Below are 105205 nucleotides of genomic sequence, written 5' to 3'. Positions count from 1 at the left end.
GTAGGAAATTAAAACGCTAAATAATAAAACACCTGGTTGGTATTTTCTAGCAGGTCTGTAGTCAAGGTATGTGCTCCTAACCAAGTTGGCACGGTAGCACAGGAAACATGCAAGGGAAGAAAACAGTCATAATGTTGTAAAATATTTTATTTATTTTATTGCCTTTGTGCACAAAAGTGATGTTAAAAGAGCATATACATATCTAAAGTTGCCCTCGGGGGTGTTTGCCTTCCATGGCAGCAAGGAAAGGGTGAAGCGCACACTGAACTGCACTGCAAGCCCTGGCGTCAAGTGCTCCGGCAGAACGAGCAGAGCTTGTCCAAACCGCTGCGGCAGAAAGTACCTACAGGCCCATCACAAGAGGTTCAGGGTCCATTTATCGTCCGCCAGCCCGCTCGGTGACGTCTGCTTGGCTCGGTGTCCCAGAGGTGGGGGGACCCTTTCCCGGTGTGGGGCTCAGAAATGTCTAGATGCCGCCGGCTGGTTTGTTTTTATTCCCGTCCCCGTCTTACACTTTCAGCGCTGGCGACCCCTGGCCCTGGTATTTAATAAATATCCTTATAAAACCCAGCACAGCCAGCAAGTTGACCCCCACAAGCCGCCTGGCAGGGACGCGGAGGGGGGGCCAAGGGACCGAGGTGCTGGCGGAGCGGCGGCAGGGGCGGGGGCAGAGGGGTCGGCAGCCTCTCTCCTCGGGTTTACCTCCGGAGCAGCCCCCTCGGTCGGCCCGCCTCGACCCGGCGGGCGCGGGGAAGGGCTCCGCGGGCGCGGGAGCTGCCGGCGCGGCCGCGGGAGGCGGCGGGATGTTTCCGCGCCCCGGTGGAGGGAAGGCGGGCAGGCAGCCCACGGCATGGCCCCGGCTCCCCGCGCCCTTGCCTGCACACCGGCCCGCGGGGCGGCGCCGAGCGGGACGGACGGCGCCCGCCGGGTCTGGGGCCGGGGCCGGTGTTGGTGCCGGTACCGCGGCGGCAGCATGGAACAGGGCGGCCGCCGCCGGGCCTTCGGCAGCATCTGTCCCAACAGGGTCCAGGGGCCGCCTGTTCGCCTCGCCAAGAAGCCGGCCCGGCCCGACGGAGGGGCGGCGGGGACCCCCCGGGCCGCCTTGAGTCCCCGGGCGCCCCCGCCGCGGCCGCGCCGCAGCGGCGCCGCGCCAGCCCCCGCCGCACCTGCCCTCGGTGAGTCTATCCGCGGCGGAGAGCACTGACCCCCGGCCATGTCCCCCTCCCCGTACCTCCCACTGCACCGAGCCCGTGCTCCGCATCGTGCTCCCCAGCCCTGCATCCCCAGCCGTGACACCCCCCCCATGCCTTCCACCGTGTCCCCCCGGCCATGTCCCTCTCTGCTTGCCCACCAATATGTCCCATTAGGTGCCCCCACCATGCTCTCCAGACCTGCATCCCCCAGCTGTGCCCTTGAGGATGCGCCTCAGCCATGCTTCCCACATCTCTACACTACCCTGGCTAGACCCAACCCTGCCTGAGCTTCTCACCGCTGTCTTTCACTGTCCCCAGCGGTCACCACCATCGACTGGCAGGATCTGGCAGCCTGTGCCCCCACCCTTTCAACTGCCCCGGCCAGCCCTGTGATCGAGCAGCAGGTAAGCCCCCAGCTGGGACAGACTTGGCTGGGTAGGACATCCATGCAGGTAGCCTTCTCAAGCCAATGGCTGCTAGCAACCCCCTCAGCCTCACTCTTCCCAACTGTGAAATGGGCACAGTGGAGGACAGCATCTTGTCCCATGTGTTAGATGAGTTAGTGGCAGGGGCAGGGTAGGGCATGGGTGCCCGGGTGTGCCGGGGCTATGGGAGGGTGCTGAGCACACTGTCAGAACAGCACAGGCAGCAGTGCGCAGCACAGGCAGATCTGAGCCCCGGGCCCTGCTCATCTTTACCCCTTCCAGGATCCCTGCTTCCAGGATGGACCAGAGTTTCTCCAGTTCAGAGATGCTGTTGATGATTTTATATCTGGCAAGTAGATACTTTTCCTTTTTTAACCCAATCATGCCTGTGTGTGCACATCAGCAGCCACGATTAATTCAATCTCCTCTTCTTCTGGTTTTTGGGTTTCTGGATGCCCACTTACTGCATACTTGTACCACCCTGGGACACTCTGTAAGGCAGTTTGTCCCTGCAGACCCCCTTAGAGGGATCTGGGCTGACACTGAGCCTTCCCCAATGGGAGACAGAAAATAAATCCAACAGATTTAGGGTGCATAGCTCTCTCAGCGGAGTAAAAGCATGTCAGGACACCAGTGGGATGCTCTGAATCAGTATGGTGTGCGGGGGTCGGGACAAAGAGAGAATGTGAAAACCTCCTCTGTCTTAATGCCTGTGGCTATTCCCTCCAGAAGCATCCACCTTAATGCCACCTCCACTGGACTACACCGACTTTGATTTCTCACTTGGTGAGGAGGTGGCCTTTGCTCCCTGCACTGCGCAGCTGGAGAGCAGCACACTGGTGCAGATGCCCCCGCAGCGCCTGCCTTCCCCTGAGCAGTGCTGGAGGGACCTGATGGACCAGCACCAGAAAGCACTGGGAGATGCCCTGGAGGCAGACAGCCAGGTAGGGACCCCCAAGTCTCCCCCAAGGGTTTCTCTCCCTTGTATCCTGCTGGGGCAGCTGCATGACCCTGGTGTGCAGCATCCGCTGGCCCCTGGGCAGTGGGGCTGTCCCAACCACCCTGTCCTCTCTTGTCCTTTGCAGCTGCAGGAGACCCTCACGCAGAAGCAGGAGGAGCTGGTGACGCTGCAGGAGAGCAATGTGCAGCTGAAGGAGTTGGCGATCCAGGCCAGGCAGCTGGCTGCAATCCTTGATGTGAGTGCTGCCATCCCACCTGGCTCTGCTGCCCCACAGCGTGGCTGGTCCCTGGGGACAGTGCACTGAGGGGGTGCAGCAGGGGACAGGGTGTGGGGTGAGGCTGAGCAGCATGAGGTGGGACGGAGCCATGTGGGGGTGTGAGGACATGTGGATCGAGATGGGGTGTGTTGGTGTAGGGTGGGATGGTGTGGGGCAGCGGAGGCCAGAGTGTGGTGGGGTGAGGTGAGGTGGTGCGGGATTGGTTGGTGTCATGTGGGGTAAAGTGGTGCAGCATGGACTAGCGCAGAGGAGGGCAGCGGGGAACAGTGTGGCACAGTTCAGGACAGGATGGGGTAGTGTGGGGCAGAGAGGCGCGGGACGGTGTGATGCAGGCGGTGCGGAGCAGGGCGAGGCGGCGCGGGGATGCGCCGTGTGGCACAGCCCGTGCAAGTCGCACTTTCTCGCCCCTTGGCAGACACTGACGCTCCCGCAGTGCAACGACGAGGCGGCCCTTCCTCCTCCTCTTCATCCTCCGCCCACTCCTCCCGCCACCGCCCCTGCCCCAGCCGGGGTCCGGCGCGGGCGCGGGCGGCCGGAGCCGTGGAAGGAAGCGGCGGGCGTGGATGCCATGCTGCGGGAGGTGTCGGAGAAGTGCCGCGCCGCCCTCCGCCTCCTGAGAGGCAGCCCGGGGAGCAGCCCGGGGGGCAGCCCCACGGCCAAGCGCCCGCGGCCGGCCCCGCGCCTGCACGGCGCTTTCCGCGGGCTGCGCACCGGCCGCACCGCCCCGCGCCCGGACGGCGTGGGGGTGGAGTGGGACGGCAGCATGCGGGCGGCCCTGGGGGAGGCGGGCAGCATCCGCACCCTGGCCTTCCCGCAGGGCAACGCCTTCACCCTCCGCACCGCCGCCGGCGGGTACCGCTTCCGCTGGGTGCCGCGCTGAGAGCCCCCGGACCCCTGACGCCCCGGCCACGCGTGCTCCGGACAAGGCGGAGCGGGGTCTGCTGCAACGGGACGCCGGGCGGGGCACCCCGACCGGCCACACGCTTCCCCTTTTCTCCTTGAAAACGGGTATTCGCGCTTTTTCCCCGTCGCTGGGGGCCAGAGAAGAGAAAGGAGAAGCGCGGCGGAGGCGGCAGGGAGGACAGCCAGCCAGCCTCGGGCACTACCGCTGTCGCCAGGCTTCACACAGAGCTGTGGTGGTTTCCGAGTCGGCAGCTCACCCTCAGTAGTTTGCTAATGAATCTAATGAGTGTAGAGATTAAATGAAGATCTGCCCGGTTTTATCCGCTGACTTTACTCAGCTGAGCAAAAAAATTGGACTTACAAAATAGCAGTGGTGGTTGGCCGGCTTGAAAATGGACAGACCATCCCAAAGGGTTTGAACATGATACACCTCCCCCATAACTGAATTTTACAGGCAAAATGTTTACAAATTGCACTTGTGTCATTCATGTGTGTAGCTGTAGGTGTGTATTTGCACTTGGTGTCATGGATGATTAAATAGTTCTTAAAATCGCCATTTATTTGGACTGATTTAATGTAAACACAATGTTTAGCATCAGGCATGCATATTTACTTTCATTACAGAATGAATTAGAGCAAAGATAACAGAAAACTGAGCGTTTACAGGTTGACTTTGCTGAACATGCTGAAGCAGACAATTTTAGAATAAAGCATGTTATGTCAAGTAAAGAGAAGCATGAATGACATGAAATTGTTCTGAATGGATACATTTCACTTGCACACACTGATTTGCAAGCTGAGCCACTGACAGCACTTGTGAAATGATACCTGAAGTTTCTTCTTCTGTGGCACATAAATTAATGAAGGCACTGTGCTGCACTCAGGGTAGAGATTCTCTGTGAAGCTAACTGTTTTTCAATATTCAGATTTTTCAGTATTCTTGCATGGGTCTATGCACATTAACAGCAATTCAAATGTGACAGGCTTGTGTGATGGCTAAGATGATGGCACCATCTCAGTGACAGGTTTCTCCGGGGAGCTGCAGCCCTGCAGGTAGTGCTGTGCTTTTGGCAAACAGAGACTGTATTAGGAACGAGAATGGTTGTCGACAGCAGGATGTGTAGTTATGTGGCTCTGAGGAGACTGCAAAGGTGGTCCTTCAGTATCTGTGTGCCTTCCTATCTGTGGTCCCGTGTGTCTGCGGCACCAGCATTTTCTAGCGGGGAGGTGCTGAAGCCCTGTTTGGGACACTGAGGGCTCAGCCCTGTGACAACACCAGAGCAGTTCATATTTCAGGAGAAGGCCATTGCCACCCTGGTCAAAATGCTGTGTGAAAACTCTGGTTCTGCAGCAGCCAGGAGAGATAAAACCTGTCTGGCTGCACTGAATTCAGGAGGGAAAAAGCTGGTAACACAAGGCATCTTGTATAGATATCTACAATTCCTCTCCATGTATTTTATGAAGGAAAAAACAAAACATGTTGTATGTACAACTTTATAATGCTCATCAGCATATTAATTTCTCAGAAATAAAGTGACACATGAAAACTGTAAACTTCTCATAGGATGCAACAATAAAATAATCACTCTGTTTGATTGTCACTAATGTTGTTTTTGCTGCTACTTCAAGTCTTTTCAGAATTACAAATACATGTTCATTTATTTACTTTTGCAGTTAATCTGTTATAGAGTTTCTACTGTTTACTTTTACTCATAGTGTTTCTACTGGTTACTTTTACTCATAGTGTTTCTATGTTAAAAGTATCCTTGATTAATTTTGAGTTGTGATCTAAAAGTAATAGAAAATAATCACAGATATATTTTTAAAATTTCTTTAATTTTAATCCCTGTTAATTGGAAAGGCTAAAAATTGGCCAATCAGACCAGAACACTTCTCACTGGGACTCACAGAAGCATCACCAGACACACAGACATATAACTGGTAAAAGGAAAAGGTGTTTGGTATGCAACTAGGTACACTATAAACGTCTCCTTTAGACTATAAAGCTGTACTTCGAATTCACACTTATCCATCCACTTTCTTACAGGAACTCCATCAAAAGTGGACAAATGTCTTGCACAGATTAAAGCAGCCTGATGACTGTTTTTGTCAACAGTAATTTAAAAGGGCTCCCAGTGCCGTTTGTCCTTCTGTCAGGCAGCAGTTGGTGGGATGACAGGGGACAAAGCCTGGTCCCTTGATGCACACTCATGCTTCATGGTTGCTCCATCAGAAGCTGGTCACTGGAGAAGCTCTAAGTCCACCACTAGGAAACATCATGTTTGAACAGATCTGGCTTTATGCTTGGTGTCCAGGGCAGAGCCCCTGGGCATAAAAGTGTGACAGACTGAACAACATGTTGATCTGTGGTTTATGTTCACTGTGATTTTCTCTTCCTGGTGGTGCACGGTCCATGCAATGGGTGAAGGGAGCCGGCCAAGCCCCCAACAGAAACAAAGTTAAATACGTGCAATGACATTTCACACGCCTTGTTTGTGCTCACAATTAAGCTTTCTCTGCTTTTCCCTGACCTGCTCAGGTTGCCCTTCATAACCATATTCTGTCTCTGCCCTGACTCATCCTGTCCCATGTAGCTAGTTGACATTGGAGCTAAGGGCAAGGAGAAGCACGTGTGGAAGAGAAGTAGGAAAGGAAGCACATTGCAAGCCAAGCTGGAGGTTTTGTAGCATTTTGTTGTCAAAAGGGCTTTAGAAGTTGATCAGGATCTCACATTAAAAACATAATTCAAATTACTGAACCTTTCCAGGAAAAAGCATTTATATTTATGACTATATTCAGTTCTCTAGTTTGAAAAAAAAAAAGGTGCTTATAAGGAATCCCTTGCAGTTGTGGGTTTGTTTTTGTTTTTGTTTTTCTTTTGTTTTGTTTTTTGGTGGTGGTTGTTGTTGGTCTTTCTTTTTTTTTTTTTTTTTTTTCCTCTATTGTGTTGTACTCCAAATTGGTCAGTAGTGACCTTCGGGTACTGTGAATAATAAACCATATTTTTTAAAGAATACTTTTCTGAATGAAAGACACCAGACAGGTGACTTTACACCTAAAAAAGAATCACAACATATTTTGTTTGCCAGCTATCATGGAAGTTTTGTAAGAAGGCTTTTCCCTTTATTTCTAGGCTTTCAGTCCCTTGGCGCAAGCAGTTAGTCTTAGGCAGCCTACTCTGCCTGATCCTTGGTCATCTCATTGTGTTGTGTTCTTACACCAAGGCCCAGAACAGACCCAGAACTGGTGGGCTGGACACTGTAACCCCATGTTCAGCTCCTGCCCCCTCCCTCCAAATCTTACAATCCCAGCATGGTGGTAGAGTCAACCATTGTGAAAAAACACAAACCAAATCCAAAACAAAACAAAATCAACATGAAAAACCCCAAACTAAAACCAAAACAACAAAGAAGGGAAATGAAAAAATGGGCAAAATATCTGCAAACTGTAAAGCTTTCTAGTGTTTTCAGTATGGATTGCATGGTGTTAAAACTGAAGTAGTGTACAATTACACTGTTAGTTTTAGCCCCTGAAGTTCAGTGCTGCTTTCGAAAGGATTAAGTAGAACAACATGTCCAATTATTCACATAGCACAGAAAAATCCCTTTTAAATTTGAACAAAACTCAGAGCAGGTGGAATCTAGATCTGTAGCTAATTATTTGTTTTACACTAAATATTTGCCATGAGTAGAATTTCCTATCAGCAATGGATTCAACATTCTCAAAATGGCATGTTTTTACTTCTCATTTTGGGGTTTGGGGTTAAGGCCAAAATCAACACCTACAAGAACAATGAACCTGCAGAAAGTATTTATAAATACTATGCTGTTACTTTTGTTTGAACTCTTACACAACCTTAATTTAGGAATAAAAAAGCTAAGCGTATGAATGGGCCATCAGAAAAATAAAATGCTGGCTGAAAACATTTGTTTCTTTTTGTAAATGCCCAGACCTAGAGGGATTATCATAATTTATTTGTTTAGCAGGTGCTCTGACATACAACAGCCACAGTTTGCCTGATTACTTTCCATTGGATGTTAGTTATTCAAACAATTCTACTTCAAATCATAACTCCTTTGGTATTTTTTTTTTTCCTTTCCAGAGGCTCAGTTGTCTACTATTCTGTGAACAAATACAACATGAATTAGCAAATTCACTCCCTGTGATTCACATTCTTTTAGCTCAGGTGGAGTGGAAATAGGAAACCAAAGTCAATTGCCACCTCTGTCAGGATACTTTGAGTGGTTGAAATAGATTACTGAACTGTTGTATCGCGTGGTCAAAGATCTGTTAAGGTACACTAATAATCATTAAGGTTACCTAATGTGACTTTTTACTGTAAGAAAATACATTTAACTTGTTAAAACTAAGCTGCAGTACCAAAACATTCTTTACCCTTTACTGGACAGTATAGAGCTATTTAAATAAAGTGATTAAAAAATGTCACAGCACTAAACCTTTTCCATGTTAATGAAAGATTTAGCCAGATTAACCTGTTTATTGTACCAAACACGCATCTCAGTATACTGTTATTCTCCTTTCAGTCAACATTTACAACACAGACCATGAGAGCTTATGAACACATTTAAACAAGTGTCCAACAAAGGATGGGCACTATATCAAAGTTATGAAGTTTAAATTGTAGCTTCTGGCACATGTGAAGTTATCAAATAAGTAAAGTTTATCTCACTTACGTATGTTTTTCTTCCTGGATGAAATATAAGCACTTCAAAAATGCAAAGAAAGGCTGGATTCAAATGTAGGATCGCTCAGTTCCATTTTGATTTGTACAACCGAAATTTTGCAAAATTAAAACCATGAAAACTTCAAAAGCACGGACTTTCTCCCTGACAGGGGACAAAAATGTTAGAGAAATGGGTGAACGTCAGCCTCACCCATGTACAGGTGCTTCCTTCTGTACCTTAGACTGGGCTGCAGCCCTGGGATCAGCTGGGTTACAAACTGCCCTTGAAGGCCCATGGGCACGGTGGCAAAAAGCCCAAAAAACTGTTCCTCACCACACATGTGGTACCTGGCCCTATACTTGTAACTTCAGCCTCACTTACCACAATTTTGAAAATTATTCAGCTGGACCAGAAAACAACCACCAAAACTCCCAGAACTGTATTTCTCTGCACAGGATTTCCATTGAACACGAACCTCACTTAACATCTTTTTTTCCTGATTTAGAAAGCCTGATTAGAAACAATCTTAATTAGCCAAGATACTGTTTCTTTGTCTGCAACTGTAGTTTCCCATGAAAGCAGCTTTCCAGAGGAAGAAGGAAACTGTCAGTTCACTGATGGAGCATCCATGAGCATAAAACCATTAATGGAGGCAAACTGGGCTACAGGTTTAAGTAGTAAAAGAAAAAGCACAATTATTGCCCATGCGACTTTCAGAAATAAGTGGAGAACCCATCTCTTTATTCAGACTTGCTCCCAGCTGTGCTCTGACAAGGATAATGGCCATAAACTTGTCCCTTTTCAACAAGCTGGGAGGAGACAGGAGGGCAAACACCATTTTTTGAGACCCCCTAGATTATGGTGATGATGGGTACCTATATAGTTGTCCAGACAGAGAGATGCACCTTTCCATACTCACATTGAACTAGACGTGAACACGGTCCTATTATCTAAGCTTTAATTTGGTTTATTAAGTCCCCAGTGGCAAAATACATAAAAAATGCTAGTGACAGTCAGCACATACATTAAGTTCAAATAAACTACACAAAAAAATGCTTTGTAACATATTTATCCTTACTCACCTTCCTCCCTTCTTAAAGTCTGGTTATTAAGTTGCCTTGTACTACCTTGCCCAGAGACAAGAAAGCATAGTCCTGTTGTGCTGCATGCTCTGTAAACCCAGAGTCTCTGCCCAAAGACACTTTTTGAAAGTGTGCATTCTTTCGCCTTGTGTTGCTCTTTTGGTGGCAGAAAACTCACAGAATTTCATGGTCAAATATTTAAAGGAATAAAAGAAGATATTTTAATTTTAATTCAGATAACTGCATTAAAAAATATTTTTCTTCTTACTGTCTAAAACCTGTAATATGGCCAAGACACCAGTGCAAGGAGCACTGATCCCAGCCAGCCTTTCACAGAAGAGTTTAACAAACAACTGGGACAGAAGTAGAGATGTGGATGTTTGGAAAGGCCTTCCCAATTATTGTGCAAATGGACAAGTTCTGATCTCCTACAGAAATTCTTAAACATACTTTAGCACACATTCAGCATCTGAGGCTAAGCCTGGATATTATGAAACAATTAATGTCTCAATTGTTTTATTTTCTCATTAGTTACTAAGATATCTTGGAAATCTGCATGGTCCAGCTGAATCTCTTTAGAAGTTCTCTAGTATTCTACCTGGATAATTTATACAGCCCCTTCAAAACAATAAAAGGGACTGTCAATCCCTTCTGTGGGCTTTGAGTCAGGCTACACAGGATGGGAAGGTATGAACTTCTCAATTATGCCAAGCAGTTTTCCTTGGTTATACTGATTAAACAGCTTTCCATGAGTTCTTGGAGACAACTACAGTGGGCATTTTGAGGTGTGTGTTTTGGTTTGATTTTTTTGAGTGACTGTATCAAAATCACTTAGGGGGATAAAATAAAACTTGATGGAAGATATTCTCTGTTGACTTTGGCTCCAGTCTGTTGAAATGTATGGAGGAAATGGTGGGCCCTTATTCACTGACACTCAGTAGTTTACCTGCATGAAGTCTAATTTGCACCAGTAGAAAATTAGGAATAGATAAAGCTGGAATCTGTTTGGCCTCCTCTGCTGTCTCCTCTGTTTCACTCTGCAGGGTACCTATCTGGTGAAGATGGGCAGCTGTGCTGGAGATGACACTTCAAAAGTTGTTCATTGACAGTATTCAGCCGTATAAGGGCTGCAGTAACATTATCACTTTAGTCCAGATGAAGAATGTCTGTTTGAAGCAAGTGTCATGCTTGATCCCGTCTTTCCCACCCTGACTTCATATTGCACAACAGTCTTGAAGCTTGTCAACTGGATTCCTTTCAGATGAAATGAAACCAAAGATGCCCTCCAGGAGCTCACCTTGCTTACCTCAACTGCTAATGGGTATATTCGGTCCAGACACCTAGGCTAGAGACAGTTGTCAGTTAGCCTCCCCTCAAGCACGTTCTCATGCCACTCCTCACTATCGCAGACATAGGTAAGGCCACTCTATGAAACCCAGAGCACATCTTGCAGAAGACAAGGGAATTTCATATATTGTGTGTAACTTCTGCTGGTCATAGTAGTACAGTTGAGGCAGCAGAACAAAATTACACGGGTGATGTATGTCCCAGGAATATGTCAAACAATATCATAACAGCCCACAAGATGTTTTCAGGAATGAAAGTAACCAAATACATGAACGACAAAACTCACTGTAGTGCATGAAGCTGCAAGGAACTGGAAAAGGAGAGATGCAGCTCCACCAGCCTTAACATTTGTGTAGACCTTCCTTCTCTTCTGCGTACACACACACAAGCCCAACAAGCAAGCATCTAGATTGGTCTGACTTTAATAAAATAAACAAAGATCAGCAAACAGATATCAGATCTGAGTTTTTGCAACTAATTAGAGGACCCATCTAGACAGGAACCAGAAATAGGTTTTAGTCCTTAACTCCATCTGCTTGTTGGCCTAAGTCCCCATCCACTAACCCTGCAAAACTACTAGCATCTGCGGAATTGCCTGTGTTCTTCCAGATCAGTGAGTCACGTTCTCTGTTTCACAGGATGCTTCTTCTTCCAAGCCTTAAGCAATGTATAGAAAGAGTTAGTGAATCAAATGAATATTAGGGGTGTCAGATGCTTTTGAAAACTGCCCCATAATCTAATCAAATCACTTTGTTTAAACAAAATGCTTCAAAGCATGCTTTATCACCAAGCAAATATACCTGTGTAACCAAGGGTGCATTTTACTAGTATTCAGTACAGTGCAAATTAGCAAGTAGGGTATAATTTCAAGATAACAAATGTTTGCCAATTATGTTTACATTCCAGTAAATACACAAGGGCTAGATTTAGAAGTGATTTTGACAGGAAGGGAAACTTCTTCAGTGAGAATTAAGAGTGAAACAAACTATGATATGGAGAAAAGTACGGAGGGATTTTCACTGGCTTTTAATGCTCATACTCAACATTTTTCATAAGAAAATACTAAAATTGTGGAACAAAAAATAAGCAGCAAAGAGAGATGACACACAAGCAAGAAACACAGCAGTAGCATTTGCAATGAAGGCAAAAAGGTGAAGGGAGAAGTTCAAGGCAAATGAGAAGGCAATCAGCAATACGGGAGGTTGTATTTCCATTATAATAAATGGAGACAGTAACTGCTGACAATTATTTTCACAAATCCACTGTGAGAGAGATCTGATCACAGAATCCATGCTCCAAAACACAACCACACACCTGACAACCAGTGTCTCAGTGTCAATGTTACACGGGGAGGTAACAACCCAGCTGGGGTTGAGGCATTGCAATGCCTTGGTTTGGGACGCAGGACTCCTGGACCTACTGCTTTGCAGGGAAATGCTGTAAACATGAGGGCCATGCATAAAAAGTAGGGAGTGGAAAGCAGCACCAACTTTGGCTTTGCTAACACAGGACGTAGCAAGTCTTTCTGAGCTTTTGCAAGAAAAACCCGTAAGAGTCCACGGAGAAGGGTCTTGACCTAAATACATGATCTCGTTTGACCTAAATACATGATCTCATGTATTTAGAGGTGGCTGTTGCAAGGTGGGTGCTGTGGTGCTGGGGTAGCCCCGCTGTGTGCAATGTACCCTTCAGACAGCGCAGTGCGGAGGTTTTCTTGTCTTTGTATCTACTCCGAGATGGTCTTCTTCCTCACTGCTCTGGCTCTGTGTAGGCAACCTACGGTGCATGTACTCAGCAAGGGGCAGAGTCAAGCACTGGCTCCACCTGTGCTCGGAGCTGGCAGGAGTGGTCTATAGCTGTTCAGTAGTGTTGGTGTATGGCTGTTCAGTACTGGCAGGTCCTCCCAACAGCATCCTGGGTCGGGATGAACGGGTTACTGCTCCAGGTGTGGGTAGAACAGCATATGACTGACAGTCTACGGAGACACCTCTCCAGGCTTCAGATTCCTTTCTCAGAGTTGACAGGCGTTACCAAAGCACTGCATGTGACTCATACAGTTGTCTCTATTAATGGTTTTTGCCATAGGCATGTATCCTGATCCCATATCCAGTGCCAACATGTCTGGTTGCATCTCCCTGTGACTTTTAGGCATCTAAACCTTTTGCCAAAGCCTGTCCCAGCTCTCATGGACAATAATTGAGCTGCTGTTTGGGTGCACACAGGAGGACCCTGTGGCCTGGGGTCTGTAAACACTAATACATTCACATAACCTTAAGTATGTAAATTGGCCTGGTCACTTTAGCAGGACTGCTTTACTAAGGCCTAATCATTAAATACATGTAATGGCTTTGTGGTAAGGTGTGGATCTCACATGATTTGAGGATATGTTAGTTTTAAAAAACATTTCAATAGGGAGGTTTAAGACAAGGGATTTTTTTTTTTTAAAGTAACATTTTTAGAGGTAATGATTCTAGTGTTTTCCATTTCAGTATTTCTTTGCTGCATGAAGTAGAAGTAATGAGGGATGCAATAAAAGGAATTATATCACTTACATAAAAGTGTCCCCCTTGCTCAAAATCAGCAGGTCAGTTCTCTGCTTCAGGCCTTGGAGCTTTTAACTTTTAATGAATCCTGAGAGGATTTCATGGGACTATTTATTAATATACACTGATGCTGAGTGCCTGAAAAGATTACATGGCTGCAAAGAGTTTTTTCTTGAAGGCAGTCTGTATTGTTATGCTCCAGTGGGGTAAATTGTCCTTCACTGTCCATCAACAAAGAAGTAGCTTTGTAATTCCCTAACTCAGGTGGACCTCAGGTGGAAATAAACAGATAAAGGAGGTTTCTGAACACATTTTGTCTTCCTACTGTTGTTTGAATCCTTGGGTCATTTTGCACCATTTTTGTGGTGAGAGGTAAAGAGTGTTACAATATCACAATTTAACCCCCAGTGCACCACTGCTCAGCTTTATAAAACCCCTGATTTGGTTGCTTTTTCTCTCCTCCTTGTTATTTCCTTTGCACTTTGTTGGTTTTCTAGGGATGACTGCATAGCTGATAAAAGGTATGTATGCAGCACCTCCATACAGTATTCTTCAGAAATCTAATTAGAGCTATCAAATATGCATTCACATTATCACAGTAATGGGCAACACAAACTCCAGGATGTTCTGGGGTGTCCAATGCAGAGCAGGTGCATTTCAACAAAACAAAGAGGAAAGGAAGAGATGAGGCTAAAACTAACAGATGAACCACTTACACTGAGTTCTTTGTGTGAAAGTTGCTACTGATAAAATAGCTACAGATATATTTATTGATAAATGTTTTCTACCATTTTATTCTTGTTTAGTCTGACAGTCTCCAACATAGCTTCATTTGTACATATGTTCGCATTGTGTTCCTCTCCCTTCTTTTGTTATCAGGTTTGTTTCCCCTAGGGAAAGTGGGCCTTTGAATGGGCTCAGGAATCTGGTGGTTCCAAGGTCTTTGCAGAGCTGGAGACTCTTGCTGCCCCTGAGAGGAGCTGGAATTACTTGAATCTGCTGTGAGGGGAGAGAATTTCACATATTGTGGCGGACAGAGATAATTTGACCTATACCTACACCTTCAATATCGAGAAAGGGTTTTAGAAGCTTAAAAAATTGAAAGAGTTTAAATAGATTAACATCTACTATTGAGTTAGGTACAGGCTCCGTATTTTCAACACATTAAGTTTTTAAAGTGCTTAACTGTAACAACACAGTCTTAGGACATTAATTAACCTGTGACATCTAAAAACCACGTAACTCGGTCAGTGGTTTCCTGAAGTCAGTATCTCAATAGTGAGTGACATTATGTGATTGTAACTACTCACATGTTTTCAAAGAGTGTAGCACCCAACAGAAAAACCAAACCAAACCAAACCAAACCAAACCAAACCAAACCAAACCAAACCAAACCAAACCAAACCACAACAACAACAAAACACAAAAAAAACGCAACACTCTCCCTTCCCAACACAACCCCCAGACCCCAAGCACCACCACCACCATTTTAATTTAAAACTTAGCTTATAGGTTCAACTATATTGAAAATATAGTCTGTCCCAATTCCATGAATATTAGTTTTTGAAGTGAATTCAGAGACTTGTTTCCACAGAAAATGGTATGGAGATGCAACAGAATGTCAGGAACTCAGAGCTGATGGAGCAGACCTTTTCAGCAATTACTTGATTGAAACATGTTTGCAAAGAGAGATGACAGTTGCTCTTTAAGGTATATATTTAATTGCCATTAACCAGGAAAGTATGTTAGGAACCTTGCCTTGTCTCTTGAGAGCACCTGAGAGGAATCATCTGCAACAGGGGCCTGAAGCCATGGATGTAGTTAGAATCCATAGTTATTCAAAGCCATAATTACTTTTTTAATAACTTAATTTTACAATAACTTACAGCAGTTTTTAGTAATGTAGCAATAAGAACCATGCTAACAACAGACGTTACTAGAGAAGCCTTGGAAAGAACCACATGTGAGTGGCATTTTGGCAGTTCGTTAATCCAGACTCAGGGGATTCCAGGATGAAATATGATTTAGGCACACAGTTGGCAGCTGGCAATGAACCCTGATGTTCTGTTGTTGGGTTGGAGTTTAGCCAAGGTAAACAAAATGTAGTTATGTATGTTGTGCGTAGTCCCCACAACCAGCATGGGGTTCCAGCACGTTGGAAGCCTTAACTGAGACAGTCTTTCAGTCTTCAGTGTTGTGCTGAAACGGATCCTCCAGTTGCACAGGAAAAGGGAATATACACTGAAGAGAGAAACTCAGCAGAAAGGCCTGGGATGGATGACCCAGCAGGATAGCTCTTCATCTGCCCACTGAACAGTCATTTCCAGAGCTCACTCCCCACATGTTCACAACCACTTTTAGTGTGCTTGCAAAGATAAACGAAATGGGAGATGTCTGATGAGCTGACTACCAGACTGAGATGTTAAGTGCATGGCTTGAGGTAAATCTCAGCACATAAGCAGAAAGTTTTGTTTTGTTTTGCTTCCCCCACCCCCACCCCCCCTCGCACTCTGAAGAACATCTTAAAAACCTGTGCTTTGTACAGCTAAAATGAAGCTGTGGGTTCACTGTCAGAATATTCCACTTGCCTGGTCAACAGCGTTTCATACTGGAGTCTAAACAAGGGTTGCTTGTTGCAGTGTGCAGGGAACAGCCACATGAACCAAATCACTTCCCTTTCCTCACTCCTTCCTCCCCTATCCTTCCTCTGAGTTCCATTGCAGAGAGAAACTCCTGAGGGTCAAAGCTTCCTTTTATAAACTATTTACTGCAATTGTCAGTCACGTAGGGAGTCCCGATGATTTCCCCTCTACCACTGTGAGAACCATTGTTCTAATGCACTCAGAAGCATCTCAGTACTGACACGACTAAGGAGGCAACAAGATTGGGATCTTTCTGGGATACTGGCTGAAAAGCTAGAAATAACAGAGAAGAAAAATAGGAAGAAAAATAAAGCTGTTTCTATACCTCCAGACCTCTGCTCTGTAAGCTTCTAACAAAGCTGGGACACAATTTTCTCTTTGGGAGGAGGTTAGAGGCCTTGGTTCCCAGAAACCTCTAATCATTTTGCAACCACAAAACAGAAACAAACTCTCACCAAAATACATTCCAACAAATTTCTCCCATCTGTCTCAAATAGCAACTCAAAACTGTGGTAAACATTATTCAGACCTCTCACACTTCCAAAAGGGTAATTTTTTTTCTTAACATAACTCATCACACCTTTCTCAACTGGGTATCACAGACAGTGAATACATCCTCTCTGGAAAAGTATTTAGTCCAGTATGCCCTCAATGTTCAAGTCTCTGTGTTCCTTAGCTAAGAAGGTTTCTCTAACTAGGCCTTTGGTTTAAACAAAAATTTCCTAGAAACTTATCTAAAGAGCAGTTTCGTTTACCTCTCTCTTTCACTGACATGCCGACAACCTGTGATCTGTTGCATTTAAGAGAATTTTCTATGACCATCTCTTGTGGTCTTCCTGTTTGCTAGAACATGGTGTGAGCTAGTATCACCCCTTGTCAGCAGTCATTTGGCAAGGAGCCTCCTCATTACCACATCCTGAGGTATCTGAGCCCTACAAGTATCAGTGGTCCTTGTTCAGCAGCCTAGATGTGATGAATACGGCTTTTCCTGAAATGTGTTGTTTCAGGCAGTGCTTAATTCTCTGATAACATTGTGAGCTTGCTATTGATGTCCAAATCTCACCTTCAAACTATAAACTCATATTTTACCTTGATAAATTCTGAAGTTTGATGATGATGACAAATCCATACCAAAAGACCTTAAGGAGAGTGGATGAGAAGAAAATAAGTTACCATGGGGTTGAGAACCTGCATACCAGCTCTCAAGGATGTACCAAACAATAACATATCAGCACCATCTGCTGCCGTCAGGGACAAACTACATGGCTGCTACATGCTGGCTTCAGAATATTTTTAGCGAGCTACCAAAAATTCACCTATGTTTCTAGTGTGTAAGTGAAATCATTGAGCAGTTGGTTGCACAGGTTCCATAATGAGGAGCTTAAAATGAGTCCACAGTGAGAAAGAAATGTAGACACCAAACCAAGATGACTTTTCCATTTCACTTTGAAGACACGTTAGTGAGATGCTGGAAGCATTTTAGAAGTGATATGCTTAGCCATGGACAGCTTTTCTAAACCAAAACTAATTTGTTTAAAATTCAGTTACAATTTCTAAGTAACAACAGAGCTTTTACTTACCACATTATTTCCAAAATACCAGGTGCTTCAAATGAAGGAGAGAGTATTAAGGGTATCTTTGATGTTATAACACCTGCCTAACAATCCAGCTCATCCTTCTTAACAAACACAAAGCAATTCAGGCTTGTCAACAGCACTTCAGTTATTTCTGGATTTTGTTTACCACTGACTTCATATCAGGATGTACTTATTTTAAGTCTACTAGCAAAAACATTGTATCTTGACATGTTTTCCACTTGCTAATCAGTGTTTAGAAGGAGTTTTACAGAAAAAAAAAGCTCCAAACATTCTCTTGTAACTTGTTCATGGAGCATGCATGCAAGAATTGAAGGTTCATGGGCGGGAATCGTAGCTTGTAACACCAATTATTTAGTATTCAATACCTTGTTCTGCATTACTTAATCCTAATTCTAATTATCTCAAACAAAACCTTATTGACTTTGAAAGACTTTTGGCTTTTATTCCAGTTTACAACCTTACAGCTCTCAGACTGCAACCTCTTTCCTCCCACTGTCAAACACATTGCATGGCTACAGGTTTGCTCATCTGAAATAAAACTTCTCAGTGTGAGCAAGAGCTTCATTAAGAGGCCCAAACACTGGTCTGATAGGTAACAAACAGTTCCACACACTTCACCGGAGTGTTGCTGATTCATGAAGTGAGCCTGCTTCGTGGTGTGTGCCAGCAGCTGCTGTTGGGCAGGGTAGCACTAGTTGGCTGTGCTTGCTGAACGTTAGTTAGTTTTTGCAGGAAAAGCCCAGATTCAGTTAAACGAACAACTGAAGCATTGCAAACAATCCTTTGTGGCAGTACTCTACCAAAGCGTTGTGTGTTGTTTGTTTTACAGAATGCATTAAAATTGTGCTGAGTGACTCAGTCACTTCGTACCCTGGCTGTGCCTAGCTGTGTCCTTACTGATACAAAGTCAGATAATAAAATGGCCATTTCAAAATAGCTTTACTTTGATTTCGCAAAACAGCTCTATCATCTGCTATTTAATTACTGTCTGTAACTCAGCCATCAATAAAAATATTCTCCTCCATTGTCTTGCTTACATGATGTTCTTGTGCAGATGTGATGTGTACAGCTATAGAAATAGAGTTGTGTGGGAAACGGTACTTTACATTAGGAGATTTTTGCAGGATTTTTTTTTGTTTGTTTAAAGAATACTTTTCCAACTGAAAATTTAGAAAAATCTCCCCTGTTTTCCTGGAAGAAAAAAGTGAAACTCTAAGACAGTGAAGAAAACTTTGAGCACATTTTAAAAAAGTGGCACTCTGTGGGAAAGCAAAGACGTGGGAAAGCAAGATGTGCGGTTCCAGCCACCTGGATGATAAGGGAAGATCAATACTAACACAACCGCCTGGACGGTCAAAGAAGAAATAGTACTAACACAATTAGATCATAGCATCTAGTCAAAATATAAAGGGCCATGGACAGGTTGTGTTGAAGTACGTTTCCCATAACAATGATATCCCAGACTCGTGAGAACAGTATCTTGGGCTGGATAACCGCCCCAAGTACATGTGATGTGTGAATGTTGTTGGGCCTGGTCTGTGAATGAGTGGGAATGTAACTGAAACAGACAGGAGTGTGGCGTGCTTTTAATAACAATTACTGATAAAATATCTTAGTCCAGGTCCGCATCTGTAAATCCTATGAACTGTCAATGGCTAATAAAGAGGGCCTCGGCTCTGTGCTCTGCCCGGCTCCTTCCTGAACAAGATCTCTGCCTCTGCATGCATCCTGTCTGCATCTTGGTGCCTGTCGTTCCTCATTGTTGCAGCACTCTGTTTATTACTCTTAGAAAACAACACTTTTAATGTTGATTCTCAGAGCCAAAAGCCAGAAAGAGGGAAACTGGTTTCTTCTACACGCTGTGTGGCTCTCAGCCCCGTTTCTTGAAAGCCCAAGTGGCATCACTTCGAATTTTGAAAGGATACAAGGGCTGAAAAAGGACTGCCCTGTATAAAAAACAAAACAAAACAAAACAGAACAAAACTCTCTTTCCTACCTTTTAGGATTTAAGTAAACTCTACCCTCCAACAAAAACATTGGACTTCTTTCCTACCAAATCTGTGTTCAGGTTTTCTCAGGTGAAGTGAGTGCCTAAGGGCACATACAATACTCCTGTCACCTGCACTCCATAAAACATGTCCATAAGCAAATCATCTGCTAGGGATAAACTGATTCTGATAAACACTCTCTCCTACCACTATTTTGAAGCATATGATTGCAGGGTAGGAGTCTGGTTGTGTTTGGCGGTGGTTAGGTTTTGCACAGTTCTGGTTTTGGGGACCGTGGATGGAGGACAGGCCACTGCACAGATGCGGTGCCATGTGAGGCCTCAGCTCTCAGAATGGGCCAGCCAGGCTCTGCTCCCCAGGCCTGGCTCTGAGGCTGCTGCTGGGGGGTCGTGCCCGATCCCTGACCACAGGGCAAAACCTCAGTGAGGAACAAACCGACATGAGGGGTTTTGCACGGGGAGTGTGCCCAAGCTGCCCTCGCTCCATTCCCCAGCCCGGGGCTGAGGCGGCAGCACGCCGAGAGCATGGCACGGCCATGGGGGCAGCCCCAGAGGGCACGGAGCTGACCCACCGGCCCGGCGGGGGCAGAGCGCGGCGCTCGGGGTGATGGCCTCGCCGCCGGCCCTTCCGCGGGGACAAGCCAGGGCCGCCGGGCACCGGCCGCAGCCCTACCCGCTCCAGCCCCCCGCCTCCTCGCAAGCGGCTGAGGGACCCGCCGCGCCGCGCTCGTTTGCCGCCGCCCGCCGCCACTCCTTGGCGCCGCCGGGCAGCCCGGGCGCGCTGCGTCCCGCCGGCGGGCCGGGCTGGGCCGGGCCAGGCCGAGCCGCCTTGCCGGCCGCACCTGCGGGCTGCTTAAAGGGCGGCGGCAGCCACCGGGGAGCGGTGCGGCGTGTGCGGCGGAGGGGCTGGCGCCGCATCTCCGGCAGCAGCAGCAGCCGCCGGCGCCCTGAGCGGTGGCTGGGCTATAAGTTGCCTTTCCTATAGATTGCGATGCGTGTGGGCTGCCTTGCCCACACCTGCCCGGCCGTTTAGCCCTATGGGCTGGCGGTCTTCCCCCGCAGAGACCCACCCCGAAGTCAGGTCACCTCGGCTGGGGCGGCGGCGGGTTCAGTCAGCCCCTGTGGGGATGGAGGGGGAGCAGGAGGGATGAGGATTCGCTCTGGGTAACCGTGTCCTGTGGGGACCTGGGGGATCACGAACGAGGAGCCGGCTTGGCAGGCCCTGCCCGGTCCCGAAGGCCGTGACTCCCAGGGCAAGCTTGAAGCAGCCAGGCTGGGCGGAGGGTGATTTAAAGCGGAGAAACTGTGAGCCACGCGTTTGAGTGTTATGCCTCTGTGTTTGTTTCAAGGAGGAAGTGATGAGAACACCTGGAAAGGACACGGAGTGGAGAGGAGACCAGAGCCTGCAGGGAGCGGCTGAGGTAAGGGCAGGTGCAGGCTCTCGCGCTCCCCTGTGCGCTGCAGAGCTCCCCTCTTTATGTCTCTGGGGGAGGGAGAGGAAGAAACTGTCAAAAATCACTTATTTGGGGGAAATTTTTTCTTTTTTCCTTTCCTATTAATCCTTATCACACTTCCTTAACTGTAACATGTGAAAGGTCAGAAAAACAGAGGTTATGGTGAAATGGTATCTGTTGAGGGGAGGAATCAAAGGCACCTGTGGGCTTCTCTCCTTCTCTCCTAGAGGGACTGCTTGCTGTTTAAAAGCAAAAGTTACTTGATCTGACCGAAGGGGTTGTATGGATTTACAGAGCTGTCTTTTTATGGTCAGTGCAAGCTGAATTGTCCACATTTAGAGGCTGGTAAAGACAAAAGGGGCAACAAAGAACTCATGTGTATAGTAGGAACATGGGTGGAAGACCTATTAATCACAAACAACATGCTTGCCAGTAAGTAAGAGGCAAAACACAAGGCAGCTGACATAAATCACAAAACCTTGTAAGACTGTAATATGCAAACTGGTAGAGTGGGAGGTGAAGGCTTAAAAGGAATTGACCACACTGAAAATACCGACACAGGAGATGAGCAATGTGCCCTTATGTACAGTAACAGTACAGAAATGTAGCCACCAGCATGCTGAGAATGTCACTCCAACATAAACATTTTATGTAAGTGACTCCATGGCAAAAGTTGTGTTGTTAAAGTGAGCACTGACTGGGGTCCATGAGAAGAGACTTTAGGAGGGTGGTGATGAGGGGCAACGAATGGCCAAAATTCAAGAGAATGTAACAGTCTGGCAGTGCATGTTAGCTGGCTGTTGTGTCTGATGTGTCAACAGCTGCTAGCTGTGCTCCACATTGTTTCATTCAAAAGCACCGTAGAAAACTCAGGTGGCCTCCTCTTGCTGTGGAACAAGCAGAAGTCAATTAGCGAATGCTTTTCTGTGGCTGATAACAGCAGCACTCAGGCAAGTATAAATGGTTTTGTGTTTTGTATGAAGTTGAGATTTATTTAGAGTGATTTAAAACCATTTTTTAAAAAGCAAAGGGAAGGCTTTGAATTTCGTATTAATAGACTTTTATACACAATGTCTAACTTCGTGGCTACTTTCCAGCATGACTTCAAAGGGCTTTCTATCAAAATGGATGTTGTAGATAAACTTTTACCTCCTTCCAGCCTAAATCCATAAGCTTGAATCTTGGGATCTTTGTGTCCTCCATTAGGTGACTTAAGTTGAGGTGCACTGGGTCTCGTCACCTCAAGTTAAGTTGCACTATGGAATAGCCAATGTTAATTCTAATTTCAAAGTAACTTAAAATTGGCTATACTGAGGTAGACTCTGGGCTCATCTAGGCTAAGGTCAGTGTTTCACCAGCGACCATAAATGGATGCCCAAGGGAGAAAAGACTGAAATAAATGTGTATGATGCTAATTAAGTTGTGGAGACAACATACTATACTCCTGCTAATACAACTAAGGCAAGAAATTGTTTGCAAAACCATCCAGCTCCTTTTGGACAGTCTGGGATCTAAATCTAGTCATTCTCCACATAGGTTTTATACTATAATTCAGGTCTTACTGAATGAGAAACTTACCTGTGCTGTTTATTTCATGACAGTGTTTACTACTTGAACTTGTATATATACATATATGAAACTTGAACCTCAAAAAAGGTGAGCAATGCTGGATTTAGGTAGAAAACAAGATATGTTTTCAGGTATGTTATTTCTTGAGACATCTTGCTCTGCATGGAGTCTGTGTCTGGTAGGCAGTGTACTGCTAGCTGGCTGCCGTATCTGGATGGAGCAGTCACTCCTGCACTGCCACCTGCTGCAGGGCTGGCTCACTGCTGTTTAAAGGTGGTTCCTGTGCAAAGTGCAAGGGTTCTAATTTCCAGGAGTGCAGGTGGTGCATCTGTGTGGGATGGGATGGCAGTGTGTGTTAGCTGGTTGAAATTCTGACATCAGCTAACATGCAGTTGCTATCCTTTTCCACATACCTTGATCATCGAAGTGGAGAGCTACTACTTCTGTATAAGGAATCTTTTGGGTCCACATGATTATTGCTTATTTTTGACAGGCTCATTTTTGGTATGGTAGCAGTAGCTTGTACTTCCATTATCTACCGTTATCCAAAGACCTGTGAGAATTTTTAGTTGATTCAGACTCTGGTTTTCATCTGCTTTTCAATACAAAGGAAGCAGAAGTTTATGAATACTTGAAACAGGTAAATAATTCAAACAATTTTAAACTCTGGAAGTTTTCTTAAGGTAAAAGAAGTGATGTTAAAAACTTCAGATGAGTTTTAAATTTTGTGTTTTAAATTTTTTATAAACATACTTAGCAAAATGCAAGTGGTTGTTTTTTTGTGTGTGGGGTTTTTTTTTGTTTGTTTTGTTTTTTTAATGTTGTTTTTTGTTTTTTACTGAGTAATTAGAAGCTGGAAAGACTTAAGGGCACTTTCACTAGCTGCCTGAATGCTATATCTGAAAAATAATTATTTTTCCATTCCATAAAAAGAGAAGTCAACTTTAGAGTTTTTCTTTTCCCCTTGCTTCTCAGAATAACTTAACTTGTGAACAGCAATACGTTGAAACAAGTGCACATAGTCTCACCAACTACAAGACACGGTTTGAAGAGGACATAATATTATACTTCAGAAGAATAAAGGCTAGAAGCACACTGATCCTTTTGATTCATGTTACACTGCAAGCTTCTATCAGACATCGCAACAGAGTGTTACCTCTGTCCTCATCCTGGCACCTCAGGCAATTACACCACGTGAAACTCTCTGTTATTACTTGCTTTATCTGGGTGCTGCTATATGTGTCTTGCAAAGTGAAGGTCTCCTAGGAAGAGAAAAGGAATCAGCATTTGTGAAGGCGTGCAGAATTAGGGTGATCCTTGTGCTGTGTGTGGTGATGAGGCAGTGTATTGTTAGTTAGCTGTTCTTCATACACCAGCAACTGACTACACTGCCACATCAACACATCACTGAGACAAGAATATAGGCACTGTTATTATAAATACCTCACTGTATCCTTAGCTGCTATGGGCCAAGCGCATGCCCATCTCCTGCCAAGCTCCCCTGACTGAAAGGTTATGCAAACTGAGTGAATGTAGGGTATAAAAGTAAGTGTAACTGTATTTGATACACTTAGATAGCTAATCCAACTGGTTTCTAAATAATTTATTAAATTATTTAAGTACTAAGTAGGAATTTCAGGTTTGGGCCCTATGTGAATGTGTTTCTGTTACATCACAAGTGTTTGCTGGGGCACTGAAGTATGGGCTCAGCAAATAAGTGCTTTCTGATAATACTTAAATTAACTGGGACATGTCCAACTGGTGACTGAAATGGATTTAGAATATTTGCATTCCCAGGCAATTTTTTTGGAAGAGGAGCTGGCAAATCATATCTGTTCAAAACAATTATGATAAGTCAGACCTAATCACTGAGGGGAGCATGAGATAGGAGTGAAGGAAGTGTTAGGAAGAAAGATGTAACAGGTTATGCTCAAATGGAGTTAAAGAAACTTTAGCAGTCACAGAATGAACTGTTAACCTTCTTCAGAGAGCAGTATTATCTTAAATTGGTAGGATTATTTAAGAATCCAATAAATAGGTTTAAATCTGTTTATAGCATTTGTAGTTTAGGGCTTTTTTATATGCTACATGAACTGTAAGTGGATAATTATACAAACATGTATTCATATTACTTTGTTGGCTTTTGACTATAGGTAAATGTATGCTTGTATAACTGTTCTAACTTTCATTTTATTTATTCACCTTTCCAAGTCTGTGTAGATTTTATAGTTAATGATGCTTTGTTTTTATCCTGGGTTACTGGTAACTTGGTTTTAAGAAATAAGTTATTAGTTTATCAGTGATCTGCCCTGAGTATTACACTGGAAGAGCTATTATGTCTCATGGTGAATAAGTAATACAAGCATACTGAGTTTTTTGACGGATGCTAATTGACAGTAAACTTTGAAAACATAATCTCTGTTTTGATTCAGGACTTGATGGTACCTATATTCACATTTCTACATAAGATGGCCATAGCAGATTGTGACCAAACAGTGAAATAAGAAATTCAATCACTCTTTTCTCAAACAAAACCTTTTTCTAGGAATCTGAAGTAAAAGTAATTCAGGAAGGAGTGAGTTAAATAATTGTGTCCACTCATTTGCTAATATTCCATGCTATTTCTAAATAACAGGAAATTTAACTTTAATTCTGGCGTTGAGTTATTTAAGATTAGTATATCCTGTGAAAAGAAGAAGATGGGCTTTAGGGAGTGAATCACAAGCAAGGTGTGCACACTCTCTTCCCTCCTGATCCCTTCCAAAATAGAAAATGATACTACACTGTTGATCTTTCGTAGGGTGCTTAAAGAACTTAAGTGGAATTTCAGGTGTGCTGAATAACTATCAGGCACTATCAGTACTAAAACAGGTTTTTTTCAGGAGTTCCACGAACAGCACCAAACATTTCTTTATATCTACCTCTTTTTTTTTTTCTATTCAGTGATATGAAACACAGGTAGCTATAGCAGTGCACATGAGTGGAAATGCATGTTTTAGTCATACGTTTTCAAGTAAAGGTATCACCAACCATTTATGGGAAAAACATTGCATCCTGTCCCTTAGCTCCATGGGATCTAGACTGCTCCCAGTAAGGGGAGAAGATCCATATCTGAATTATCTTTTTTGCGCCATCAAAGCAGCAGGGACATGTGACAAAAATCACTTGATAGCGTCTGCTAAATGTTCCTGAGCCTGGGACTGCACCTGTGCAAGGAGACTGGAGTAAAACGTGGTAGCTCAGCACAAGAACTGTTTTGATGGATTTGGCTAATGGCAAACAGCTCAGAGATTGGTCTAAAATCTCAGCAGTAGGTGCATTTGAACTAACTAGATCCTTATGTAGACCATAACTGACCTCTGAAAGTGGCTGTATTTGTCATGCGTAAGGTTTGACTTCACTTCCAAAATGATGGCTGTCATTATTGAGGGTGATTTTGTGTGATCCTCCATATCTAGCTTTTCTTTCTAAATATTATGATGTCCTTATCCATTTTTTTTTTTAAAAAACTCTCAATTAATTCAGTAAATGAATGGAAAAAATACTTTTTAAAAATTGCATTTGAATTTCTCACCTTTTAAATACAGTTAAGTGGCCATCATTCTTGGAAAACATTTTGATGCCCTTCACTTACTTTCAGTCACTTTTAGTCTTACAGGAGAACAGCACTAATGCTGCCAGTCCTTTTTGATACAGAAAACTCTTCTGAGACACTGTTTTCCCTTGTTTCTGTTATCTCAGCCCTCCTTTAATACTTAAACAGCTGGAATGAGGTTCCTTATTTCAATTTACTGTCTTCCTTTGTAAAACAGACAAATCAAAACACTTGGCAGTTGGAAACAGAACAGCAGAAGCTGAAGTGAGTTTGCAGGTAATGCTGAACTGGTGAGATTGCAAGATAAGAAGAGTCACCCTCTTGTTCTACCTCTGCTTGAAGACTGCTGTTTTATTCTAGAGATCTGAAGCAGATGGCTGGGGAGCATGGTCTTAAAAAGATGTGTGTGAGTACCAGGCTGTTGACTTTCACTGCCTGTTGAATCCTGCTCTAAGTAACCATGTATATTCACACAGGCCCTTCCTTTGCCTGGGTGAGAAGGCTGGTAATCCAGCAGAGCTCACAGCTGAGGCACTGTGCTGCAGTGCAAATGTATGTACAAGGGCAAAGAGGTTGAAGATCTTGCAGTAAAGGTGAAATGTAAAATGGATCAAAATACAAAGCAGGCAAGGAAATATTTTTGTGATTCTTCTTTTAATAATAATATTTATTTTCTATGTACAGTTTTTTACAACTAAGGTGACAGCTTTGCATTTCAGTAATCTTCCTTGAGAAGATATTGCAAAGCTGGTATGTTCAGTTACATTTCTCTCTTAAAAACCTGGTATGATGCCTCTGGGTGCCATGTCTTTCAGTCAGGGCAGTTATGTGTTAGTGGAATATCAAAACCTCTTTGTTATTGGTAGATGGGAAGCAAAACTCTTTGGTGCAAATATTGAGTAATTTATCAACAAATCCCCTTCTTAGCTCTTCTCCTGGTGACAACTCTAATTAGCTATTGTCAGCATTTAAAGAAACATTCAGAAACATTATGCAAATTGAAGGTCCATTCATGGAAAGTACTGAGTGCCTTGCCATGCTCAGTAACCTCAGCAGTTCTCAAGGCTGTTGCAGGAGCCAATGCAATATTAATGGACATACTGTGGATGAAAAGACTAACACTAAAGATAAGTAAATTCACCTCATGGTTTAGCTTCTAGCAGCATTTCCCAGGAATGTAGTGAAGTTGTGCACCCATGCTGTTAAATGAATTCACAGTGGGAATGGCTTTTTTTAGAGGTCTTCTCTTTTTTTCACGATAATCTGTCTGATTAATGATGCTACTTCTGGCTTGATACTTTCTATGGGCTCTTCTGGTCTCCAGAATTTCACAACTTTACCCTCAGGGTTGACAAGGTACTTCCAGAAATTCCATCGAGGCTCTTTCTTTGATGAATCTGTAAGAATGTCATCAGATCATTTTAGTGACTTAGACTTGTAATTGTTTCATTACCCTGTAGTGATTCTTCAGCTATTTATGTTGAAGTAATCCCACCTTGTTCTTTCCTAGTAGTCTCGGAATGGATTTATGGGTCGGTGTTAATGATCTGAAAAGTGGGAGGTGAATAATGCTCTCCCTTTCTTGTGAAACTGTTTAAGCATTCCTAATTTTACTACACTCTGCTTCCTAGGCAGGAGGATATGAAGGCTGCATAATCATTTGGGGAATCCCCAGTTTTATCTTGGTTTAGAGGACGTGAAATGGGAGCAGGAGGACATACTGGTGATGGCTTAATTCAGCTCCTTTCATCCCATGAAGCAAAACCTTACTGGTACTTCTGCTATCATGAATACCTGGCAAGACAATTTCTGCGATCAAGGAGCTATCAGGAAACTATGGCTCCTAGAGGAGGCAGAAACAGTTCCCTGACTCTGGCTTTGTCCTTCAAGAGTCTCACAAGCTTTGAGGGAAAACTCTTTTTGAGGGAAGAACTAGAAGAAAACTCTAGGAGATTTTTAACTGGGGAACAGATGTCCAGTGGGGAACAGTGCTGAATCCTACAGTGATTCTTAGAAGCAGTGCACTGAACTATATTTGGAATGTCAGGACTGTAAAGGGACACCATGGCAAGCAAACAGGTACAGTAAAACTCATGTCATGGAGGCTCTGGCCCAGCTAGTAACTATATCTTCGAGTTTTTGTTTTATGTCGGATCAGTCTCGAAGTAACATAACACCATCTCTGAATATTCTTCCAGTATTCATTAATGCCTATGAATAACTCATACAAAACCACAGGAAGCTGGACATTGTTTTAGGAAAGGTGAGGCCATGAGCCTTGCACTGGCCCAACAAGGTACCTTGCTGCTATGAAAGCAAGAAGCAGTTGTGTAGAGGCCATGGCACCATGTTTATGCTGCCAGTGGATTATTTTTTGCACTAGACTATCTGACAGTGCTGGACAAATGGTAGCTAGCAGTTGCAGTCACAAGGGAATGTAGCATAAAGGTGTTCAACTATTGTCAAGACACCTACAAAAAGAAAACAGGTGCTTCTGTAATTGAGGAATGCACAGTGATTTCAGGTGAAACAGCAGAAAAGAAAGTCCTTACTTTAAAGTATTTAAGTACCAGAGGATATTTTCCTTCTTGTGGGTAGACAGCATGTCAAACAAGAACTGATTGAGTGAGTATGGCAGTTCTGTTTCTATATAGGTAGTAACATCAGATACTGACTGCAGTGATTGCTCTACAATTAACTGAGAGCCACCTCCAGAGTGCATTTGGTAATTCCACTGGATATCAGGCAACTTGGAGCAAGGAGGCTTTACCAGATGTCTTTAGTGACGTGCCTAAGGAGAGGCAGGAAGAAACACAATTATGGTGACAACTGTGACCACTTAAATGACAATATGTTTCAAGTACACAAGAGGTATCACAGAGAACATGTCAAGAAGCAGTAGGCCTAAGTGGTGTAAGAAAGATTTAATTTAGATGTTGAAATTGCTTTCTGACAAAAGGAGCTGTAAAGAACTGGAGGAGACAGGGATGTTTTAGAATCTCTCATATTGTGGCTCTAACAGTCTGGAAAAGTGTATGTAGCACTTTTTGGGTAGCTGTGATCCTGTCTTGGAGCATGAAGATGGAATACAGGTTTGGGCATTCTCCTACCTTATTTTCTAGTTAAAATAATGTGACAGAGAACATTTATGTTCCAATTATCTTTTCTTTCATATAGAAGTGTTTAGTGTGATGTATGTCAAGTCAAAGACCTGGCAAAGCCCTGGAGAATTCAGAGAGGCTTTTTAAGTTGGCTTTGGGTCTGTGGGCTCTTTTGTCAACTGAAGTGGGTTTCATTTTGCTTGTGAGAGTATATGAGGCTCTAAGTCAGTAAATGCTTACTGTAACAGGAGTATTTGAAGGCTGGGCCCTGAAGTTCACGAGACAAATTAATGCAAATCACTGCTTATAAGGAACTACAGTATATATAATTCTGATTTACAATACAGTTTACATAATGGTGGACACATGATAGCTAAAAAGGAATCTTCTCATCAGCACGTTTATGTAAAATCTTTCAGTAATATTAAGATACCTATAGTTACATTTTCTTCCATAAGAATAGCTGCTTTCCAACATACAAAATTTGAAATAGGGTTTTGCAGGTGCGAGTCTTTGCACTCAAGTTTATATGCCCACAAAACAGATATTGCCAGCTGGGCTGGTCACAGTAGGCTGTTTTTATAATCATTGCGGAGAAATGGATGCTTTCCGGATACAGCTATAATGTTTTCTTAGGTTAGGCCTGACAAACTAACTCAGCTGGAACCTATGGAAAATGCCATGGTTACAGGCTGCTCAATATATAAAAGAAAATAGTTACCTATTAGAAATCTAAAGGCAGGCTCTGCTTCTGATCCTAGGATCTTGATTTTGTGGAAAATAGGGAAGGTTACTCCGTAGTTTCCTTTGGCAAAAGATTCTATTTCCTGGCTTGAGCTGGGCTCTGATTCTCCGAACTGGTTGCAGGGAAAAGCCAGCACAGTGAAGTGGGAGGGACCAAACTCTCTGTGTAGCTCTTGCAGCGCAATGTAGTTTTTGTCTGTGTGTTGGCAGTAACTGGCCACGTTTACAACCAAAGTTGCCTTCAGAAAAACAGAAGTAAGAGTAGTAAGAAAAAAAACCCTACAGATGGCATAGAGATTACAATTCTGTCTTAAAATGGCATATCTGACTACCACACTCATTCTTGCCTGAAGGCTGAATTTAATCTTTATGATCATAATTTCATTAAGTGGATAAGATGATAGCAGCTGAAGATATTTACTTTCAGACATCTTGTTTTGAAAATCGGTAAATGGATAAACTTAAACTTACAGCTTTGTTTAAATATAAGCATGTAAAAAATATACTTACGACAGGCACTGAAATAATATTTATTACATCAACTTCTGGAATTCAGCATAACATGCTACCATTCTTAACTAAGAATAAAATGCACAGATGCCATTGTTAGGCTACATTGTTTTACAGCAAAGAATACAAAAGAACATTTTTCTTGATTTATCAGCTCCAATAGTGAATTCCTGGAGCAGGCCTAGATAAGATAAATTCTTCTCCAGCTTGCCGTTTGAAGAACAAGAATTTAGCACAAATCTGCTGAAAATTTCCATAATCAAACTTTTCATTAACCTACAAAAGGAGGCCTGTCTTTCAGTAAAGATTCAAGACAAAGAGATAAAGTTGTAACTTACTTTCCCTCTGTACTTCTCCAAGGAAATGATCCTTCCTCGTGAATCCTTGACTTCGAAAGAATAAAAATCTTTGATTTTAGGTTTAAAAAATCTGAGTTGTAGCAGGCAGAGAATGGCGGTACACAAAACCATGGACAGAAAGACAACAAAGACCCGGGCTTTGGGCACTGAATATTTCACAGGATAAGTAGTTGTGAGAGTCTCCATTTTCAAAACCTTTGGAGGGGAGCCTGGGCAGGCCTGGAATGTGAAGGAGGAGCTGAAATACGAAACTCCCAGCTTGGACTGAAAAGAAAAAGCTGCTCGTCTTGTCCCAGTTGCGGGACTGGCTGTTTCATTTCACAGTGCCTTTGCTGGGCTTCAGAGCTCTTGGGTAAAGTACAGAAATCTCTCAGTCTGTGAAAAAGAAGGGATGAATGACACGTGCGTTCCCATCACCTAAGGGTGGTGGTTGCTCTATTTAACTGGGCTGTGTGGGGTACCCTGCGTTAGCATGCTGTCTTGAGAGGGGCTGCTTGTGTGTGTCTGCAGGGCAGCTCTCGCACATCCCCGGGGCCCCTCGCGTGTCCCAGGCAGGGCTGTTCAGCAGCAGGTACCTGTGCTGTCAGACTGACCCGGGGAAGCAGTTTTGGGCCAGTTGTTCAGGTGGAAGGAGAGCAATACGGCAGGAGCCACCCCATTTACAGCCACTGTCCTGCCACTCATCAGCTGTGCTTCTCATCCCCCTTTTCTTTTAACTGATACAAGTTGATCCTAGTTTCTGATCCTATCCATAAGCACGCATAATCACTCTCCTCTTGACTAAATGGTTCTTTTGAGTTAACATAAAGATTCAAGGCTTGGCAAATCCAATCCTCAAAGGACCCAAATACTGGCCAAAACAAATGGTCCTTACGAATTTCCTTACCACCCCAAACCTCCATGCAATAGTGTATGATTTTTATTTTACTCTTACCCTGTCTAGAGGGGTAATCATCCCAATATTTAATCATTAATCCTAATGGACTGTGTGATCACAGGTGGTTTGCTTTTTTAACTCTTTTACAGCATATGGGGCAGAGAAAACCTCCTTGTTTATAGGATGGCATAAGGGAAGAAAAGGAAGTGTTTGCTTTGTAATGGAAAGGATGGCTGATGATGGAAAATAGTTGGTATTTTACTTGCTGCTGGCTAAGGGGCAGCTATCTGTGCTGAGAGGAGAAGATGGAATGTCTGCAGGAGAGAAGAGTGAGTTAGCTGAGAATCTCAGGTCTAAGCCAGTCAGCTCCAGTGGCGGTTTGCTGAAGCAACTGTAAAAGACACTTGGTACTTTAGAGCCACACACGCCTGGTGTTTTATCTGTTGTAATGTTATTGTTTTATATTTTAAATATGTTTGACTGTTGGTCTTAGTTTCTGAAGACACATCAACGTGTACTGGTTACTACTCAGTTATGGAAAAACCAACATTTTCTATTTTTTTCCCTGTCTTTCCCTGCTTAGTTATTCCCTCTGTCTGTCCATTTGTGATTCCCTCTCTTCCTCTCAGCTGTCAGGATTTTGTTTTGTCTTCCTCACCATTTCTGTTCTTTGGCTTTTCTAAGCTACAGTCTTTTGGCCTGTGTTGCTTGTATGTCTCTGCTGACTTTTCCTCCCAGTTCAAACCATCATTGAAGAGTGATTTCTGTCTCATTTTTTTTTTTTTTTTCTTATCACTCCGATTTTTAGCTGCACTCAGAGGCTATATTTTCAAGGATGAAAATAGAATGGGACTTTCTAAAGGTGAAGCCTGGAATCTAGGGGCCTATTGCTTTTCATTGACTTTGAGATCACTTCAAAGATCCTTGATTGTGCAATATCAGAGTGGTATGTTCAAACATTTATGTTATGTTCTCTAATAGCTAAGGTCCATGTTCATTTTGTTTAACAAGACTTACACAGTTCTATGTAACAGAGAGATGCTTGGGAAATAATGTTTAAATGTGTTTGATTTCAGAAAATCCATGCAAAATATTGGTGTCTAAGTTACATCTCAACAGCTTGGAACTTTTGTCTAATATTATTTCAGAGATAAACAAAAATTACAAGATATAATCTGTTATATTTGTTTACTGGAGTACCTAATAACGATCTGGAAGCCCATTATACTTAGTGTGCTTCCTTACTGTTGTTACTTTCAGTGTTTTCCTTAAAGCATTGCTTTAAAGCTGTCTGGAAAACAAAATCTTGTGTTCAATATTATCTAGGCTCTTACATTTCAAATTTTGATACGCTCTTATGTGTTTTTTTTTTTTTTCCTGACACAAATTGCTCTGTGAATGAATTTGGAGGTAGGAAATATACAACTGTCATTTAGTCTTTATTTACTATATCTTAATATGTTAAAAAGTGTAAGATAACATATGAAATAATAAGATGAACAAGGCACAGCAGTGGTGAGAAGACTCAGGAATCAGAAGTAAGCTAAGTTCTTTGGGTGAAGATCAGCAAACCAGCCTGACTCCAGACAGCTGATACGTGGCTTTGCCCAAATGCCCGTCTCTCAGGAAACACCAGACCCAGGGTACTGCATGAAGTGTCTGAAGATGCTTTGGGTCTTTCAAAGGCTGGTGCTGTAGCCTACTGCATGAATGATGCAAATTTAGTTTTCTTCTCTGCCACAGGCCTTTTGTGAGACAGCTGATTCAGGGGACATTTGATTCTTTCTGTTTTGTGGGTTTTTTTTTCATTTCACTCTTTTTCCACCCAGGTGACTGACTGCTGGAGCCGTCTCAGCCCAACATGCATTTCTATGGCCTGCTGCTCTGAGCTGGGCTGGGCCCATGTGGCGTGGCAGAGGAAAACTCAAAACAGTGTGAAGGGACAGAATGACATTAAGTAATGACTAACTGAGGTGTTTTGTCTGCTTTCACATGTGCAGGTCCCAGGCTCAGAAGGGACCACGTACTCCAGGTTTAAGAGGTCCATTAAGAGGAAGCTGGCGGCCAGGGCTGCGGTGGTGAGCAGCCCTATTGTCACAAGATGGCAGCAGCCGCACAGGAGAGGAGGTGCGAGGGAGCGGCGCAGAGCCTGCTGCCTGACCCATCTCTGTCCCGCCGGAGGGCCCCCGCTCCTCAGCACAGCTGGGAAGGCTCCAGGTCAGACTGCATGCGAAGGAATGGCCTCATTCAGGGATCAGGGACTTAGGGGATAACCTGGATAGGGGAGTTAGTGTAAGGTGTAGTTTGTTTCTCCCCGTGCCCTGGTTGTCGGGGGCTCTGGGCGTAGGTGCAGTCTGTGCAGACTTTCACAGGCAGAGCAAGCTCAGGGCCAGTGTCCTCTGAGCAGGAGCACATGGCTGTCACGGGAGGAAAGCTGGGCCAAAGGTCACTGTCACCAGTGTGCAGACAGCCTAGGACAGCAGGTCCTACAGACAGCTGGCATCAAGGGCGGGGGGGAGGGGGTGAAAGGAAAAGAGAGGACAAAAAGTCTCATCCCCAGCTAAGCCATGTCTGGTGCAGACCAATCTTTTTTCCTCTATGATGGGGCTGTGTTGGGCTGGGTTTAAGTTGCACTGGGCTGTAAAAGTGCACAGGGTGTGCAGCTGCACTTTCATATCTGGAATAGTTAGCAATAACTGACAGGAGAGTAGGAAGATTCATACCTCTCTATTTCTCTTTCTTCTGTTTCACCTTTGACTTATCCACAGCTACTGCAGACCTAGCTGTAACTGCAGAACTTGGACCAGTCCGCATGCCTGGGTGTGGTATAGTGTGTGCTCACTGAGGGAAACGCTTTCCCTGTGTTATTGTCTCACCTCCAATGCATAAAGTGTTGGGTATTGACAAAGGGACAGTGGCCAAGAGACAGGCAAACTTAACTCACCTTAGGGAAAGGCTTATCTAAGGGCCGTTCAGAGCACGGTTCAAACTTTCAGGACTCTGACTTGGTCTGTAGAAGAACTGACTCTAGGGGAGGCTGTTTGTCAACAACAGAGGGATCTGAGGGAGGGTTAAATGAGCCTTTGAACTCACTGTCTCCTACTTCCAGCAGTGCTATGCTAGGGGGAAATGAGGAAGGGTTTACAAGAATATACATGTACAAGAAGAGCTTCCTGGAAAATCTAAGAAACTAAACAAGATTGATTTCTTGATTAATAATTGAAATCTTTAGCAAGCAAATAAAACATGCTGTTTAGTGTTTAGGATGTGTTCCTATGATGCTGTGGCTATTGGTCAGGAAGAGCAATCCTGTCTTTTGCTGAGCAGAATACCAGAGCTGTTCAATAATACACACCCAGCTCTAGGAAACTTGGGTTCTAAACCAAAGTGAAGTCTTCCCTGCTTCAGTTTCTAGACCAGAAGATCCTGCATGCTGTCTCTACCAGCAGTGGTGAAAGTCTATATAGTTCTGGAGAATCAGATATTGATTTATTATGGGGTAGGATCCTGTGTAACCAGTCAATAATCTAAGGCTGGATATGGGCTGTAGTAGTAAACAGGCACTCTTTATAAAGGGGATGATCAACCTGACCTTTTTTTAGACATCTTGTATAGGATAAGATGAATAGTGCTGTAAAAATGCCTCTTCACTGATGAAAGAAAAGAAAGGTGACTGGTTTCAATGTCAGGATTTGCATTGTCCCACTTAGTGTGTCAGATCTGCTTTCGGAGTACTACTACTGTGAAATAAGTGTTATTCTGAAAAGTACTTGACAAATATTCCTGTGTATGGTTTTAAAAGGTATTGTTTCAGTTGAAATTGTTTTTCCAGTGACACCTCAGGTGCCTAAAAAACTCTCTGTCACAAAAACTCTTGTGACTCTACATAGCAGTCATGCTGCAGCAGGCTTGGAAGGCAGGAAAAACAGAAGAGCTGAAATGAAAAAGAGATGGGTGAGTAGTGCAACATGCAGATAAACAGGTAGGATATTTACTTTCCTGATGTGTTTTTTTTTACTTTATCTTTGTCTTGGAATCTGTTATGTGGATGTTACCTTACTGGCATGGAGAACAGTAACAAGAGGAGGTCTAGTTAAGATATGTCAGGAGCAACTACTTTGTCATTTGAGTCAGCTTCTCTCCCCTTCCTCTGGGCTGTTGTCCTGCAAACTAAAATTGAAACCAAGGTAATGAAGCCCTCAAGATACATGTGTTACTTCTGCGGGAAAATGTATATTGTAAAAAAATATGCATGAAAAGCATGAGTGACTCAGTTTTCTACTTGCTTTAATAACCACTGTGTGTGACCAAAATAGTTTATTCAGTTGTTCAGGATGTAGCTGTTCATTTTGTCATGTAGACAGAATGCTGTGCTATGAGAAATTTGCCAAAAAGTGGATTTTTTTTTTTCTGAGAAAAAAATTTTATGTCATGACAATAAAAGATCTGATTGTCAGCCAAGGATGAAAGAACACATGGAATCTGCCTAACATGTGAAACAAAGACTTCAAATCACTCCCATTTAGGTATTGTTTTCTAGTGCTGTACACTTTATCCCTTAATTTTTCCTAGTGGACGCTGACAACCAATTTTTTTTTTTAATTTGTTTTTACCTTTTCGGCAGTATCCATTGCTTTTTAGACATCTTAAATAAGCCTGTGCTCCAGCCACTCACTTGTTTCTGTTCACTAACTTCTTGAAAATTGACTTCTTATGGAGAATGTAGTGATCCTTGTCTGTATCAGTAAAAGTTATTACCATAGCATTACACTCAAAACTACTTCTCTGTTTTAGTGCTATTTAATTTTGACTGTTCATATTTTAAATAATAAACTTCTAGGCAGTGACCATGCTTTTTCCTGTGTTTTCCTTTCCTCGATTGTACCAGCTGCAAGGCCAGTACTGAAGATACTGATAGCTGCTTTCACGTGATTACTTTTTTGACTGCAATTGTTGACTAAGAATCACAGAATCACAGAATGTTAGGGATTGGAAGGGACCTTGAAAGATCACCTAGTCCAATCCCCCTGCTGGAGCAGGAGCACCTAGATGAGGTTACACAGGAATGTGTCCAGGCGGGTTTTGAATGTCTCCAGAGAAGGAGAGTCCACAGCCTTCCTGGGCAGCCTGTTCCAGTGTTCTGTTACCCTCACTGAGAAGAAGTTTCTTCTCATATTTAAGTGGAACCTCCTGTGTTCCAGTTTGTACCCATTACCCCTTGTCCTATCATTGGTTGTCACCGAGAAGAGCCTGGCTCCATCCTCGTGACACTCACCCTTTACATACTTATAAACATTAATGAGGATGCTTCAGAGATGCATACCCCTTGCTTATAGTGGTTTACAATCCTTAATTAATGTTATTGTGAAGTTTCTCTGAGATTATCAAGGTCAACTTCTAAGAAAAGGAGATAGTGTCAGAACAGGTGTGCTAATAGGCTTGTTGGTTGATGACTTGTAATAATCATACTCTTGAAGGTCGTTGGATGTTGCATGCTTTTACATCATTCTGGGAAACCTGGTCCTCAAGGCAATAATTCTCCTCTCTAAATAAGCACAATAGTTAGGAAAATCCTCCTTTCAACAACAGTGCTTTCTTCCTACCCAGCCCCCTCTATGGTCAGAGTCTGTATGGAGAGTCTGTAAATTTTAGAATTGTTAAAATACATAGCCCAATGGGTCTTAGCTAAATCTGCCCCACAGAGAAATCTAATAAAACTTTTTTAGTGAGATAAGAACTTTCTATGAAATAATGCATGTAAAACATTCTTCCTTAAAATGTAATGTTTTTTAAAAACATGCGTACGTGTAATTGTCTTCACTCTTAGTCATAGAGTCATATAGTGGTTTGGGTTGGAAGGGACCTTTAAAGGTTGCCTAGTCTAACTGTGCTGCAATAAGCAGGGACATCTTCAACTAGATCAGGTTACTCAGAGCCCTCTCTTTCCCATAATGGGCCATCTGCCACCTCTCTGGGCAGCCTGTTATAGCCTGTTCCTGTAAAAAACGTCTTGCTTATATCTAGTCTGAATCTCCCCTCTTTTAGTTTAAAACCATTACCCCTTGTCCTATTGCTATGGGCTCTACTAAAAAGTCTGTCCTAATCTTTCTTGTAAGCCCCCTCTAAGTACTGAAAGGCCACAATAAGGTCTTCTCTTTTCCAGGCTGAACAACTGCAACTGTTCTCATAGAGGAGAAGAGTTCCATCCTTCTGATAATTTTTATGGACTCCTCTGGCCACTCTCCAGCAGGTTCTGTACTGAGGGCTCCAGAGCTGGACACAGGACTCCAGGTGGGGTCTCATGAGAGCACAGCAGAGGGGCAGAATCACCTCCCTTGACCTGCCAGCCACACTCCTCTTGTTGCAGCCCAGGACACAATTGGTCTTCAGGGCTGCAAGCAAACTTTGCCAGCTCATGTCCAATCTTTCACACATCCATACCCCCAAGTCCTTCTCCACAGGGCTGCTCTCAGTCCATTCATCCCCCAGCCTGTATTGATATTGGGAGGTGCCCTGACCCAGGTGTAGGACCCGGCACTTGGCCTTGTTGAGCCTTGTAAGGTTCGCATGGGCCTGCTTCTCGAGCTTGTCCAGGTCCCTCTGGATGGAATCCTGTCCCTCAGGTGTGTCAGCTGCACCACTCAGCTTGGTGTCGTCCACAAACTTGTTGAGGGTGCACTCAGTCCCACTCTGTGTCATCAGTGGACATATTAAACAGTATTGGTCCCAGTACAGATCATGTGTCAGTCTGCTGTGTGTCAGTGCTTTGTATCTACAGTGAAAGGGACTTACCTAGAATTACACTGTACTTTACAAGCAGGAGGTTAATTACAACTAAGATATAGAACTAAAATATATAGATACCAACCTCATAGTGTTTTATGAAGACATAATGAGGTGGATAGATGATGGCAGAGTGATGGATGTGGTCTACCTTGACTTCACTAAAGCATTTAACAGAGTCTCCCACAGCATCCTCACAGCTAAACTGAGGAAGTGTGGACTGGATGATCGGGTAGTGAGGTGGACTGCAAACTGGCTGAAGGAAGGAAGCCAGAGAGTTGTAGTCAGTGTTGTGGAGTCTAGTTGGAGGCCTGTGTCCAGTGGAGTGCCTCAAAGGTCAGCACTGGGGCCGGTATTATTCAATATATTCATCAATGACTTGGATGAGGGAATAGAGTGTACTATCAGCAAGTTTGCTGATGACACCAAGCTGAGAGGAGTGGCTGACTGCTGGAGAGAGTCCAGCGCAGAGCAACAAAAATGATTAAGGGAGTGGAGTATGAGGAAAGGCTGAGGGAACTGGGTCTCTTTAGCTTGGAGAAGAGGAGACTGAGGGGTGACCTCGTTAATGTTTATAAATATATAAAGGGTGAGTGTCATGAGGATGGAGACAGGCTCTTCTTGGTGACAACTAATGGTAGGACAAGAGATAATGGGTTCAAACTGGAACACAAGAGGTTTCACTTAAATTTGACAAGAAACTTCTTCTCAGTGAGGGTGACAGAGCACTGGAACAGGCTGCCCAGGGGGGTTGTGGAGTCTCCTTCTCTGGAGACATTAAAAACCCGCCTGGACACATTCCTGTGTAACCTCATCTAGATTTTCCTGCTCCGGTGAGGGGTTTGGACTAGATGATCTTTCAAGGTGCCTTCCAATCCCTAACATTCTGTGATTCTGTGATATCCTGAGTTCTACAGCAAGAACTACAACCTTTTCCTAAAAATGTGATGTGGGAGTGTTTGAGATAACATCGTGAGATAACCAAAACCCAAGTCTTCCTAAAACCATTTGAAAGTCAGGCTTGGCTAAAACTGTACAAAAATCTGTTAATCTTCTTAGTAGCAGTAATTAGTGACTATTTAATTTGTGTTGACTGATAGCATAAAGGGATGGGATATATTAAAAATAAAATCTTCTCACATTCCAGTGAGCATGTGTGGTCTCTTCATGGGCAAAAAGATTACTTTCTCATATACACAATAGGTTTCCACAGGAATGTCCACGCTTATTTTAGAGGGACGTAGATCCAAGCAATCTGATTAGCTTTCTTCCAAGTTGTCTGTGTAAATTATACAGAAAGTATGTCTCAAAGCTGAAGGCCTGCTGTAGAACATCTGGGATATATATATATATAAAGGAGGAACACTTTTTTTTTGTCTCAGCTATGTTTTTATAAGACATTTCTTATCATGATTGCAACAGGGTTTTGAAGAAGAATAACATAGAGTGTGCTTGAAAGGACAGATTTGACAGACATTGGAGGAAGAACATACTAGTGTTGAGTGACTGATAAAAACATCAGCTGTATTTCCGCCTGGCTGTAAATAAAGAATTACAGACCAAACAGGCAACTGGCATCAGAGGATTCACCTCAGTAAGCATTCTGAAGAAATGCCTATTGCTCAGGATTGGTGAAGAGATTCATATCCTGTGTGAGCTGATCCGAGTCTTTACCTGAATCTTGGCTAAAGGCTTAAACTATTTTTTTCAAAAAAAGTTCCAGTAACAATTCAGATCTCCTTTTTCTTATCTTGGCTGCATCATCTGTTTATTTGACACCCAAAGAAATGAGACTGCAAAAAATCTTATTCCTTTCAGGCACTTTGTATATATTTTCAGTTTCTTATTGTAATACTGATTTAAGGAATGGGAACATGGAATCCAGGTCCTGGGACCCTGGTTTGAGAGAAGACTCTGACATCCAGTCATCTCATGCTGGAGTCAATGCCCCTGAAGTGTATGCACCACAAAACTGATCTTCCCTCATAGAGCAAGGCTTACTGCCTGAATGCAGAAAACATGTCATTGTATGCTGGTGAAATTAGTCCAAATGCCAATTCAGAAGGAGAAAAGAAGGCACTAAAGTTTAGCAAGTGACCTGTGTGTGGTACTAGGTGCAGATATGCAGGGCCTGGGAGTTCTTCTACTGGTAAAGTGGCCATGTTCAAACAGTTTTTTTAAAGTTTGTGTGATCACTAGCAGTGAATTGGTGTTCTATGGAAGTGAAGATGGTGTCTGAAGTTAGAGCACATAATTTGGACCCTGGTATTCTGTATTTGTCGCTGATGTCCCATCCACTAGACAAGCTGTTTTGAAGCTTTTGTGTAACAAATGTTGAGCCTTTTAAGGGGAATTGTGTTATCCATGGTGCTTAAATACGTTTTTCAACAGATTTCTTCATTCAGTCATGTTTTCACTTCAATGTATTGGCAGAAACGTCCTTCTCAGCTTCCAGTGGTCCAGGAGGTTGGATATAGCATTGCAGAATATGGTGATGTGAAGATCTGTGAAAATACCAATTGCATCTGGAAAGGTATGTTCCAATATAGCAAATATTCTCATGCACGTGGAAAATAAGATACAGCAGGCTGTATCTATACTGGAAAAGCAAGTGAATCTACCTGTCCCAGGAAGTGTTACAGAATAATAGAAAGTGGCTGAGATATACACTGCTTGGGGCTACTTCTAGAGCTCCCACCACCTTATGAAGAGATAGTATTCCACCTCTTCCAGTGTGGTTATACCCTAGTATTTTACCTGTCTCTCCTTTGAGCCCTGTCTGACACATTGGTGGCCCTGAGACATTAATTTAAATTTGACTTTTCAGTTTCAGGACCCTACGAATAACAAGGAGTTGCACTGCAGAATGGGCACAGGATATGTATTATATGAACTGTTGGGTACAGGAGAGTGCAAAACATGCAGATATGGTGGGGTCTTGTTGCTCCTACATGTAGGGAAAGGTAGCTGAAGCCAACTGTCCCTAGCGCTGCCTTGGGTTTCATCTGCAGGGGAACTGGTTAATTTGGTCCAAAAGATATCCTAGGAATGGATGAGCTTAAGGGAGCATGAATGATCAGTTAATTGGAAAACAGGTGGGATGTGAGGAACCAACCTGTGAAGTACTACAGGTATTCCTAGAGTTATGTGAATATGAGGCAGTTCATTAAATATCAGACCAATAGTTTGTTTTGTTCTACCTTGGACAGGTGATTTGGTTTTGTGATCTGTCTCTTTCTGCATATGACAGGTTCTTGCCAGTCAGTGCCTGATTCATGCTCATGTAAAACCAGTGAGAAACAGCTTCTTTATGAATCTGGAGTTCAGCTCCTATTGAAGAAGTTGCAGGTTCTGTGATAGATTTATATATTCCTTTGTTTTTCTTCTCCATGCAAGTAAGACTAATTTCAGAACAGTCAACAGCAACAGTATAAGGATTACTCACGGTGTTTTTTTTTTTTTATTGATTGCAAATGAATACATGTATGAGGAATACCAGGTTTTATTCCACCCACTTACTCGTTGATCAAGTGGTCTGGTGTGACAGTACTGACTACCACTTCCTGAGTCTCATTTAAGAAGTGACACAAGCATGTGAGAGCAGAAATCCTATCAAAAGTCAGTGATATCTGCAATAATACCCAGGCAAAATAACACAAAATGGTATAATTAAGCTTGATTTTCACTGATCAAAAAGCCTGTTATACACATTCGTGTATCTATGAAGCATGTGAATAGAGCTGAAAGCGTGATCAGTATGAATTTCGGGTAGATTAATTGCTCAGAAGAGAAATCTGAAATGAGTTATAGAGATGATTTCATCCTTTATATCTCACTGCTCAATAACAATGTTAAAACATTTTCAGAGTGTTTCAGAACTGTTGCTGTTCATCCAGCTGTTACAATTAAGTGCCTTAATTTTCCTGAATTATCTTACTTGGTTGGGTTCAGAAAGGTTTCCTAAAGTTTTCAAAAAATAACCAAAAATCTAGATATTAGCAATACAGATGTTTCTGTATGGAGAAATCTCATTGCAGTGACATTGGACCTTATTTAGGGTTAAAATGAAGTGTTACATATCCCATTGGGCAGGTCTGAGAAGGTTGTTCCTGCAAGCCTGCTTGATTGTTTAACTATAAAATTTTAGATACAGAAGAAAATATATGTGGCCTGCTTCTTGCTTATCTTCAGTCTTTACTTGGAGAGAGCAGGGGTACCGCAGCTGAGGGGGGGAAACATTTGTTGTCTGCCAGAAATTAATTTTGGGTTAGGGGATAATATTGAGGACAGAGTAGGGAAGGACTGTGTGGAATAACTTCTCCACAGTTTGTCATTGGACTTCCACATAGGATGTTCTTGTGTCTTTTTAAGTTACAGAGCCCAAAAACTTTGTCAGTGGTTAGTTGTAGAGAGAAGTCCACAGTCTTTTTTGCTCCTGAAACTTTTGATATTAACTCTAAATACGCCTTTCTGGAGAATAATTCAAAAAGGAAGTCAAAACGCAGAGAAGAGCGTAGAAGTGTGAATCTCCATCTTTTTTTCTCTGCATGTTACAGGAAGATAATTTCTTACACATACAAAGTTAGCATTAAATGATTCATAGTGCTAATGATCTGTCTTTTTTTTTTCTATGATGTTGAGGAGTCCTTGCAGCATAATGTTGACAATGACCGCAAAGGTTGACTCTTCTGCTTCCTTGTATGTGTATTTGCTTTTGTTTCTTGGTTATGTGTTGTCACAAGCTTAGTGTGCTTTGATCGAAGAGCGTGTGCTTTAAAAACCTTTTCCTGTGGTTAGGTATTGATGGGGGAGACCTTTGGGTGGGAAACTAACACCAGAAAGCAACAACGTTAATTGCTCTATGAGGGGACTTTGAAGTGAGAGCATCATGTGAAATGTTCTGCTACCAACAACATTTGACAGAAAACTACAGAAAACAACAAAAAGCCCCACATTCTATATTGAGCTGTGGTACCATTTAAACAGAATATAGTGGATCCTATTCTCTATTCTAGCTGACTGAATTCATGCAGGTTTGAAAAAGGTGGTAAAAGGTGGCTTTCACCTAGTTTAGTGTCTCTAGTGTTTTGAGCCTACTCAAGTTAAATTAGACCCTGCTGGTGTCCTCAGGACCATTGAGAAGCAAATACAGTGAGAATGTGAAAGGCTTAGGCCTGAGGAAAAACTAGTGATGTTTTGCATTACTGGTTAATGTATGATGAATCTTCAAATACAGGTTGCCAAGAGGGGACCCAGAATGAATTTAGAGCTGTTACCATCATGAAGCCTTCCATACCACTGGAGCCTGAAGTGAGGCTTCATATTACTGGCTTGCGCAATGATTACTGTAAGTTTCTCCTGTGTGGTGTTTTTTGCAGATATCAGGAATGCTTATGTATGTTTCAAGAAAGATGGTGAAGTCATCTCCCCTTCACATAAAATGCAAACTCTGCAGGACATATGCTTGATGTCATTTTTCTTAAAAGGATGCATCTTTGAAAACTACCTGTCCCAGGACAGAGACATGACTGATCAAACCCTAGAATCAGTACTACCTAACTCTCATGCAGTTTCCTTCAGTTGTAGACCTCAATATGTTTTTCAGATCAAGCCAATATACTTACCTCTGCTTAATTAAGTTAAATGTTTCAGCTGTCAGCCTTGGATATCTAGCAGCCAGTCAACACAGCAGCAACTTTATTGTGCAGACTTCGAAATCTTGTGCTTTCAGAGATGCTGGTGGCATTGTCTGGTCTGTATGATAGATAACCTTCTGAACTAAATTCTCACTTATGTCTTTGGTGGTGCAGAGGCAAAAATTAAGCATGCACAAGTTACACAGGAGCCCATGTGGATCTCTGGTCTACAACAATGCTTCGTAAGATTAACAAACAACTTTCTAATTGCAAGTGTTGTAATCATCCCTGTGAAGTCTTTTCCAACATATCCTTGCAAGTGCTCATATATATCTATGAACAGGACAAAGGTTTATTTGTATGTTTTGTGCACTAGGTACGTCCCAAGTCTAACAGCACTAACAGAAGTCTTTCGAACTGATATCTTAATACTGAGTTATAGATGCAACCACCAGGACTGTAGTCAAACAGCTGACTGACAGATTTAGCTATTTTTCAGAGTGATCTTTGTTACTGAAATACGATGTCAGACCTTGGTCTGTGGTAACAATCTTCAGACAGTGCTTCAGGGATCAGACAAAATTACATTTAAGCTGCCCTAAATGCATAGCTGAGGATTTTCCTTGACACAGGAGAGTGTTGTATGTTCATATTCAATGTTACATACCAACTTCTTCTGGCCTGCCTGACACAGTAGGCTGTTCTGAGGCTAATCACTGTAGTGACTTGCTTTGCCAGGATCTAGAAGTCCAATGCACCCAGCATCAGGCCAGTGGAAACAGTATTTCGACCGTATGTTTGCTGAGCAAGCTCTGAAGTGAAGGAGCACTGAATTTCCCTAATTCTTTTCTGCCTTTTTTTCCCTATCATGTGCAGGGTAAATGTTATCATTAACCTGAGGATGTAAGACACACTGTACCATATAGACTCTCCTATGTCTTTCTCAGTAACATGAATTACCTTGGAACAAGGGTGTTTTTGGAACTGTAGCAGTGGAGAAGCCTCATTTGTGGTGGCAGAAATTGAGTGAGGTGGCAATCCAAAATGCAGGGTTGTAGACTAAAAAATCCCAGTGGAGAAGTTGTAAGTCAAATCCTGCTGTGCAAACATAACGGTTTGTAGAGATTAGCCTTGTGAAGACCTTGGCTTGTTCGAGATACTCTCCTTCATGTAGGAGGAATACTTGCTAGTAATGGTTTCATAGGAGCATTCCCTTGAAGTTTTTCCATAGCTATTAAAAAAAAAAAAGCCTCTCTCCCCCAAACCATACTTCCGCTCACCCCATCCTATAACTTATAATTTTTTTGCAGTAATTTTTAGCAGCTTTCTTCTAGATCTAAACATACTGGACTGGAGCCTTGAAAATCTCATTGCTGTTGCTGTAGGACCTGCTGTACACATCTGGAATGGAGAAACTCTTCAAGCCATTGAAAGCATTGGTTTGAATTCCAGTTCCAAGTACATTTCATCTCTGGCTTGGATAAAAGAAGGAACTTGCCTTGCAGTTGGCACCAGTGATGGAGAAGTGCAAGTACTAGATAGTTTACTTTTTTGTCTTTCTCCATTTTCACCTTAAGTGGCCACAAGACAATTTGATACTGATTTCTTTTCAAGGAAACAAATGAAAATGATAGTCTAAACTACCGAACAACTCTACTGGAGACAATATATAGCACTTGCCTGTATCACACTGCACCTTACTGAACGGCTTAGTGATAGCCAGTGTTATCTATGTGTTATGGAGCCTCTGAAGCTACTAGAAAGCTGATGACTGAATTAATGATCCAGTTGTCCAGAGACAATCAGATATTTTTTTTCCACTAGTAATAGGAGCTCTTTCATTAAATTATTTTACTCAGCACAGGCTGTTTTTTCTTGTATCTCTCTTGCTAAGATTGCTGTAGTGACCAGTGCCTGAGAACTCATGCCAACACTCTCCTTATGGATTCACACAAAAGAATTTTACTTCAGTCTGATTATATACATACCTCTCAGCCTGCTGGTGTAGGACAGTCCTATTATAAAGAGATTTTTATGGGGCTTTGGCTGAGATGCTAGATAATATTAGGACCTACCTGCTGCAGTCCTGAGTCAGCAATGTGAAGGTACTGAAGACCAGTGCTTTCAAGTGTGGACTTCCAGATACTGACATATAAATAAATAGCCTTAAACTCAGAGATGTGCATTCCCTTCAATCCTGTCTGACTTCAGCATCAGTGACATAGGTGCCAAAATTTGGAAATATTTCTTGTCTTACTTGTGAAATAAAGGAACTTCAGATTGTCTGTTTGTCAAATCAGAACCGGGCAGTGGCTTGCTTGCAAACAAATGAAGAGAAAAAATATCTTTTTTTCTATTTGTTGTTAAATTTATATTTCTTGTTTGTTTTCAATTGGCAGCTGTGGGACATTGAAACCAAGAAGAGGTTGAGAAATATGTTTGGTCACTTGTCTGTAGTTGGAGCTCTGAGCTGGAATCGTTACATTCTGAGCAGGTGAGTGGTATAATTCCAGAAAGAACCCTGCTGCTTTTGCTTAGACAAATGTCCCATTTGTTTTAACTGTTTTCATTGACTTTGCTTAAAGGTGATTTATCGTGTCCCTCTACTTATCAGCCATCTCAGAAATCACATGTAGATTTACTTTGTGGCAGTAAGGCAGCCAAAGGGGATTTAGCGTGTCTCTTTAGTCTCTGTTTCTTACTCTCCTGCCAGAAAGCTGTCACCACTAGCAGAATTTCACTACAATGTGGAGGCTGTGGCTCTGTTGTTTTATTGTCTCCAGTGGGTCTGGACTCCAAAAATCATAGCCTGCCTGGTGCCAGGGAGAGGACATGTAGTTTAGACTGCTATTCCATTGATATCAAGACTACATCTGTTTTCAGATGCTCAGTGAAACTCAGCTGTGTGAGTTGTACACCTCTCTATCTGTGCATTTGCAAGAGAAGGTCAGCTAATTGTTATTCACAAGCCAAGAAGGACTGAAGTGGTTGACCGTTGCTTTGCTAAGGGTGAATTTTACACTAGCTGGTGAATATTTTATATTTAGAGATCATTTCAATATATGGACTCAGATGAGAAAGACCAAGTGAATTCTTTTGTGTTTTTTTCCCCCTCCCACTTTCTGTTTCAGGTCTTTGACTCAGACTTGAAGGGGCTGAGGGAAGGCTGGTTTCTGATGGGCGCTTTTATGGTTTTAAAATAATGTGTTAGTCCTCCATTTTACTTAAATGCTGAAATAATAGCAAGGGTGGAATGACTTTATTGTTAAACTCAAAATTAAACTAGTATCTCTGGATAGGAATGCCAGGGGTAGTTTTATTCTGATTTCACAAGACCATCTGCCTTTTGGTTGTATTAGGTCTGCTGGGTGGAGTGAGGTACAAGTATACCAGCTGAGTGACCAGTTAAGAAAATGCTGTTGCTGGAGTAGGTGTGCTGGGTGGGTTACTACAAGGATGCAGCTAGAACATCCTGCCAATGCCAAGTGGCATAACCGTATTATGCCCTAGTTTCAATTTGCATTTCAGCCTGTCCAAAGGAGTGAAAACAACAGATAAATGGTGATAAAATTCAGTGTGAACCTGTGAACTACGGTTATGGTTGACAGATTAAGTGGAGATAACATTTATTTCTCTTGCTAGGATTGAAACTAACCAGTTGATTTTAACATTAAGGCAGAGTTAAAGTATTTGTATAAGTGGAAAAAAAGACGTGGAGTTAATAATTGTTGTTACTAAAATGAAAGCAGCGTTCTTATAGCAAACCTCACTCTGGACAATTGATACTTTGGAATTGCATACTAATTTCAGTGGTTGAAAATAGACAAACAACATATCATCATGGACCTGTAAAAAATTTCAGTACCATAAATTAACCCATCAAAAATTTTGTTTGCTTCTCTTTGTCTTTAACAAAACAGATGCCATATTCTGCATCAAAACCAAGAAATTCTGATTTCTTTTTATGCCAAGTGGAAAAAATGTTCTTTCAGCCAGGATTCTCAGGAGCCTTGTTCATCCCCATTCATACCACTAGAATTACTGAATATCTTAATATGGCCAACACTGGCAATTCAATTCTGGTTCTCATGGTTAGATTTTCTGCTTGTTATTTAGGAAGAATGTCTATAAATCTTCAGGAGGCAAATGATGATGCCTTTGCATATAGTGTAGATATTCCCATGTATCTTCAGAGATAAAGATGTGCTCAATATTCACTGGAGCATTGCTTGGTTGGAATATTTCATGCTTTTACGAAGTTGAAGAGGTTGGCAAGTCCATGATACAAGCACAATAGGATCATTCTTGCAATCAGTAAATTTTGTGTGTGCATTTTTAGAGCTTCTACATCAGTCAAGTTGCATCTGAAAAAACTTTAAGAGCCAGTATAGGAAAGTCCTCAGTCCTTATCACCTTAAATTAATTTATTGCAGTGGTGTCTGATAGCTGTATCTCAGATGCCCAGAAAGATGTTGAACTTGCTGATTTTTTCAGTGTCAGGAGAATAGTTGGAAGTGTGAATTTCCAGCAGTAAGCTCTTCTGTTTTGTCATACATTCAGTGTAGGTAGGATCCTTATTAAGGGAGGAAAAGAAAATGCACTGTAAGGTATTTGCAATATTTTCAGTTCAACTCTGCTGTGGATGTGTAAAGCTTGTATCCAGGAGCTAAGCTGTAGCTTAGCTTCCAGGCAGTGTTTATTTCTTCCTTTGGCAGGGTGATGGGACTGGCTGTAGAACCATGCATCCATTTCCTAATAGGCAGTTAGTACAGCAATGTCAAGCTGTGCACATTTTCCTTATGCTTGAAGGTGGGAGGGAGAAAGGGGACAAGGGAAGGGACAGAACTAAAGAACACACTGTTACTCACTATGCAGTTTTACACTGTCTCTTTGAGCATGCAGTTGTAACTGGCCTTGAGAAAAATCACCTTGCAAAACTATTTTTCATGAAGAACATGAAAGAGTTTACATTAAATGGCTTGAGAGTTGAGCAGGTGCAGATTAGTGGCATACAATGCAGTACGGCTTCAGGGAAATTAAAACAATGAGAGAGAACAGGTATTCTGCCTGGCTTGAGCTGATCAGTTGCTTGGCTCTGTTCTGTTGGCAGCCACCTCTACAATCAGGGTGTGCTTTCTGTGTTTCCTTTTACTGAAATACTGTTGTTCTGCAGACACATCTTACCCTGGTGTGGTTTTGTTCTGAAACCACTGAAGACACATGGGTGTGATGACGTAGCTTGTCTTCTCTAACATTAAACGCATGCTGTCTTCTTTTATCTACAGTGGTTCACGACTAGGATCTATTCATCACCATGATGTTCGGGTTGCTCAGCACCATGTCGGGACTCTTTGCCAAAACAAACAGAGCATTTGCAGCCTAAAATGGTCACTAACCAACCAGTTGCTGGCAAGTGGGTCTAGTGATGGTATATTGAATATCTGGCCTGGTGACCCTGGTGTGAAATTGCAGTCACAGCCATTGAAAACCATACCTCATTCCTCAGCAGTTAAGGTATATGGAGAAGGAACATCTGCATTTCTCTATTTGCTCTCATGAAATAACGTTGGTATGAACAGTTAGAGAATTTTTCAAATTATCTCACTCATTCCTATTAGTTTCCTCTCCCTTGACTGTGATGCAGTTAACTTTAAGACCAGTTCTCCTAATTCCAAGTCACAAATAAGTTTGCTGGGACTTTAATCAGGAAATTTTACTGGATTAGTAGTCCTTTGTAAATGTAATTCCAAATAGAAATAAAATTTACACCCTTCTCTGTTTTGCACAGGAAGCTTTTGTGGCACAATACTTACAAGATAACAAACAAGGTCTTTCAATTTTTGGAGTTTTGGAAAATTCTCTCTGCTGAAATTATTTTAAATATGAGGGTTTTTTTGCCTTCATGCCTATATTTTCATGTCATTGCTGGTAGCAAAGAATCTGAAGTAAGAAACTGGAAAAGAAACAACTTAGATTCTTCATCTATATGAAATCCCGGTCCGTGTAAGAGAGAGGACAGATACCAGGAATAACAGGCAGGGGAGTCCAACATTTATAGCTGTTTGTCCTTCCTGAAAAATCTGAGGCTGGCCTGAAGAGCTGGTGTTAAAGGGTCAGAGGAGGTTATTGAAGTAGGCGGAATTCATTTCTTAGTAGCTTTTCTTCAGGTAGAGTCTAGGTCTTAGGGATGTCCTGGAAATATCTCTGAAGCAAACAGGTCTCCGGTAAGCCCTGTAAGTCATGTTGTTCAGGCTTCTGTGATGGCTTGGCTTAGGCAGTAAGACTGTACCTTGCTGGGTTCTTCTGGTACTGAGGTGTGAATCTGTGGCCTGTGAAGGAGTAAGCAGAGAAACTGGAATTTCATGAGCATACGTGGGACAATGTAGGCTACTGTGAAGCAATGGTAAAGGAAGGAGCATTTGGAGTTTTGTGATTCTGCATTGCTCTGTGTGTATGGAGGAAGATCGTGTAGGTTAAAAAAATCCAAAAATACATTCTGGGTGCTTGTAGCAGTTCACTTTTCCAACTGAACTTTAACAAAATCTGCTCTTTTTTTTTTTTTTTTTTTTTTTTTCCAGCTAAACTCTTAGTCTGTTCTGATATCTGTTTTGTTTTTTTCTTTAGGCTGTGAACTGGTGTCCTTGGCAGTCCAAAATCCTTGCTACAGGGGGTGGAATGAAAGATGGGGTTTTGCGTGTCTGGGACATAAATCAGGAGAAAATAATCCAAAGTGCAGCTACAGATTCTCAGGTGAAATGATGAAATGTCTGCATACTTAGGCTGTACTCCTCTTGTATAGCTGTGCTCATTTGGCAAACTCTCACTGACTTTGAGGGTGGTTCTGCGGTCAGAGGAACAGCAGGATTTTCTGTGGATGCGCAAGTGTGCTACATTCGGCACTGCAGTGTGTTATTGGACTCGGAAGCAGTTTGTTCCCATTCACCACTTATGTCTCCACACAGAAGTGATTGAAGAGGAGGTGGTCTGACAGCCAGACAGTTCTCATCATATTTTCCTTATTGGCAATAGTAGTTTTGGCCAACACTCTTGGTGTGGAGAGAATATTGAGGGGGAGGGAAGATTCCCAGAGTGCTGGGGTGAGAAGAGGTGCAAGAGTCAGAGGGCAAACATCTGTCTCTGGAGTTTGAATATTAGGAGACAGAGGAACAGATTCTCAGCTGAAGTGAAGCAGCATAGCCATTGATTTTCCCATAGCTATTACAGCTTAGCTGAGGATGGGTTTGAAGGGCTTTGGTTTTATATTCTGCACTATTATCACATTTAGATAGGACAATAAAGCAACTGTACTTGTAAGCGTTGTAAGAAATGAAACAATCCTTCTAAACGAGTAAATATTCTGCTGGGACTATTTTTCAGTAGCTTGTTTAAACATTGTAGATAACATTTCAAATCTACTGAGTGATGCATGTTGACCCTTTCTAAAAACTAAAGCAGAATTTTAAATTGCAATAGATTTGTTCCCTGCTCTGGTTACCCAAAACCAGTGAAGTGGTGACTGGACAAGGTCTTCCTGGAAATCAAATGAAAATATGGAAGTATCCTATGCTTATCAGTTCATCAGAACTCTATGGCAAGTATTTCAGTTAATAGTTTGAACTATTTTGGTTAACTATCTGTCTAATGAGTGTGTTTTTGCAAGTGCATACCTTCTGCATTTATGTAAAATAGAGTTAAAAGAGCAGTTGCTTACATACATGGTTCATATGCACAGTTCTGATCCATGTGATATTAGAGGTTGACTTACTAAGATAATGGTATAAGTTGCTCCTGTAAAATTCCTTGGTTTCGATGATGGGATTCTCTCCTATACTTTCTAACGCCATTCCAGATGCAAGATGCGATTTCCACTTCTCCCTGAGGCTTACTAGACATGGACTGAGTGTGCTAATGTCATGTTGCTTCCAATATATCCTAGGCTGATCGCCTTCTGGAGAACTCAAACTAGATGTGGTTCTTTAGTTTTGCAACTCATTATGGAAGGATACTGAACCAATTTCTCCTGATGTTTGAAGTAAACCTCCATGTGTTATTCAGAGCTCTCTGCGCTTTAATGAATGACTTTGGCTGTGAAGCAATGCAGTGCAGCGTGTTTCCCTTGTACGGAGCTGGCAGTCAGAGGAAGCTGAGTTTGCTTGCAGCTCTGTATTGGTCCATGGAACTCAAGGGCTGCACTACACATAAAAGCTTTTCCTTGTTATTAAGCCTCCTTTTTTCTGATGCTTGCTGTCACTCCTACCCATTAACTTTTACTTGTTTAAGTGTTAACTGAGGAGATCCAACAGAAGCATCTGAAGTTAAAAGAAAATACACATTATTTGCACACTGGCTGCATTTCACGAGTATGGTTGGTTTTTCACACCCACAAAATTTGGCTGAAGAAGCTTTGGATTTTTAATCTAACAGCTGATATGTACAAATACTCTTTGTACCCTATTGCTACATTTCAAGGCATTTATTAAATTTGTAGTTTATTAATTTCCAGCTATACTGGGAGGCTGTCCTTGGAACCAGTGACTTGGCTTCAACACTAGCCTGTAAGAGGAAAGCACAGGGGAGTCAAAATAAAGATGGACAGAAGAGAAAAGGCAGCAGACGTGTGTGCATCTGATTATGCATTATCCATGTGTAATGCTGCTTGTCTGTGCTGCTTTTCCTTCTGTATCTCCATTCATGTATAGCTCTTAAGGTCATATCCTGTGATATTCTCAGAAATGATCTGGAAAGTGACATGATCATTAGTTGTAACTACTGAAGCTTGAGGTTTCTCAAATTTTTGTAGGTCTTGAATATACTCTTTGAAACGAAACCTAGATTTACTCTTACCTTTGAGAACTGCAAATGGTGTAAAACATTTACCATATAAGTCAAATGCATTGGTAGTTTGATGAAGCTGGAGGGGGGTTACATATCATCCTGTTTCCTCTTCAGTTTACTTATCTGAAAGATAAACTGATTTTCATGAACAAAAGGCCAGATAATTGTTACATAGATATATTCCCTCTTCTGAAGATTCCTTTTACCTTACTGTAAGCAATTGAATATTTCAAGAAATTGTGAATGTATCAAAATATGTTCAGAAAAAATACTGTGACGAATGATTTTGAGATAGTTCTAAATCAGCCTCAGATGCCCTTAGTGCCATGAGTTTTACACCCAAAGAAATGAACTGATAAATCATAATTGAATCTCATTGTTTAATTCTCCTGCAAAATGCTGAAGACCTCAGCTAACAATGAAGCACTGTCAGCTAATGTTGAGTACATCAGTAATTGTGATTGCCTATTACTGGGCATATTCAGAACAGAATAACAGCTGAAAGGCAGTAACCTTTTTATAGCACTGAGTCCATTTTTGAGATACTTCTCATAGAACTATTAGAGTAATTTACTAGAAAAAGAGATTAATTTTCGATGTAAATGTCCTCCCTTTAGAAAAGTTGTTATAGAACAAAGAAAACAAAATATGTAATTGCTTTGAAAAGTATCCAAACGTGATCTTGAAATTATGAAATAAAAACCTAGCCCTCTCCACACAGAAAGTATGAAAATGGATAACTTCGGCTTTTTTGATTTTTCTCTATCCCCTTTCATATGTTTTTGACTGAAAATGTTAATCAGATTTCAGTCAGTGTTGTGGATAGTTTTGAATTCCTTCAAAGACTGCAGCTCCAGCTCTTCCTTCAAAGTCGTTACAGACACTGGATGGAGACAGTGTAAAGAATTCACCAAGTTGTAAACTCATGGTCTTAAATATGGACAAATATCCTGTGCACTTCAATAACATTAGAAAGAGCAAACCCTGAAAATTAATCTCTGCTGAAATAATTTAGTGGTGGTGTTCTCATAACTGAGTTCAGGTGGGACACACATTACTCAGCACCAGGACAGCAGATATTTGCTTTTAGTCACAGTGGCACCAGAGAGTCATTGTGGCAGCTTCACAAAGTTAGGGCAGACCATCCATCTACAACAGTCCTATGGATCTTCAGCAGGTACCATTGTGACAAGCACCACAGTTTCAGAGGGCTTTACAGTTCCTCACATGTTTATCTTCATAATATTATTTTGAGCTAGTGATCTGCTGTCCCCATTGTGTTTATGGGGAGCTCAGGTACAGATGATGGGAGGACAGAGGTCATTTACGTTCTTTCAAGTTGGTCACCCAAGACTTCCTGCCTACCTTCACACTTCCTTTTAGGATGTGGTTCATCTGGTCTGTTTTAGATGAGATACACTCAGAAGTTTTTTTTTTTTCCCTTTGTGTGACCAGTTCAGCTGTATGGTTGTCAGTAACTCACCCAACCAGAGAAGCTAATTGCCAGTAACTTGGGAGTGCAAAGGCTTCTAATTTCTCATGCCCCTGTGTGCCTATAAGCCTCACTGGTTTGCTTGGCATTGACATTGTGCTAGATGATATAGGAGAGCAGAGGTAAATACAGGTCTCAACTGTCTCAGTTTAATATGAGACTCTCTCTCCCTTCAGTTCAAATTCAGTTGCTTCTGCTGATAGAGATACTTGTATAACCAAATTAATAAGTTTCGTACATTCTTTGTGCTGCTAGACTGGGGTATCTTCTGGCCTTCAGTGTCTGGCTCCCAAAGTTTACTACAACTGTGGATAAACTCAATATACAATTCCAATACATTATTCAGTGGGTTCGCTGTTAAGAGATCTCCTTAACAGTAATAACTGAGCAGCTGGAGACACTATCTCATGATTGTTGGATCAACTGCAAACTGTCTGCAAGGCGTGTGCAGCCAGATGGGAAAGCTCATCAGTGAGACATGTTAGCAAACACAGATTGGACTGATGTTGTAAATGCAGTGGAGAATAAAGAGTTCACGTTCAATGTTATTCTTTGACAGAAATGTCTTCTCAATGTGGTGCAGTCCTGGCAGTTAGAGCTTGCTCCCTAATAAGAAAATATTGCCTTAATCTCTTTCTTAATGTGAAAATATTACATAGACAATGCCAGCTCCACATCCTACGCAACATTGTGATCTGCTACGGTAAAAGTGGAAAAAGCCACACTGTGTGTGGGGGTGGTGAACTGACACAACCAGTGTAGAATTGTGATATATCTTTGCATTTTTGGCATGTATTTTGTTTTACAGGTCACGAAGGGAGAGTCCTGCATATAGCCCTGAGCCCAGATCAGAGCAGACTCTTTTCTGTTGCAGCTGATGGGATAGCTTCTCTGTGGAAATGCCATGAGACTGGGGAGAGCAAGCACAACAGCAAAGGCTTTTTCTAATGGTTATCTGAGCTCATTCTTGTGACTTCTCTTCCTTGAAAGCAAGTGGTTAAATGTACTTAGCCAATTCAACAATTCAAAAAATGTGTGTTCCTTCCAATGGAAACATGGCAAAAGACAGTGCAATTTTGTGAAGAGAAAGCAATTTTCCACATCAATCCATCATGTAAAATTTTAGTAGCTTGTCTTAATTACCCTAAAGGAAAAAATATTGTAACTCTGAAGAATGGCACCATATTTATTTTCATTAAACTATCAAGCACGGATGGAATCCACCTTGTAGTCAAATGCCAGCATAAAGTCTTAGATCCTGCCTTTAGCTGTGATTGTTGTGAGTAATTTTACATCATCTTAGTGTCCCCATTGGGAACCACATGTCAGTGTAAATTGCCTCAAATCATTCAAAGGCCAAGATCAGCAGAGACCAGTCCAGGTGACTGTATTGTTCTATATATCACATAGATCATAGTGCAGAATCTGTGTAAACATTTATAGAGATCTAGATTAAATATATAACTGTAATTAAATATAAACAATGTATCGGGAATATTTTTTGTAGAGGTAATGATAACTAGCTTAATTAGAAAACTGTCTTTATTGGATTTTGAATAGTTTCCTCTCTTTAAGCCCGCCTACTGTGTTTTACAATGATTTAAAATATAAATAATTGCATGATAATTCTATTATTATACATAATTCTGTAATCAACTGGTTAGTAAGCCAGGTGGACATAGTCAAAGAAGCATGCTGTTTGAATCAAACACAACACTTAGTTCATTCATTCCTTGAGGGTACCAGTTTAATTTGGGGTGTCAGCAAACCTGGCAGCTGTCACCCTCTTATGAATTTTATTTAGTGCTCACAAGGACCAAACCTCTTGGACTTTAGCAGAAATTTGCCTGTGTAAGACCTGTACACTGTCAACAGCTAAGGAAGGATGTCAGGACTGGTCTTCAGATGCTATTCAGATGCAACTCAGTAGTGGTATTCAAAACGTCTTCTTTCCACAGACATCTTTGGAACTTTGCTGTCGTTTTTAGGAATGAGGAGAGGCGAGGTGTAAGGAATCACTCATGCATTTGTATATGAAAAGCCCAGTGAGCTCAGGAACTCATATTGATTGCCTTTCTTTATTTTTTTTTTTTTTTTTGCTGGAAATTTAATCAGAATATTTCCTGTAGCTGGGGAAAAATGGGAGATTAGGTGAGCGTCAGCCCATGGACGTGATCAAATGCATGAAAAGAGAGAAGCAGACGTTACAGGGGCACAAATATCTCTGGAAATGAATGTGAAACTGTCATGTCTTTAGTTCCCATCATTTTTAAAACCTCATCTTCTGCTGTTCATAAATGACGTGGTTGCTAACTTTAGGTCTGGAAGGTTTAGACCACTAATCTTTTTTTAACTAGTAAGATGTTAGTTTACAATAAATCTGCTGCTGAACTGCTGGTTTCTGATGTCATCTTGTGTGGTCTTCAACAAAGCAGGTTAGAAAATGGGATTGTTGATTATCAGTTGAGAAATGACTGTCAAGAAGCTTGTATCTAAGAATGCAAAATAACTTACACTATGCCTGTCTTATCATATGAGCTTGTTTGTTGCAGCAAATTTTATCCAGCACTTAGAATGTGATTTAAATGTTGAAAGTAGTATTTCAAATAATTTAAAAGATTTTTTAAATGTTAGAAACATTTATTCTCCTTTGAATGGGAAAAAAGCAGTGGAATTAGTTTTTTTACTCATCTGTTTTTCAGATTGTCCCAGAAATTAATTTACTTTCTTTTGATGATACCTGAGTGCTGGTTTGCCCAATACAGGAAAGAGATGTACAACACAGAATGAGGGACTATGGTGGGGAAGGAGCTGGTCGATATTGAAACTAAGCATATTTTGTTGGATGCTCAACTGTCAAAATAAGAAAATACATTTCTTTCAGACTGAGAAGTGCTCAGGTCTTAGATAATGCTTTTTCATTGTTAAGTGGTCAAGCTGTGCTGCCTCAGAAGTACTTAACATGATATCTCAAAGTGGAAGAACTCGCTGATTTCTGTAGAACTAACCGTTAGCCTATAAATAAGAGAGAATCTTGTATGTGTGACCTGTAGCTCTGTTCTGGGAACATGTCTGAGGAAGCATGCATTTAAATTCCACACTGTGACTAATCTGCAGTGAAATTAAACATATACTGGAGTGCCTTTTCTGGATGTGCTTCTTTTCTAGACAGGTTCCATTACTTTCAGTTTCTTTCACATGGCAAATATCTATCTTTCTGTAATAGGAATTTGAGAACTTGAGTAGGCAGCATGATTCTGCTTCATCAGTCTTTTGCAGGTAATGTTGCTGAGTACTGGAAGGGGTAGAGTGTCCAGTTTCTGAAAGCAGATCATTCTTGTTTCCCAGCTGCCTTATTCTGCCAGTGCAAACGTGAAGTCTTGGGCAAAATGTGAAATCCTGACTTTGTCCCTGTAGAAAATGGCATATTTTTAGCTCCTTGCCTGTAATGTGCCTGGTATATCATTCAGTCCCAGGCTGAGGCAGAAATCGGAACCCATTTCTGAGAGGTAAGCTTGTTCTGCATCTGAGGACTGTATGCACTAAAGGCTGAGTCTCCAGAGGTGACACAAAGGATTAAGTAAAATTTAAGTTACCTGAACTCAGGCCATCATGCCCACAGTCCTGTCCAAGGTCAAGGACTGTATAACACAAGGAATCCAAAACTTCAGGACAAAAATCATTTTTATAGGAGAAAAAAAATAATTACTCTTGCAGGGCTCTTGACTTCCCAGGTATACCAGTATGACAAAGTGATGGTCTGTAATGCAACAGAAGGGATTAAAGGAACTCAGGCTAGGGAATCCTTTTGTTTCTGCACATAAATGCAGTGAATAGCCTCTATCAGACAGTCCCCTGTTCTTCAGCCACCATGTGGTCTGACTTGATGCTGCCTACATGAATGTTTCATTAGTTTATGTAATGCAGTTTATTCCTGTCCATTTCCCCCGAGTATCTGATATACTCACAGTGAGAAGAAATTGTTACATTCTAGGTGCCAAAATTACATAGAATGATCATAACATTTTTCTCAGGTAGTACCTAAACTTGCATGGGCTCCAGCCCGTAGTGGTAGAGCTACGCAGGGAATGGGTTCATGCCTCTTGGTCAGAGAAAGTCCCAGCCTAGATGAAAACTTAGTTCCATCTCCTTGCTTCTGCTTTGTTCCTCAGCTTTCCACCACTGACAGTGATGACAGGGGCTTGAATATTTTGTTTACCATGTAAGTCCAATACCATTGGCTCATTTTGCACAATTTAGTAAGTAACACTCATGTAAAAAAAAAAAAGTTTTAAAAGTATTTTGCGGTAGATCCTAAATTTCAAGCTAGAGGAGGAAGACTGCATGTTTTTTCTTGCACATTTCTTCATGCATTTTAAACTTCTCTGTGGTCAGAACCTCTCCTTCCTTCTGACCCGACTTGGATCAGAAGTGATGTCTGAAAAATGCAGAAATACTGAATGATAGGTTTTGAGTGGGATTTTCCACTGACAAGGGTGCTGCCTGTGACTTCCTGGGAAGAGGAAGAAGCAGACCAAAGAGGAGGCAGTAGCGTGAAAAAAATACCATAGCAGGCTGAAAGACAGTGAAAAAATGGGCAAAGGGGAAAGAAATTAAGTAAGACTGGTGTATGGGATGAGCGAAATAACCCTAGGTGATCAGTTATCTGGAAGATCAGCTACAGATTTTTCACTAGACTGATAAGGGTATTTTCGCTTTCTGAAGGTTTTTAGAATCAGTTCTTTCCGAAACAAGGGTTTGGTACTTTGCAAGAACACAAGAAATCTGTACGTGTTTTATGATTCTGTTATGACAGAATCGAAGTCACCACTTTGGATGTCAGGAACAGTCAGTGGGCCAAATTCTTCTCTCAATTTCGCTGATGCAGTCTTACTTGGCTGGGAATTCTCTCTGCTGCTGCTTTGCTTCTGTGCTTGTGTGAGCCTTCGTGTTTGTGTGCTTCTTTGTGTTTTCAGCCTGAGAGTCGGAACAAACATTTTAGGAAAAATAATAAGGAATATGAAAAGCTCTGACTGTGTAATGTTTGTAATGGACTGAAAACACAAAGGAACATGTTCCGCCTCAAAACTTTCAGTAAAGATCCCTGTAATTTAGACTTTCTCCTTCCTTCACCATTTTTCCTTTGTGAAAAATCTACTGTTTCTTCTCAACAAGAACAGGTGAAAACAGTTGTGTAAAAAAGTTTGAATCTGTATTTTCCCGTATGGTGTTTATAAGTGATGTTTAATTGCCCATGGTGAAGTGAGCAGTCATTGTTAATTGAAATCAGTACTTCTCTACCCTTTGAATGCTGTCTGTTTTCTCTCAGATAATGCCTGCTTCCAAGTAAAGAAACCCCAAAGCAGCACAAAATGAAACCAAGCCCTTTTCGAGGTGTTTGTGGCACTAGAAAGCACCCAAGAATGTTAATACAGAGATGGGCAGAAGCATTTTTCACAATAGGTCTGTTTGCTGTTTGACAAGTGATTCTTAGAGCACTTAAAAATTTCACTGCTTATCTGAAACAGCAGTAACAGCATAATAAAATTCAGATTATGTTATGATTAGTGCTTTATCATACTGATACTCCAGCTGAGACACTTAGTGTCATTTCTCTGGAGGATGGGTTTTCAGCTGTTTTTTTAGCATTATGTTGCTGATCTTTGTGTGTTCTGCAAATATATTGCACATCCAAAACACATACACAAACTATCTGTACTGCAACAGATGGAGCTTTCCACATAAATCAACAGCTGCAAGCAGCAGATTTTTATTGTCATTTTTTTATTGAATGCAAAGTACACAGCGGGATGAAATCTAGAGGTTTCAGATAAAAGATAGGTAGGAAACACACACTTATGTCCCACAATCAAATGCAGTTGCTGAAACTTTTCTGAAGCTTAGCAGTCCCCTGCACCTGTGAAATCAGGAGCTCTGCTGCAGAGAAACTACCAAGTTGTTCAGGTGTCTGGAATTCTACCTGGCATCTCAATAGCTTTTGGGGTTATTTGCAGAAGTCCAGATAGAGAAGACTGCAGCATGCTGCGAGGACACAAACAGCAGGATTGGATTCTTGGTCAGAAATACTCTTCCATCTAGAGCTCAGACCAAACGTGCAATGCAAGAATGCTGGAAGCCTGAGCAACAAATACCTGTCAAATGACCACATGGCTGAGAGTATAAGCTACAAGTGCTGTTGTAGCAGAGCACGGTGTTCTGGCTCTGGTAAGAGCACATCTGTCCTGGGAACAGGCTTCTGTACTTTCATTTATAAGGAAATCAAGATGCTAAAATTCAGCATGGGAATACATCTGTGCGAATAGCTCTTCACCAGCATAATGAAGCTATTTTTAAATGTGTATTTCAGTACTAGATATTCTTACACAAGCACAAAGCAGGAAATCACTTGGTGGAAAACCAATCTATTCGGCTCCCCCTATGGTTTTCCTAATCCACTGGAGATATTGTTTTGTGAGTCGGGTGTAGACCCCAGGGCCATCACGAGCACCACATCTGTTTGGCTTCCCAAAAGAAGTGATGCCTCTTATCACATTATTGCATCTCAAAGGTCCGCCAGAATCCCCCTGTAAAAAGGGAAAAAAAAATTTGTAATTCAAATTTTCAAAAGCTAAAAAATACTTCTTTAAAATAAAATTTGCACCAGTTGTATGGAAGAAATAAAAATGTAGATAGTGCTGTTGTGGATTTATCTTTTTTTTTTTTTCCTTCTTGGAAGATAAGATTTTTATTAGCAAAAGACTTCAATGTGAGCTTTTAAGTGGGGGTAATGGCGAATGAATCTAGGTCAGTGCTAAGGAATAGCTAGTCTTTTTGCATATGAAAAGAAAAAGCTGGAAACTTTCCTCTTGAAAAGCACAAAGTTTCTAGAAATTGGTACCTTTTTTATAATTTTGTCAATTAAATATTTAAATATTTGAAAACGTGGTAGTTGTTACACAGTTGTGTGTTTGACTTGTGGCCCAGTCAAAATGGTTTTTGTCAACGAAACCTGTTTGAAAGCCTTTTGACATCAGAGAAGTTGTGCCATGGCAGTTAGCTGCTTCAGTATGGTCTCATAAAATATTTTGTGGGGATTTTTTTCTTAAGTGTATTTTATTGAAGAAGAGAATAGCCATCTGCCATTCTTGCATAAAACCACAATATCCAGAAATCTGTGAAGGTGAATTTATCAATCAGAAGTTTTGATTTTAGGGCTTAGAAAAAGAAACCTTGGTAAATTCACTCATTTTTAATAAAATTCTTAATTGAACTGAAGTGAAGCAGAAATTATGATTATGTAAAAGCTAGTACTTTATTTTTAATATAATCTGTGTGGATACAGACAGTAAATGTACTTACAGAACATGAGTCCTTTCCTCCCTCCTTAGCCCCTGCGCATATCATGTTGTCTGTTATAACAGGGTTGTTTTTATAATGTTTGTCGTCGTTGCAGATGTGCCTGCTGATGACAGTGATGTTAACCTCCCTCAGGGTATCAGAAAACTTTCTCACACGATTGTGAGTTTGTCCCCATCCTGTTACTGTGCAGATTGTTCCTGGCTTGGGATCGTCATCTGAGGTAGGCAGGGGAATGACTTGCACAGCTTTATTAAGCTTTGCTCTTTTCTGAAGCTGTAGAAGATACGGAAAACAGTTATTCTGGGACATGTGTGTTAACCATTGCACCTTTTTTGTTATGGTAGCGTGGAATTACTGAAACCCCTTTTGGAGATGCCTCGGTTCTTTGTGACAGGATTTATGTAATCCATGTAAGAATGAGGAAGGTGAGTATTCTTTGTCTCATGAATACCCACTTCTGCTGAAATACTAGCTCTAAAAAAAACACCTTATTTTACTTCTCTGGCTCTCAGACACTGGTAGGACAAACTAACACTAATCACTGAAGCTGGCAAAATTGAGAATCAGAGAAGTTGGAAATTTTCAATTAGAATTGTTTTTCAGACAGGACATTAGGGTTTTTAAACAAATTATTTCTATGTGTGAAATACACTTCTTTCTGTGGACAATCTTTGTTCTTTCACTGAAAAGCTAGAAACTGAAATATCTTGGTCAAGCTCCAGAATTTTTCTGCTTCTAGCATTGGCACACGTTATAGCAACTGTTGATTGCCTTATATCCCAGTGCATCACCAATTCCCCAGTCTGCAGACCAGACTATATCACACCAGAAACTCCTATGGCTCATTTCCCTCACAAGAAGGAGGAAGCTGGTACATCATAAGAGATGCATATTCTGTAAGTGATGTGTAAGTCTATACCTGCACCAGCATAATGTCGTTTTCCTTACAACTGGAATAGTAGGATGGGTGGTGAATTTGTTTTGCAATCTGAAGGTCCTGTTTTTCTCTCTCTCTTGTTGACAGTGAATGAACTCCAAGAGTAACTTTGCCTCGTTTCCTGAGAAGAAAAAGCATGGTTAAAGGGATTCACTTGCTGTAACTCCATAATTCTTTGCTGTTAAATGTGGTGCTGTAAGGTCCAGCTGCTATGTCTCGTCTCTTGTGCCTGAAAAGCAACAGTAATTTTAAAAAATATGAAGGATTACCCTGTTTTTGCACGTAGTTAAAAAAAAATTGGTTCAGTGAATGAGAATTCAGGCTATCCTATTTTCAGCTTCCCAGAAGCATAGACATGGTTCAGGTACTTGACTCTGAACCTACCCCTGTTGTTTCCCTTTGGGAACTGAATGAAGGGTGGCTTTGCTTTTGCTAGTGGTCTCATCAACTCTGCCTTCTGCAATTAGTGCTGAAAATTTGGGGGAATAGCTCACAGTGCTGTTAGTTCAGAGATGATCATGACCACACTGAATTGTACTATTGCTTTGTCCTAACACCATTTCAACAGTGTTTTCCAAGTCTATGTGAGACATAGCTCATTCCCTTTCTGTAACTCCTTCTGTGACTTCATGTGCTTACTCGATACTGAAGTGGTGACAGAGTTGTGCCTCTGGGCTCGCTGATAGAGAAACCAGGAGTCTGGCAGTCATTGGTCAGGCAGTCCCAGGAGACCTTTGTGTCAGACCATGGTTACAGCTGTTTGTGGGAGAACAACGTACGTCCCAGCTGAATGGGAGAATATTCTTTGAGCGGATGTGTAGGTTGGTCCTCATTTATGTCTTGCTGCAGCAAACACAGCCCTGAGCAAGTGGTTGCTCCTTTCCTCCAGCTGTTAAGAGCGGTCTGACTGTGTCTGAGTATCATTAGGTTAATTATTTATTGTATTTTCTCTTAAATGCGATCTTACTTGGAAACACTCTTTACCTTACATTAATATGAGAGCTTTTGGGCCCTATGCTCCCTTTGTAGTAGGTTCCATACATCTCCCTGTTTGGACAGAAGGGGCGGGAGAGATGGATATGCTTCTCTGATGACTGCAGAGTCCAGTGAATCACTGGTCCCGGGCAGGCCGCTGTCAGAGCTTGTGTGAGGTCTGGCTCCACAGCAGCCCCAGTCCTCCCCAAAAGGCAGGCGGTGGAATGTGTCATTTAAACCTCACATCTTGCCTTGCTGAGGGACTCTGCGGGGCCAAATCGCCCTTTGCCTGTTGAGTCAGACGGGAAGAAGAAAGGCTGGCTGACAAGCCAACATATCCAGCAGAGCAGAGATCTCTCAGTGTCTCCTGTCATCTGTCTGGAGGGTTTTTCCCCCTGTATAACTGCATGCTGTCTTTTTCTGTGGTGAACTGCATATCTTTACAGAATAAAATGACAAGAATTTATTTCTGTTTTCTGAGAAGCTGTTTAGCCTGGCCAGTACAGTTGTCTGAGAAAACAGGGATAAACCTTTCCTCCAAATTCACTACTTCAGTGTTGCTATTCCGTGCTTGCATGCAGCTAGGAACTTGTAAAATATCTCTTCAAAAAGAGTGAAGATCGATATACCTTGTTATATTATTTTTTACTCGCTGAATTACATTTGTCAATAGAAATAAAACACAGCAATCAGAACAGTATCATGGTCATGCTAAATGCACAAAACCACCAGGGATATTGACTTTCCTTCTTGGACAAACACACCGGATACTCACTAAGGACAATCTCTGAATCAGAATAAGAACTTACACTCTACAGTGGGCAGCTGTTAACACCCAGTTTTCCTTGATCAAAACTCCTCCACAAATAGGTTTTCCATTTTTTCCGCTGATTAGGGCCATAAATGGCCTTGAGTGTGGTGCTACTTCATTTCCTCCAATGATATCCACACACAAACCTAAAAAATAAAAATAAGGCACAATACACAAAGCTGGGCTAACAAGTACTATAAAACACTCAGATTCTCTAGAAAAAATAGTTAATGTAGTTGCAAAGTAAACATACACATACATAATGCTGTTCTTCAGGGTTGACTTTTAAAGTCGCCCAGCAGTACTACTTCTGTAGGTTTCAATGGGACCCATTGTGGAGTGAGATTTGACAAAAACACCAAAGTATTGTGGCTCTTGCACAGATTTATTCTCCTGAAGTTTGCTGCTATGGTTAATTTCTTAGCTTTCATTATAAGTAACAACCTCAGATCTCCTATGTGATAAATGTTGTACAATATGTGACTTACACAGACACCTGAAAACTGGGCTATATGATAAATTGCATTACACGAATCTGTTTTTCAGAAAAACAGGAAATAAAGAGATTAATATATGTGTATGCCTCTAGAGAGAAAGGTCAGATAATCATTAAGTCCTCAGTATTCTTCCAAATAGCCTGTCTTCTGTGCAGCTTTAATTCATACTACCCATTCAGAAATTATTTTGTTTGTACAGAAGATCAAACACATGCAGACAGTGGAAATGAGCTGATAATAAGAACACAAATAGTTGTGACATTAATACATATAGGCTTAACTGAAGCTCTGTATGACAGCGTTTACCTTCAAGAAAATCGAACTGGGCACTTACCTCCACGAATTACCAAGAGAATGACAGCAGCAGAGGTGGACAAAGTGAGGAAAGCTCCCATGATTTGTGTCTGGTGTTCACCCTTATTCACTGTTTAATATATATATCTAAGTGAAAAGGATGTGGGTTCTGTATTTCCTCTTAAGGATATTTGACAAAGGCAAAAAAACCTCCCTGACAATGTAGCTTGCAGCAGAGGTGTTAGTGAGAAATTTCATCACCTATTGTGGTGTGAAGACAGGATCTGCCCCTGCTTCGTATTCTCTCTGTAGCATTTGCAAGAGAGCTAATATGAGAGTAGTGGGCTGAAACCTTCCTTGCAAGCCACTACGTGTGCAGTCACACAGCGGGACTCAGCTCACATAAATTTAGACTTGATTCAGTTGTCCACATGAAGACATTATAGTTTCATTCTGGACATCCCAGGTGGCTGCCAGGTCAGAGATGAATCCCAGCCCATTCCCCATTAGACAGTTATCTGTGCTGTTCAGGAGCCCCTCAGGATGAAGGCAACTGATGTTTGCTCCTTTCAGCATCTGAAATCTGCACTGGCTGAGCATCCATATAGCACTGAGTATTGTTTAGTGGCCTAGAGTTAAGGGTATAGTGCCATTTAAAGTGTCTTAAGGTGTCTGAGGTCTGCCTCCTGGTGCAGAATGCCGTGAGTCGTCTGTAGATGTTATCTCAGGTTTGCCAGCCCTGTCTGGGAAACCCAGCGTATCTCAAATTTCACTGAATGCCTAGTTTTAGGCAGCTGAATTGAGTCCTGAAAACTGAATAAATCTTATTAGGGCCTTGTAAAGGCACAGTTCCTCACTTCCAAATGTATGCCTAAATAATAGAAATAACTTCCATCAATATTAAATAATTTGCAATATCAAATATTCTATTAACTAACTAGGTACATTCACAGAAGTGTAACTGCCACACAACTGGGAAAGTTTCTTGAAGACTTGAGCCCTACTGCAGTCAGCCTGCAGAAAGCTTCTGTGTTCTGGCTGTCTCACGTCTTTGAGCTCAGTTGGCCTAGCCTGATGAGAGTTTTACCTGTAGAAGACCTTGGACAGACAGCTGGCTGACATTTGCCATTGCCCTCCCTTTTGGGACTGAGGGTAGTTGTTGGTGATTTCTCTGAATAAAGCAGATGTGGAGCTATTTTTGGAGATAGCAGAGCTATTTGGAATTGCTGTGGCTCATCAGAGGCACGGTCACCTATGTGGCATGGTGACAGCTCCATGCACTGCAAAACTACACCCAGCTCTGAATATTCTTTCATTTTTCTCCTCGCTACCTGTATATCCTCTGTAATTATCAGCAGTTTGTAGCACTGGGGTTCTTTTTATCCAGTGTTCTCCTGAACACAGTATCACCAGGTATCACAGGTACTGTTCCTTCATTTTTCACTTATAAATAGTTGCCAAAGTCTGATTTTATAACATTTTAATTGGCAGTCTTGCCATATTGAAGCTGTTTCCTCTCTGAACTATGAACAGACATGATCAGGATGAGCACTTGCAAGCCAAAATCCTGTACACTGAGACTTGCTTAAACTCCTAGTGCTACAATGATTCATCCTTGAATATTCCTGTATGAGGTGCCATGTCTAGTGAAAAGAGGTTTGATATGTGTCATTTTATGTTTGCCTGATCTATTTTCAAGGAAAACCTTTTTGGGAGACACAGAATAAAACATGAGCAAATGTTCCTAGATATTTTCCAGGCAACTAAGATAAATCTATGCCTACCATCTAAAGCTAAATCTTCCATAGCCTGTTTATATTTGTTTTTCAATTTCTAAATGCAGTCCTATTTACTTCTAAATCCTGCTTACTTCTAAAGATATCTTTCTGTAACTCCATAGGTATTAGCATACCCATGCCTTCTAAAAAATCCCCTCTAATCCTCAGAGATCCCTTTTAGATTGATAATTAGAATTAGGAATGTGCAGTCTAAAATACTGTTTGATAACAACTGATTGCTTTCTTTGCAAGGTCCTTCTGAGCAACAGCTCCGGCTATCACATAGTCCTTAGGTTGATTGCACAGGTATTAAAGATCAATTTGATATACACAAATCAGCCTCTAGTTTTCTACCCAAATGCTTTTGTCCAAGTCTTCAGCTTATAACTTACACAGATGAGGCTGAAAAACTGACATCAAATTTTAGGATGTGCAACAAGTTGGCTGGGCTCCTTTTGTTGTGGCAGTAAGTTAATTTATGGTCAAGTTTAGATTTTATTTGACTTAAGAATGTAAAGGGAACCCTAAAAAAAATTTTCCTTCTCAATTTGAGTGCATTGTCAAATTCTTTTATTAGCTGTCTGCTGTGTAAGCAGCTGGTCACTGACACATGTAAGCAGAACGCTCCATCATTTTCTCTGCAGTGCCCATGAGGCAGAGCCAGTCTCCCAGCAGAAGCCACTGCCTGAGTAAAAGAACGATGAGTCTACCCAAGTGCTGTTTCCAGGCTTTTCCTTTGAGAACAGTTCCTGTGGGCCAGGGGATCACTCTCAGCTCCATACACTCCTGCCCAGGCAGTGCCGGAGCTGATGAATTCAAAGCATCACGTATTTTCTTTAAGAGAGCTTGGGAAGAGTCTTTTGAAATATGAAATGTGTTACACTGTGTTTCATCATGTAAATGTTTTCAAACTAGGTTATAACTAGTAAGATTCTGCCATAGAAATAAGCATTTCAGTGCTGTAATCTCATTCAACAATCTGGAGAGCTACTGTTTTCTAGCTCTTGAATAAAAATAAAAGCTAACTATACTGGACATGAAAAATTTCTGATTCTTTCTAAAGATAATTCAGAAAATAGCAGTTTTTTTAAGTTCTTCACATGGGGACATGCTGGGTTTTTTGTAATGGTTTACCAGCAACATGTGCAAAACATGGGTGTAGACACAGAGGTTTGCAATACAGAAATGCCTCTCCCACCACTAGGTCTTTTTACCTTTTTCTTGTGACCACTGATTGCATATTTTGTTTGCATTTGACACTTGCACACTTTAGGGTTTTCTTAATTTGAATTCTGCACCCTGAAAAATTATTACTAAGAACATATTGATTGCTCTGCCCTCCAGCTGTGTAGCTTGTGTTTTGTGTCAGGCATTCCTAAGCTTATCAGACAACAGATGCCTGCCAATTCTCAGTGGCTCTGATAAAATTCATATATTAATCTTTTTCAGTCTTTCAACTGAAAATGTTAGCTGGGCAGTACAATTCTGCAGGATATTTGCTGGCTGCTGGTATATCTTGGTCCACAGTTTGGGAGTGACTTTTGTACTCTACATGCCCTGAGTTTTCCCTCTCACCAGTGTTCTGTGAAGCTTTTACAGGTGGCTCTTGTATTTGTTGTCCCATTTGTTCACCTGCTTGAAGATGGCTGGTTTCATTCTTCTCACACATTTCCATTTTTTTTTTCTTTAAACTTGAAAGAGCATTAACTTATCTGAAACGCATTTTATTATACATTCATCCTCCGTAATACTCAGGAATTTCCTTATGTGCTTTTTTTCTGATATAATGCCTGTGGTGAAGGGCTGATGAATTTCCTGTAAGACTTGGACCAATTAATATTGACACATGTTGTGAATTCAAGAAACAGGCAGATATTAAAGACACCTGAAGAAAGAACCTAAAGAAACCAAGCTGCAGTTAAGGTAACACAGTATTAATGATGTAAAGGGAAACTTCAAGAGAAGGAGCTATTCAGAAAACATTTCAACCACCATTTCCTGTAGGGGACATTTAAATAGAAAGGGCTGTATTGTAATTTACAATGTTCTTGTCAGTAAATAGCAGCAGCTATGACAAGCCACCTGTTTGCTCTCCTGCTCTGGCTGCTGTTATCCTATCCTCAAGATGTGAGTACTCATCTAAGGATAAAAATATCCAAATTCACACTTCCTCTAGATAACACATAACATAATTGCACTTCTGTTGCATTTCAGATGATTGCATGGACATTATTGTCCTCGTTTCTGGCCTTCTATGGCTGCAACCCAGACAAATAATTTAACTGTGTGTGGAGGAGCTCTTGTGGAAAAGCAATGGGTTTTGACAGCAGCGCATTGTGAGTAAGTATCTTATAGTAGGGCAATTCTAACTCTTAACTGAGGTGAGGCATGGTGTGCAAGCCTTTTAAGTTATGGAAAGTTATTATTGATTTCTAAAGAATTGTTAAAAGTTGCAGTTGGCTACAAGACTGGTGCTACAGGCAGGGCTTTGGATTCTTTGTTAATGGCTGGTTTTACAAGACACCAGTCCGGACAGTGATAGGTGGGGAAGGTTTATCTCACAGGGGCAAAAGGATGCTGGGACAGGAATTAGAAGGGCTCGTTTGGAGAGCTTTAATCTGGACTCGAAGGGAGATGGGGCTGTAGCTGGGCTTGCACCAGTGGGGCAGCACTCTAGAATTGATGAAGACTGGGAGGCCTCCCACCCCCCTAGGCTGAAATCGGTGTGCTCAGCTCACTCTCTGAAATGCCTGTACACGAATGCCCGCAGCATGGGAAACAAGCAGGAGGGGTTAGAAACCTGTGTTTGGGCAGGAGATTATGACCCGGTGGCAATTACAGAGACATGGTGGGACAGCTCACATGACTGGAATGTGATCATGGATGGCTATGTCCTTTTCAGGAAAGACAGGCCAGCCAGGTGTGGTGGTGGAGTTGCTCTTTATGTGAGAGAGCAACTACAATGTACTGAGTACTGTCCAGGCACCGATGAGGAGCGAGTTGAGAGTCTATGGGTGAGAATCAAGGGGCAGGCTGGCAAGGGTGCTGCTGTTGTGAGTGTCTATTACAAGCCACCAGATCAGGTGAGGAAGTTGATGGAGCCTTCTACAGGCAGCTGAGAGCAGCCTCACGATCACAGGCCCTGGTTGTCATGGAGGATTTTAACTTCCCTGATGTTTGCTGCAAGGACTACTGGGCCAGCCAGCCACGGTCCAGGAGGTTCCTCCAGTGCACTGATAATAACCTCCTGATGCAAATGGTGGAGGAGCCGACTAGGAATGGAGCACTGCTGGATCTCATCCTCACTAACAAGGAGGGTCTGGTTGAAGCAGTAAAGGTCGAGGGCTGCCTTAGCTGCAGCAACCATGAGATGGTGGAGTTCAGGATCTCCTGTGGCAGGAACAGAATAGCAAGCAGAATTGCAACCCTGGGCTTCAGCAGGACAAACTTTGGCCTTTTCAAGCAATTGCTAGGGGAAATCCCATGAGCAAGGCTGCTTGAAGGTAAAGGGGCCCAAGATAGTTGGTTAGTGTTCAGGGACTGCTTCTACCAGGCTCAAGATCAGAGCATCCTGGCACATAGGAAGTCAAGGAAGGGAGCCAGGAGACCCACGTGGTTAAACAGGGAACTGCTCGGTAAGCTCAAGTGGAAGAGGAGAGTTTACAGATCATGGAAGGAGGGGCTGGCCACTTGGGAAGAACATAATGCTGTTGTCAGAGGGTGTAGGGAGGCAACTAGGAAAGCTAAGGCTTCCTTAGAATTCAACCTGGCGAGAGGGATCAAGGACAACAGAAAGAGCTTTTTCAAATACATGGCAGATAAAAGTAACACCAGAGGCAATGTAGGCCCACTGATGAAGGAGGTGGGTGCCCTGGTGACAGATGACACAGAGAAGGCAGAGTTACTGAATGCCTTCTTTGTCACTGTGTACACTGCTGACAGCTGTCCTGAGGAGCCCCGTACCCCTGAGGCCCCAGAGGAAGTCAGGACAATGGACGAGTTTGCCTTGGTTGATGAGGACTGGGTTAGGGGCCAGTTAAGCAATCTGGACATCCATAAATCCATGGGTCCTGATGGGATGCACCTGCGGGTGCTGAGGGAGCTGGCTGAGGTCATTGCTGGACCACTCTCCATCATCTTTGCCAAGTCTTGGGAAATGGGAGAGATGCCTGAGGACTGAATGATGGCAGAGTGGTGGATGTGGTCTACCTTGACTTGAGTAAAACATTTGACGCAGTCTCCCACAGCATCCTTATAGCTAAACTGAGGGAGTGTGTTCTGGATGATCGGATAGTGAGGTAGACTGCGAACTGGCTGAAGGAAAGGAGCCAGAGAGTCATGGTCAATGGCACAGAGTCCAGTTGGAGGCCTGTATCTAGTGGAGTGCCTCAAGGGTCAGTACTGGGACTGATATGATTCAATATATTCATCAACAACTTGGATGAGGGAATAGAGTGTACTATCAGCAAGTTTGCTGATGACACCAAGGTGGTGTCACAGGAGTGGCTGACACGCCAGAAGGCTGTGCTGCCATCCAGCGAGACCTGGACAGGCTGGAGAGTTGTGCGGGGAAAAATTTAATGAAACACAATAAGGGAAAGTGTAGAGTCCTGCATCTGGGCAAGAACAACCTCAGCTTCCATTATAAATTGGGGAATGACCTATTAGAGTGCAGTGTAGGGGAAAGGGACCCGGGGATCCTGGTGGACAGCAGGATGACCATGAGCCAGCACTGTGCCCTTGTGGCCAGGAAGGCCAATGGCATCCTGGGGTGTATTAGAAGGGGGGTGGTTAGCAGGTCGAGAGAGGTCCTCCTTCCCCTCTACTCTGCCCTGGTGAGACCACACCTGGAATATTGTGTCCAGTTCTGGGCCCCTCAGTTCAAGAAGGACAGGGAACTGCTGGAGAGAGTCCAGCGCAGGGCAGCAAAGATGATTAAGGGAGTGGAGCATCTCCCTTATGAGGAAAGGCTGAGGGAGCTGGGTCTCTTTAGTTTGGAGAAGAGGAGACTGAGGGGTGACCTCATTAATGTTTACAAATATATAAAGGGTGAGTGTCACGAGGATGGAGCCAGGCTCTTCTCGGTGACAATCAATGGTAAGACAAGGGGTAATGGCTACAAACCGGAACACAAGAGGTTCCACTTAAATATGAGAAGAAACTTCTTCTCCGTGAGGGTAACAGAACACTGGAACAGGCTGCCCAGGGAGGTTGTGGAGTCTCCTGCTCTGCAGGCATTCAAAACCCATGTGGACACATTCCTGTGTAACCTCATCTAGATGTTCCTGCTTCGGTGGGGGGTTTGGACTAGATGATCTTTTGAGGTCCCTTCCAATCCCTAACATTCTGTGATTCTATGATTCTCACTAAACTGATTTAAGAGCTTTTAATTCTGTTTTGTTTTGTAATCTACTGATCTGCATTGTGTACAATTACCTTCATTGGTCAGATCCTGCCAGTGTTTCAAGGTACAGACTGTGCTGATAAATTTTAATTATTTATGAATTCAAAACAGCAATGTCTTAGAGACAGGGATATTTTCAAAAGTGCTTTAAACAAATCTTACCTCAGTGGCTGGGACTAAGCCTCAAAATACACTGAGAGATGAAGTCGTATTAGATGGAAACATTATTTTAAGTGGCCAGGGCTAAAAAAATCTGAATGTCAGTCATGACTATGACAAGGAGCATTTTCCTTTTGAAGAGTCATATGTGAGCACAAGGACCCCTTCCACAGGTGGGAGACACCAAGGCTGACACAGCTGTTGAACAGCTGTCTCAGGGTAAGGAGGACATCTGCTGTTCATGTTAGGAAGTAAAATGCCCATGTTTTTGCTAAAATATTCTCTAAATTGTATCTTAGTTCTCCATTTTATTTCTGTGTTTTGAGTAACTGAAAGCAAACCAATTACAATAAAACAGTGCAAACCTGACCTCCTCAAACACAGTGTGGGCACCTCATTCAGCATTCTTCTATCACTTAGTCTGAAATAGGGGACACAGCTCCTTCTTTGTGAGTGAATTTGACTTCCGCACTTCTTCAACTGGATCAGTTTTGGTTGCCTTTTTGGTAAGGGTAGAAATATTCACACCCAGTATGTGCCGTTTTGCACATTCGCAAAGGAAGAGCCAACCCTTCCTCTTTGGAGTTACAGGATTTTTTTTTTTTTAATGGGAGCTGGAGTCTCTCACTCTTCATACAGTGACCCAGAGTTGTGGTTATCAAAATTCAGATTTGGGAGGTATTCAGTGAAGAGGGCACTGGTTGTGTCTTGTCCTGTGGAGAGGACAGCTCTGGTCACTGGTTTGGTTGTCTAATATGCATGTTGGTTGGGGCTGATTTTGAGTCTTTGTCACTGGGGCAAAGTAAAACGATGTCTATCTGGTCTCCTCCTGAGCTGTATGGTGATGCCCACACAAAACTCACCCATCCCTATGCTATGTCTAGGCTATTCTTAGCAGGCGCAATTGCAGTGCCTGTAAGCTCTCCTAACTAATAACATTACGTGATAATCACTTCTGAAATACTTTTTGACAAAATAGCATGAATCCAGCAACATTAATTTCTATGTGGCCTGCAAACAACCTGTCAGACTTGGATGAGGTGGCAAGTGTTTTTTCTTATTTCCCGCTCCCCCCAGAAGCTTCTCTTTTGGCACAGTGGTTGATTGCCTGGGCTTTCCGCAAGTCCAGTGCTTGCATCTCTGTTGAGGATGATACATGAAAGAACCCCAAGAACAGAATTTTGTGAGTCTTATATTGTTCTCACTATGTAGGTGTGCCTTGTAGATAAAAAGGTAAATTTTTAGGTTCCAGCGCTGCCTTTGCAGCTCTTTTCACAAGCAAGCATTCACATACAAATCAATGAATTGTATCTTTCGGTGAGACATGCAGCTGGAATGAAGAAAATAATTCTTTTGTTGGTTTGTTTGGAGTGATAAAATCTTTGTTGTGGCTTGAATAAGTAGTCCTGTGTGTAGCGAGATTGTGTTCTAAAGATAAAGCACAGGAAAGCAGCGGTATGTCTTCTGGCAATGTAGCAGCCCTTTTTGGGCTGCATTAAGTTTAACAGGGCAAAGCGAAAAAAGATGAACTCTAGTAAATACATTTCTGATAATATTCAGAGAGCCTGGGGGAGATGGAGATTTATGAGTTGCTTAACTCTTATTTTTTATTAGTCAGGAACTGGACACATAACTCTGTTTGGGTTTTGGCAGTCTCCCTTTTTAACACTCACTGCAGGGGTTTCTTGAGTTAGCCAACACCCGTCCTTCTTTGTTGATGGGCTGAATCCTGTATTTAGTGAAGTTAAGGACAAGACTTCTATGAATTAAAGATGTCCACTTTAGCAGAGCACTTACTTGTGTGCATGGTGCTCAGAATGAGTATTGAGTATTAATATGTGTATTTACATCCCGTTTATGTCAGCAAGACCACCTACATTCTATTTTTCAGGTATGTTTCAGTCCTTTGCAGGATCAGGTCATAAATCTGAAGGAGACCATTAAAAAATCAATGAAAGGAATGAGCACCAGCAGTCCTTGTGCAAGGGGCTCTCCTTAAAAAGCGGTAAGCTTTTTCATGAAATTAATTCCAAACTCTGGAAATCCCTGAGTGTCAGCTCTCACACCATTATTTCACCAAACTAGATTTACAGTAAATAAATGTTGCTTTGTAGAGGAAAATACAAGCTCATGTCAAAACATTAAAATGAACAATATCCTTTCCTATGTTTTAGTTGTGTTGTTTTAAAATGAAATTGTGAGTATTATGTTACATGTCTTTTGATTATCTTAAAAGATGTTGCTCAGTTCCAGTAGTGACCTTCTCTCCCTGCACTTTCTTTAAATTACAGATTAAATGAATCAGAAGTTAGAGTTGTTCTTGGAGCCCATCAAGCATCCATAGCTGAAAAAGAACCGCAGATATTTAAGGTTATGCATTACTTTCCTAATCCTCAGTTTGGCAGGCCTTCCAAGGAAAATGATATAATGCTCCTCAAGGTATTGTGTTAATTACTGTTGTATTATTATAAAAGAAATTTTGCTGATGATAATTTTGCCCATTCTTTGATATCAAAGAGTGCATTGTTTAGATAGTTTAACAATATCACAAAACACCCTGCTTTTTGTTGTACTAATCTAGATAAGGTTACAGGATCATGGACTCTATGAGCAGGGATTACATTTCAAGTCCATTCTCTGCTCTAAAACTGCCTTTAACCCACTCACTGCAGCAACCTCTCCAAAAGCCCAAAATACATTCTTTAGTAATTTTTCAAAGGCAGTGCTGAAGTGATGTTTGCAATGGAATCTAGATCACAGCTGTATCTGAGAGGGTTGCCTTTTGGTGGACTAAGCAAAAATAGGGATGAAACTTACTGTTAATTATTTGGGGTAACTACATAAAATATGGGTAATACAGGACACAGATGAGTTCAACTGTAGGAGCACAGAGCGGTCACATGGTGAAAAAGGCTTGGGACACAGCAGAATGAAGCACGGGAAGATGTCCTCACCAATGTCGTCATCCTGGATGCCAAAGTGAGTCAGGGCTGTAAGAATTTCTTGCATACCAGCTCCTATTCAGCCTGGCTCATACCTCACAGTGTCTCTGCACTGCAAACTTGGTTAATCCAGCAGCGAGGTTGACATGGAGGCAGCCAGGGGTGTTTTGAACAGGGGAAGGGCAATCTCCATGCAGGAAGCCTGTAGATTGTCAAATGGTTCTGGAAGACTGCCTTGCTGATACCAGCAGCTTCAGTACTGATCCAAAGTCCCTGACAAAGATAAGACTTGTACATTGTCTTGCCTGTACCCTTAGAAACACAACTTCAATACAATGCCTAAGAAATCTTGGATGGATCTTTATTTAGGCTATGCTTTAATGATGTGCCTGTGATAATGATGAAATGTTTTTATGCAAAATATCAATCTGTATATTTAAAATAATTGTCTAGGTACAGTATATTGTGAATATTACTATGCTCCTGAAAAAAATGGTGGAATTACACAGAAAAAGAAGTGATGACTCGAGCCTGATTTCTACTGTTTAGATGGTATCACCAGTTTGATATGACAATGGCACAGGGAGGAAACTAGCAATGTCTGTTTCTGGAACTACCTAGAGCATTTACAGACATCTATGGCACTAGTGACTTAACATTGCCCAAGTGTGAGAAGCTCCTTCCCCCAAATGTTAATGAGTATTCTCCATCTGCTTCATTGCAAAGGCACACAAGTTCAACTCACTGGCTCCTCCTGTGTCTACCGGCAGCTTATCAGGAGCACCACCTTATTTGTGGACATAATACCAGAATGGATCGCTAGGAAGTAGTATTTCTAGAGCTGAAAGTTACAACTCTGTTCCAGAAACACATGGGTACTGTAAAATCCTTTGTCTGACTTGGCACAGGAATAGGGGTAGCATTAGCACCAGGGCTCACCTCCCATCTCTTCAGTTCTGCTATAATGAGTAGTAAGTAACTTGGGATAAACTTTCCATCTTTGGAAATTCCCACCATTATTTCTGGCGATCATAAACTGTAAGGATTTCTCAGTTAATCTTGTTATTTTTTGGAGTGCTTTTTTTAAAAGGTATAAAGCCAGAATCACTTAACTGACAACCATTCAGCAACACGTATAACCACCTGTGAAATGAATCATGGCACGATGATTCTGTGTAAAACAGAAGATGTGAACCCTTGGCAAGCATGTGCATTGACGATAAGTGTTTGTGTCTTGCTGTTTTTTCATTGATAGGCTTAAATTTGTCTCTGCTGAGGGATGAATCCGTCAGGTAAAGGCCAACAAAAAAGGAGAAGTTTGGATCACTTAAACCCTCTTGAATATCTCAAAGCAAAAACTTGGCAGTCTGAAGAGTTCAAGACGCCATTTTCCCCCAGTCATGTCACTGCTGTCATGTCTAACTGATTATAGCTTTTATTTTCATCTTTGTTACTGGGTACATTGCACCGTCCTGTGAGTTTTCTGATTGTCAGTCAAGCATCAGAGTCTGATTTCAACACAGAAATTCAGTGGAAAATTAGGTTCTTGAACAGGACATAGATCCAACAGCCTAACTCCTGTGAAGGGTTTTAATTTCCTACTGTAATCAATGGGAAGCTGGGCTTGAACTTACTGCTGCTGCCACAGGTAGAAAATTACTATACAGACACCTCTTTTGGATTTGCAAAGGGGCAGTTAAGCTCAGGATCAGTTCCTAACTATTGAAAGGTGTTTTATAGGGAAAGTATTGGTAGAAGGAGACTGAATGCCAATTAAAACTAAATTATTATTATTTTCCTTCCTTTCAGCCTCAGAAAGCATTTTTTTCCTTCATTTCTTTCCAGCTGAACGGTATTGCGAGGCTGGATGAATATGTGCAACTTTTGCCTCTGCCTGAGTCTTACAGAGATATTAAACCGGGCACAATGTGCAAGGTGGCTGGCTGGGGAGTCACATCTTCAGAAAAGCTGTCAAAATATCTTCAAGAAACAACTCTTAAAATTGTTGATAGAAAAATCTGCGAGAGAGAATACAGAAAATACACAAAAATAACCAGCAACATCTTGTGTGCTGGAGGGAAAAGCAGATTTTCAAAGAGAGATGCATACCAGGTAAGAAGCAAAGTTACATAGAGGAGGGTATGTGCTGTAGCAATGGTTCCCTTTTTTACTGTGAATAAAGCAGCACTAGGCACTTAATTATGCTGCTTAGATTCACAGTAATTTTAACCACATTTTTATGAGACTTGATTGCTATGAAAAGGAAGTGTTTAAACTTTGAGTAGTTCAGGTCAATGTACACAACAATATCGAGAGTATGGGAATTTAGGTCTGGAATTATCTCAGTTAACTTCAGGTGCATTTCTTTAGCTAAGGTGCTCTCCTTAGGCACCACCTGTAGTTATAGGAGACAAAGAACTTGCAGAGTCTGAATCATCTGATACTTTCCACATACCAATATCTGAATAGTACAGAATTAACTCTACACTCGGAAGTGCTGTTTGGATCTTGCTTTTGATGTCTTCTGTGGCAAGTCCAGAAGGGCCAGTTGTTAAAGAAATGAGAATCAGTTTATACTAACAATTAAAAAATACATTTTGAAATAGAACTATGGTAATACTGTGCTGGTCTATAACATTTACCCAAAGGCACCCTCAGGCTTTAAAAGCAGTCTATCCTGATACCTCACCGAACTTCCATGAAGTGACATAAGCCAACTGAGCCATTTCGTAGATTGGAACAAGTTAGAAGCAACATTTCCAAACATGCTTATGCACCGTGGGTGGCACTGCATGTGCTGCTGGAAACCAGCAAATACACATTGATAGTTACTTCTGTTTTGTGTCCTAGGGAGACATGGGTGGGCCGTTGATCTATGCTGGTTAATATAGCTGGATTGTTTCTTTTGGAAAAGCATGCGGAAGAAGAGACATGCCTGAAGTTTATACACAACTGAAAAATATATTACCTGGATTAAAAAATATAATTTCCCTTCACATTGGTCCAGGAGATGGGCAAAGAGTGTTTTAATAAATACTGTGCTGCGCGTTAGAACTAGATGCTGCTGCTTTAGCGTGCCACCTTTAGAGAGTACCCCCCAGCTTTACAGGTTTGCTAAAACCGCCACAGCTTTATGAGAGCAATATTCTGCTTTGTACAGATGACATGTTTACTCATCTTTAGTAGGAAGCTAGCTCTTAGGTAGCACAGTTTGTGTTAGACTTCACCCTGCTCTTAGCGTGATGGGAAAGTACTGTTCACCTTGTTTGTCGTGCCTGGGATGAGGCAACAATTTACATGTGTACTCACAGAAAAAATTAATTTCAAACTGATAGTAAATGAGATGTCTGCTGAAAGAAAAATCAGGGAAAAAAAAGCTTTAAACATTCCAATATTTCACTGTGACATTTCTCAAAACCAAATGCTTCAATTGTCCATCACTGAATATTTATTTAACTAAATTCATTTTCAAGCAATTAAAGTAATAAACAGATAAACACTTTTATAATCAATCTTACATTATGGGAAAAAGAAAATGTCTCTTTTTTTTCTAGATTATTTTTCTTTTTTTTTTTTTCCTGATCGAATCAACGAAATCATCTCACAGCATGTTTCATGATCTCACTCTTTCACTGAATGGTCTGTTGAAAAAAGTATAAATCCTGATTGTAATGGAAGTAATTACACTTCTCTAACACAGTGTCTATTTAACATCTATCAAAACAAACAGAACTTTTGCTATGGATTTCAGCAGACTTCTGCTAACAGAAGGACCTGCTGTGTTTCTGAAGAAGCCTGTGGTTAGCTTGGCGTATTCCCATTATCCTCTAAATAGCCTCCAGGTCTTTTTTTGCCAACAATTTAGAAGTGACCATCTGCACAGTTTCTCTGCTTCTTTGGTTATTGCACTAATATGTACCAAATACTGTAAACTTTGGGATGTTGCAAAGGCATAAATAAATAGCGTGTACTGGCCCTGATTACTGACCAGCAGCCGTCTCACTGTGCTGAGCAGAGCAAACCGTGTCTCATGAAGACCACACAGATAAAGAGGCAAATGCGCACCTCAGAGCTGGGTTGGTAGTTGGCCGTGGTACAATACAACCTGCCTTGTGGTGTGTGGGGACTTCATCCAGTTCTCACTGATCTTAAGAGATGCCAGTGAGAATTGGCTCTGGCCTGGAACACAGACAAAAACTGGGAAAACTTGGGAGAAAAAAAGGGAAACAATATAAAAACGGAAAGAATAATATACAGCTGTTAAGACTTTTCAGCTGGGGCTCTCAGAGGATGTTGCAAACACAAATTAGTCCCTTCTACTTTTGTAAGGTAAATAGCAGCAAAGATGGCATTCTGCCCATTTCACGGAAGACTTCACACCCCACAGCCCAATAACTATAATAACTAGTGTTTAATCTCTCGGAGGCAGAGATTTCACTCACTCAGTTGATGTGAACAGTGATTGCCTCTTAGTTACTGATGGGAAACAATGAGTGATAGAGTCTGGAAGTTGTAACCCAGCAGGTTAACTCCAGTTCACATATTGCCCTTTTGCCCAAGAAGGCCAATGGTATCCTGGGGTACATTAGGAAAAGTGTGACCAGCAGGTTGAGGGAGGTGATCCTCCTCCTCTACTCTGCCCTGGTGAGGCCGCATCTGGAGTTCTGTGTCCAGTTCTGGGCTCCTCAGTTTAAGAAGGACAAGGAATTACTGGAGGGAGTCTGGCAGAGGGCTACGAAGAAGATGAGGGGCCTGGAGCATCTCTCTTATGAGGAGAGACTGAGAGACCTGGGTCTGTTTGTTCATTCCGGAGAAGAGAAGGCTTAGAGGGGATCTCATCAATGTTTATAAATGTCTCAAGGGTGGGTGTCAAGAGGATGGGACCAGACTCCTTTCAGTGGTGCGCAACAATAGAATGAGGGGCAATAGGCACAGACTGAAGCATGGGAGGTTCCATCTGAATATGAGGAGAAAGTTCTTTACTTTGAGGGTGCCAGAGCCCTGGAACAGGCTGCCCAGAGAGGTGGTGGAATCTCCTTCTCTGGAGACATCCCTGTGTGATCTGCTCTGGTGAACCTGCTTTAGCAGGTGGGTTGGACTGGATGATCTCCAGAGGTCCCTTCCAGCCCCAAACATTATGTGATTCTGCATGACTGGGCTTTGTGGTGTGCATGATCTCCTGTAATGACTTTATTTGCAGTATCTTTTTGTCTTTAATGAGTGATGTAGCAGGTGGAAGAACGTTACTGCTAGGGCCTTGGGGCACTACCAGACCCGACTGCCTCTGTCCACCCCTTGGGACTCCTCTACCCACAGCACCCACATCAGCCCTGGGATGATCAGCCTCTGTCCCAGGGACGCTGTGGCAGAGCCGATCTCCAGCTCCCCTCAGCCTGGCCCTGCACTGCCATGGCCCTGCTGAGCCGAGCTTATACAAAGTCCCAGGCTTGCCTTGGCCTGTCCCCAGGGATGTACAGGAGCAGTGAGCTGAGCAGCAACCTTGACTGATTTTCTGTCCAACCTGAGGAGAGCAGTCTTTATTCCCACCACATTCGTGAGCACTGAAATCCCCATGTCCTGAGAGTGCCTGCCCATCCGCCCCTCGAGGTGATGGGCAGCGGGGGCCAGGGAGTGTGGCAGGAGTCTTACAGCGGGGCTGCAAAATGCCCCATAATTCAGCATTTTATTAGCACCTGTGAAAGCACACAGTGGAAAGATGGCTCTGCAGCTGTGGGTAGGCAAAGGTCCGGGAAAGGGTGAGTGTTGTCTGAACAAGGTGACCACTGGTGTCACTCATTGCTGAAACCACTGCTGGGCTGATTCTCAGAACTGAACCAATAGCAGGAAAGCTCCAGGTACTCCGCTGAGCTGACTTCTCTGTTAGACATTTGCAGCTGTTTCTGTTTTTACTGAGGTCTTTCAGGAAAGCAATATTTATCAAGGAGTATGTCTGACTTGCTTGTTGCCTGTCACATAGCCCCTAAGGTTGATCGGGCCATGCAAAGATATACATGATGCTAACATGATGTATGGCGCTGATGTAGAGTGTATGGTGCTGACGTATGGCTGACGGCTCTTTATCCAATAGAGGGGCTGACAATTTGTCTTCACACGTCATGCGGAGATGCAGATACTAGTTAGCTTTAGTTCTTATATTCATTCTGCTCTTGTTCTGTGCAGTAGTGGCGGATGTTTTGTACTTGTTTTGGCTGTACATCTAATGCACTGTATGTTCAATGTGGGAATTTTTTCTTTTTTCTTTTAAACAAACTTCTAGTTCTCAGTACAAAGGGTGGCATTATCTATTGTCAACAACTGTTGTTTCCTGAAAGTGCGGCGATATGTTTGGAACATGGATTACCTCCACAGCTCCCAGTCAAAGTCTTTGTTTTATCTTCTGACTACAGAACTGCCTGCCATCTAGCAAGCTGTGAAAGTAACCTTCCTTTTGGGCAACTCAATCTGCCATCAGGAAGAAACATTTAGAAAACATAATTAAAACAAACAAAGCCATCAGATTTTCAAGATAATTTTCTTGGATACTTACCAAAGAGAAAAAAGATAAACTCAGAGGACTCTTTCAAAGTTTGAATAGGTCAGTTCACCATCATCAGACAAATTACAGCAAGTCATATTAATATGTCTGTTATACATTTAATTATGATTTACTAGTTTCCAAATTTTATCCTCATCTCATTAAAGATCTAGCAGATGGTTCAGACACCTCCATCCCAATATGTTTATAACTCCACAACTATCTGGTGAAGCTCTTTTTGAATTGACTACTAGTATATATGTAATCAATATCTAGCAGATTTCAAGTACGTTAAATTTAGCTGTAATTAAATTCAACATGGCACAGGTTACTTCAAAGCTGTTGAAATCAGATATGAAACATGCATTGAAAACCAGCCACCAATTTCACAAAAAGTTATCAGATTTATAAGTGGTGTCAAGACTCACATCCTTGTCATGACAAAGATGAAACCACAGAGAGATGAGCCAAAAAGCTCTTATTTTAATGAAAAGCAGAAAAGAAACTTAGAGATATTAGCTGCTTCCAAAGGCACAGATTGGATTCAGTGTATAAACAGTGGAGTTTCACATCATTCATTCTTATGCACATTTCTTTGTAAAAAGCAAGAAACTGCATTCTATTAATGCAGTCTCACAACACCTTTATTTTGATAAAATACCAAACCTCTCGGCAGCCACAGAGAAAATTAAGGCAAGCAATAATTAAAAGAGTAACAACATCAATAAATGGAGAAACCTAAATGTTACTTTAATCACTCTTAATCACTGCCGTAATTAAAAATACTAGTCATGAGTATTTAATTAACCTTTTCAATTTAAATGAATAAATGGCACGTGATTGTTGATTTTGGTTATCTTTAAACCATCATTACCTATCAGGATGTAGTGTCCAGGTTTCTTCAAACACTACTATCTCAAGCTGCCACAACGAAAGCCACATCACACATCCTTTCAGCTCCCTTGGTACCAGATAAAAGTTGATGCATGTAAAGAAGGGGGAACTGTAGACTACTGTGTGTGCAAAACTGCTGACATTCTCAAATGGCAAAGGACCGCACTGACAGTAATGTGGCTTTCACTGATTAAACTCTGGGGCACACACATCCCCTGCCAAAAGCCACAGTCCTGTCCTGGCACTGGTCTTAGCGCAGTTCAGGTAACAAATGGTCACACAGAACACACAGTTATTCTCTGAACGCAGGCTTTGGGCATGCTGATGGCGCACTGTGCAGAAACTTGCACTGCTTCCTTTCACTGGGCACCATAAGAGGCCTCATCTTCCAAGCCAGATTCCTACTGCATCATAACAAAAAGAATAATGTGGAGGCAGCAACTACATTTGCAGCACTAACGATCTCACACACATGGAGACAGAAGATAAACTTGCTGATACTGCTGTGTGGTTCATCTTCTTGCTGCAGTATGTCAGAGGGGTGGGTTTTAGCTGCAGATTTTCTTTGGGATGTCGTGTGCTAAAACATGAGTACGTGAGGACATGAGTGTGCGGAAAAGCATGATACAGGGGTCCCTGATGCTCATAATTCAAGGTACACTGACTTCAGAAGCTACCACCTCTGTAGCCAGAGAGTGGTGATTGTGCTCCCTGAGGAGCAGAAACAAGTGTCTTGAGTTATCTTGCTGCCCTGTGAGTTAGTTTGTGGAGCTGTGAAATAAGAGTCTGATGCAGTAGCAATCAGGCGGGCAGTGCCACAGTGAGATTTGACAGGGACTGCACATCAGAGCCTTAAATGGTTAAACAAAATCAATTTGTGTATTCTGTCTGATGAACAATGGTATTGACCTTATTGAGTGGTCTCAGCCTTATTATGCACAAATATTGAGAGTATCTGTACAGGGTAAGAGCACCAGTAGTGGTTAAGAAAACAAAGGAAAGTTCTAATGGAATATTTAAAGTGTTTCTCTTCCAGACCTCTTTCCCTCCCGTTTTTTTTTGTCCTGTGCCCAGTCACTGAAGTCAGGGTCACAGTAATGGTTACTCGTTTTGATATTCTGATCTGAGACAGTTTTCAGCGTAGTTTCTTATTCCGCTAGCTATTTTGGGTTGGGCTTTTCCCTTTTCATGATGCTTGATTCCAGCTTAGCCATGCTGGGCAGTATTCATCTGCCTGGCCAAACACTGTGGGTGACTCTGGGTAGGTTTCAATGGGCACAGCCAGTGGTTTGTAAGTCCTGTTCAGGCACTTACCTTAGGGAATAGACAAACCAAAAAATCCTTTCCCTCTGTGTTGGTTGTAGAAAGCAGACTAATTTGTTTACTACCAATGCTTTATAAAATTAAAAAACTAAAGCCAGAACTGAAGATACTATTGCCCAATTCTTGCCCAGTTCTCTGTCAGGGACAGGAAGCATCTAAAATAACCCATGGTCAGTCTGTGACAACTGAGAAGATAAAGCAAAAGAGAAGAAGCATATGTTACTAAGGAGAAACCACATATTCAGTCTGCCAGATTCATAATTTGGGAAAATAGCTGCAGCTTTGAATAATTCAGCCAATTTTTGTTTTCAGGCTTTTTTTAAGGAATAAGCTTTTGGGCATTTGATTAAATGACTGAAAATTAACATCAAGTTTTTGATCCAAAAAACTAAAGTTGATCTATGAAGAAAATAAAAAACAATGCAACTCTCCATATTTGGTTTCTTTCTCTCAAATATGCTGAATGGATTTAAATGTGTGTAAACTATCTGATTTCTGAGTGAGAACACAAGGATGTGTTCTGCACTTGTAACACTGCTTAGTTATAATACCTCCTCTAGCAATACATTGTGAATGTTGAAAATAATGAGATGAAAGCTAAAATAGATTTGGAAGTGATTAGGCTGCTCTTAGGTTTATGACTTATAATTCTAAGCTTTCTGACAGTTTTATCGCTTAATGAAACACAAACTTATCATATGCAGCTGTTACCCCTCTTTGCTTTCTAATTAGAGCTTGTTTCCAAACATTCCTTACTTTGAGTAAAAAACACAGATAAAAAGCTTTGACCTGACTTTGGTTTCTTTACAGCAGTGAAGACCATAATGCATTGAAAATACTGTGTGAAATCCTGGCCTCACTGAAATGAGTGGCAAAGCATTTATGTCACTGGGGTCGGCATTCACCCACAAGATGTGTACCACAGGGGAAAGAAAAAGAAGTATTTAAATATTTGAAAATACAGCCACATGATTGATGAGGCAAATGACAAAGGATGTAGGAAGCATGTGCATGGATGAAGATCCTGGTGACACCCTGGGAAAACAAATGGACCTGTGCTAGGTCCCTCCAAGTGCAGTGTGCTGGGAGGCCTTGACTGGTGTCTCTTCCATGGAAGCCAAGATATTAATTCAGTTCAGGTCCAAACCTGTTCACTGAAGTAGGTACCAATTGCATTTAGGATGGGAACGCCTGAAGAACAACTGACAAATGTCTCCCCGAAGAAGACTGCACCAGTTAGCCCAAAGTCTCAAAGAGGCCCCAGTCTGGATAGACAAGATGGACAGAGTGTGAGGTCTGTGAAGAAGAGACATTAATAAAGACGAGCTCTTATTTTTAGGGTGTCTTTTGTGCATGGCATAAGTAGGTTTGTGAAGAATAAAGCTGCATATAAATCAGAAGGAGAGAGAAGACATTTAAATAAAGAGGTGAAAATGTCAGCAGTGAAGAAAAACAGTGTAATGAGAACTAAGGGTGAGCTGGAAAGATTGAGTGAGAGAGAAGCCAGGATAAAACAGCCACTTACCATAAGGAAAGAAAGCGTGTGTAGCACTACGGAAAATTCTTAACTGTTCCTGTCAGTGTCCTCACTCCTCTCAGCCTTTGGCTGGCTTTTCCTTGAAGTTTTATTACCTTGGAGATGCTGAAGTCCTCTTATGGCTTTTCATCTAATTATTCTGGAAAGTATTTATGCTTCAAAGATGAGTACTTATGAAAAGGAAGAGAGATGTCTTCTTAAAGAAAAATGATGATTCATATCAATTTGATGATTTTCCTTATCTAATTGAAGTAGTTAAAATTGTTTTTTACTCTGTCAATGAGAAGGTTTTTATCCTAGCGATACTGCAAAAAGTACATGGAGATATTAGCTCATGAGGACACCTAACCTGAATTCATACAACTTGACATTTCGGACATATGACCACATATTTTCTTGTTAGCAACCCTTGGAGTACAACAAGAGCTGAGCTTTTAGTAGCTTTGTCATTCATTACAGGAAACTGCTACTTAGTCAAGTCTAAACTATATATAAAGCATAGCTAAAACTTTGTTTTAGTACAGAAACATAGGTATCACATTAATACTTAAGATACGGTTCTATTCCCCCAAGTGTCTTTATTTTTTCTTGAAGAGCAGCTATCAAAATCAGATTAAGTTGCAAGTAAAAGGATACTCCGCAACAGTTCTAAAATATTTGATTCTAAAATTTATGCCTAGGATTTGAAAACCAAACAGTGCACTTTGGGATTCTGCACCGCTACCAAGAACAAACATTTCTCAAATGGGAATTTGGCTTACTTATCAGAGACTGATAGGGTCAGAGTACTTGGGTTGAGGAGGGAAAGGATGAAATTCACAATATTTGTCATTTTATTGGCTGTTGCATTATTTTATATGTCACAACAAACTAACAAAAATATTTTTTCCAGTCTAATATGTTTTATTGTAGTTCTGCAGAGAGCTATTGAGAGCATAGGCTGGATGGCAATATAGCTATCAGTGTGTATTCCTACATCGGTTAATTATGTCAAAGAGTGGGAGACAACATATCTTTCACATTATCTCACCATTAAAACTCTGTACCATATGGGCAGAATATATGCACCCAAGCACCTAAATAAAACACATGAAGAATCGTCATTCACATCTTGTTTTTTTTACTGATAAAGAAATGGAAGATAATGCCTAAAAGAGTTTTTTGTTGTTGTTTTTGTTTGTTTGTGTGTGTGTGTGTGTTTGTTGGTTGGTTTTGTTTGTGGTTTTGTTTGTTTGTGTCCTCCCCTTCCCCCCAGTTATTGAAAATCAATAACTATGAAAAAGTGGAGATATTCTTCTATGTGGAAAGGCTTTTTTTTCCTAGGTGGACATACAGCTTAATCAACATGATTTAGATTCCTAGGACCAAGAGGTCTCACAAAGGAGACAGCTGCTGACAAAACTACTGAGTGTGAAGACACAGCATTGGTTTTGGCTGTGAGTGATCAGTCAAGTCCAGGACTGTATTCAGAGAAGTACATTTTCCAAAGTACAGAGAAAGTATCTGAATTTCTTGTACTTTTAAAAAGCACTCTAATATAGATCTTGGAGATCTTTGGCATTCAAACTCCCCTCTTCCTCTGGAAATGCAGATGATTTAAAAGTAGTGAAAGGAAGACTTCAACATAGCAGAATCACAACCTGTTTTTTAATAAATTTTCCCCACTTATACCAACTCCTATTGTTTGTTTGTGAAAAACCCCAACTTGCCTGCCTTGGAGAAAACTGACCCCCGTTGCCATGTGGTAGATTTTTTTTGTCTCCTGAATATATTTTCCAAGCACAGCAGAATTATCTGACTTGATTAGTGAATAAATTGAGCGCAAGCCAAGTGATTTCTGCTATGCAGATCGTCACTGTGGTTGCAAAATCACTGGGAATAGCCACACTGTGCAGGGATGACACAGTGCAGAGATCCTTCAGCCAGAGCCCACGAAGAAACAGGACTGTGGCACGAGGACTCACTGCCAGGTGCCCGGCTCCATTTGGGTGGCCACAGGTCTGAGGGAGGAAACTCAGAGCAGAAGTTACGTGCAGTCAGTTTGGCTACAGGTCCCAGGCTGGACATGCCACGTAGAATCACAGAATCACGGAATGTCCTAAGTTGGAAGGGACACCCAAGGATCATTCCTGTCCCTGCATATGACAGCCCCACAGTTCACACCATGTGTCTGAGGGTGTTGTCCAGTCTCTTCTTGAACACTGTCAGACTTGGGGCTGTGACACCTCCCTGGGGACCCTGTTCCAGAGCTCCACCACCCTCTGGGTGAAGAACCTTTTCCTAATGTCCAGCCTAAACCTCCACTGACACATCTTCCTGCCATTCCCTTGGGCTCTGTCATTGGTCACCAGGGAGAAGAAGAAACAATATTTCTATGTGGAGTTATGGGCAAGCATATTTTTACTATGCTCCAAAGAAGCTATGGCTCTGGTTCCTGATGCTCTCTGCAGATAACCCACTGTGTCCGTTCATTTCTATAGTAGCTCTGACGTCTGTGCATAGGTAGCCACCCTACCCAGTTTCTGTGTAGCACCTGGTCTGCCTGGAGAAAGGATGTAAACACCTCTTGCCTTCAGCAAGTAGGAAATGTCCCAAAACATCTATTTTTACCAGAGTGGAGTTGAGTTGCCATGTTACACTTGAAACAAAGAGTAATTAGCAATTCATTGAAAAGATACAAGAAAAGAAATCATACAAAGGGGAGCTCTTGCCGCTATCTCACTTTCCTGATTCTTATCTTTTACTTCCTATTTCTGGCTTTTCATTTTGGACTTTGCAGCTCAGTTTCCTTTTGGTGTTTCCCTTTGAATCTTTGCTTCTTGTATAGCATTGTGCTTACGGCATTTTGCAAAGGAAGCCTGGGAAAAGGTTGGATCATTCAGGAATGTATGGTAACATATTTTTAGTTTAGGGACTGCCTCTTGGAAATGAGCAACAAGGGTCATGCATTAAACCTTTTCCTATGTTTAAAGAGATATTAATGCTTCCCGCTTATCCTGACTTTACATGTTCAAGAGATTCGATAATGACAGTGGCGAGAATGCTTGAGAACTGAAATGAATGATACTCTATCTAAAGAGTAAAACAAGCAAAGCCTTAGAGTATTTGCCTAATGAATAGACTGCTCTGGTTTATCAGCACAGATTAATCATGTATCATGAGGTATGTCATTTCACAGGCATCTTTAACAGGTGGGGTCAGCATTTAAGGGCATAAATACTCTGTCAAGACCCTCACACAAGCTGCATTTGCTTCAGAAGTGGATCATTTGCAAAGAACTAGAAAAACTGTGCTGTGAGGTATTCAGCTGGAAACACAGTTCACTGCTCACTGATATTAAACCAGTGGTTGCTCAGTTGCCTGTAAAGCATTGAACCTAAGTGTTGAAACCTTTTTCTGCTTCTAGAAGGAGTGCCAAACATTATCTATGGTGATGTAATTATGATGTAAACTGGCACAAAGTCAATTTGTACTGTAAAATTGGAAAAAAGATGCTTAGCACTGATCTGATCTGATCCAGAAAATTTTCCAAATTTAAAGTATATTTATATCACAAGCTAAATAATGGTGCCAGATTTTCTGCTGTTGATAGCAGTTTTCAAGGGAGAGCTTCATTCAGGGCTTTACAGGTTCAAGCTGTTCATTGGAAAGAAAAGCTTAATGGATTCAACAGGTAAAACAACAAAGAAATATTAAAACCAGAGGGAGTCACATTGGATTTATTTCTCTGCTCAATCAGTGGACAGTGTGGAAGACCACAGTATCATTATTTCCTCTATGATACTCACGTATAAGCCAGACATCTATCTGTTCATATTGTTTTCTTCCATTACATGTATTTTTTGATCCATTGTAATAATTTACTTTGGCTTCTACCTCCAAGCACAGAATACAGTTTCCATCTTATTCCAAATAATATTGGCTAGTTGCTAGGGGAGTGTGCTGATTTATTTTACGATTTCTTTTCCTCACCACATCTGTGTGTAATTTTTTTTTATTTATCATCTCCCTAGGACATTTTCCCTGTGACAAACCCAAAAGTGAAATGCAGCCTTTTCAGATCTTGTTTGGTGTTTTACACGAGGAGCATGTCCTAAATATATTTACAGAACAGGATTTTACTAGCTGCTGTTTACTATCAGGCATAAACACCTCAGTGCACGTGTGGGTGGGTCTGCACGCTCCTCTGTGGTCTCCTCTGAGTGACCAAGCAGGTACGAACTTAAGGGCAGGTGTGAATTAACTTAAAGAAGACTTAAGGGAGGGACTTCAGGGAGAGCCTTCCTGCTCCTTGCTGCTGCAGACCTGTGAAGTCTCTTGCACTAAGTGTGCAACCTGCTTTTTTGGGCTACTTCACCCCTGCAAACAGATTTAGCTGGAGGACTGAAGGGGTTACAGCCCTTAGCTGTGCTCCCTGGTCCTCTGATCAAACTTAGCCTCCTTCTCCCACAGATATAAATCAATGTCGATTTCAGTTGATGCTAAAGCCAGCAGAAATGGGTGGTGGTTAACACTACTATGCTGACCTGTGAACCATGGGGGGAGATATTTTTTTTATAAAACAGGCTTTTGTCATGTTGCAGTTGTGATGGGATCAGGGGTAGCACATCCATTTCTAATGTATCTGCTCATGAAAACCTTGCACTTTTGTTCCTCCTTGGTTTTTAGCTGCAATCTTCACATCTATGTTTGAAGTATCCCTTTCATTTCCCAGAGGGGAGTTGCATTGGATTTTGAAGAGGAAATTGTCTACTACTGCTAATTGCTGTCACCTCATGGCTACAAATAGCAGTTCACTAGTTTATATGAGACTTCAATTTAGTACTTTAATTTTTACATTTTAAATTTACTGATTGGTCCAAGATTACATATGGAAACAGGCATGAGCTAGTGCATGTAAACATCTGCCAGCTGGCAACTGTGATTAGAAGAACTGTACTTTGAGTAATTATATACTGTATAAAATGGATGCCTGCAAATATTTGCCTGAGTGTAGTCTTCCTTTGATATGTGTTAACTATATTAGGTTTTCTCCTCTCCTCTCCTCTCCTCTCCTCTCCTCTCCTCTCCTCTCCTCTCCTCTCCTCTCCTCTCCTCTCCTCTCCTCTCCTCTCCTCTCCTCTCCTCTCCTCTCCTCTCCTCTCCTCTCCTCTCCTCTCCTCTCCTCTCCTCTCCTCTCCTCTCCTCTCCTCTCCTCTCCTCTCCTCTCCTCTCCTCTCCTCTCCTCTCCTCTCCTCTCCTCTCCTCTCCTCTCCTCTCCTCTCCTCTCCTCTCCTCTCCTCTCCTCTCCTCTCCTCTCCTCTCCTCTCCTCTCCTCTCCTCTCCTCTCCTCTCCTCATCCCCTCCTCTCCTCTCCTCTCCCCTCTCCCCTCTCCCCTCTCCCTCTCTTTCTCATCTCCATCTCTAGGCTTCTTTTCTCTTGTTGTGCTATGCTATGCTATGCTATGCTATGCTATGCTATGCTATGCTATGCTATGCTATGCTATGCTATTTTATCCAGGTTCCTATACCCATGTGTACCAGAAGTGTATGAACAACCTACCCAAATGCAACATACAGTATGTTGGTTTTCTCATCTTCTTCACAAGAGAGAGGAGTTAAGCATTTTGTTTGGGATCTATCAATTCACATTTGTATTCATGAAGAAAAACACTTTTGTGCTCTCCTGTATTTCCAGCATAGCTGTCCATTTTATTTGGCAGCTTACTGGTGGTGTCCTCAGCCCACCTGAGGCACAGGATTCCCAAATGGCAAGTTGATCACATACAAGTTCATACTGATTCAGTTCACACTAACTTCAGTGGCAGCAACTTTGGTATTTGGAGATTTATTTATGGGTAGCTTCATTCCTTTTTTCCGTTCCTGTAGATCTTTCTTTAGAGCAGAAATTTTAATCTCTCTGGTGACTCATCTGTTTCACTGAAATCTTTGGTTGTTTGCTGTTTCTTGTCAAGGCTCTGGCAGAGTGAATGAAGTCTAAGAAGGGGGACAAGGGAAGTTGAGACTTATTTTCTGTTTATTTACACTGATTTTGTTGAAGAGCAACCTCAGGACATCCCATAGGGTCTGATCAGGATAGAAGTTGTGTGCAGGGGAGGAGAATCAGCTCCCCCGGATCCATGTTAAGGCTGTGCAGACAGTGGTGGTGATGGATGGGGATTTCCCCCTTTGGTTGTGAGGTCAGGGCAGTTCACTGATCATTCTCAGCTTCCTGCAGAAGATCCCACAAAATGCTGGGTTTCTGTCTGACTTATTTTTAGGTCTAGCAATAATCTTGGAGTTAAATGTTTAATTCTTCTCCATCTAAATACTGATTAAAAAGTACCATTTCGATGCAGGCAGGAAAAACACTACTGAAACATCTGAGCTCAGCTGCTAAATGGCATGATCTCACTTTATTCCTTAACATAACTGTCCACATCTCCTCAAAGGGGAAGGCAATTCTTTTTCTTCTTCTAAAGATTATTCTTTCAGCAGTGAGATGATTCAATAGATTTTTTCTGGCTGCATGAGCTGTGTTAGCGAGGCAGAGCTGTCCTGTCAGCAGCGCGCCCCGTGTCAGAGCGATCCCTATCCAACAGGAAGGTATGCAACCTACTCGGGCTTGGGGTGATTTTTCTTTCTATTTTTTTTTTTGGTTGTGTGTGGGGCTTTTTTTTTTTTCCTTTTGGCAGACGTCCTTGAGCATTTGAGACGGATGTGAGAGAGTTTTTAGTCCTCATGCAAAACAACCAACTAAACATAACAGATTACATCAGCTCAGGCTTTTCAATTCCTGGATGGCAGCAGAGTGCTAATCCAACCTTCATCCTGGATTTCATAAACTGAAACAAGGGAGGCTGGCAGGAGCAGCGCTGCCGGATTGAGGAAGCTGACGACGGTGCAGCATGTGGGCAACACACTGTATAAAGCTCATAAACTTGTAGGCTGATGTGTGCAGCTACCACTTTGGATTCTGTACCGCTGCTTCCCTCGGCACAAGGCACCAGCAGGCTGAGCATTAAAGCCTGCTCTTTGGGACGGAGCACTTATCCCTGCAAGACATGAAGGGCTTCTTGTTTCTCACACTCCTCCTGATGCCCGTGCGCGCTGGAACTACTTGGAGTGCGAAATACGCAGTAGATTGTCCCGAGCCCTGTGACAGTAACGCGTGCAAAAGTACCTTGCGCTGTAAGCGAACGGTGCTGGATGACTGTGGCTGTTGCAGAGTGTGTGCAGCTGCTCTGGGGGAGACTTGCTATCGTACGGTCTCGGGTATGGATGGTGTCAAGTGTGGTCCTGGGCTGAAGTGCCAGTTTTACACTGAGGAGGATGACTTTGGTGATGAATTTGGTATCTGCAAAGGTAACAATATTCACTTTGCATGCACCCACTGTGGCGATTTGACAGCAACCTACCTACATATAGAGCTTGCCTCCTGCTTGAGAGGTTTAAAATGTGATTTTTCCAGCTCAGCCCTTAGCCATGAAGAAAGTGAAAAATACCTGCTGGTATTAAAAGATGTTACATGTAGGTGGGACAGGGTTATTAGTGTGAGAATATTGTTTAGACTTGGGGACATGTGTAAGGAAATACGCGTGGGGTGTGCTCGGAGTTGAGATTTTTGATTGGGACTTGGCAGACCCAGGCACTAGCCCTGATCCTTCCTGGTCAGGGGAGGCAAACAGAGACCCTCCTGTCCAAAAGATGGGAATAACAGAACTGACTGTGAGATGAGCAGCCAGACGCTGCTCTCAGTTTATTTCAGGTATGCTGCATGCTGATTTCTTTAGTCGTAAAGTATAATGGCGTTTTTCATTTAAGAGCTATCCTAATTCCATTCAAAAAGGAAAAATCTTTAAAAGGAGAGGAGATGTTAAATTTCTAAGAAGCAGGATGCAAGCTTTAAAAATAAATAGTTTTTTAAAAAGGCTTTGCAAAGTATGAATGCAGTGAGTCTTCCTGTGTTTGTGTACCACTTCAGTAAGTAGATACAAATATGTCTTTGAATAACTTCCTTAAAAAATTGAGATATCTTGGCAGTTAAATATCAGGAGTATTAATAGCGTCAGTTAAAGTAATGACTTAGGACCAGATGCTGCAAAACTCATTCAGGCTGACTCACATACAGCACACGCTTATTTACATTGGTATTTAAAAACAAATTCAAGTATGTGTTTGAGGGTGAAACCCAAAATGCTGCTTTTATTTCTAAGGATTAGAATTTACACAGAAAGGTCACATCTTTGGTGCACCTACCAGAAAAGTATTTTACTGAGGTAGTTGGCTGATGTTCAGTTCGTTAAAAATTACTGCGGTGCAAGATACCACCTATAATTCTTTTAACAGTACTTTTGACTGTTTATATACTTTTCACTCTCCTCAAAGAATTTATTTGCAATAGCACACTTCAACTGGGAAAAAAAAAAACACTGAGGGACATGAGTTTTGAATCCCTGTAGCTGAATCTTGAAACTCTGTAGAAAATGCAAAGTTTGGTGTTTTTTTTTCCAGTGAGTCAGTGGAAAAGCTCATTAATTTCAGTAAAGCCATAGCTTGACTTAGAGTTGTAAATTGGCATTTAAAGCTTATATTCCCCATATATTTATTTGCACTAAATATTATAGCTGTAATTTCTAATTATTTTTTCTTTTTTCGTCTTAGCTCTGAGGTAGTATGATCTCTCTCTGTACATATGTGAATCTTATCAGGCAAAGTAAGGAACAAAGTATTGTTATTTTATATATTGATTTATAGTTATGATACCAGATCACTCACTAATTTTAATAACTTCCATGTTTGTAATAATTCACAGAGTAGGATGTGTAAATTTTCCCTGGTTGCCTGTGACTTACTTACTTTGAAGTTGTGGAAAAATGACCTTAACTCTTGGTTTCTAATTTTTTATTTCTAAAATGGGTAAAACACAGGCACTACATGTTTCAGAGCAATTTTTTGAGTACTCTTAGTATTATGAGTGTATCATATTATAATAAACAGTAATGTCATTATTATAAAAACTAAGGAATACCAATGCTCTGCACTTCTATCAGTAAATGCCCTTTAAACCCCAGGTATAACTGTCACAGTAAAGAACCTGCTCTTGTTTCCCTCAGATCGCCAGGAGCTATTTGCAGTTTATTTAGGAGCAGGCTCCTGCTGAACAAATGCATCTAATGGCAAAACTGACTCAGATCTTGGTTTTAATCAAATCTGAGGAGCAGCATCAATGCCAGGATTATCCCACACAGAGCCAAGTGCTCTGGCTTGGGACGTGTTTCCATGCTGTTGTGCGCAGCTTTGCATCCCCACATTCTGTGCTGAGCACCTGCAGCAGGCAGACTGGTGCTCCATGTTGTGTGTGCTCTCCGCTTGTCCCTCAGGCAGGATCGTGCACACAAAAAGTGCACTGCTTTGGCAGGACTTTGTTTTTCTCCTATGTGGACAAACAGCAGTCCAAAGAGTGCCCTTGCTTGGGAAAGGGAGTATAGTGAAGCTCAGTCAGGTCCTCCAGGCTGGAGGGATTCAATGTGCAGTCCCCAGCAGGGATTTGGCTGATTTTCTAGTGCTTTTCATTTACAAAAGCACACACACTGGGCATACAGCTAATCGTAAATAATTGTTTTAATTTTGGGGCATTAGCCTTATTTTCAGGTAGCCTGGGCTGTATGGCAAAACTAAATATTTGCACTGAGTCAAGAGCAGACTGGACAAACTGAGGATAACGTGTTGTGGGGTGTTACATGCACAGAAACTATGTCTGGCTCCTGAGGTCCCAGAGCTAAAACTGGGGGACAATAGCAGGTGGGAAGATATCCTTTGTGCATACCATGGCCATCTTCTCTCTTAAGTGTTTTGTGGGAGCCTGGCCTAGATGGAGCCTTGGTTCAGCCCTGAATGGCCATTCATCTGCCCTTAGGAGATGAACTGAAAACTCTCCAGGACTTACTTGCTGTTTGAGGTAAACATGCACCCCGGGTTGGCAAGAGTAGCCTGAGCATAAAGACATTTCTCCTGGGACATCCCAAGCTTCTCTTGGGATAATCTCTTGTCTAGGGGTCTGAAAAGGGGATGTTGGAGTTGGATTTCTCTTGTTTCTGTCTCTTCAGCTACGGTCCTGGGAAGGTACCCTGTTCAACAACAAGGCAGAGGAAGGCAAGGGCTGTGACTCAGTTTAAACCCTCTGGGTGTTAGCTATGGGATTGGGCAAATGCCTCCTACACCTGACATTTTTTTTTTTAAATGAGCAGTCCCATTGTAACAGCTGCCCTTTGCTGCTCCTCTGTGAGCTTGCTCAGGGATGAGACGTGAATTGGGGCAGTATGTGAGCAGATCGTGTACAACCAGGCAGCCACCTTAGTGCCAGTGGTCCCTTTAGAGCACACTCTTCAAGCTGGAGATGTAGGTGAGTTCTTTGCTGTCTGCTGTGGGAAGTTAGACCTTTGCTGGCTGAGAAGTTGTCTCAGAGGTGAAGGCTCTTCTCCAAGAGCTGGGAGCATCTCCAGGCAGAGGGTGCGGTTGCTGGAGAGCTCCTCAGGGTCAGAGCAGCCTCCTCCATGGAGCCCAAATGTAGTGGGCCCAGCCAGGAGCAGCCTGGTGCCAGCAGCACATTGCAGCTCTAAACCATGAGAGTCATATAAATTGGGTAAGAACATGCCCAAACAGTAAATTCAGAAACTTTCTGAAGTCTTCTTATTTTCTAAATCCAACACTAATCCTTTAACTACATCCTCAATGATTACGTACTTGCATATTCGTATTGCCTTTGATTTGCAATTTAATACTGTGAGAGTTTCAGAGAAGGATTACTGATTGCACATTGTCAATAAGCTACAAGAAAAAAATCATGTAAATTCTGTGCGGTCAGGATTGTTAAAACTGGAAAACACTTGTAACAAGCAGTCGGAATGCTGAAATCCTGTAGTTAAGGTTTAACTGATCCTCACCCAAAGGCTTTCTGATTTTAAGGATATAAACAGGCCAGCTGTTAAGAGTGCTGGCAGCTGACTTGCATCACTGAGGACTACTTTGCTCTATTACTTTTTTTCAGAGTGTTCCTATGGTACCTACGGAATGGAATGCAGGAAAACCTGCAACTGTCCCTCTGGCATCTGTGACAGAGTGACTGGCAAGTGTCTGAAGTTCCCATTTTTTCAACTGTCTGCTTCGAAGCCTCCAAATCGACGGAAAATAGTTTCACACACAGGTAAGACTCCATGGGGCAATTGCTTTTAGCAGAAATCACTTTGTACATGCTCTACTACCACACTGTGTATGCTGTGTGTGACTGGCGTGTACTTCAGTGGAAACTCTGCAAACAGATAACACAAGGTACATTTATTTTTCTTATTGGCATCTCCCTTAACATAAGGCAAGGAATTAGGTGGGCTGTGACAGACGGTAAAAACATTTTGAAATCCTAACATGGCTGAAATACTTTGCAGCTGTTGCATGCACTAGCAGTCCAACGCCACCTGTGCAGTTGGAAGCTGTGCTAGGATTTGCATTAGTTCAGATAAGACGCAGGTAGCTGCTTTGTGTAGAACAGGATTTCATTAGGTTCCATTTATTACTGTTAGCTAATATATAGTAAGAATAACATATTTTTTTCCATGAAGACAGCACTTTATATGTTTCCAGATGCGAGTGAACTGCATTATGAAATGTTTTATTGTATTTATTTATCACAGTATCTCTGGAACAAGTTCTTGCCTTTAATATTATGTCTGAATCCTGTAACAGATCTTCCCAGAATTAAAATAAAGGCATGTCAGAAACTAGACTGTTTTTGAGGCAAGAAGGAGGAATCACTGCTTTTTTTAAAGCTGGCATTAACATTTCTTCCCATTTTGTTCTCCACCTGATGATACAGAGGTACATTTGACTGAACAGTGTTCAATTAAAATTGATACAAATGTAAAGATTTTAAACAAATACAAGAGATGTAATCCTAGACCTACTGGAAGCTTTTCTAGGATTTCATCGAAAAGTCTTTGAATTTTATTTCTCCTCCAACTGCAGTTTGTGTGCCTTACTTTGGTTTTCCCCTGTTGTATTAAGCTATTGAGAGTTTCCTGCCTTAATACATACACTATCTTTCACCTATTTGCCATTTAGAGAAAGTTAGACAGAAGAAAACTTCTTTAGCTTATGCTTATACCACATTTCAAATTATTTTTAAAAAAACACTTTGCGACATGGATCAGTTTTTATGTATTTTTCTACGCGATTACACTCTTGCCTTTCCAGATTTTGTTTATTACAAAGGGTGCCGAAATAACATGAAAAAATATACCTGTCTTGTTTTTCTGTTCTAAATTTTGCCTGTATTCCAAATCCCAGGCATCCCATTTTCAGCAGGTTTCCTACTCCCCTTTCCTCTCCCACTCTTGCCTTTGGTCCCAAACCTTCTGCTGCCTCCAAGTTTAGCAGCTTGTCTGATCCCAGCCAGGATGAGATCCTGACCCCATAGAAAGAAATGCCGTTTTTCACTTGTGTGCAAAGATTTCACATTGATTTCTGTCCTCAGAGATCTACTACTGTAAGCAGACAAGGGACACTGTGGGCAGTACTGTGTGTGGGTTTCATTTAGTAGTGGTCTTTGGAGGTAGCTGTAGTACCTAGGACGCATCCTCGGTGAATTACAACAGCTGTGAGTGCTTCTGTATTTTAAACTGTTGAGTTTCTCGCCCGTATATTTTATAAAGATGTTATGGCTACATACACCCCAGTCAATTTAGTGGTGCCAGAGCCTATTCCTGCGTATTGTGATTTAACCACCTTCCCTGTCACACAGCAGGGCAGTGGCTAACATGTGCTGCCCCAGCCCAGCGAGCTGTGCCAGACAACCTCAACCACAGCACAGGAACCAGTGTCAGCCAGGGACCATTTCCAGTAGACAAGCTGATATATTTTTTCTTTGGAGAGTAAGAGAGCTTAGTGACATGCACCAGGCTGCTCTGCGCCAGCTGGCCTCAGTCAAAGAATAGCTCCAGGCATGTTTAATTTACTGCGGCAGCTATTGAGGATGTGCTGCTTGGTCCCATGTCACACTGGAGTGTTACGGTGAGAACTGGGAACAACTCAAGTCGCCTGCCTTATGCTTAAACTATTAGAAAAAACATCTGGCATACACCACAATTTGGCAGAATTTTTGCAACCAGATAATTGAAGGCACTCGGGGAGATTCCTGCAAGATTTGTCAACTAAAGTTTTTCTGAAGTGTTCCCAAAATCAACGACATTGCTGCAAGATAATATTTTAATTCTCTCATTTTCATGAAATTTGCTTTTATTTTTGTATCTTTTCAGACAATGACATGGCATCAGGGGACGGCAATTCTGTAAAAGAGGAATTCGTTAAGGAGAAAGCTATTCGCGCACCGGTAATGAAATGGCTAAATCCTCGCTGATGTTTAATTATACTCGTAAGACTTTCAACTGAATGCATTTCTCACAGATTATTGAATATGCAACCACACACTTTAAGAACAAAGTAGATCCATAGCATATGAAAATGTAACCTCTCAAGGCCAATTGTGATTCTGTTTTTCATGAGAAAAATGTTTACTTTGAAATAGACTGTACAGTGTATATGATTTTTGGTATTTGTTTTTATAAGTATTTGAGCAGAGAAATGCATTGTGGATTCCAGAATGTATAGTAATATTAGAAAACCAACACGATTCAACCCTCCTCATTTAAATAATGCCAGAGGCCGACTCTTGCAGCCTGGGGCCAGGAAAGCTCTCACTGAACTTGGTGGACAGTTTGGGTGAGTGAAACTATTGGTGTGGAGCCAATGGGAAAAAAAAAGCACATCAACAAATCCCAGGATAGAAAGCAATGCCCCTGAGTCACAAGAATAATAATAACATGGGAGCACAACAGCGTGAATTAAATAAACCAGTGTTAGTCATTACTAATTTTCTGTTTTTTTGGTGAAAATTCCTTGGGGATAAATATGACTTCTGTCAGTGAGAAGACACCCAGCATTTCAGTTTACACGTTGTAAATAACTTAGCCAAGACACTGCAGACATATATTGTATTGAGGTGGATTTCTAAAGTTAAATTCTGTACAGAGAAACAGCACCTTGATAAATTATACAGATTTATAGCGGGGGACCTGACATGAAAGAAGCTGCTTAGCATTATTTAAATATGTATGTTTCTATAAAGCAGCTACTTTGGTGCCATTAAGGCGACCTCTGCATTTCTTGGGGAAGAGCAAGTCCAGTGCTGGACACCAGCAAATGGACCTTCACACTTCCCATCTTCACCGCTGGCCGTGGCCCAGCTGCAGCTCACGGGGAGTTGCTCTTGTGCAGTGCAGGGGACACTCGGAGCCTCAGCACGTGGCAGCGTGGGCGCAGCCTGCAGCCCTGTGATGTGCGGCCCTTCACCCCTCACTTGCATGAGCAAGCAACCCCATTTCAGCCAGGAGAATAACTGACCACGTTAGAGTGTTGTAGGAACTGGCAGTCTCTCATTCAGTCCAGACTGAATGATGTGCTCGTAAAATAAACATCCACACTGAGATGGGTTTGTCTGGGAGCAATCAGATCCTCAGATAATGGAAAGTCATGTGGCTGTGTCAGAGTGAACCTGGATTGCATGAGTTGAGGAACCACCTTGTAAAGCAGAGCACTCTCATTGGAAATGTGGTTTGAATTGAATATTTCCTTTGAAATCCATGTGAGCTTTCACAGTGACTTCAGTGGAAGAAGGAGCACACAGTACCACAGCCAAAGCTTGGTGAAGGATCTGAAAACATACTTTAAAGACTATGAACAACAGGGATTCCAAAGCCTTTAAAGAGTACAAATCCAGATCCAAAGGCAGCATTGGTGGAAGCAGGCTGCTCTCACAAAAGGACAGTGACAGCAGTAGACGTCCAAATGTCAGTATGGCAGTGCAGGCTCTCTTGCCACAATAATTGGGGATATATAAAACATAAATCTTAAACTAGCATATACCACATTTTAACCTGTGTTGAATGTTTAGGTCTGAGAGGGAGCAATATTATCTTGGGCTATTTACAAGCAAGTGTACTGATTCTCATCTACTGATATCAAAAGTAATTTTCTCTTGATTTCAGCGAGAGCAGGATCAAAGCCACAGTCCTTCAGCAGACTGAAGATAATTATTTAAAGAATGTAGTAAATATTTGCATACCTTATTACTATTTGCAACAGTGTCATAAATGAACTTACAAGTTCTTGAATGTAAATCTAATAAGCTGTTTTTTTAAAAAAGTATATGATTATTATTGTTCAATAAAATAACAACTGAAAGCTTTGTTGTGAATTGTGTCTATCCACCAATGACTGAGTGAGACTGCTGGTGATGGCATAGCCGTGGTACATGCAGACTAGGCACAGTTTTGCTTCCAAATCTGCAGAAATGCTTTCACCATGGCTGCATCTATTCAGTGGATCTTACTGGGGACCATTCTCCATTGCTCAATCTGAGTGGTGGCCCATGTCCAGAATGGTTTGTGTCCATACCATTCAACCATCTTCACCTCCAAAACAAGGTGGATGGATCCAGGTTGCCTAATGGGGACTGCCAGTCCCTGACCAACCCCAGTGCCGCGAGCGTTTGGGAGTCATCTCACTGGCCAGGCCACCACCATACCAGGGACCATGCAGCCCTGGGGCAGTGACTGTGGCTCCTTGGCACTGTTTGATCCACCGTATAGGAGTAAACTGTGGATCCACACCTAGTAAGTCAGGAGAAAGAAGGAGAGGGATACCTGCAAACTTTTTACGGGATGTTTTCCGCAGTTCTTAATCAAATTTATAAAATGCTTTTGCATTTCCTTAGCTGCTCTGGTGACAGATTGCTCCCCACAGAATATTTTCTAGGATTAAAGGATAATATTATTTGAAATGTCTACCTGTTGCTACTAGTGGCAATGGAACTACACTGGTAGAAGGAATTATGCGAATGATGAAGTGATGTTCATGAAACCAAGGGCTCTTCACCAGCCACTTCTTTATTTTCCACCCTTTCATCTTTCTACGTTTCTTTCCACATTTCTCCTGGCTCCCCACTGCACACTCCAACTCATCTCCCCTATTTTGCACAAGTGGATTTTCCTTTGGACTCTTTTCCTTTCTTCATCCAACTCCATGTTCCAGGCATCCTCTTCTTAGCCCACCTTTCCTTCCCACACAAGCCTGAAGTTACCCTCTCCTGGGGTCAAAATCATCAGAAGGTTTGTCACACAAAGTGCTCCTGCCATCTGCTTTCTAGATTGGGTTTTAGTGGGGTCATATATTATTTCCAGTATGAGCATGTTTGGCAAATAGGCCTCATTTCTAGTAGGTAGACATTATTTTCTCAACTCCTAAACAGTAAGCTAGTAATACATGCACTGCCTCTTATTTTATATTGTGAAGTATGCTGTACTGCAGTATTATAGTTTCTATTACAGCCTATATTATAGGATGTTGCAGACAGTGTTAGAGTTCAAACAATATATCAAAATATGTTTTAGACTGATGTATGAAATACACAGAATAGAAAAGCCTGAAATATTTTCAGATGTATTCCATCCATGATTTAAATAACATATCAAATATATGTCCAATGTAGACTAACTTCTAACAAATACAAGTATTATCAGCTTCAACTGTGCAAAACATCTTCAACATACTTTAATGTTTAATTTCGTTATGTAAATACATTCACACAAGTATTGTGAGACATACCACTGCCTAATCAACACAGTGTGATTAAAATATAAATTTGCCTCTCTGATCTGCCTGGACATACAAGTATTTATTTTAAATGAAAACGTATTTATTATCACCTCTGTACATGTTTGTTATCTATTTAAATGGACTCTCAGGTCATAGCAGTGTTTTGAAAGTACTTCCTGACACCTGCAAAGTTGGTAAATATTTCCTGTTTTTGTTGTGTCTGCTGAAAATAGGAATTTTACAAGTTGGGTTGATAACTTGACAGGCGCCAAGATCCCAAGTAATGTGGTTTCCACTGGGGTTTGTGACAGTCAGAGGGAACTTGGGCTGACAAACTGGCATTTTGTGGGTTTCTCACTCTCCCAAAACAGGCACCAGCACTGTTCACGCTTCACCAATTGTCCATCTATCTTCTGAGTTGTCACAGCCCATGCATAACCCAGCTGAGTGGCTTAATTTCTGCAGAATGGTGAGTATAGCAATTAAATTGCTGTTATTACAGCAAACTGTGTTTGTATGAATAAAAAGACAGAGATTTCCTTAACTTTATTAGTACATGATGCTCCTGATCCTCCCCAGACCCTCCCATCCACTGGGCTTCCAAAGTAGCTGCCACCCAGATTCATGTGCTAGGTCCCTTTCCACTTGTAAAAGCTACCTGGTTTCCCCCAAAATAAGACCTACCCCGAAAATAAGCCCTAGCATGATTTTTGAGGATGCTCAAAATATAAGCCCTACTCCAAAAAATAAGCCGTCATTACAGTTCATTTAAAAACCCAATTTAAATAGTGTCCAGGCAGCTATACATATAAAAAAGTACTAAGTTTTGGAGCAAAATTTAGTACAAGACCCTGTCTCATTTTCAGGGAAACAGGGTATCAGGCAAATATTCAGCTGAAATCGAGGGCAACAGTTGATTATCCAAGAGCTGATCTCCCCCATTCTAATGAGACACAGATTAATTTTTTGTGAAGCGACATAACTGCTGGAATCTTTCTGCTCTGCAAATACCGAGCCTATAAAGGTGTTACTTGATAAACTGGGAGAACTGAAATCATATGAATATTACTTGAAAAGATCTTTCTTCCTCACAAGAGAAACATCTATTTTTGAAGAATAAATAATGGATTGGAATGCCATTGAAATCCAAACACAATATTAGTATGTTCCTGAAAAAAATAGGTACAATGCTGGGGGAAAATGCAGCCGAGCCCTTGCAGCTGTGTCACACTTTCCTGTTTGTTATTTTTAGTTTTCCATTCCCGCTTTTTATTTTGGGCTTTGCTTTGCTTCCTATGCAGCTTCCCTTTAACTCCTGTGTAGTTCCGTCTTACATATTTCAGGCATTTGGCTTTTTTTTTTTTTTCCTTCAAAGGAAACCCAGGCAATGCTGTCCAGTTTCAGGAACTCATGTTTCTCTTGGCAGTGGTTGAGTTCTTGGTTTTCTAAAGGCATTTCGGAAATTTACATTGCCAGTTTTCAGCTTTGAACATGCTCAGGCTTGACAGGCATAAGAAAAGAGCTGCATTCAAGGAGAGACCTAGTCTGTTCTTCATTGTGTCCTGGTCTTTGCACCTGGGAAACCCTCGGTATCTAGTCCCACATTAAAATTGTAGGATGGCGTTTAATAAAAGAACAAAATAGGCTCTGGTGAAACACTGTACTATAAAGAAGTTTCCCACCCCCAAGTTTATATATCCAAGTATTTGTAACTTTTTACAGCCATTTAGCTGATCTATAGAATAGGAAATATTATCACATCCTAAAACTGTACTCCAAATCTTATGTTACTGAATGCTTTGCTATCAGCCTAGGACCCATCTGCAGAGAATTAGTTAGGAACCTCAGCTGACGTTTTAAAAAAATAGAAAGTTTTTTGAGAAAAAGTTTTATTTCCCCCACAATAAACCTCATTGCAGGTGTGCACCCAGAGGCTCAGAAATCAGCAGCCACGTGCCCAGTCCAAAAGGTGTTGCTAAAAAATGCAAACCAAACCCAACCCTTTAAGATTCTGAAACTGATGTCATGATTTCTTGAGACTTGGCTCCCAATTGAGACTGAAAGCTCAGGACTGGGAGTATTGACACTGTCCAACAGTAAGTACAAGACCAGAACACACAACACAGGGGGGTAAACAGTGAAATCATTTACTTCCCTTCCTTAATCTTCTCTCCTTCTCACTTACTTTAAAAAGCCTCCTGGAGCTACTGAAATTTGGCTGCTACCATGACAAGCAAGAAGGGCCGGCTGCCTCAGCCAGCCTGGGGCAGACGAACCAAGCACCTTTCTACCTTGCCATCCAGCTTCATGCCGATAAAATGATGTTTGGGGAAAACTATGGACAGATGCCCTGGGAACAAAATTAAATCATTACCAAGGCAGCATAGGCTATGCCTGGGTCCAGATCTTTCCCAGGTCCTGATGGTGTTCAAGTCTATAGCTAGCTTGGCCCTGT

At 41.9% G+C, this 105205-nt stretch overlaps 5 protein-coding genes and 1 long non-coding RNA gene across 8 annotated transcripts; 4 read left to right on the top strand and 2 right to left on the bottom strand.

Annotated features, from left to right (window-relative positions):
- Window positions 1-756: 756 nt before the first annotated feature.
- Window positions 757-5353, top strand: MCIDAS (multiciliate differentiation and DNA synthesis associated cell cycle protein). The gene is made up of 6 exons (XM_065047076.1): window positions 757-1175; window positions 1512-1597; window positions 1901-1967; window positions 2348-2562; window positions 2704-2814; window positions 3272-5353. The coding sequence occupies exons 1-6, from the start codon at window positions 851-853 to the stop codon at window positions 3734-3736; spliced, it is 1269 nt and encodes a 422-aa protein (XP_064903148.1). The 5' UTR covers window positions 757-850; the 3' UTR covers window positions 3737-5353.
- Window positions 5354-20519: 15166 nt separating this feature from the next.
- CDC20B (cell division cycle 20B) lies at window positions 20520-57762 on the top strand. The gene is made up of 12 exons (XM_065045218.1): window positions 20520-20618; window positions 21014-21085; window positions 33874-34090; window positions 35706-35827; window positions 41090-41189; window positions 43893-44003; window positions 45627-45823; window positions 46692-46786; window positions 49578-49806; window positions 50917-51042; window positions 51766-51883; window positions 55428-57762. The coding sequence occupies exons 2-12, from the start codon at window positions 21023-21025 to the stop codon at window positions 55565-55567; spliced, it is 1518 nt and encodes a 505-aa protein (XP_064901290.1). The 5' UTR covers window positions 20520-20618; window positions 21014-21022; the 3' UTR covers window positions 55568-57762.
- On the bottom strand, window positions 26918-31352 carry GPX8 (glutathione peroxidase 8 (putative)). 2 transcript variants are annotated; one of them, XR_002411453.2, is made up of 4 exons: window positions 30976-31235; window positions 30105-30366; window positions 28835-29073; window positions 27541-27679 (listed from the first exon to the last, which is right to left on the bottom strand). XR_002411453.2 is itself a non-coding variant. In XM_005500889.4 (3 exons), exons 1-3 carry the CDS (start codon window positions 31180-31182, stop codon window positions 27516-27518), a joined length of 633 nt encoding a protein of 210 aa, XP_005500946.1. In that variant the 5' UTR covers window positions 31183-31352; the 3' UTR covers window positions 26918-27515. The 2 variants fall into 2 exon arrangements, 1 of the variants encoding a protein (XP_005500946.1); XM_005500889.4 differs by lacking the exon at window positions 28835-29073 and having other exon boundaries at window positions 26918-27679; window positions 30976-31352.
- Window positions 57763-60374: 2612 nt separating the features above from the next.
- Window positions 60375-65665, bottom strand: GZMA (granzyme A). Its single transcript, XM_005500888.3, has 5 exons — window positions 65533-65665; window positions 64700-64847; window positions 62898-63036; window positions 61979-62251; window positions 60375-61203 (listed from the first exon to the last, which is right to left on the bottom strand). The coding sequence occupies exons 1-5, from the start codon at window positions 65591-65593 to the stop codon at window positions 61042-61044; spliced, it is 783 nt and encodes a 260-aa protein (XP_005500945.2). The 5' UTR covers window positions 65594-65665; the 3' UTR covers window positions 60375-61041.
- LOC102095497 (uncharacterized) lies at window positions 62260-87167 on the top strand. 2 transcript variants are annotated; one of them, XR_010468794.1, is made up of 5 exons: window positions 62260-62403; window positions 69485-69610; window positions 74725-74838; window positions 75125-75272; window positions 85338-87167. It is a non-coding gene; the product is annotated as an uncharacterized LOC102095497 (long non-coding RNA). The 2 variants fall into 2 exon arrangements; XR_010468793.1 differs by lacking the exon at window positions 69485-69610.
- Window positions 87168-92803: 5636 nt separating this feature from the next.
- Window positions 92804-101337, top strand: ESM1 (endothelial cell specific molecule 1). The gene is made up of 3 exons (XM_005500887.3): window positions 92804-93408; window positions 97094-97249; window positions 99354-101337. Exons 1-3 carry the CDS (start codon window positions 93108-93110, stop codon window positions 99452-99454), a joined length of 558 nt encoding a protein of 185 aa, XP_005500944.1. The 5' UTR covers window positions 92804-93107; the 3' UTR covers window positions 99455-101337.
- The last annotated feature ends 3868 nt before the right edge of the window (window positions 101338-105205 follow it).

This window comes from Columba livia, chromosome Z (genome assembly GCF_036013475.1).
Source record: "Columba livia isolate bColLiv1 breed racing homer chromosome Z, bColLiv1.pat.W.v2, whole genome shotgun sequence".
NCBI classification, from domain to species: Eukaryota; Metazoa; Chordata; class Aves; order Columbiformes; family Columbidae; genus Columba; species Columba livia.
Note: the sequence above shows the minus strand (reverse complement) of the source record. Positions and strands in the feature narration are given on the sequence as shown.

Coding starts and splice junctions, on each gene's coding strand:
- MCIDAS (XM_065047076.1), top strand. CDS start 851: ATGGCCCCGGCTCCCCGCGCCCTTGCCTGCACACCGGCCCGCGGGGCG. Junction 1,598..1,900: donor GCCCTGTGATCGAGCAGCAG/GTAAGCCCCCAG, acceptor TACCCCTTCCAG/GATCCCTGCTTCCAGGATGG. Junction 2,815..3,271: donor AGCTGGCTGCAATCCTTGAT/GTGAGTGCTGCC, acceptor GCCCCTTGGCAG/ACACTGACGCTCCCGCAGTG.
- GZMA (XM_005500888.3), bottom strand. CDS start 65,593: ATGGGAGCTTTCCTCACTTTGTCCACCTCTGCTGCTGTCATTCTCTTG. Junction 64,848..65,532: donor TCTCTTGGTAATTCGTGGAG/GTAAGTGCCCAG, acceptor TTTATTTTTTAG/GTTTGTGTGTGGATATCATT. Junction 62,252..62,897: donor ACGACATTATGCTGGTGCAG/GTATAGACTTAC, acceptor TATCTTCTACAG/CTTCAGAAAAGAGCAAAGCT.
- ESM1 (XM_005500887.3), top strand. CDS start 93,108: ATGAAGGGCTTCTTGTTTCTCACACTCCTCCTGATGCCCGTGCGCGCT. Junction 93,409..97,093: donor TGAATTTGGTATCTGCAAAG/GTAACAATATTC, acceptor ACTTTTTTTCAG/AGTGTTCCTATGGTACCTAC. Junction 97,250..99,353: donor GAAAATAGTTTCACACACAG/GTAAGACTCCAT, acceptor GTATCTTTTCAG/ACAATGACATGGCATCAGGG.
- CDC20B (XM_065045218.1), top strand. CDS start 21,023: ATGAGAACACCTGGAAAGGACACGGAGTGGAGAGGAGACCAGAGCCTG. Junction 41,190..43,892: donor TACCAATTGCATCTGGAAAG/GTATGTTCCAAT, acceptor CTTCAAATACAG/GTTGCCAAGAGGGGACCCAG. Junction 51,043..51,765: donor GTGCAGCTACAGATTCTCAG/GTGAAATGATGA, acceptor AAATTGCAATAG/ATTTGTTCCCTGCTCTGGTT.
- GPX8 (XM_005500889.4), bottom strand. CDS start 31,182: ATGGAGACTCTCACAACTACTTATCCTGTGAAATATTCAGTGCCCAAA. Junction 30,367..30,975: donor TGGAGAAGTACAGAGGGAAA/GTAAGTTACAAC, acceptor GTTTTTCTGAAG/GCAACTTTGGTTGTAAACGT. Junction 27,680..30,104: donor TGCCTTTAGATTTCTAATAG/GTAACTATTTTC, acceptor ACATTCTTACAG/ATTCATCAAAGAAAGAGCCT.